Source organism: Molossus molossus, unplaced genomic scaffold (assembly GCF_014108415.1).
Source record: "Molossus molossus isolate mMolMol1 unplaced genomic scaffold, mMolMol1.p scaffold_m16_p_6, whole genome shotgun sequence".
Taxonomy (NCBI): domain Eukaryota; kingdom Metazoa; phylum Chordata; class Mammalia; order Chiroptera; family Molossidae; genus Molossus; species Molossus molossus.
This window is the reverse complement of record NW_023425399.1, coordinates 28,029,050-28,162,888: the sequence shown is the minus strand read 5'-3', so window position 1 is coordinate 28,162,888 and position 133,839 is coordinate 28,029,050. Positions and strand designations below refer to the sequence as shown.

The window sequence follows — 133,839 nt, the reverse complement described above, 5'->3', positions numbered from 1 at the left end:
TGAAGGGACACATCGAGTGGCTGCCACCCGCACGACCAACCAGGGCCGGGGACAAACTGCAACCGAAGTACGTGCCCTTAGCGGGAACCAAACCCGGGTCTCTCCGGACCGCAGGCCGACGCTCTAACCGCTGAGCCAAACCAGCCAGGGCCCCTTTCTACTTTGATGGTTGTTTCTTTTGCTGTGCAGAAGCCTTTTAGTTTGATGTAGTCCCATTTATTCATTTTTTCCTTTGTTTCTCTGCTGTGTGTGATGTCTGAAATTTTGTTGTCTACATTTTCTTCTAGGATTTTTCTAGTTTCACGAGTCACATTTAAGTCTTTTATCTATTTTGAGTTTATTCTTGTGTATGGTATAAATTGGTGGTCTTGCTGCTGCTTCTGCTTCTTCTTCTTCTTCTTCTTCTTCTTCTTCTTCTTCTTCTTCTTCTTCTTCTTCTTCTTCTTCTGTTTTGCATGTAGTTGTCCAGTTTTCCCAACACTATTTATTAAAGAGGCTGTCTTTACTCCATTGCATGCTCTTGCCACCTTTGTCAAATATTAATTGAACATAAAGTCTTGGGTCAATTTATGGTTTCTCTGTTCTGTTTCATTGATCTATATGCTGTTCTTGTTCTAGTACCAGGCTCTTTTGATTACTATGGTTTTGTAGTATAACCTGATATCCAGTATTTTGATCCCTCCTACTTTGTTCTTCTTTTTCAACATTGCTGTGGCTATTCGGGGCCTTTTTTTGGTTCCACATAAACTTTTGGAGTATTTGTTCTAGTTCTGTGAAACATGTCATTGGTATTTTAATGGGGATTGCATTGAATCTATAGATTGCTTTGGGAAGTATGGACATTTTAATTACGTTAATTCTTCCAATCTATGAACAAGGTATATGCTTCTACTTTTTTTTTTTATCTTCCTCTATTTCTTTTTTCAATGTTCTATAGTTTGCTGAGAACAGGTCCTTTACTTCTTTGGTTAAGTTTTTTCCTAGGTATCTTAGTTTTTTTGCTGCAATGGTAAATGAAATTTTTTTTTCCAGTTTCTCTTCCTGTGAGTTCATTATTGGTGTATAAGAATGTTAATTGATGTCTTGATGTTAATTTCATATCCTGCTACTTTGCCAACTTCATTTATTAAATCTAGTAGATTTTTGATGGAGTGTTTAGGGTTTTCTATGTACAATATCATGTCATCTGCAAATAATGACAGTTTCACTTCCTCCTTCCCAGTTTGGATCCCTTTTATTTTTTCTTCATGTCTAATTGCTGTGGCTAAGATTTCCAGAACCATATTAAATAAGAGTGGTGACAGTGGGCATCCCTGTCTTGTTCCTGTTCTTAAGGGAAATTCTTTTAGTTTTTGCCCATTGAGTATGATGCTAGCTGTAGGTTTTTCATATATGGCCTTTATTATGTCGTGATATGGTCCCTCTATTCCCAGATTGCTGAGCATTTCTATCAGAAATGGGTGTTGGATTTTGTCAAATCCTTTTCAGCATCTATTAATATGATCATATGGTTTTTTTAATCTCTTGTTTATGTGGTGTATCACATTTATTGATTTGTGAATATTGTAATAGTCTTGCATCCTCAGGCTGAATCCTACTTGGTCATGGTGAATACTTTTTTTAATGTATTGCTGGATCTAATTTGCTAATATTTGGTTAAGGATTTTAGCATCTATGTTCATCAGGGATATTGGCCTGTAGTGTTCTTTCTTTGTAGTGTCTTTATTCGGTTTTGGAATTAGAATGATGCTGGTCTCATAAAATGAATTTGGACATCTTCCTTCTTTTTGAATTTTTTGTGAATAGTTTGAGGAGAATGGGTGTTAGTTCTTCTTTGAATGTTTGATAAAACTCCCCCATGAAGCCGTCTGGGCCTGGACTTTTATTTGCTGGGAGTTTCTTGATTACATCTTCAGTTTCCTTGGTTGTTATTGGTCTGTCCAAGTTTTCTATCTCTTTCCAGATCAGTTTTGGGAGACTGTGTGATTCTAGAAATTTGTTCATTTTGCCTAGATTGTCCAACTTGTTGACATAATTTTTCAAAGTTTTTTTTAACGATCCTTTGTATTTCTGTGATGTCAGTTGTTACTTCTCCTCTTTTGTTTCTGATTTTGTTTATTTGGGTTCTCTTTTTTTGTTTCTTGGTGAGTCTGGCTAAGAGTCCATCAATCTTGTATATCTTTTCAAAGAACCAGCTCTTTGTTTCATTGATCTTTTGATTTTTTTTTGGTCTCTATGTCATTTATTTTTGCTCTGACCTTTACTATTTCTTTCCTTCTACTTGCTCTGGGTTTTTCTTTTTGTTTACTTTCTAGTTCTTTAAGTTATAGGGTTGGAAAGCCAATTAGATATTTTTTTTATTTCTTGAACTAGGCCTGTAGTGCTATGAACTTCCCTCTCAGAACTGCTTTCACTGTGTCCCATAGATTTTGTGTTGCTGTGTGTTCATTTTCATTTGTTTCCAGGAAGTTTTTAATTTCTTTCTTGATCTCCATGGTAACCCATTCATTGTTTAAGAACATGCTATTTAGTCTTCGTGTGTTTGAATGTTTTTGCGTGTTTTTGTTGTAATTGATTTCTAGTTTCATGCCATTGTGATCTGAGAAGATGCTTGATATGATTTCAATCTTTTTGAACTTGTAGAGATTTAGTTTGTGTCCTAACATGTGGTCTATCTTTGAGAATGTCCCATGTGCACTTGAGAAGAATGTGAGTTCTGCAGTTTTGGGTGTAATTCTCTGTAGATATTTATTAAATCCATTTGATCTAGTGCATCACTTAAAGTCTTGGTTTCCTTGTTAATTTTTTGTTCAGAGGATCTATCCAGTGATGTCAGCGAGATGTTGAAGTCCCCTGGTATGATTTTATTGCTGTTGATTTCTCCTTTGAAGTCCTCCAGAAATGTTTTAATGTGTTTTGGTGGTTCTATATTGGGTGCATATATGTTTACCAAGGTTATATCCTCCTGTTGGATAGATCCTTTCAATATTATGTAGTGGCCTTCTTTGTCTCTAGCTATGGCCTTCATTTTGAGGTCTATTTTATCAGATGAATATTGCTACCCCAGATTTTTTTCCTTTCCACTTGCTTGGAAAAATTTTTTTCCATCTCTTCACTTTCAGCCTATGTGAGTTTTTTGTTGTGAGGTGGGTCTCTTGTAAACAACATATATGTGAGTCATGCTTTATTATCCAATCAGCTACTTTGTGTCTTTTGATCAGAGCAATCAATCCATTTGCATTTAAGATTATTATTGATAATTTATTGCCATTTTTGTTTATTATGGTTATGTTTCTCTTCCTATTTCTTCTTATTACAGCAGTCCTTTTAACATTTCTTGTAGTGCTGGGTTGGTGCTAATATATTCCCTTAACCTTTTTTTTTTTTTTTTTTGTCTGGGAAGCTCTTTATTTGACCTTCTATTTTGAATGATTGCCTTGCTGGATAGAGTAGTTTTGAATTCAGATCCTTGTTTTTCATTACCTTGATTACTTCATGCCATTCCCTTGTGGCCTGTAGTGTTTCGGTTGAGAAGTCAGCTGATAGCTTCATGGGGGTTCCTTTGTAGGTACCTGTTGCTTCTCTCTTGCTGCCTTTAGGATTCCCTCTTTGTCTTTAATTTTTGGCATTTTAATTATTATGTGTCTTGGTGTGGGCCTCTTCTTACTTGGAGCTCTCTGTGCTTCTTGAACTTGTATACCTTTTTCCTTCACTGAGTTAGGGAAGTTTTCTGTCAGTATTTCTTCAAATATATTCTCTAACCTACGATCATTTTCTTCTTCTGGCACTCCTGTGATGTGGATGTTGTTATATTTCATGTTGTCTTACAGTTTTCTTAGTCTGTCTTTCTGTTTTTTAATTGTTTTTTCTTTTTGGTACTCTGATTGGGTGATTTTTTTCTACCATGTCTTCTAATTCACTGATCTGATCCTTGGCTTCCTTTAATCTGCTGGTTATTCCTTCCAGTGTGTTCTTTATTTCTGCTATATCATTCTTCATTTCCAATTGTATGATTTTCAATGTCTCTATATTTTTACTCCTGCTATTGAGCTCTTTACTCATGCTGTTGAGCTTCCTCATAATTATTACTCTGAACTCTGCCTCTAATATCTTGCTTAATTCCATTTCATTTATCTCTTCTGTAGAATTCTCATGTTCTTTCATTTGGGATTTGTTTCTTCGTTTCACCATTTTGGTTGTCTCAGTGGGTTTTGGAACCTGCCAAATTTCCCCTGTGGGTGTTGTTCCACTGTTTGTGGCTCCCTCTACTGGTTTTGGATGAATGTGGGAGTACCCACGTTAAACACCACTGTTAAGTCTTACTTTCCTGAGTAGATTTGCAGGCCAAGGAAAAGTTCAGTTATCCTCTGGCTTTTGCCTGGAGGCTCTTAGTCTGAGTAACTTGATGAGCCTCAATTTGTAGTCCTCAGCTGAATGAAAAATCCCTCAGGTATGTTGGTGGGGTACTTGCTTGCTGTCAGATGCTATATGTTAATAAGCCTCAATTTACATTTCTCTGGCCTAGCCCAGTGGTGTTGAATTCCTGAGGGAGGGGCCATTGCTTCTCCCCAGGGCTCTGGGAAGGGGCTCTTTGAGTAACATGGCTACACTCCTATGAGGGAGTGATTCAGCACAAAATTTCCGGTGTCCTCTCCTCCAGCTCTCTCCTGAGCCAGGAGCATTTGACTCTCTCCACACAGTTCCAGTCCAGTCCACCCTCCCTCTGCTGGAGCCTAAGGTGAGTGGCTGTAGTTTATTTGGTGCTTTTTAAAACCCCAGCTTTTTCAGTGTGAACTGCTTACAGCTAAAACAGCTTTCAGCTGCTGTCTGTGGGCTCCCAACCTGCCTTCTCGTGCCTCCGCAGTTCCTGCCAGGCTTGATTTGTTGTCCTCTTTCTGTCTCTGATTATATGGGTTCTCTCCAGCTGCTTTTCAGTTGTTTTTTCCCGATGATTTGTCTTTATTTTAGTTGTAATTCCAGTTTGGTACTGGGAGATGTCTGTGTAGCTTCCATGCATTCCACTGCCATTTTTCCTCTTGCCACTGGGTTGTTTTTAAAACAACCCAGGGCTCTCCTTGTGCACCTAGTCCTGTCTTCCTAGATGCTTCTGTGTAGCACCTGAAACTATTAAAGTGGGGGGGGGGTCTCCATCATTAGCACCCACACAGAGCACCTGGCCATCTTGTTAAATTTTTTTATTTTATTTTATTTTATTTTTTTTATCCTCACCCGAGGACACTTTTTCATTCTTTGTTCAGATAGAGCAGGAGGGAGAGAGAGAGAGAGAAACATCGATGTGAAAGGGACACATCGAGTGGCTGCCACCCGCACGACCAACCAGGGCCGGGGACAAACTGCAACCGAGGTACATGCCCTTAGCGGGAACCGAACCCGGGTCTCTCCGGACCACAGGCCGACGCTCTAACCGCTGAGCCAAACCGGCCAGGGCAAATTTAATTATTTATTTATTTTTTGTTTTTGTGGTACGTGCCCCTAGTGGGAACCGAACCCGGGACTCTCTGGTCCTCAGGCTGACGCTCAACCACTGAGCCAAACCAGCCAGGGCCATCTTGTTAAATTTGAACATGGCCTGAGATCTGGTTCTCTATTTATAGCCAACTCAGATGATGTTGATGCTGTTGGTCCATGGACCACACTCTAAGCAGCAAAGATTTTACGCATTTCTCTTATTCTCTTACTTTAATTTTTAAAAATTAATTTATTTTTGTTACAGATGTTTCTCTTTTTCCCCCCATTGACACATTCCTCCCTGCTCCCACCCCCTCTTATGTGAATTTTTAAGTCAAATGCTCTGATGTGCTATACACGAAACTTAAAACACACACACACACACACACACACACACACACACACACACACACAAATTAATCTCTACTCTCTACCTTCATTTGTCTAGAGGCAGACAAATGGTTAATTTGTGGTAAACTTGGTCATTTTAGGTTAAATTTAGTTAATTCTGAAATGTGCCTTTCTGCTTGCCCATCCCCACCTTCTCTCTAGGGTCTCGTTTTCGTTTTCCTGATGGTGGTGGTGGTAGGCTTATGGAACATCTTGGCAGTTGTGGGGTGGAGCAAACATCTGGTACTGGTGGGTATCATGCTGGTTCTAGGTACAGCATCCTTCCACGCTGACTCCCTCAACATGTCTAAGTTTCAGTATGGTTCCTGGTATGGCCCAGGCCAATACCTTTATGTGGGTTCTCTTGTCCCAACTATGATATATTCTCAGGTCCCTTAGCTTCCCTCTGTCTGGCTTCCATGCCCTTCTCTAGGGTATGGAAATGTTGGCTGTCTCCCATGCCCTCTGTAGCTCCCAGAGGCTTTCTGAGTCTGCCTAGGTCCTTCTCCTTCTGAAGATGCCCTAGGCAGCCCTCATGCCATGGGTATCAGGTTACTCCAAGTACCTGATACAAAGTGTCATCATTCCTCTCCACTTCCAGATCCAAAATTGTCCTGAAATCTGAGGGTCTTATTGTCCACCGCCAGCCTTCTGGATATAACATTATTGAGGAGGCAGCATGCTGGACACTTCAGAAATTTCTACCAGCACCCTGGCCAGTTTTGCTCAGTTGGTTGAAGCATCATCCTGTGCAACAAAAGGTCATGGGTTTGATTCTTGATCAAGGCACATACCCAGGTTGCAGGTTTGATCCCTGGTTGGGGCATGTGCCAGAAGCAACCAATGGCTGTCTCACTCTCACATTGATGTTTCTTTCTCTCTCTCTCCCTCTCCCTTCCTGTCTTTCTGAAAGAGAAAGAAAGAAAGAAAGAAAGAAAGAAAGAAAGAAAGAAAGAAAGAAAGAAAGAAAGAAAGAAATCTCTACCAGCATCTAACAGACTTGCTTCACTATCAGCCCACTACTTCTCACATCTTTTTAAATTTTTCAATTAGTTAATATATGCACATGAAACAAGTAATTCAAATAGTACAAAAGAGCACTCAAAGTGCTGTATAATTTACTTAATCTTCTTAAGACAGTAACCTTTGACTCACCACCACAAGTGATGATAAAATCAGTGTGCTACTACTTTACCCCTCCCCTTCCCTCCTCTCTTCAGTTTTGGCTGGTTATTACTATTATTCATTCCAGTGCTTTATTTCTCAGTGGAAATGAGTGAATGTGTTTATATGAGATGAATCTTTTTTTGTGTAAGACTGTTGAGCACTTTGCAGTTTGCTCATTATCTTTATCCCAAAACACAACATGACATCAGTGCTGCTCAAGTTTCAAGACCACCAGTGATGCAGGCATTTCCCCTGGCTAAACCCACTATCTGCTGGGTACTTGTACCACTTTATATCTCTATTACCTGGGCTATCTACTTTAAACATATTTTTTTATTCCCTTCCTATAAAAAATGAAGAAATTAGCTTTGGCCGGTTTGGCTCAGCGGTTAGAGAGTTGACCCGTGGACCAAAGAGTCACAAGTTTGATTCCAGTCAAGGATACGTACCTTGGTTGCGATTTGATTTCTAGCCATGGTTGGGGTTGTGTGGGAGGCAACCAATCGATGTGTCTCTCTCACATCGATGTCTCTCTCTCTTTCTCTCCCTCCCACTCTGTCTGAAAATCAATGGAAAAATATCCTCTGGTGAGGATTAAAGATAAAATAAATAAATAAATGAATGAATGAATAAATAAATAAATTCTGAAGTTTGTTGCAATCTTCTCTATCTAAACAAATATATATTTTTAAATGAAGAAATTAGGATACTTAACAAATTTCTACATTTATTGGTTTTATAACTTATACATCATAAGAATTTATAATATTTATGTTGTGTTTTAACCATAATTCCAATAGTTGTTCTACCTTTAATCCCAAACATAAATGTATTCAGTGCCTACTTTGGTGCTTTTGCCTGTGTTTCTCTATTCGTTTGTTTACCAAACTTGGTCTTTTACTATTTTCTTCTAGGTGGCTGAATTTCTGTAATTTTGAAAATATTTGCATAGTTTATATTTGAATTACAGTTTGTGATAGCAATGTAGTTCCTGGGTCATGCTTTCTTTCTCTGAGGACACCATGGTTCTGTATTTATAACCCTTTATGACACTTTATCTTAGCTCTTAATGTTGCTCTGCTGAAGTATTTAGTCAGCCTGATTTTTTATTTTTTAATGGGTAATTTGACCTTTTGCTGGGGAATTAGAAGAATTTTTGTCCCTGAAGTATGGTAACATTAATAGTATATATCAGTGTTAGCTGGCTTATTCCTTCAGCAATTTAGTTAGTGAATATTTATTTGGGGCTCCTAGGTGCCAGGCGTTATTTTAAACATTAGGTACATTGCAGTGAAAAAAAAAGTACAACAGTTCCTGTCCCCATACCTCATGGAACTTACGTTCTGCTGAAAGACTTAGGAAAAAAGCTCTATCTATTCTCTTGAAACATAGTATACTCTTTCAATCTATAAATTCAAGTTCTTTTGTTTTAGAAAAGTTTTTTAAATTTATATAATTGAATGCCAATTATATGTTTGTTGGATTTCCTTTATCCTTGTTCTATATTTCTTCTTTTTCTCCAAAATTCATTGTTATCTTGCACATTATTGTGCTTACTTTTCTGAAGTCTATCTTCCATGTTCTTAGCTGAATTTTCACTGGAGGTTTGCTGCTTCATTGGGTCCTTCATGTCTGTGATAATTTATTTTCTCTTTCACTTCATTCCTGAGCCCTGGTGGATTGTATTTCCCCTCTTTCCCTTGACTTGGAATTCTTTTTCTCATGTACTCAGACATTTTCTGTGAATTATTGTTTAAAGGTGATTTTTATTTTAATTAATTAATTAATTAAAATGTTTTTATTGATTTTTTTTAGAGAGAGAGGAAAGGAAAGAGAGATAGAAACATCAGTGTGAGAGAGAAACATCAATTGGCTGCCTCCTGCACACCCCCTACTAGGGATTGAGTCCGAAACCCGGGCATGTGTCCTGACCAGGAATCCAACCGGGACCTCTCAGTCCATGGGGCGACGCTCAGTCCACTCAGTGACACCTGCCAGACTAATGGTGATTTTTAAAATTTAGGTTACTAAATTGATGAAAAAGTCCTGGTATCAATTTTTATTTATCCAAGATGAAGTCTTTCTCAAATGTTAGCAAGAATTCTCTCTCTGGCTCATTGGAAGCTGTGAACGATGCACAGGTGTGTGTGTGTGTGAGTGTATGTGTGTGTATGATTAATACTTAATCATATTATCTTACCACACTGTAGCCCATCTTGGACCTGGCTTACTTCTTTTCCATGAGTCCTGCAAGAAACCGTTCTTCAAAATCAAGCTCTTTTTACTTAGCCTGGCTCAAATGGCTTCTGTTTCTTGCAGCCCAAGGGTGTAGTGAGTTGATTTCTCTAAGTTTCAATTTCTGAGCTCACCAAATGATGTTGTTGGATGAGATGCTGTCTAATACTTTTTTGGCTCAATGATTCTTATTTTTCCCTATGCCTAGCATGATACCTTGCATACCATAGCAAGGTAAATATCTATCCATATAATTTTGAATATGTACTCAATTTGTGTTATGAGAGGGTAACATTTTCACACCAAGTAATTAGTATTTCAGTACAACCAGAAATGGAAGGGGAGCTTTGATTGAATGTAACCTTCAGGTTAAGGAAACTTGAATGGAATCCTAGAAAAATTGAAATCTCCCATCTAATTTGAAACACAATTCAGTTACCATATTATGTTTATAAGCACTTTGTTTAGATGAATAGCTGCCCAGAAAGTTTAGCCTTAAGGCTCTCTACCAAATACTTTTTGTGAAAAAAGATATATTGGCTGGAAATGAATGAGTCAAGGCCATGTACTTTGGATCCGTTGCTCTCGTTTGTTTTTCTTTTACCAGCCCCTTTCTATGTTTTAACTGGAGGAGGAAAAATCTAGAAAAATAAGTCTTCTATTTGAGGCCATAGACTTACACATCTGAGTCTACTTGGGTACCAATGATACAAGAGCTTTTTATTTATTTATTTAAAAAAAAATTTTTTTTATTGATTTTAGAGAGAGGGAAAAGGAGACGGAGAGAGAGAGAGAGACATAGATGAGAGAGAACATCGATTGGCCACCTCCTGCATGGCCCGCACTGGGGATTGGGCCCACAACCTGGGCATGTGCCCTGACCAGGAATTGAACTGGCGACCTCTTGGTGCATGGGTCAATGCTCAACCACTGAGCCACACCAGCTGGACCCAATGGTACAAAACTTTAATTCACCCTCCCATTTCCAAAATTGAATCCAGACACTGTACCACATAAATAGTTTAGATGCTATGGAAATTTCTTAGTGGTGGATAAAGTGAATTCTTTTAATTTTTTTATTTGAATTTTTTTTATTTTTCCATTACAGTTGACATACAATACTATATTAGTTTCAGATGTACACCCCAGTGATTAGACATTATATAACTTGATAGTGATCATCCTGATAAATCTTGTACTCATCTGACACCATATATAGTTATTAAACTATTATTGACTATATTCCTTATGCTGTGCTTTACATCTCAATGACTATTCTGTAACAACCAATTTTTACTTGTTTATTTATTTATTTTCAGAGAGAGTGGGATGGAGGGAGGGAGGGGGGACATAGAGAGGGAGAAACATCGATGTAAGAGAGAGACATTGACTGGTTGCCTCCCCCATGACCTCAACCAGGGTTGGGGATCGAACTGCAACAGAAGTACGTGCCCCTGACCTGAATCAGACCCCTGACTCTTTGATCCGCAGGCGAATGCTCTAACTGCTGATATAAACTGGCCAGGGTCAATTTGTACTTCTTAATCCCTTCACCATTTTCACCCATTTCCTCAACACCCCTCCCATCTGGCAACCATCAAAATGTTCTCTGTATCTATGAATCAGTTCCTGTTCTGTTGGTTTATTTATTTTTTTTAGATCCAATTGTTGATAGATATGTATTTATTGCCATTTTATTGTTCTTTTATTTATTTATTTTGTTAATCCTCACCTGAGGATATTTTTTTCATTGCTTTTTAGATTGAGTGGAAGGGAGGGAGGAGGAGAGAGAGAAAGAAACATTCATGTGAGACAGACACATTGATTGGTTGCCTCTTACACTACCCAGACTGGGGCTGGGGATTAAATCTGAAACCCAGGTATAGGCCCTTGAGTGAGAATCAAACCCACGTTCCTTTAGTCCATGGGCTAATGCTCTAATTGCTGAGCCAAACTGGCCACGGCTGTTCACATTTTAAATCTTTTTATCTTCTTAAAGAAGACCTTTTTAAAATTTCATATAATACTAGTTTGGTGATGATGAACTCCTTTAGATTTTTCTTGTCTGGGAAGCTCTTTACCTGTCCTTCAATTCTAAATGATAGCTTTGCTGGGTAGAGTAAATCTTGGTTGTAGGTCCTTGCTTTTCATCACTTTGAATATTTTGTTCCAACTCCTTCTGCCCTGCAATGTTTCTGTTGAGAAATCAGCTGACAGTCTTATGGGAGGGCCCTTGTAGGTCACTAACTACTTTTCTCTTGCTGGTTTTAAAATTCTCTGTCTTGCCCTGGCCGGTTTTGCTCAGTGGTTAGAGCGTCGGCCTGCGGTCCTGAGACACCCGGGTTCGGTTCCCGCTAAGGGCATGTACCTCGGTTGCAGTTTGTCCCCGGCCCTGGTCGGTTGTGCGGGTGGCAGCCACTTGATGTGTTCCTTTCACATCGATGTTTCTCTCTCTCTCTCTGTTCCTCTCTCTCCCTCCCACTCTACCTGAACAGAAAGTGGAAAAATGTCCTCGGGTGAGGATAAAAAAAAAAAATTCTCTGTCTTTAAACTTCTGCATTTTAATTATAATGTGTCTTGGTGTGGGCCTGCTTGGGACTCTCTGTGCTTCCTGTACTTGTATGTTTATTTTCTTCACCAAGTTAGGGAAGTTTTCTGTCATTACTTTTTCAAATAGGTTTTCAGTTTCTTGCTCTCTCTTCTCCCTCTTGCACCCCCATGTGCAAATGTTGGTACTCTTGAAGTTGTCCCAGAGTCTCCTTACATTATCTTAATAAAAAAAAAAATTTTTTTTTGCTGTTCTGATTGCATGTTTATTTCTTCCTTATATTTCAAATAGCTGATTTAATTTTTGCTTCATCTACTCTAAAAATTTCCTATAAATCATTCTTTATTGCAGTTAATGTCTCCTTCATTTCTGACTTGTTCTTTTTTATGGTTTTCATGTCATTTTTTATGCTGTTGAAATTCTCACTAAGTTCATTAAACATCCTTATAACCAGTGTTGTGAACTCTGCATCTAGTAGATTACTTGTCTCCATTTTGTTTAGTTCTTTTTTTAAAGTTTTGTTATGTTCTTTTATTTGGGACAAGTTTAATTGTCTCCTTATTTTGGCAGCCTCCCTGTGTTTGTTTCTATGTATTAGATAGAACTACTACATCCCCTGGGCTTGGTAGAGTGACCTCATGTAGTAGGTGTTCTGTAGGATCCAGTGGTACAGCGTCCTATATCACACAATATGGGCACTCCAGGTGTGACCCCCATGTGGGCTATGTACACCCTCTTGTTGTAGTTGAGTCTTGATTGCTGTTGGCATGTCAGTGGAAGGATTTACCCCCAGGCTGATCAGCTGCAAGGACTTGCTGTGACCACTGTGGAGGATCAGTTGTGCAGGGAGGGGCCCATCCCACAGAGCAGGACTTATTTTAACAAGGCTCTGGTGCTCACTGAGTCCACCCCATGAGTGTGTCACTTATGGAGGTGGTTGGGTGCTGCTTCAACATGGTCTAAAGCTGCCCACCAGATGCACTGGCTCTGGGGCCTCCTGGGAGGTGCTGGCCAAAGTCAGCTGCCACCTGTGTTCTGCTGGCATGAGCTACAAAGTGATGGCAGATGGCTGTTACTTGTGCTGGGCTTGGGGCCACTTAACAAGAGGTACAGGGCACCCTGAAGCCAGATGCTGCTTGTTTGAGAGATTTTAGAAAAGTCTGAAGCATGAGCCAAGACAGATCATTCATATGGAAGAGCCACTGGAAATAGACTGGGTGGGCCTGCGAGTTGGGTGGGGAGGGGTCCCAGGGAATCATCAGGGTGGCTGGAACAGTGTAAGCCAGTTACTAGAGACTCAGATATGGTGCCTGCCCACTGGCTCTGTGGGGGTTGGGGGTCGGGGGTCTCAGAAAAGGAACAATGGCCTCTGCCAGCATTATTGTCTGGCAGAAAGCTCCCACCCCCAGCTCTTGCCCTGATGCCAGAGACTTCAGTTCCTCCTCTATGTCCCTGGTGCCTCTGAGCTGCTGTCCCAGCACCGGAGCTCAGAGGTAGTGAGTCTGAGTAAGTCTGTGCACAGGCCATTTAAGAGGAACTGCCTGGGCCTCTAGAAGCCTCTGTCTCACTCAGCCATAATCCCCGCTGGTTTTTACAGTCAGAAGTTATGGGAACTTCTCTTTCTAGCACTGAAACCCTGGGCTTGGGTCCTGGTGTGGGGCTGGGACCGCTGGCTCCTCAGGAGGGATCCCAGAGCCAAGATATCCCTCCTGATTTTTATCCACCACACGTGGGTGTGGGACCAGCCTGTTCTGCATCTCCACCCCTCCTATCAGTCTCAATGTGGTTTCTTTAAATCCCTAGTTGTAGGACTTCCATTCAGGTAGAATTAAGGTGGTTCTGAGTGATGGTTGTTCTGTAGTTTAGTTGTAATTTTGATGGGGTTGTGAGAGGAGGCCATACCGTGTTTACCCACACCGCCATCTTGACCGTAAGTCTGAAGTGGACTCAGTTAAGCTAGTCCTTCTCCAAGAAAGATAAACTTGTTCAGTGACAAAATCTTTGTTACATTTTCCTAGATGGCTCTAGTGGGATCCCATTAACAGCCATAAATATAAATTTCACAAGCTCACTGAGACTTTAGTTGTTCAAAAATACCTTTACACTGCTTTGGGGGGGTGTGTTGGGGGTTGGTTCCCAGAGCTTCTCTCAGAAGCTCATAAACAAATCCAGGAGACTCCAGACTTGTGTCTACCAATCCCTGCTCATATTAGCCATAGCCTCTTTATCTTGTTAGGTTTCTTTTTTCCATTTGCTGTAGAGGCTTATATATGTTTTGTGTGTGTATTTCTCTCCCCCACCCCCCAGCTTTATTGAGATATAATTGACATATAACATTAAGCAAATTTAAGAAGATTTTATATATATTTATACTTATACATGATTACCCTAATAAGGTTAGTTAACACATCCATCACCTCACACATTTACCATGTTTTTTATCTTCTTAAGTTCTTCAACAGTTAGCTACTGCTATATGACAAACTATTCCAAACCTTAGTGGCTTAAAATGGCAACCATCTAATTACTTTGTGCCTTTGTTGGCTGGCTATTTAGCTAGACTCAGCTGGGCTCCCCATCGGGGAGCTCTGGGTTGGGTAGGGGGTTTTACTCCTCTTGGTTGGGTCTCTCGCATGTCCGGGGCCTTGGCTCTGAGCCGTGTGGTCTCTCAGTCCTCAGCTTGCTAGTTCAGGCTTATTCATGTGGCAGAGCCGTGTTCCAGTAGAAGGAGTAGAAGGCTTCTTGAGGCCCAGGCTCTGAAAAGGCACAATATGGCTTCTGCTACCATCTATTGGCCATAGCAAGTGACACTGTCAACCTAGATTCAAGGTGGGGAAGTAGATGCCACCTCTTTGTGGGAGGAACTGCAAAGTGTATGCAGGGAGGAAAATAATTGCGACCTTTTGGCAATCTGTCAACTTCTTCTGGGTCATATTGTCAACATAACAAGTCCTTGAAATAGAGAAGCTGAGTTGGTACCTTAAGTGTTACTTAGCGTGGCTGCTTGGGTCTCAGAGTATTTCTGAGGTTTATGAAGCAGTCCTTTGACTTGTAACTTAGAGCTTCTTCCATCTTCCCAGGACGCCCCCTCCCACCTCAACATCCCCCATGTTTCCAGGGGCCTGGTTAGGGGCAGAGTTGAATGACAATTTTACCTCTCTTTTGTCAACAAAAGCGTTGTTACTGCACCAACATTGGTTTCTTCTTTCCTTAGACTATAAATGACCTCCCAGGAAGGCCTTTTTTCACCTCTCAAACAAATACATTTCTAGCCAGCCCACCATTCTAGTGTGCCAGACATATCCAGATGTTTCCGAGTCCCAGTTGCAGATCCCACGTAAGCGTCCAGATTTCTCTATCACACAGTAGATCTTCCTTGTAGATCCTCACCTCCTGTATAGCAGAGGGAAAAAGAAAAGGAGTCTGATACAATAATATAAACAGTCCTTGGGTAAAGACACTCTCAGAGTTCTTCCTTCCTTCCCCAGCTCTCTCTAATATGACTCTTTGGGGGAGGTTCTGTCTTATGTGCTCTTGTGTTGACATGAAAGATAGTGCCTCTGGGTCTCTGGGCCTCCCTATAGAGGGCCTGCTCTGGACCATCTCTTGAAAGCAGAATGTTTGAGAGTCTGCCTGGCGTCTACTGGTGATGCCTGCAGCGTGTGTGACTCATGGTCTGGGTACGCCATGCTCCTTCGGAGCTCTGCAGTGCTCCCTGGCCTCCTCGACCTTAACTCGGGCCTTCCATTGTTCCCTCTGAATCCCCGTCATGTCCTCCTGCCAGCCCTGACCTCACCTTCGCGGTCAACATGCCCTCTCCATGCTGGATCTGAGCGCCAGAGCTGTGTGTGTTCTGTGTCTCACCCCCTTGGCCCACTTCTCATGCCCACACAGCTGCAGTGGGCAGCTCCACGCACCACCTGCCCCACCTCAGGTGCCAATGACAGCAGCTCCTGCTTTTCTGCCTCAGATGCTTCCCGGAGGCCAAGACAGCACACACCAGGAAGTAAGAAGAGGAAAGCATCTCGGGAGTAGTCCTCAGCCAGTGAGGGATGAGAGTCAGTGGATAAATGCCCCTGCCCCCAACCTTCAGAGAGGACAGTTCTGAAGTTCATTTCACACAGTTCCTCAGAGGGTCCTCAGAGGGTCCCCGCAGGGATGGAGCCCCAGTTGCGCATCCTTTATTAGCTTCTTCTCCTTGCCTTTCACTCTCTTGTTTTTTGGGTCCAACGTTTAAGGACCTGCACCCATTGTCTCAGGTGCTGCTTTTGAGGGAACTCAGACTAAGGCAGGCCCTATGGCCATAGTCCTATGCCGCACAATCTAATTTCCCTCGGAGGCCCTGGTCCTGGGGAGCAAGCAGGAACTGCCTCATGTCTGCGCCTTGCAGGAATTGTGAAGTGATCCCAGGCAGCCAAACCCAGGCCCCCCTCTGTGTAGCCATGGTGATCTACTGAGTTGACTTTAGTGAGGCTGCCCCCTCCCCTTGGTCAGTGCCTGAGAACAGGAGAGCCGCCAGTGTGGCAGTCTCTCTTCCATCCCTGGACTCCCTTCACCCCTCACATACATCCTCACTCAGGTCAAAGGTCACAAACCTGGTAGATGTGGCATTTCCAACTCTCTGTGTCCCCTGCTTTTTCCCTTGTCTCAGAATCCACTGGGCACAGAAGAATGGGCTTTGGACACCCACTTCCTTGCATGCCCTGCTTCTACTCAGGCATAAAGTAGAACTCAGATCTACTGGCAAAAGCTGCCTCTTGAGATGTTATAGGAGGACATCAAGAAATTTGGAAAGTCATTTTCTGTCTGGCCATGCTTGACATTCCTGCCGCTGTTCTGCTAGAGAGATAAGGGAAGTCAGATGTGAGACTCCGAGCTCATCAGTGACTTCCCTGTTCCCTAAACGTGTCTGGCCCAGTGTGGTAGCCACCAGCCACATGTGCGGTTGAGCACTTGAAATGTGACTACTGGAACTGAATTTCAAGTTTATGTAATCTTAATTAAAATGTAAATTTAAAAAAAACCCAATATTCAAGTCAGTTATTGAGAAACTTCTCCTTCTTCAAGTAGTAATTTTATAAAACCTAAATACAGGTCAAGTATTTTTGATGAAAATTTAACATCTGAATTGATATATGTGTAAATCCACACCTGATTTTAGCCTTGGTAGAAAAATAGAATATAGACTATCTCCTGAATAATTTCTTTATACTGTTTACATGTTGAAATGGTAATATTTTGGTTTAAATACAATTAAAATTAATTTCTCTTGTTTCTTTTTACTACTTTTAATGCGGCCAGAAAATTTTCAGGTACACCTTTGCATTTCTTTTTTTTTTTTATCCTCACCCGAGGACATTTTTCCATTTTTTGTTCAGATAGAGTGGGAGGGAGAGAGAGAGAAATATCGATGTGAAAGGGACACATCAAGTGGTTGCCACCCACACAAACCAACCAGGGCCAGGGACAAACTGCAACCGAGTGGACAAACTGCAACCGAGGTACATGCCCTTAGTGGGAACCGAACCCGGGTCTTTCTGGACCGCAGCCAAACCCTCCAGGGCCACCTTTGCATTTCTGTTGGAGGACTGGTTCTAGGCAACACTGATCTGCTGCTTCCCTGAGGGCACGTGCCTCCTGGTCCAGTCCCTAGGGGTCAAGGCTGCAAGAAGCAGGGTTAAGAGGGGAAGGTCTTTAATGTATCAGTTTGCAAAGTATTATCCTTCCTACAGATGTGTTGTCCCTGTATTGCCTTGAAGGATAAGGGCCTATTCCTTTCTCTCCTGTGGCTACCATATGGGAAAATTGATGACAAGAAAGACAGTTTGTGGTGTCTTGAACTAATCAATCAATCAATCAATCAATCAATCAATTTATTCGCCACCATGGAGAGTCCAAGTGGAGAGGAGTGGATTTTGTTTTAAGCAGGGCATATGGTGAGGGTTCCTGGCAGTCTAATTTGGATAAGGAAAACTTGGCCCTGGCCCCAGTTGATTGGGCATAGGATGGGGACCCGACCCAAGCTGGGCCAATGAGTTGCTCTCCTGGGAGACTGGAGCAGATACCCAGGAATTCTAGCTTCACCTGGCTGCTTTCTTCAACAGGGGAGCTCTAAGCCCCAGTGATGCAAGCCATTGCCACCCTTTGTCTCGTGTCTGGGGTGAAGGAAAGGCCAGTCTATGACGAAAGGGAAGAGTTGGCCCCTAGCAGAAGACTTCCTGTGTTACTGGAAGGCCTCTGGGCTCTTGATTTGCCTCTTACTGAACTTTCCCTGCAGCTCTGACCCTGAGGGTATAGGAAAACCCCCATGTCCTCAGAATCCATTCCTATGAGGGTGCTCAGGTTACCTGCAAAGAAGCTTAACTAATACACAGTAGTTGCTCAAGAGGGAATTCATGGGAGAGTTTTGTGTTGATAGCTCAAGGGGAAAGAATCAGAAGATAATTTTTTTCCCTTATAGAAAAAACTGGTCAGTGGCCTCCTTGTTCCTGGGTAGCTGACACAGTTTTCAGCACCACCCTACAGCTGCTTTGGGTTCAAAAGACTTTTGTGGCTGGCCGGGGAAGCAGCTCACCATTTATAACATTGTTTCTAAGGGAGACACATTCCAAGATCCAAACAATGAATTTAGTGACGAATGTTTGGCTTCCAGGGTTGGATGAGCTGATCCTGCTGTATCCTGGGGGTTGGCTACCCATTTACTGTTAGGGCCCCTTCCCTTCTGGCGTGGGGACTGACTTCAGAATTGGGGAACATATGTGGGAGGAGAATTTAGATAACAGGGAGGGAACAGATAAGAGCTCCCCCCGGGCTGGAGTACTCTAGAGCTTCCCGCGCACTGAGAGCCCCTGGAGGTCCAGGGGTGGGGAAGGGGGAGGTGAGAGGTGGACAAAGACACTTGGCCTCCTTCACATTACTGTCACGTCTGCCAGCCCGCGAAGTCGAAGGGGCCGGCTTAGCTCCTGCTCAGCTCTAACCCTTTCTGGAATAAGCCTGGGTGTTAGGGGGGAAAATATGCTATATCCTCTGCTGGGAAATCCGGGGCGCTCGAGGCGGGCTCCCCAGGGCAGCGTGGCTGTTCCCCGGGAGTGGCTGTCACAGCGCTGGGTGAGCAGAGGGGCTTGGACCAAGACTCCATCCCTTTTGGAGAGGGCAGAGCAAGTGGGGTGAGGGAAGCCAGCTCATCCTCCCACCCTCGCACTCTCACCCCCTTCCTCCCTCCCTGCCCAGAAGAGGCACTGACAGTCGGAGCCCGGGCTCAAAGGCGGGGAAGGAGGGGACGCTCAGCCACAGCATTGTCTTGGAGGGAGGGGAGAAGCTCCGCCCCCCGGGGGGGAGGGGAAAGTGTAGGCGGGAGAGAGGGGGAGGAAGAAAGGCGAGGGAAGAGGGGTGTGGGGGAGATGGAGAGCTAGAGAAAGAGGGGGAGGGAGGACAATCAGACCGGATAGGGGAAGATAAAGGTTTTGGGGCGGGCAAGCAGGCGAGGAAGGGCGCACGGGGAGCGAGGAGGGCGGAGCGTCCGACCCCCAATCTCGTGGCTGCTGCCAGCCCTGCCCCGCCGGATTGGATCCGGACCCGCCCACTGTTGACCCAGGCGCGGGCTGGAGCAGCCCCTCGGCTGCCGCACCCCACTTTCCAACTCCATGGTCTCCGCAGCCGCGTGCGAGATGCAGCGGGCTTGGAATGCAGGCAAGGCTCTGGGCGCGGGCGAGGGGCGCTGGGCGTGGGGGCACGGCTCCAGACGCAAGGTGCGGGATGCAAGGTGCAGGGTACCCGGCGGTCCTCTCTCCCCTGCCCATCTCCCCTCTCGCGGAAAGTTTTCCCGCAGAGTCTTCTGCCCGGTCCAGGTCAGCCCTTCAGTCATTGCCTGTCCCTGGTCTCCTCCCTCCATCCTCAGCCACTGGGGGTTCCCCCCAGGTTCTTGAGGATGCGGACTCCTCAGGGGCAGTGTAGGCGTGGAGCCCCAGCCCACCTGCCTTCTGGCGGGAGAAAGTTGTGGCTCCAAGCTCTTCCTCCGGCCCGAGCTCTGGGGCTCCATCCTCTCTGCACCAAGGGTGGTGGCAGGAAGGCTCCCCCAGCCCATCCCCAGGGTCCCAGGGACTCCCTGTCGCGGTGGGGCAGGGCGGCAGGTGCAGGAATGGCAGGCCCCCGACAGCCCTGGTGAGTGCCCCGACTCCAATACGTCCTCTCCTTCCCCGCCCAATGGACAGTTCCCCAGAGGCGGGCTCCCTCTGCCTTCACAAGGGCTCACGGTGCTAGGGGGCGGGAGAAGGGGGCCTGGTCCTCCCGACACTTCCCCTTGGCGGTCTTCCCGCCGTCTTCCCGCCGGCCTCCGGAGCTGGTGCTTGAGGTCCTTAGGGACCTCGGCTTTTCGTCCTCTGCGCCCAGAGAGGCAGGTGCCTTGGGCTGACGGGCCACTTCTGCATTTTGAGCGCCTGCTTTGCATTCAGCTTCTAAACTGGGAGAGCCCTGGGGACAACAGAGAGGCGCGGTGGCCTACAGGAAGACCGAGGGCCCTGTTTTGCCCAAGGGTGCGCTGTGGGGCCTGGGTTGTTCACAGTACCTTTGCACCCCCGGGACAGGAGGACCTGAGCACGAGGCTTCTCAGTGCTGCCATGCACTTTATTCTCGGGTGATCCTAATCTGGGTCTCGAGAACGTGTTCTCCCAGAGGACAGAGGCTGTGTCTAGAGCAGGCCAGGTTTATAGTGAGTACCTTAAACGTAATGAATGAATGAATGAATGAAAATGTATGTTTAAACCAACAGCTGACAAGTAACAATTTGTCCTGGAATGAGACTCAGTTCTTGCCACAGTTGATCTTAGTACAATGGGAGGAAAGAATTAGAAACAATGATTGTTTTAAACAGCTGCCTGTGAGCCAGAGCCAGGGGCCTTCTTTCCAGAATATCTGGATGAGGAATCTGGGGTTGGAATTATTTTACTTATCAGTCCACATTTACTTAGTGGGAACTTTTTCTGCAGATGGTCTGCAAAATTAAAGACACTTCTCATGGCTAAGATATATTGGGCTGTTTGAGAGGAGTCCATTCTTTTTAACTTGTGTCCAAATGCAGTTTCCTAGGGACTAAGTGTGGAGTTGGCCTGGGAGGTGCCCATTCGGGATCAGAGACCCTGGAGTGGGTCCAGGAGTCTGGGCACCAGCTGTGTTTTCTCCTCTAGACAGGTCAGCTGATGCCTGGGAGCTGGGGCAGGCCAGGGGGCCTGGGGGTGTGGTGTGGCTAGAAGAGGGCCTCAAATGATGCCTGAGCTCAGAGAGGGGAGGTAGTTTTAGAAAGAGGATAGTTCTTGCCCTGGGAGAAGGAGGCATAGCAAGCAGCCTGCCAGGGCACCTGGGAGTCTGCGCTGGTGCAGTTTGAGATTTCCTGTGCTGGGGAGGCTGGAGGTGAGTCCTGCACCTTCTTCAGAAGATGGGAGAGCAGGTGTGGTGTATTGGGGAGAATGGATAATCTTTGGGGTGCAGCCTGGACATATCCTATGCTCCTCTGCCCTCATTTTTATGTTGGTGAAATCAGAATGATGAGGGGCACCTTTGGGGAGACTGGCTGAGAGGATCTGGGGCCCTGAGTCATGCCCTCCTCCTAGGGAAGATGGGGTGTACCTTCTACACCAGGGTGAGTGGGCTAGGGCATATGCAGTACCTCCAGCTGGCAGCATCCCCACCTTCCTGAGGGTGGTCTCCTCTGCTCTCGGGGCTCCAAGATCCATCTCTCTGCATTTGTGCATAATTTCTGTTTGGGGGTTCAGGCCTTCTCTCCAGTTTGTGTTATCTTAGGAGTTGGGAGTGGCAGGTAACCTACACCTTGTTTTTGATGCCTCGGTTCTCCTCACTCTCTGATGCATTGGCTTACCTGGGACCTTTCAGTCATCCGCTGGTTTGGTTCTGTTTTCTTGGCTTATTTCCTGGTACCCCAGAGCTGAGCTTTGTGTCTGCCTTCTGTGCGAGAACTTAGGAATGGCCTAGAGAGTGGGCTAGAGAGATGCCCCGAATCACACATCCTGGCATCTCTGCTGGAGCGCCAGTGGCCAGGCTGTGGAACTTGCCAGAAGGGAATCCGGCCACCAAAGCACAAGAAGACCTTGGCCTGATTACTGCTTTCGGTCCTCTCTGGGGTGCTCTGTCAGGAGGTGTGCTCACAGGGCGGTGGGTGTAGAATTGGGACCACAGAATCCCGTGGAGAGAATGGGATTCAAACGGGTGATCCAAGAGCAGTTTTGGGACTTGCCCAGGTCTCCTTCGTCTCCCCCCCAGAGTGAAAAACTGGGCAGTTCTCCTCTGTGCAGTTAGAATAGAGCAAGACATCCAGTCTCTGTCTTTAAGCCATAATTGCTAAGAACTGCCACAGCTGGGTTTATAAAACCAGGGCAGGGGTCCCCTCCCACCGCTGTTTATGATATGGTGCAATGAGTTAACCCTATGACACGCTGTCCTATTTAAACACCTCCCTCCCTCTCCAGAATACTTTAAAATAAATCCTTAAGGTGGGGTAAGCTCCCAGAGACCTGTGATTGTGGTTTCATTTATTCGGCCTGCTTGTGGGTTGTCATGGAGGACATTGAGGGAGGGGATGGGGCAGGAGGCTCAGGGAAAGCAGGGCACAATAAACGGACAGTCGTCAGACTCGGCTGGCTGGGCGACCAAGGGGTCATTTTCGGTTATCCCTGGGATGGCAGACTCTGGAGCCTGTAATCACAGATTGATGCAGCTGCTTGGGATGACAGCCTGGGGCTGCAGGACTCTTGCCCAAGGCAACTGTGGCTGAACCAGCTAGGGCAGCCTCACAGGGGAAGGAGGTGGGGAAGGGCATTTGGCTAGTTCCTGTGGGATGAGCAAAGTTAGAAGGACCTTTTCTATTACTTCTATTGATCAGAATTAGTAAAAAGAGACTTTGTGACTTCCTTGGACATGTCAACCCAAAGTGATTTGACAAAGCAGGTTTACTTCACCAGCATGGCATTTTACCCATAAGTGGCACTCAGTTAAGTGTTTGTTTGATTAATGGCTCATTTCTTTAAGAGTAATGAAAACAGTATTGGGTTGGGAGTATGAATTGCCTTCTACCAGCTTGTACCTGTGTGGCTTTGAGAGATGGCAGCATCCTTGCCATGTTCCTTTGGCCCCATGCAATGACTCGTGGGAGAAGGTGGGTAGACACTCCAGCTCCCTCACGTCTTTGTTGGGGGAACTTCGGGGCATGTTGGCTGCTGTCTCAGAGGTAACTGGCTCCCTTCATCAACTGCCTTCCCTTCCTTGTTCAGTTTCCCACTGCCTTTCACTGGCACTTGAACCCTTATGTTAGGGTCAACATCTGGGGGACACCACCCTAAGAGAGGCTTTAGTCCATAATTGAAAAGGCCTTTGAAGTCTCTTGAGTTTCAGTTTCCCCAACTGTGAGACGAGCTGACAGCCATCTCGCAGGGATTGTGCCGTGTGCTCAGCTGGGGCCGGGCGTTCGCTGGCCCACTGATCAGGACAGAAGGGGCTGGTGGGTTTGGGAGTGAGATTTATGATGGACCACAGAGAATTATAACGCTGTCCCTAGGTTAGGTGAGGAAACCGAGGCCACCTGCTCATGGTTTTTACATCTAGATTATGACCAGTGATATGCTGGTAAGTGTTCACAACTGGCTCTGCAGGGCGGAAGCAGCCCTGCTTTGTGGTGTTTGCTGGTTTCTGTAGTATGAGTATACTCACTGTGGCAGATTCCAGGCCACCAACATGGCCTCGCTCAAAACTGAGCCGGGACGAGGCGTGCGCCATCAGCCCTTGAGAGCCGGCAGGAGCCAGCCGCAGCACATTCTGGGCATGCCTGGGCTGGGATGTGACCTCATCTTGATTTCCAATTTTGTACACAGGGTGAGGAGGATAAGGATCGGCTCTGGCTGGTTTGGCTCAGCAGTTAGAGCGTCGACCCAAGGACCAAAGAGTCGCAGGTTCGATTCCAGTCAAAGGCGCGTACCTCAGTTGCAGTTGAATCCCTGGCCCTGGTAGGGGTCTTGTGGGAGGCAACCAATTAATGTGTCTTTCTCACATCAATGTTTTCCCCTCCCTCCCTCCCACCGTGTCTGAAAATCAATGGAAAAATATTGGATTTAAAAAAAAATTGTACTAGGTGTCAAAATTTGAGGTATGTTGAACTCTGGCTGGGTGGTTCAGTTGGTTGAAGCATCGTCCCATGCACCAAAAGGATCGTGGGTTCGATTCCTGGTCAGGGTACATACCTAGGTTGTGGTTCGATTCCCAGTTGGGGCATGTATGGGAAGCAACTGATCAATGTTTCTCTCACATTGATGTTTCTCTCTCTTTCTCTCTCCTTAATATCAATTAAAAAAACAACTAAATAAAACATATCCTCAGGTGACGGTGAAGGAAAAAATTGGGGTGTGTTCAACTCTGCCCTGAACTGGCTGATCCACTGTGTGTGAGACACTTCTGGGTTCATTTAAAGATTATTAGAATGTTTATGCTATGAGTCTTTCTGGGCCTCATCCGCCCTATCTCCAGGGCATGGGGTTAGATGACTCCACGAGGCCCTTCTAGCCTCTGGTCTCTTTAGGAAGAGTCCATCGCATACTTTCTCTGTCCACGCAAGAACAAAACTTTTTTTTTTTTTTTATTCTCACCCGAGGACATTTTTGCTTCTATCTTCAGATAGTGCAGGAGACAGAGGGGGGAAGAGAGAGAGAAACATCGACATGAGCGAACCACATTGGCTGGTTGCCACCCACATGACCCCAACTGAGGCAAGGACAAACTGCAACTGAGGTACATGCCCTTAGCAGGAACTGAACCTGGGTCCCTCTGGTCCGCAGGCCAAAGCTCTCACCGCTGAGCCAAACCAGCCAGGGCAAAAACAAAACCTTTAACGAAAGAAAACCTTCCATGTGTCCACACGTATGCCCACCGTGGGGCACCCAGCACTGGCCACCCTAGAGTTTTGCTCTAGCCTTTTTCTGCTGGCACAGGGAATTCAGTAGGCATTAACCCAGTAAAATTTCACCTTCCTTGTGGACCAGTGTCACTTCATAACACAGGCATGGTGTGTCCCTAGAGGAAGCCCGGGGGTTGGGAGAGGAGGGGATGATTTCTCATGGAAAGAACAATCCCTACTTCCCAGAACCACTATGCAATGTCATAGATACCCAAGAGGAATCCAAGAAAAGCCCAGGTGGAGAAATAGGCTTTTTTTTTTTATCCTCACCTGAAGACATTTTTCCATTTTTTGTTCAGATAGAGTGGGAGGGAGAGAGAGGAAGAGAAAGAGAGAGAGAAACATTGACGTGAAAGGGACATATCGAGTGGCTGCCACTCACACAACCCAACCAGGGCGGGGGACAAACCAACCGAGGTAGATGCCCTTAGCGGGAACCGAACCCAGGTCTCTCTGAGCCACAGGCGGACGCTCTAGCCGCTGAGCCAAACCGGCCAGGGCGAGAAATAGGCTTTTATCTGATGGAATTCACCATTCCTGCTGCTGACAATCCTCCCAAGGGAGTGCCTGATTCATCAATTCCTCCTGTAGGAATTTTTACTCTAAGGATACAGTTGAGCGAGTGCAGAAGAATATGTGCACAGGGATGTCCTTCGCAGCATTATTTATACTAATAAACACCACAACACAAAACAGAGACTAAATGTCCAATAATAGTAAACTTGTTAATTACAGTATATCTCTATACTTTGGAATACCATGTGGCTGCAAAAAATATAGGACAAAGATGTATATCTATTAACAAGGAAAAATATATATATTTCTAAAGAGCTGGTTCCTAAACAGTAAGCCATTTTTATAAAATGTATCACATCATCCATTTATGTTTACCTCTGGAAGGACATCTGGCAAAATGGTACTGCCGCTGAATCTCACCCCAGGGTTTTTGTGTGGTGGTGGGAATGAGGGGGTGTGCTGGGGGCTCACCGCTGTCCTGCGAGGTCCAAACGAGGTGAAGTGGGTGGTGGAGACCATCTCCCTTGACGATTGAGAAGGAGAGACTTAACCTTTCTATTTCTCTTTGTGTGTTTCAGACTCCGCTAAATACCCATGTTGTGGCTGTGGGAAGGGCTGCTGAAGGTTTTGTGCACAGGCAGGGTCCACCTGGCTGGGGTGTGGGGAGGACTTCAGCTGGTGGGGTCCCTGAGGCCCCCAGTACTCCGGGAGATGGGTGGCAGGCTCAGATAATGGGCGCTGTCTTCCTCAAGCTCATACAGGGTCTTACAGTTAATCAGATGGACGTTTGGGACAAGGATTGCTCTCTTGCTTATAGGTCGGGGCGTCGACCCCTGGTGCAGTGGAGGGGCGGGGACGGGGGAGGTGGTGTGCACGTGGAGTCTGAGAGGAGAGGAGGTGGAAAACCTTCTGGACCCAGAGCCGGGAAACCAGGTCGTGTGGCTCTACTCAGGGGTCACAGGAGTGGGTCGGGTAGCTTTGCTCTGGGACACCTAGTTCTGTGGAAGGTGCTTGAAGTTCCTCACCTCGTGAGCCCCATTTTGGGCCTGCCTGGCCCTCCTCGGAGCTGATGGGAGGACTAGGTCTGGGAGGGGTCCCTATACCCCCTGGGCTCTCCAGAACTTTCTTTACCTGACAGCCTGTTTTCTCTCTGCCCAGTAGGAGGTTGCTCTTTTACTCCCAGAAAGTTGGGGAAATGTAGAGTTTACAGAGCCTCTGAGGGTCATTTTGAGGCGATGTTCTGTTTTTTCATGGTGCTGGTTTTCTGTTAGGGTTCGTCAGCTGGGTGCAGGGCAGGCAGGGAGGGTGTGAATGTGGTTTTGTGGAAAACTTCCCTGCAGCCTCCTGGAAGTGTTCTGGAAACCCCCCGACGTGCCCGTGCCGTCTGTCTTGGCAGTAGGAGGGGCGAGATCTGCTGTGTGAATTTCCCTGCGCAGTTGTAGGGTGTCCACGAGGTTAAAGCGGGTGGATGTAAGATGCCCCCAGTGGCTGCCCAGGGGAGGGCTCAGTGCTTGGGGACCCTTCCTCCACTGCCCCCTCCGGACTGCTCTCCAGTGCAGGGAACCTCCACTGTGGGCTGGAGAGACTGGTGCTCTTGGGTTTCCAGTTCTGGCCCCAGGTGAGCCAGGAGGGGAAACCCAAGGTCTCTGCCTATGAAGGCGGTGTCAGCCTATAGCACCAAAAAAGGAAGAACGCTGGTGTTCCCCGAGGAAGGGGATGTGAGGTCAGAGATGAGTCTTTGAGAAAGCGCTCAGTAAACAGGAAGTGTGGCCAGAGCAACCTGGCCTGTAGGAAACAGGAAGTGGAGGTGGCCCCGCCTCACCTGCCTGATAGGTCGGCACGTCCCCTCCCCGCGGAGCCAGGACACTAACCCACACGCAGCCCCATGGGGTTTGGAGCACTTGGGGTGATACAGGCCTCGGGCCCTTGGTCGGATGGGGCTCCGCTTAAATCCTGTAATTACTGGGCTGCAGAAGACTTAATTTGCCCTTCCCATGTTAGCACATGAAACTACCCAATAAAATAGCCCTCGGTTCTGAGAAATGCAGGTCAGGGAATCCTTCGCCTTATTTGCCTCATTGGGGCCAGTTTGGCTCCACCAGCCTCCCATGCTTTCCTCTCAGTCACATGGAATTTCACACTCTGTTGGCTTTTAGCCCATGAGGGGTACATCTTGGCAGGGCCCCTCTGGTTGAGGGTGATGTAGGTGCTGCACAGGGAGGCAGATGGGCCCATGCCCTTCCTGGGGGTCTGTAGATATTATTAGAGAGTTAGCTTTCTAGGTCTTTGGTTTCTCTGAGCCAGAGTCTAAATTGTACACACACACACACACACACACACACACACACAGCCTTTCTGTCTGGAGTTTTTACTTCTTTTATACCTTTTGTTTCCGTCTCACCCCAACACCCCGATTCTCTGATATAAGTCTAAGGGCCTTTGGGTTTCCTTCTAAACATCCATCCAGAAGGTCAAAGGTTTGTGGATGCTGTTGGGACTTCCCTATGAACAAGCAGTTGCTCATCTGGGTCTGGGCGGTGATTGTTTGGGTGGGTCTCAGTGGTGACTTTCCAGGTCACCCCCTGGCCACCTGGCCTGCTCTATGGGAGTAGGAGGCAGGCCTTCGGGCAGGAATCCCAGGACCATTTATTTCCTCAGATCTTCCCCAGAGCCACTGGGAATTCAGACCTGTGTGTGGTGAGCCTGACGAGAGCTGCCCTAGGATAGAGCAGGGGCTTTGTGGCCCAAACTGGTAGCGTGGCTGCCTGTTGAATCTCAGGTCCTCATCTGGCAGGTGGGCCAGGCCGGGGCTGCCTTCTGGGAGAACAGTGAGGTTTCCAGTCAGCGGGGGCTTTGCACCTGTCATCAGTCAGACCCCCAGGGTTTTTCTGGGATGGGGGACAGGCAGCCTGTGGGTCCCATGAGTGTGAGGGGTAGCTTGTTCTTTAGACAGAGGGTGAGACGTGACGGAGGTCCGTGGCTCTGTGACATTGTAACTGCCCTGGTCTCTGAACAGAGTCTCTATCCTTGGTCCCTGAAGGATCTGCTTTTCCTACAGCTTGTCCATTAGGCCAGTCACTCACTTGCCTCCCCTCCCCAGGTCTCCCGGGCCTGCTGTGGCTGGCAGCGGGGGCTGGCTACGCCTGCCTGTCCTGCACGGAGCCCTCATGTCCAGTGCTTAGCTGGGGCACCGTGGAAGGAGTTCATTACATGGGTTCAGGTTAGCTCTGTCACCTGACCTCTGAGGTCTTTTCCCATATCTGTAACGTGGTAAAAATAAAGCCTTCCCCGTGGGCTCCTGTGAGGAGTAAGATAAAGACAAACCTCCTGCACCTCGTTACTCGCGGCACCAGCACCAGCATCACTTGATAGAAATGGACATCCTCAGACCTCACGCCAGAAGTCCAGACGCAGAAACCGGGGGGAGGCGGTGCCAGGATCTGTATTTTAAAGGCCCTCCAGGGGATTCTGATTGTCTCTCAAGTGTGAGAACCACTCCTCTAGAAAATGGCCCAATCAGGTGCTTTTAGCTGACAGCTCATCCCCTTCACCTCAAGAGACGCCGCAGTCAGTAGGGGTCTGCGTTGCAGCTGGACGGTTCTGGGTTTGAGCCCCAGCTCTGCCTTTTCCTGGCTGTGTGCTTTGGGCAAGTTACTTTGATTCCTTGTGCCTTATTTGTTTCATCTGCAAAATAGGGGTGGGTGTTGGGGTTTCTTTCTTGCCTCCTGGGGTGGTTGTGGACATGAAATTAGTCGAAGCAGGTAATAGCCCGGAGAAAGCTTCCGTTTATAGTAGCTGTCTTTTATTTACATCTGTTGTCTTAGTATAAGCACAATAATAATACCGTGATTGTTCTGCTCCTGATTTACGGGGGAAACAGGTGTCGGGGCCTCCTGCAACTCGTCTTCTGCTAGTTCTTTTGAGCCAAGCCCTCTCCTACCTGCCCTCAGGTGAGGACCCTCTCCTTTCAGGCAGGGCAAGCCACTTTCTCCTGTGCCTTTCCCTCCCCTCTTCCATGATGCTTAGCATTCTTTGGGGCAGGGAGGGGCAAAGCCTTTGACTCACAGTCACAGCAAAGTTGAGAAAGTGCAGTACTGAACGTACACCCAGCACACTTGACCTTAACTTTCCCTCTGGTGGCGTTTGATGCTTAGACCCTTTCCTGAGCACAGTGATTGGGAGAGCTGTGTGGGTGGATCACGGGGGGCCTGGACACCTGGGGTGGAAAGAGGATGGAGGTACATTTCGGGAAGGGAGGATCAGGGATCAGTGGGGTGAACAGGTCCCAGAGAAGACATGGGCTGGCCAGTCAGTGAGCATTTTATTGAATAAAGCATGCAGGCAGGAGGTAAACTGTGTCCTGTTTCCTTCCAAGGCAGCCGGAATCTTGCCCATGTCCAGGACAGGCTCAGGTTCGGGAATCAGGAGGTAGAATCTCTTATAATCTCTAGATCTTGGCCAGTCCCCAGGCCATAGCTCAAGTCTCATTCCTCATGTGGCGCAATAGGGCTGGGGCTTCCTGTTTGCCATCTGCACTTCTCCCTGCCCCCACACCACGGGACTGCGGTGCAGAGGGGTCAGCACGATCTCCTGTCAAAGCTGCTTGGTTGCAAAGCAGAGTCCTTCAAGAGGCCTGATGGGGAAGTCTTTAACACTGTAGTATGAAGCACTGTGTCAAATAACTTTCTTCTCCAACCCAGGAGATACAGATTGTCCCCAGAGGGCAGGGCAGGGCTCAGAGGAGAGGTGGGGACAGCCCCAAAAGGGGAAGTTTTGGGCCTTCAGCAAGCATTTCCTTAACATCTGGGGCCTGGGCTAGCTTCCTGGCTTCTGTGGTGTGGTGCCTTGCTTTGCGTGAGGGGCCCTTTGGATTGGCTCTGTGCCTGTGTATACGGGCCCTCTGGGATGCTCTCCATTGACCCCTTACCCCTTTGAAATATTAGTTATGGGAAGGGGGACACTAGAGACCAAACCCAGTTTGCTTTTAGAGATTTCCATTTTCTCCGCTCTTGAAAAGCTGCTTTGAGAGGCATGTGTTGGTGTCCTCAGTTTCTGTTCCTATCAGATTTCATGCTGGGTCTCAGCCCTGGCTGTACCTTGGCACAACCTGGGGAGACTTTTTCTTTTTAATCCTCATCTGAGGATATTTTTCCATTGATATTTAGATAGAATGGGAGAGAGAGAGAGAGAGAGAGAAACATCGATATGAGAGAGACACATTGATTGGTTGCCTCCCACCCAATTTTGACCGGAGGCTGGGGATCAAACCTGCAACCTAGATACATGCCCTTGATTGGAAATCAAACCTGCGATTCTTGTGTTGACGCTCTAACTGCTGAGCCAAACCAGCCAGGGTCTGGGGATACTTTTAAGATGCTCATGCCGAGGCCCTGCCCAGAGGGTCTGATGTAATTGGTCCTAGTTACAGCCTGTACATCAGTAATTTTAAATCAACCTCTCTCACCATCCTAACCCCTCCCCCACCCTGAGAGTCTGAAGAGCATTCAGAATGAGAACCTCCGAGGTCTCTGGTGTCTCGAGGTCGGCTGTTCCTCCTTCCCTGTTCGGTTTCAGCTGAGGCCCTGCCAAGTGCACAGCCCTCTCTGGTCAGGGGGCGGCTCTGTGGGGTGGCCCCCTGGAGAGTTCCTGTGGGAAGCTCACCCCTCCTCCAGCCTGTCTCTTTTTCTGCTGTATATTCTTAAATACGGGGACTGCCTGCTTCCTATCAATTAGCTGTTGTCCCCCACCTTCCATCCTGCACTGGGAGCTGAGGTGGGAGTGGAGAGGGGCCCAGCTCCTGCTATACAACCAGGAAACCAGGACAAACCAACTACCACGGGCTGGGGCTTCTCCACCTCACCCTGGACTTTCCTGCCAGGGTTTGCCTACTTTTCTGTTCTGCATTTGCCTCTCCACCCCACCCTACTGCCCTGGGGTGGGGGGTAGGAGGACTTTCCAGTTTATAAGTAAGCTGAGAGATACTGTGTCTTTTTTTTTTTAGGACACTTTTACATTTTTTGTTCAAATAGAGCGGGAGTGGGAGAGAGAGAGAGAGAAACATCAACGTGAAAGGGACACATCGAGTGGCTGCCACCAACACGACCCAACCAGGGCCGGGGACAAACTGCAACCGAGGTACATGCACTTAGTGGGAACCGAACCCAAGTCTCTCAGGACCGCAGGCCGACGCTCTAACCGCTGAGCCAAACCAGCCAGGGCGAGACACTGTGTCTCTAGGCTGGAACTCTATAGCTATTAGCCCTTGTCCCGGGGATGCTCTGACACCCTATAAACCGTCTTGTGTCCCCAAGTCTCCCTAATAGACAGGGAGTGAGGGCACTGGAGCTTGGAGGAACCCAGAACTGGGAACAGAGGGGATTCTGCTCTCTTTGGAGTGAGCTTTGGATGGCTTTCCCCACCTGCTCGAGGTTCTTGAGGATTTGATGTTTGCCCTCCTCACCGGAAGCTGGGCTGGTGAATTTCATGTATTTGGGAGGCCTGGAGTGGGGGCTGGGAACACCTGTGTGTGGGAAGGTCTGTGAAAAGGAAGAGGAAGGGATCCTTCCTGCAACAACTTCAGGGTTCTGACTGGTTCCTACAGCTGAGCCTGGCCCTGCACCTGGCTGTCCTGTGTGGGCAGCGATTTCCTCCCACCCTGAGCGTGGGCAGAGGTGACAAAGCCAGGAGCTGCTTCCAGCCCAGACACGGGCAAGTGTGGAGGAAGGTGCTGGTCCCCACCAGGATCCCCTTTGTCTATTGTGTGTTAGGGGTGTTGACCGTGGAGAGGCCTTAGCTGCTGCCTAGTCCTGAGAATTGCTTTTGCAGGGAAATGCCTGGGAGCTCAGCCCCTCCTCCAGGGGGTGGCCGGTAGTCAGTGGCTGACTGGCACAGGAACAAAGGCCTGGACCTGGACTGCTTGTCTCAAGGTGGGGCAACTCTGGGGAGTTATTCACACCCTGCGGTTTCCATGGGTCAGGCTGTGTCTGGACTTCAGCTGAGCCCCCGTCACCCCAGGTCCTGCTTCCCTCGCTGCCATAGTGGGTTCTCCTGAAAGCGCTTCCTCAGTAAATCACGTGCCCAGGAATCTGTATTTCGGGCTGTGCTTCTAGGAATTCCCTCACCAAGACCCCCGGTCAGCTTTCCCTTGGGCTGGCTGTTGAACCCTCTCCCTCCCACGAAGAAAGTGATAATGAGAATATTTGCAGGACAGAGGCTCAGTCTGGGAGCTGCGGGTCCAGAGAGAGGAAGCTCCATGTCCAGCAGGGAGAAGAGACACCAGATGGATGGTTTCTGTGGGGAGGAAGTGCTGGGATGAAGGACAAGCTGAGGTGTGAGCTCCTGTCCCCCCCCAACACAGCCCCAGGGCAGCAGGGACAGTTTGTAGGAGAGTTACATTTGGGGTCAGCGTCCAGAGAACATGTGAGTGTGCTTGGGTCTGAGGAGGAGGACGGGTACACTCACAACGTGCGAAATGCAGGCCCAGAAAGTTCTCTGTGGCTGGGATGTCATCAAGGGCTTGGGAATCTTCCCTGTGTCAAGACATTCTCTTGGATCTTAGGGAGGGTTGGACTTGAGTTGTCTTTGAAGCAGGCAGGAACTGTGGATGGGTCTCCACACGGGACATATTTAAGGTTCCACTGACAGGCTGGATGGCATCACCCAGGCATTTAACGGAGCCGAGAAGAACCTGGAACATGCTGCCAGGGCATGAAGTCACTGCCAGAGACTGACTGGTTGGTGGCCCCAGCGTGTTTCCAATATGACGAGGGCTTGGGAAGCTCATGTCCCGACTTGGACTTGGTGCTTGTAAACGCTTCTTACAAGGCATTTTGGAATTCAGGTAGAGGCCGTAACTTAATAATAACAGAAAAGACTGAATAGTTGCAATCAGCCAGCTGAGCAAATCCCTGTCACCAAGGCTGCAGTTATTGGCAGGCACCCTCGGAGGAAGTGTCCCCCACATTCCAGCCCATCAGCCGTCTTCCTCTGGCCCTTTCTTGTGTGAGAAACAATACTCTGTGTGAGGAGCATGGGACTGAACTCGACACTTCCGGCCCGGTGTCAGCTCTGCCTTAAAGTGCGTGTAAATTTAGCAGGCGTTTCTTTTTCTAGTCCCGCCCCAGGTGGCTGGAGGCAGCCAGTGGTTTGTGGTGATGGTTGGAAAGTCTATGAGGAGAGATGCAGATGTTTTCCTTGAGGCAGACAAAGGAGGGTTTGGTTGGGTCCTAGACTCAGTTACCTGTAATTTCAGTTCAACAATGTGGTAGGCAATGTAAGTTTTTTCCTAACACTTTTAACCCAAGAAATGTAAAAGTAAGAAAAAAGGTGGGGAGAAGTCAGGCTGGAGATAAAGGTCAGGCAACATGAGCCCATAGGTCGGATTCATAGCGATGGCCTTGGTAAGATCACCCAGCAGGTTGAGAGTAACCAAATGTCTTGGGGAATTCATACATCTGGGCCATCCGACTACTTGATTTATATCTGTAACTGAGAAAAGAGTTTGTCCACCGAGCACTGCAGATAGCCAATTGCGCTCACCTCGGGGTGCCGGGGAGGAAAGTGGCATTTATTGTGTAGCATTACACAGCGGAGAACAGGCAGGCTGTGCTGAAAAAACCCGAGCTCCTTGATGGTTGACAGACAAGGAGTTTCACAGAACAAAAAGCATGAGTAGTCATGAGTAAGGGGTTCAGGGCTGTGTTGACTGGTCAGTTCTTATTTAAATTTCAGCAACCTGATTTATTTGTCTCCTGGGGGCATCCTGTCTGGGTCTACTTGACAATGGCCAGGTGATCTCGAACAGGAGAGGTAAGACATCTTGGGGTTGTGAGTCGGTGACATTATCCTAAGAACAGAAAGAATAGAACAGAGCTATGCATTCTGTCTTTATTGAATTGAGAGAGAGAGAGAGAGGAAGGGAGAGGGGGAGAGAGATAGAAACACTGATTGGCCACCTCCTGCATGCCCTCCACTGGGGATCTGGCCCACAACCTGGGCATGTGCCCTGACCAGGAATTGAACCAGTAACCTCTTGGTGCATGGGTTGACACTCAACCACTGAGCCACACCAGCTGGGTGCTTGCTTCACAGTGTATATTCTTCTATCTTAAGTGGAGTATACCTTCTGCAACTTGCTTTACAGACAGGCCTGCAGGCCCTAGGACATGACGACATTCCAGTGCAGCTATGACTCTTAAGTAGGGCTAATTGAATGATTTTAACTAAAAGCTGAATTCTAATATAGCTCGTATGTTATGATTTGCTGTTGGCTTCATAACAATTGGTAAGTGAAAATATAGTGATAAGAAAGGTTTCATAGGTTATTGGCTATTTGTATTTCTTTTTCTGTGAATTATCTGCTCATGTCCTTTGAGCAGCTTTTACTGAGTGTAGAATCTTTTTCTTATTGATTTATTAAAGCTCTGTACATATTAAGGATATTAGCCTTTTGCCATTTGTATTGTAAATATTTTCCCTCAATTTGTCATTTGTCTTTTGATTTTGGGTAGGGTAAAAATTTTTTTTCTAAGTAGAAATTTAACATTTTTACATATTTTTTATTTATTTTTGGTTAATCCTCACCTGAGGATATTTTTTTCATTGATTTTTAGACAGAGTGGAAGGGAGGGAGGGAGAGAGAAAAACGTTGATGTAAGAGACACATAGATTGGTTGCCTCTCACATGGGGTTTGAACCTGTAACCTAGGTGCGTGCCCTTGACCAGGAATTGAACTCAAGACCCTTCTGTCTGCAGGCCAATGCTCTAATGGCTGAGCCAAACTGGCCAGGGCTTAATTATATTTTTATTATACTTTCTGGACTTTGGGTCCTTTTTTCCCCACCCCCGCACACTCTTCCCTTTTGGCAAGCATTGGCTTGTTCTCTATATCTATGGGTCTGTTTCTGTTTTGTTTCATTTATTCATGTGTTTTATTTTTTTTAGATTCCATTTATAAGTGAAATCATATGATGTTTGTCTTTCCCTGTCTGATTTATTTCACTTAGTGTAATATCCTCTAGGTCTATCCATATTGTTTCAAATGGGAAGATTCATTCTTTTTTTAATCCTCACCCAAGGATATGTTTATTGATTTTTTTTTTTTTTTTTTTTTTTTTTTTTTTTTTTTTTAGAGAGAGGAAGGGAGAGAAAGAGAGAGAGAAAGAAACATCAATGTGAGAGAGAAACATTCATTGGTTGCCTCCTGTACATGCCCTGATCGGGGATCAAACCGGCAACCTAGGTATGTGCCTTCACCGGGAATCGAATCCACCACCTTTTGGTGTACAGTACAAAGTTCCAACCAATTAAGCCACACGGCCAGGGCTCATTCTTTTTTATTAATCAGTAATATTCCATTATATCTATATATCTCTACCTATCTATTGATATATCTTTTTCATCTGTTCATCTGTTGATGGACATCTAGATTTCTTTTGTGTCTTGGCTATTGTAAGTAATGCTGCAGTGAACACAAGGCTGCATATATCTGTTTGAATTAGTGATTTTTTTTTTTCAAATAACTATCCAGAAGTGGAATTTCTGAGTCATGTGGCAGCTCTATATTTAATTTTTTTGAGGAACCTCCATACTGTTTTCTATAGCGGCTGCACCAGTTTACAGTCCTACCAACTATGCACAAGGATTCCTTTTTCTCTACATCTTGACTACACTTGTTGCTTGTTGATTTTTTGATGATAGTCATTTGGACAGGTGTGAGGTGATAGCTCATTGTGGTTTTAATTTGCATTTACTGATGATTAGTGATGTTGAGCATCGTTCCATGTGTTTATTGGCCAGGTGAATGTACTTTCTGGAGAAGTGTCTATTCAGGTCCTTTGCCCTTTTTAAATTGAATTATTTGGTGTTTTGCTATTGAGTTATATATTAGTTCCTTACCTATTTCGGATATTAATCACTTACCAGATATGTGGTTTACAGATATTTTCTCCTATTCTGTAGGTTGCTTTTTCACTTTCTTGATTGTTTCTTATGCTGTACAGAAGATTTTTTTTACTTTGATGTAGTTTCACGTATTTATTTCTGCTTTTGTTGCTTGTGCATTTGGGTCATATCCAAAATATTGTTGCCAAGGCCAATGTCAAGAAGTGTTTTCTTCTAGAGTTTTTACAATTTCAGGTTTTACATTTAAGTCTAATGCATTTCAAGTTAATTTTTGTAAGTGGTATATGATAAAGGTCCAATTTCATTCATTTGCATGTGAATGTCCAATTTTCCCAATATTGATTGAAGAGACTGTTGTTTCCCCATTGAGTATTCTTGGCTCCCTTGTCAAATACTAGTTTACTATATATGCATGGGTTTATTTCTGGGCTCTTAATTCTTTTCCTTAATTGGTCTATGTGCCAGTATCATACTGTGTTGCTTACTAGAGCTTTGTAGTATAGTTTGAAATCAGGAAGTGTGATGCCTCCAGATTTGTTCTTTGTCAGGATTGCTTTGCCTATTGGAGGTCTTTTGTGGTTCCATACAAATTTTAGGATTTTTTTTATTCCTGTGAAAAATGTCATTGGAATTTTGATTTGGGTTGTATTGAATCTAGAGATTGCTTTGAATAATACTGACATTTTAACAATATTCTTTTCATTCATGAACATGTGATATCTTTTTATTTATTTTTGTCTTCTTCAATTTCTTTCATCAAAATCATTTAAGTTTAAATATACAGATATTTCAACTCCTTGCTTAAATTTATTCCTAAGTATTTTATTATTTCTGATGTGATTTTAAATGAAATTTTTTCTTATTTCTTTTTCAGATAGTTTACTGTTGGTGTATAGATATGCAGCTAATTTAAAAAATTTATTTTTATCGTTTGCAACTGATTTTTGTATGTTGATTTTCTATGCTGCAACTTTAGTGAATTCATTGATTAATCCTAACATTTTTTTGTGTGTGGAGTCTTTAAGATTTTTTTATATTTAAGATCATATTATCTGTAAACAGAGACAATTTTACTTCTTCCTTACTGATTTGGATGACTTTTGTTTATTTTTCTTGCCTGATTGCTCTGGCGAGGATTTCCAGTACTATGTTGAATAAGATGGTGAGAGTAGGTACCCTTATTTAGTTCCTGATCTTGTAGGAAAAGCTTTCAGTTTTCATCATTTTTATGTTAGCATGGGCTTGCCATATCTGGCCTTTATTATGTTGCAGTACATTCTTTCTATACCAAATATGTTGGAATTTTTATCATGAAAGGATGTTGAATTTTGTCAAATGCCTTTTTTGCATTTCTTGAGATGATTGTATAATTTTTATCTTTCATTTGATTAATGAAATGTATCACCTTTATTGATTTGCATATGTTAAACCATTCCTGCATCCCAGGGATAAATCCCACTGATCATATTGTATGATCAATTTAATGCACTGTTCAATTCAGTTTGCTAGTATTTTGTTGAGAATTTCTACATTTACATTCATCAGGTATATTGATCTATAGTTTTCTTTTCTTGTAGTGCCCTTATCTGGTTTTGGTATCAGAGTAATGCTGGTATTATAAAAAGAGTTTGGGAGTGCCCTTCTCTTTATTTTTTGGGAAAAATTTGAGAACGATTGTCCTTAATTCTTCTTTAATGTTTGGTAGTATTCACCAGTGAAAAAATCTGGTCTGGGGCTTTTCTCTGTTGGGAGGTTTTTGATTACTGATTCAACTTTACTTGTTATTGGTTTGTTCAGATTTTCTATTTTTTTCACAGTTCAGTCTTGGTAGGTTGTATGTTTTTAGGAATTTATCTATTTTTTCCAGGCTACCCAGTTTGTTGGTATACAACTGTTCATAGTATTCTCTTATGATCCTTTGTATTTCTGTGATATGTGTTGTAATGCCTCCTCTTTCATTTCAGACTTTGAGTCTTCTCTCTTTCTTTAGTCTAAGGGTTTGCCAATTTTGTTTATCTTTTCAGAAAACCACCTCTTAGTTTCTCTGATCTTTTCTATTGCTTTTCTGATTTCTATCTCATTTCTGCTCTTTGTTATTTTCTTCTGCTAATTTGGGGGCTTAGTTCTTCTTATTTCTAGTTTCTTGACATGTAAAATTAGGTTGTTTATTAGGGACTTTTTTTTATTAAGTAGGTATTTATTGCTATAAACTTCTCTTTAAAACTGCTTTTTCTGTATCTCATAACTTTTGGTATGTTGTGTTTCAATTTTTGTTTCAAGATATTTTTTTATTTCCTTTTTGATTTCTTCTTTTGCCCATTAGTTGTTCAAGAGTATGTTGTATAATTTCCACATATTTGTGGATTTTCTGACTTCTCCTACTATTGATTTGTAGTTCCATACCTTTTTGGTCAGAAAAGATACTTGGTATGATTTCTACCTTCTTAAATAAATCTCTAAGATTTGCTTGGTGTGTAATTTACTTTAAAATGCATAAAAAATAAGATGGATTGTTAAATGGATAAAGGCATGTATAGATGGACAGGTGTGATAAAGTAAGGATAGTAAATGTTAAGGGTAGAATAACCATGGGTACATGGCTACTTATTGTCTTATTTCTTCAACTTTATGTTTGAAAATTCTAATAATAAAAGTTTGATAAATTTCTGGTAATTCCATTACCTAGTGACAGCCACTTTTTCATTTGTTGATATACATATGCCAGGGGTTCTCAGCTGGGGCAGTGTAGCCCAGGGGACACTTGGTAATGTTCGGAGACAGTTTTGATTCATGACCTGGATATAGCTGCTGGCATCTAGTGGGTAGAGGCTAGGGATACTGCTAAACATCCTCTAATGCACAGGACAACAAAGAATGACGTAGTTCTAAATGTCAATAGTGCTGAGGTTGAGAAATCTTGACATATATATATGTATATATACATATATGAGAGGACACACACACACACACACAGCAGGTCCTCAAATAATGTCATTTCATTCAATGGCATTTTATTATAATGTTGATGAAATAAAAGCCTTAGGAACTTAACTCTTGTTTATATCAATTAGCCGATGGTAAATTTGTTTTATTATACATCTCTTTGTTTAAAGTTGCAGAACCTATCGATAATGTTGAGGCCTGACTATATGTGTATGTGTGTGTGTATTTGAAATCTGAATTTATACTTATTCAAATAAGTGTATATATATGCATATTTTATGCTTACATATATTTTAAACAAAATTGGACTCATAGTTTTGTAGCCTGTGTTTTCATGATGTATTATCATTTTCCCAGGTAATTAAATTGCCTTCACAGTATCATATTTTAATGGTGATTATAGATATATATGCTGTGATTTATTGTGCCCAGCTCTATTTGGGCATTTTTAGGAGGTTTACCGATCTTTAGTATGGCTCAGTGGAACCTGAGCCTGCCCTATCAGATAAATCTCTGTTCTGTGTTGTGAAGGTCTCTTCAGGGAAGACCCACTGGTTTCCTTGGAACCAGGTTGGGTATCAACGTTCGGTGGCTCGGGCAGTTGTTCTGGAGCTGACAAATGGTTGTCATCTTCTTTGGGTGCTTTTTTCTCAGAGGCTGTAGCAAGCAGAGGCAGCAGCCAGCAGTGTGGCATCTGTCTAGCCTGGGTCACCACTGAGCTGCCCAAACTGTGGATCTGGAAAGGGGCCAGAGAGCCACATGGCCCTGTCCCCTGGCTCAAGTTCTGCTGATCCCTGAGGACACAACCTGACTCTATCCTCTGTCTTCTTTCAAATACAGGTCTCTCCTTCTGATGAAAAGAGGAAAGAAGAATGGACTACAGTCACCAAACTTCCCTAGTCCCATGTGGGAAAGATAAATACATTTCCAAGTAAGACTTTTTGCTGTAGTGTCGTGTCCCCAGTGGCCAGTCCTGTGTGGATGGAAGCCACTGGCAGAGATGCCTCGCCTGTCTGTGAGAGAGCTGGGGCTCCTGTGTGTGAGAAAGAGCTAAGGAGCTGAGGGTGAACTAGTAAGAGCATTAGGAAGGTTGCTGCTCCAGGTACAGTAACATGTTCCCAGAGCCTGGCCATAGAGAGTGAACTAAAGGAGGCCTTTAAGACATGGTACCTTTGAAAGCTCAAAAGAAAGGGTGTCCTAGAGGGCTTCCAGAGGAGGACTTAGTGGTGGCTGCTCACTGTCCTGTCTGTGGTATCTTCTGGGGGAGTCTCAGCTGAGTGTGGCCCTGTGCTGCTGTGGTTCTGGCTACATCACAGTTCTTCCCCCTGAACAGGAGGAGACAGCGCCATTGTTTTATAGGCAATAAAATCTCTGGAACACAGATATTTGCTAATGGGATGGGGCTGAGCCAACATGGACGTTTTCGAATGAGAAGTTTCAGGATATATTTTTACATCCAGCACAGGGATTTGCACCTACTGGATGCTCTCTATCTTAACTAAATGTTTAGTTTTTCTGAGTCCAAATTGGACTAATTTTTTAAGACACCCTTGGCCAACTGCAGACAGAGTTGTGTGAGCTGTGGATCCCTCTTAGCGCTTCAATGAAGGGCTTCCCCAGGGGCTTCTACTGACCAGTGCTTTCGCATCCTGCTTTCGGATCTGTGTTCAGCAGTACCAGGCAGTTTTTGTTTTAGGTTATTTAGAGCCACATTTTTCACCAGTTCGTTTCGGCATGCGCAGAATTCCTCCAGCTTATCTGGGTTTAGCTTGTCAGGAGCTTCTTGGAATTTCCAGCAGCTTTGACCTCTGGCATGGCCCCAAATATCTCTGCTGAATGGCTGGGTTTAGAGGGACCAAACTGCATTGCCCTTGTCTGAGAAAAGGCAAAAGCACACAGCAGCCTCCCCAAGCTTCTCTCCCTCCCAGCGCTCATGCACTACCACGCCCTTTACACAAAACTCCACCAGGCTGCTCTCAGGTTTGATGAGGGCTCGCCCCGATCACAAAGGGGTGAAGCCCTCCAACCTCCCCATCCCCCGGGAGAACACCTGGAAACTAGTATTTAGCAGCTAAGAAGGCCTGGTACCAGACTTCAGAGGAGACTTGTAAGTTAAAAAAATTATTTTTAATAAACCAAAAGCACCTAGAATAGAATATTGCCAGGGCCCAGAAACCCCCTCATGCCCACTTCTAGCCACTGCTTCCCAAGGCGAACCACTATCCTGAATTCTAACACCCAATTTGAACATTATATGAATGGAATCATACAATATGTGCTCTTTTGTGTCCAGCTTTTACTCAACGCAATATCTGTGAGATTCATCTATGTTGTATGTAGTTTATTCATATTCTCATTGCCATCTACTATCCCATTGTGTGACTATAGCTGCCTTTATTTATCCATTCCACTGTTGATGGGAGTTTAAGTTTTTAAACACATGATAAGGTCAGGTCCATGAAGCATACGTCAGTGGGACCAGACCTGTCCCTTTTAACTTTTTTTTTTATTCTCACCCGAGGACATTTTTTTTTTTCCATTTTTTTGTTCAGATAGAGTGGGAGGGGGAGAGAGAGAGAGAAACATCGACGTGAAAGGGACACATCGAGTGGCTGCCTCCCGCACAACCCAACCAGAGCCGGGGACAAACTGCAACCGAGGCACGTGCCCTTAGCAGGAACCGAACCCGGGTCTCTCTGGACTACAGGCCGATGCTCTAACCGCTGAGCCAAACCGGCCAGCGCCCTTTTAACTTTCTTAAAAGGCTAGACTTTTCTGAGTCTTGTGAAAAAAGCCTGCAGTAGTTATCTTCTCCTAACTCCCAGCATGCGCGAGGGAGGAGAGGCCGAGAGGCAGGAGGCCTGTCTGTGGGCCCTGGAGGGTGTTTGCCTCTGTGAGCCTGGGGCTCGCTCAGGACTGCTTCTTCAGCTCGGGTTTCAGCAGTATCGTCGGAGGGGCCAGCTTCGTCAGCACACAGGCCTGCCTTGGTTTTCCAGAGTCGCTCTTTGTGTTCTGTCTGCTCCAGGTGGTGTTTACTCTTGATCTGGATCCTGGGGGAAGATGGTGATGGGGGTGGTGGTAGGACTCCGTGTGTGTACGTGTGTACACACGTGTTGACAAGCACCCAGACTGGGGTGACTGAGGCCAGGTTAGAGGTGAGAAGAAGAACAACTGCATTATAAGTGGCTTCACCTCTGCCTCTTGTATTTTTTCCCCTAAGGAATGAGCTTCTCCTGCATCTGAAGACCTACAACTTGTACTATGAAGGCCAGAACCTGCAGCTCCGACACCGTGAGGTGAGGGTGCCCAGGGAGGCAGGGGAGGCTCCTTTTCTGGTGGGCCAGCCCAGTCTTTGTCTCCATATGTCCTGAGCCTGAGGGGCCCTGTGTCCTCTCTCTGTCCCTCCTGTCACAGTGAGTGGCCTCTCATTTAGGATATTAGTGGGAGATCCTGGAGTTCTTTGGAAGGAGACCCCAGGTCCAAAGTTGTTCCAAAAAGGGCAAGCTTTTCTGTTTCAGAGATGTTCCTTGATATGTGGTCGGCTAGCACAAGCCTCACTAGGGGGAATCCTTCAAAGAGAAGCTTTTATAAAATAACCCTTTCAGATGGTTCTCAAACAAGCTTCTTCATTGTGGGTAATCCAGGTACTTCCCAGTCCTCTATGCTTACACATTCGGGCCCGTGTCCTTTGTTGCAGGAACACGGGTACGTCACCTAAGCTCTGGGTGGTCCCCCTCACGTTTCTCCACAACTGCAGCAGCCTTCCTAGGGTGCCTTCTTGGAATGCTGTTTGTTATCCATCTGTCTTTCCCCAGCCCCCAGCCTGCATCTAAGCTTACTCATCCTGTATCCATTTCTGTAAAGCCTGTTATCAGATAGATGGTGAGTTATATAGGAGCCTGGCAGAGTAATTTATACTCAAGTGTTCTTGACTGATAAGAAGTATGTGTAATACCCCTCTAAACACATTTTCAGGTTATCAAGCCATGGTGTTTTAATCCATAGCAAAAGATACCAGATGGTAGAATTTCAGCTACTAAGGTGGGCTGGTTGGGGATAGTATATGGATGCAGTGGCCTTTTCTGTGTCCTTCAAACAAGTCCACTCAGGCAAAGCCCTACTTTGGGGTAAATTCTATCCTATAAGAATGTAATGTAAAGTAATGATGCCAGCCTTGACTATCTAGAAGGCCAAATATATAGCCTGTACTTAAATAAAGCTTTTCTCTCCAAGATCCACAAATGTCCTCAAGTTGCTACGTTCTTCTCCTGTGTTATTTTAGTCCCCTCCTTCTCTAAGGATGATCCTGGGGCACAGGTTGGTTGTCCACTGGACAGGTATATTATGGGGCTTGTCCTGAAGATGTGTCCGTGGCCCAGGTCTGACGTCTGTGGTCCTGACCCCCAAAAGAGTTTTCTGAGACTTGGAAAAGAAGGCTTGACTCTTTTATGCATTGACCTCAAAACTTCTACTAATTAGTGGTTGGGCCATTAACAAGATTTTAGTCCTTGAATAGCTTTTCCAGGGTATGTTCTGTGGAATAAATTCTCAAAATGCTTGGTGATTAAAGAGTTTCATGATCATAAGTGAGATCCATTTCTCTGGATCATGCAAATGTCCTTAGAAGGGTTTCACATTTAGCTTTCTATTAGTGAACCACCCTTGGGTATAAATTTGGAATTCTTGCAAGATTTATTCACCTCTTGGATAGTTATAATGTAGCACGTTATTTTATTATAGGTTCTGGGAAGTTCTGCTGTTAAGAGATCTGATTTAACATAGATCTTCTAATGCATGATCATGTGACGCCCTTTTAAAGGTAACCATTGATCTGCTAGAGGATTCTGTATTCTGCTAGGTATTCTGCATATTCTGTAGAATAAACTTGGAGAAATGTTACTTTAAATCTCCTTCAACCAGTAGGTCAGATGCTAAATGTATGTTGTAGCTAAAGGTGTTGTTTTCCACAGTAGGGGCGGGGGAACAGCTGGTTCTGTTAGCAAAGACAGGCTCACTTACTTTAAGAGATGTATTCTTCTTTCTTTACAGTCATTAGTATAAAAAACACTCCAGCCCTGGCCGGTTTGGCTCAGTAGTTAGAGCATTGTCCCGCGGACCAGGGAGTCCCAGGTTCATTCCCGCTAAGGGCACGTACCTTGGTTACAGTTCGTCCCGGCCCTGGCTGGGGTTGTGTGGGTGGCAACCAGTCAATGTGTCTTTCTCATGTCGATGTTTCTCTCTCTTGCCCCCTCTCTCTCTCCCACTCTATCTGAAGATAAGTGCAAAAATATCCTCAGGGGAGGATAAAAAACAAAACAAAAACACTCCATTCTTATCATTTGCACATGTATACTTGAATTTCGAGGCAACTTGTATGCTGACCTGTGAGGCCACCTTCAGGGCTTCAGGGTGGGTTAGAGTAGAGGGGATCTGGGAGCTGGGTGTGGACACGACTCAGGTGCATCCCGCTGGGATATGGTCCTCCCCCGTGGCGCTGGCTTCTGCAGGGCTCTTCCGTACTCATCGCACCAATTGCTTTGTGGGCAGGAAGAAGATGAGTTCATCGTGGAGGGGCTGCTGAACATCTCCTGGGGGCTGCGCCGGCCCATCCGTCTGCAGATGCAGGATGACAACGAGCGCATTCGCCCCCCTCCCTCCTCCTCCTCCTGGCACTCTGGCTGTAACTTGGGGACACAGTGAGTGAGGAGAGATGGGACTAGAGGTGTCTGGGGGTTCTGTGTGTGCTTGAGCAGGCAGATGCCATTTTCTTCAGCCAGCCTTGACCCCAGCTCTTGTTCCTACCTTCTCCCCGGCCCGCCTGCTCTGCTCTGGGACGAGGAGAAAGGGGCAGACCTTGATGTGATCAGACTTCCGCAGCTCTCGCCATAATCACTGAGGGGCAGTCAAGGGAGGAGGGAGCTGCCGAGTCAGAGGCACCAAAGCCTGGGTGAGCAGTGTGTCCTCCTAGTGGAGAAGTCCCGAGTCTCGGAGAGGGGCTGGTAGCGGCCAGCCAGGCCCGGCCTGCAGGTTTCTGACGGGACACCTGATGCCCCGGCGTCCTCCCCATCGGGACCACCTGATAGAGAGACCCCACTCTGGAGACATCTGGGGCTCGGACCTTCTGACCAGAGCCTTCTGTGTCTTGGGGGAACCTGGAAAGGAAAAGGAATGTCAGACCCTGTCCAAGCCAGCCACGCGAGGTGGGTGGTGGCAGATGGTCAGTAGTCTGGGAGGTCCCCTCCTCTGAGCCCCCACAGGAAGATCCGTGAAGACCAAGCCTGTTCCTCCCCACCCTCCGCCACCAAATGAATAGCTGATTGCATCTGGTAAGGCGCACCCTCCTCACTGTCCGCCTCGCCTGGGACTTCAGTTTTTAGGGTCAAGTGACTAGCCTTGTTCCACCTTGAAATTTGCTGATGTCGACTGCCTTCTGGCCAGAGCACGGGTGGAGCATGCCAACCTCTCAGCCAAAACCACAGTGATATTTTCTTCTACTTTAAATGAGAACCAAACCCTCTCTGTTGGCCACATGGAACGTTTTGTTAAACTGCACAGCTGAAGCTATCTTTCTGTAAAGTTGAGAGGAACCCATATTGTGGCCAAGCCCTGGAGCGGATCTGCTTGTTTTCCAAGGGAATTTAAGGAGGAAAGTCTGCCCATCCCACCAGATGCTGGGATTCCGGTCGTGGCTCTTTGATTTCATCTGGTTTCACTGTCTGCTGTGCGTTGAGTACTTTTACTGCTCTTGATTTCCAATGGGCCGAACCCTGTCCACAGCCCCAGCCGACTCCCAGACTAGGTTACATAAGTGAGACGATTTTTGAAATTCCAGTGGACCATGCGGCCCTTGGCTGGACCCGCGAAAGCGTTCTTCCCTCCGCATACTTGTTTCTTTTCCCTTCCCTATGGCCTCAAGCTGGTGTTGGTTGGTTCTTAAAACCTGCAGATACGGTGAGCAAGTTTTCAGGACTATAAATCATGAATATAATAAAGTGAATGCCCGGACCACTGAGACCAGTTTCTGCTTCAGCAAGAAAGAGGGCCTTGGACGAAGGAGGCGTGGGTGCCGGGCGTTCACCATTCCCGAGGGGCTCTGACCGGTTCCATTCTGGGGTCAGGAAGTCCACGGATTATACTGCAATAGGAAGTTCCTTCAGATTTTCCATTTTAATGGTCTTCCCTTAAAACTATCATTTTCCGAACGTGAATCCAGTCTGTCTGCTGGGTCCCAGGGAGTCTATGCTGTTCTCACCATAGGATGGTCTTAATTTTCTGGGAAAGTCCTGTGTTGATTTTGGGTGTTTCTTTGGGCTGCTCCCATTGTCCTTTTTGGCTTTGAGGCGTTAGCTCAGACTGCCTGCGTGTGGCCCTTTCTCCAGCGTGGCTCACGAGCCCTGCTCAGTCCCTGCAACCCCAGAATGCTGTCATCCGCACCCCTTCCAAAGCCACCCTGACCCGCGTGGCAGCCAGCCTATTACTCCCCATTCCTTTTAGATGCTAGAAGCCATTTCTGAGTTATTCCTCCAGCAGAAGTGGATCAGACTGGAATCTTGTCCAGAGAAATAAATGGCCATTATTGGGGACTTCCAAATAGCTAGAGAACCCGCACAGGCTTAGAAACTCAGTACAGGGAACAGGTGGATTTTGCTCTTTTCTATTCTCCATGCTGGGCTTGATGAATTGAGTGCTTCTGTTGCTGTAGCTGCTGAGAATGAGCATCTTCTCCCTCCAGACCCCTCCCCCTCCCTACTCAGTGCTCAGCCTGGAGCTGAGCCAGCCTCATGGGACACTCAGCAGAGCCCACCCAAATCCTTTGTCACCTGATGTGTGTTGGTCCTCGGCCCGGCACAAGCAAAGTGCTCCCTGTGCAGGAGTGGGGTGAGGTGGGAGTGGGGACGTCTCCCCAAGGGGCTGAATCAGCCTCTCTTTTGTTTGCTCTCTGCCCCCAGCACTATCCTGAAGCCCCTCACCATGCCCGACATTCAGATCACAGAGGTGGACGCTCCAGCCGAGAGTGACCAGATGTCAAGCCCCACAGGTACCTGCATGTGGGAGGAGCCTCCGGTTTAGGGCCAACTGTGCGAAGACTGATGTAATAGACATTGTAAACTGTTATTTGTTTTTTGAATTCAGAAATATTAATAAGAATGAAAAGTTTTCCATTTCATCTACTCATTATTGCAGTTCCCTCCAAGAAGCAACCTTAAGGCATCCCCCTGAGATATTTTTTGCAAACATAAGCAAATACATACCCACAAACCTTTACGATGGAATGCCATTTCTTTTCTTCCCTTTTTATATAAAGGGTGGCATTTGCATATCCCTGTTTCTGTTTATCAGTTTGTCCCGAGGCTTGCTTCAAACAAATCCATAAAGCACGTCCGTGTTCTTCTTAGCTCCGCAGTATTCCATTGTACGGAAAAATGACCATTTCCGTAATCGTTCCTTGTTGATAGACATTTAAGTTATTTCCAGTCTTTTGCTGTGACAAACAAGGTTGCAGTCGGTGGCCTTGTAGATGTGTCATTTTGCACATTCATCTGTGTCTGCAGGACTCTTTGAAGAGGAGTAGCTGGGCCTGAGGCTATAAGCATTTATAATTTTGATAGATAGTTTGCAATATATTGCAAGTCCTCTCATCATGCGTATCCTGTGCCAGACACTGTTCTAAGTGCTTTACATAAATTAACTCATTTAAACCCTCACAACAATCCCATGAGGTGGGTGCTATTATCACCCCCATTTGATAGATGAGGAAACTGAGGCAAGAGAGGTTAGTGATATATAACAGTGCTAGAGTTGGGATTTGAATCTGGGAGTCTGACTAGAAGACTGGGCTGTGAACCTTGTCACTGTATTGAGTCTCGGTACACTATGCATTGTGTTTTCCCCCAGCATAAAATACTGATTTTATAAAATATATTTTTGCGGAGGTGGTGGATGCTACCGTGTTGGCCACCAAGAGGGTACCATGTACCAGCTGCCACATGCTGGGTCCAGGCAGACAGCATTTCCCCCTGCCCTCTCAGACTCCAGGGGCCTGAAACCTGTGCAGGAAGACACCCCACAGCTGATGCGCACACGCAGTGATGTTGGGGTGCGTCGCCGCGGCAATGTGAGGACACCCAGTGACCAGCGACGAATCAGACGCCACCGCTTCTCCATCAATGGCCATTTCTACAACCACAAGGTAGAGGGGATGGGGTGGTGGGGGGCAGGGGGCAGCCTGAAGGTGGACAAAGCTCCTTCCTAGGCAGCTGCCCCCTTAGGGCTACAGACACCGGGGAAGCCAAGTGTCCGCTATTCACTCTATGAGTTGTGGGTGGGCTGCTGGCTCTCTGAGGAACAAGGGATCCCAGAGCAGGAGAGCCCCTAGGTGGTGGGTGAGATGATCCCACAGACACCCCTCATTGGATATCAGCAAATTCTGGTGTTACCCTCTTCCTGCACCGTGTGCCTCCCAGCCTGTGTGTGGTCTGACTTCCATGAGCTACGGGCAGCCCCGAAGCAGAGCTGCGGGACTCAGAGCAGTGGGCCTTAGGACGCCACCTGCCCCGCCTCAGGTAGACCCTCCCTCCCTCCCACTGCCTGGCTCAGATCTGGCCCCAGAAGCAGGTGCATTGTGGGAGAGTGGTCAAAGTCCTCACGTTGACGTCACAGGGGAAGGGACTTTGCGCGTGTTTTATTGGGAGAGAGGGCCTCCCTATGTAGCCCTCTCCGCCTCCCCAGCCCTGCCACTTGGAGATCTCATTCCCTTCGAGCTCCGAGTGAGGCACAGCTGAGGGTCGTTTGTTATTCAGAGGCTGGCAGGGCACAGACTGAGTGCGATTGTCCCTGTGTCCTTTACCTCAGGTGACCGGGTGGGACTCCTGGGTGTTAGACCCCATCCTTGTCCCACTCCCACTCTGAGCTGGACCCCTCTGTTTGACAGACGTCAGTGTTTACCCCGGCCTATGGCTCCGTCACCAACGTCCGCATCAACAGCACCATGACCACCCCACAGGTCCTGAAGCTGCTGCTCAACAAATTTAAGGCAAGTTCCCTGTGCTGGCCTCAGACGGGGCCAGGGGTGCGGAGGTGGGGGTTGTGGCGAGCGTGTCGTGAGAGCAAACTAGGCAGAAGTTTGAGTTCTTTAGACCTCAGGCATCAGCATCACCTGGAGCTTGTTAGAAAAGCAGGTTCTCAGGCCCCACCCCTGAATCAGATGGTCTGAATCCGAAGCTAGGATGCGAGGCCAGAGCCCCTGTTCCACGAGGCTTGCGGGGAACTCTGGTGCCGCAGAAGCCTGAGAGGCACCAGCCCTCGGGGGCTTTATGGGCCACTGAAAGGACCACAGGCCTGACAACTAGTTTGGGGTCCTGTGCACAAATCAACTTCTGGAACATCGTTGGGGAGTCTGTTTTGAAAATGAACCTTCAATAGATGTGCAAATTATAGTGTATGGCTGTTTTTAAAGTCCTGTTACTCTATATGTTTTCCGCATTCCCCTTACTGTAAATCTTTGGGAGACCAGGTATTCTCATTTTAATAGAAGCCAGTGTCACCTGGTGGCCTCGAGGCCCAGCCTCTGGGTTCAAATCCTGGTCCATCACCTACTTGCTGGCTGGATGAGTTGGGCAATTTCCTTAAGCTCCCCGTGCTTCTGCTTCCTCATCTTTAAAATGAGGGTAACAGGACTCCGTTTTGGGGCCATTGTATTAGGTGGGTTAAAATGTAAAGTGTGTAGAAACACCTCCCCTGTCCAATAAATGTTAGCTCTTAATCAGTCTGTTATTACTGATGATGTTATCTGCTATCCCATTTCCTTATCACTTCTGAGAACTGCAGGTAAATAGCCTTCAACTCAAAGAGCCTAAAATCTATTTAGCTTTGCAGTGATAAGGCAGGAATGGCTCAGAGTTCGCTGTGCAATGCCTGCTTTCAGCAAGCATCTTTTGCTCCTGATTCAGATTGAGAATTCGGCGGAGGAGTTTGCTTTGTACGTGGTCCATACCAGCGGTGGTAAGTCTGAAGAACACAGTGTGCTTGAAGACTTTTAATTAACTCAAAATAGCAAGTTAGAAACAAAAACACCCTCTTCCTCGTTTGCTTGTTGTTTACCATTTGGAAACTTTCAAATGCTGTTTGCCTCCACAACTGGTGGAATGCCAGATGTGGTCAGTAAACAAACCCTGAAACCTAACTGCCTTCAAAAGGAACTGGATTCTCGAGGGACAGACACAACCGATTTCTCCGTGGTAGCATCTTCCAAAGGGTTTGAGGCATGGGGGTGTTGTTGGGGAGAGGAGAGGGAACAGTGGCATTGAACAACACTTACTGAATTTGTTCATTTGCAAATCAGTCTCCTGACTTATATGGCCGCATCTCCTAAGGTGCCTGGTCCATCTGGGCCCCTGAGTTGACCTCAGCTTATGGTGACAAAGTCCTCAAGTCTAACTCAGGGCTGCTCCTGGCTGTGTGTGGTTCCAGAAAAACAGAAGCTGAAGAACACCGATTACCCGTTGATTGCCCGAATCCTCCAGGGCCCATGTGAGCAGGTCTCCAAAGTGTTCCTTATGGAGAAGGACCAGGTGGAGGAAGTCACCTATGACGTGAGTCCCCTTTTAGTTGATGGACTGTCCTCAGGAGGGTGGGGGTTTGTTTGGGGTTACCTGCACCTGGGGTAGAGCTTGACCTTTTTGGTCAAGGACCATGCCCCATTTTGTTGCCATTCTGTACAAGGTTTTGTTGAAGCAGTTATGGCTGTAGGGCCAGGAGAATGGATGCAGAGACGAGGTTGAGGGTATGCCCTGTGGGAGTTGTTGGAGGAATGTTGAGGAACAAAGTGGTCTCCATGGATGGAATACGTGTCTTGAGCCTTCCTGGGGTACTGTAAGATGGCCAAACAGTTTCTGCAAATCCTCTCTTGGCAACTTCAAGAAGTTAGTGGTGATTTTACCATATCTTATGTATTAGTCAGCTTTTACTACAGTAAGAAACATCCCCAAATCTTAGCCGCTGACAGGATTGCTCAGGATTCTGCAGACTGGTGGCAGCGGCTGCGCTCTAGGCTGTGGGTTGAGGGTCTGCCTCGCATGTCTCACTCAGAGACCCAGGCTCAAGGGGCAGTGGCTACCCGGGGTATTCTTCAGGCAGGTGGCTGGGGTGCAAGAGACCAGGCCAAACCATGTAAGCTCATTTGAAGCCTGCACTCCGATTTGTTGTATGGCCTGTCCATACACATCCCATTGGCCAAAGCAGGTGACATAGCCAAGTCCAGCATGAAGAGGGCAGAGAAATACACTTCTCCTGTGGAGAAGAGGAGACAGAGTAGGGTGGGGGTTCTGCTGGGGGAGGAAGGAACAGCTCACCTCGGAGCCACCCCACCTCCACAGCCTTTCAAGATCAAGTTCACATTTGGATGCTTGTTTCAGACCCGAGACATAGTTATCATTCCGAGTAATGGTTCCTTAAATGATCTAAAGGGAGAGCAGAGAGTGTATTAAATATCGTGGGTTCAGGTCTTTCTGTGTATCATGGAGTCAGGAGAAAGTGCTGTTCCGTGTCTGACGTCACCTCAGCATGGATTCAATACATGGGATGAGAAATGACAGGTTATGAGATATGTGTCCTGTCAGCGAAGGGACCTTCACTGCAGACCACCAGCCTTGTGAAGAATGACGCTTAGCTCCTGCCTTACGGAAATCCTGGAGCAGTGCAGACAGATTCCCCAAGGCCTTACGTGAGAGAGACGCCAAAAGGCATTGAATAGTGCCGGGGGGAGGCAGGCACCCCAGACTTACTTCTTCCTCCCCAGGTGGCCCAGTATATAAAATTCGAGATGCCTGTTCTTAAAAGCTTCATTCAAAAGCTCCAAGAGGAGGAAGATCGGGAAGTGAAGAAGCTGATGCGCAAGTAAGCCTGGCCCCCTGGTGGCTGGTGGGTTTCCCCTGGGGCCTCAGTGGGAGGGCTCTCTGTGCAGGTGCCTTGCAGGGGGCCGAGCTGCCGCATAAGCCTGGGTCTTCTGGACCTTCATCAGGGGCCTTCCCTTTGATGAATCCAGATCTCGACTGGATTCAAAGCTTCAGTGTCTTGGTCTTTCTGCTTCTCTGGTCAGCTGCTCATTTTGATGTGAGACAGACATGTTCTGGGAGGTTGTCTTAGCAGTGACAAGTAGCCTGAGCAGCCTACCTCTGAAGTCCTTTCCTCGAACCCTTCCTCCACTTTTAACATTCTCTTGTGGAAATTACATCTCAGTAGATAACTCCAGTAAAACTTCTCTCTGGAGAGGATTTTATGATTGTTTTTGTGTATGTGTGCTATGCACAGTCATAAAGTAGAACGAGCTTTTTGGATCTGGTGGAACAATTGATTGATTTTTGCCACTAGAGAATAAAGCCAATGCTATTTTTGCTGTGTCAATGGTAATAACAACCATGGTAATAGTTAACATTTATTGAATACTTACCATGCACCAAACTTTTTTTTCTTTAATTCTCACCTGGGGATATTTTTTCATTGATCTTCAGATAGAGTGGGAGGGAGAGAGAGAGATGGGGAGAGGGAAACATTGATGTGACAGACACTTTGACAGGTTGCCTCCTGCATGACCCCAACCAGGGCCAGGGATCAAACCGCAACTGAGGTACGTGCCCTTGACCAGAATCAAACCTGCGACTCTTTGGTCTGTGGGCTGATGCTCTAACCACTGAGCAAAACCAGCCAGGGTGTGCATCAAACTTTAAAAATAACTTCTGCTGTGCAGTGCACAGCCCTGAGCATAAAATATGTCCCCCTTTGCCTCGCACAAGGGTGCCTACTCCAGTATTTGCGTTGCCATAGTTCGGGGAAGGGGTGGAGATACCTGCGCATCAACGAGCCTGGACCTCCATGCCTGGAGTGGCTATGGCCCCTCTTCTGCAAAATGCAGGAACTGATATCAGGTTGAATCATATGAAGTGTCATTTTTGTAGCCCCCCACCCAATAGTCAAATAATGGTCATTTCATGCGGGCTAGCCGAGGTGAGGGTTATATGCTATGGTGCATATGAAGGTCTGCGCAGTGCCTTGGGCATAGTAAGCACTCAGGTAACGGAACCCTTATTATTGTTTCTGTTGTTATTTCTTCCTCTCATCCTTCTCTGCCAGACTTTCTAACTATAGTAAAATAATCTGGTTTGGAGTTAGCCCCTCAGTCCCTCTCATCCTGTGGAAATGAACACAAGCAGCCATGTGGCTAAAGGGTGGGCCTCTGACCGAAGCAAAGGGACAGGACAGTGGCCCACACTGTGACCTGGGTTGGGAAGTAAGGTCAAGAGGAGGTGTGTGTTGCTTTCTGCTCTCCACCACGGGTGTTTCTGTCCCCAGGTACACTGTGCTGCGGCTCATGATTCGGCAGAGGCTGGAGGAGATAGCCGAGACCCCAGAGACCATCTGAGCCACAGGTCAGAGGGGATCCAGACACCACAGTGGCCGCCGTTGACATGAGGAAGACCCACAGGAAGCCAGGTGCCTTCCTTCCACAGAAGCATTTAAGCCTCTCCAGCTCCCGACAAGCCACCGCGTACTGCCTGATGGGGAAGCCAGTGGACAGCTCCCCACCCTTGGACCCCCGCTCTTCTCTTTGTTTCATTCACAAGGATCTTTGATTTCTGTTTTAAGGAGGACCCAAAATGTGTGTGTGCGTGCACACGCGTGTCCGCACACATGTACATGTCCACGTGCCTGCCTCATATATTCACATGCAATTAAATTCCAAGCAACCAGCACGAGTGCCATGAGGCTGGCGGATGTGCTGCTCATGGGCAGGAAAATCAGGGGAGTCACCAATCTGAGGGGTTTTATCCTGAAGAAAAAATGTCTCCCCTCAAGTGCCTGGGAGCAGCCACACATGTTTGCCCATGTTTGGGAGGAGAAGGGGGCTCAGCAAGCTCACACTGGGGTACTCATATTACAGAGATTCTCCCTGTCTGCCTGTGAATGTGAGATCCTTGGAAGTTAACAGAGCAGCAGCCCCATGTGTTTGGGCAGGTCTGATGGGAAGAGAAAGAAAACCATCAGTGGGGTAGATGCAATAAGCCCACAAGTATGTACACTGGAAAGTTTGGTTTGAAATAACAAAGAGGTATGTGGTGATCTATGTGGATGCCTGTAGAGAATGGACTCTGTCTTGTCCTCGCCCATGGCCGCCTCTCGGAGACAGGAGGGGAGCCCGATGTTCCTCTCAGCCCACCAAGCTGCTGACCCCAACTCTTTGGTGCCTCCTCGAGTTGAAGGAAGGATCTCATGAAACAGGCCTTGCTGGTTTGCACATGGCACTGACCGGCTAGTGTGACCCGGGCCTGGGCTTGTTCTGGTGGTGGCCAGGAAGTGTGCCTCTTTAGGGAAATGTAGAGGCTCCTTGCAGACATGACATGCCTGTGGGCCCAGCCCGTTTCACATCGTCAAGGGGCTCCTGCACTTGAAGCTGCACTTCTGTGTGTCTGGAGTCAAGGCTTTATTCTTTCCAAGGCTGGATTCTTGCAAGGTGTCCTTGCCTTGTGGAGAGGGACTCCAAGAACGAGGACTTGTCCTGCTGCTGACCGAGTGTGGTTCAGGGCAGCGCTTTGGGCTGCCCTGCGCAGGTGCAGAGGGAGGACAGAGCTTCTCTTTCAGCTTCTCTGTGCAGCCACCTCGGTGATCTTCAGAGCAGACCCCAGCTGGGGAAAAAACGCAGGGAGAGTCTGTCCCCTGTGGCCTGCGTCGGAAAGCTTGCGGGGCACCTGGATGCCCGTGTGACTGATACTGTTTGAAGAAGGACAGACAGATGCTTGGAGAAGGGTGCCTGGCCGGGGAGATCAACCAGGCAAAGCCAGGAGCTCCTGACAGCAGGTGTCTGAATTTTGTTGGGGTAGGGACGCTTCCCATCTCTTCTCCACGCCCTCTCCAAGAATGTTTGAAGAGCTGGCCAGTTGAGGGAAAGAGAACCACTGATCCGTACCTGCAAGGAAGGTGGAGCTTTGCAGCAGAGCTGTTCTTGCCCCATGTCCCACCTGCTCCCTTCCCACCCCTGTGGCCTTTGTGGCCTCTTTAGATAGCTCACAGCTGTGGTCTTATTGTTAACTTTCAAAAAGATGGCATGCTGCCATCTGGCATTTTGCCAGTCAAACCAACGACCTTTGTTGGGACAGCACCGCCAGCCCAGTGGAAATCCGGAGGCCCTGAGTCTCAAACACCTCAGTGGGCTTTGCAAAATGCACAGAATCGAGGACAAAGGGTGGAGGGAAGGCTTCCTTTGTCACCAATGAGAAAGAGCAGTTTTGCGAATACAAACGTGCTTCCTGAGTTTTGCATATGAGAAATGAGTTGGAAAACTCTTCCAGTTATTTTTATGTTGCGTGCTCAAAGACTTTGTTGGCCCCAATAACTCTCCTTGGAGAACCGGGGAGAAGAATTTCCACCAAGCAAATACTAACCACTAACTTTCATTGGACAGCTTTTCCTGGTTTATAAAAGTTCTCTTTAATTTGCACTAGCACTACGGTAGTGTTAAGTGTGGAAATGTAAAATGTCAGGTTTGCCAGATCCCTTTCGAAGGAAATACTAAGCTCTACTTGGCTCTTTAAAGATGGGGGGTTGGGATGGAAATGAGGGAAATCGTATCTTACACAATACATTCCATTTACTGCTGGCCACACATTTCCAGCTTGGCCCGGCCTGTTCAGAGATAATTTCTCACATCCTTAATAACCGAGCAGGAATTTTGGAAAGGTTCTTTGAAACAGCAGCAGCTGACACAGACGCTCCTCCACGGTGTGGAGCTGGATTTTCTCATTGGTATCACATGGCCCTGCAGCTTTGAACTTCTCCACTGATTTGTGTGGGTTTACGTAATTGTGTGCAATGAACCTGAAATCGTGCGAAGAACAAAGGCCGATTTATAGTTTTTTTTACCCCCTAACTTGTGAAAAGCAGTATGGCCACTACTGCTTTCTTTCACCGGGGGCTTGTATTACAAGGTGATCAAATGAAGAAAAACCTGAGTCCATCTGGCTAGGAAGGGGGTTGGGTCCCCAAGGTGATGGTGGAATTAGGCACAAGGTCACATTCTCTGTGATCACATTAGTGGGAAGGGAATGAGTTAGAGGGGGCAGGGGTGGGGGGGGGAGGGACTGAAAAGCACAAAGGGTGGGCGTGGCCGCGCACTGGTGAGGAACGTGCACGCTGGTCTCCAGGCCCACAGACTTGAACTGGGAGTTGAGGTTGAGGTGTGAGGATCTCAGATTGGCCACCCGTCCACGTGAAAAATGCTGAGACCTGAGGTTGAGATTTTGGTCTGAGACTTCAAGGAGAAGTATTTTCACCCTTCTGTCTTCCCTACTAGAAAGAGAACCGTACTCTCTCCTGGAGATCTTCAGATAAAGACATTTTATCATCAGTGTAGAAATGACAAAATAGTAATAACCGTTCTCCGATGCAAACACGTCTTGGCAGGAATCCTTTTCTGCGGAGTTGGGAGGTTATTTCAGAGCGTCAGGAGGGTGGAACGGGCCACAGAAGGGCAAGAAGCTGTTTTGAGAAAAGAGAATCTCTCTTCAAAAAACGGACAAACGAAAAACCCCAGTTATTTCAAAGCTCTGCACACGGAGAACACGTGTCATCGATGCATCTCCAAGACATGCGTTTCTATATGAACCAGGGAATTTCAGAGCCTCCTAGGGACCAAGCCACGATACGGAGCTGAGATAGGAGACAGAGGTCTGGAGTGCCCCAGATGCAGCAGCCTGTCGAGACCCTTCTTAAGTTGTTTACACAGAGCCTTGCTTGAATCAGATGCGATGGGAAATGATCTCCTATCCAGATGCAAATAAAAATCAATGTGGCACTCCTTTCAGATGTAACTGAAAGCGGTTACCTTGTCACGGGAGGTTACAGCGCCCCCTGTGTTTTAACAGCACAAGACACGGACAAGCTGTGAAGGGAAGCCTCCGCTTACTTTTGAGCCTTCCCAGCAGGTCGCAGACCTGTTTCCCAGGCTGATGGTTACCCGTGTGTTTTTGCTAGTGTTTCTGAAGGGTTTCCTCCACTTGTTTTAGCTTTGTGAAGTGTTCTGAATCATAACTTGACTTTTAGCAAAGGTACATGACCTGGTTTAATGTTTGGTTCTGAATTTATAAATTGATGTGTTTAGGTATCTTCACATAATTTGACAAAGTCTCATAGGGAGCCGTGAATTTCTGTAACATTTTGATATGTTTTAGTGCACCTGACTTAGATCTTATTAAATAAAGCACTTTTCGAAGAGAAGTCCCTGTGTGTGCGTCCACTGGCTGGGTTATGGGAGGGGCGAGACGGGAATGTGCAAGTTCAACCCGGAGAAAAGTTTATTTCCTTGGCCTACAGTTTCTGGTTTGAATAGGCTCAGGCTTGGCTGTAATATTCCAAATAAGTGAAATGAGAATGTATAAATCTTGAATTCAGGCCCCGGTGGAGATAGGAGTTACAGTGGAAAGAGCTTGTCCTGACTTATTGGTACTAACTCACTGAACTTTATTTAGGACTTGGTTTTCTCAACTATAAAATGGCCAAGCCACCCTGTGGGGGTGTGGGAACCTAGGCTTGTCTCTGTTGGAGGCAGCCCCTAGGAGTCACCAAGTGTAAGATCTCAGACTAGGGCCCCAGTTCCACCCTATGGTTAACTTTACCTGTCAACTTGGCTAGGCCATGGTACCAGGTATTTGGTCAAACACTAGTCCAGATGTTGCTGTGAAGGTATTTTTAAAGATGAGATTAATATTCACATCAGTAGACTTTGGGGAAAGCAGATTTGTCTCTACAGTGCTGAAGTCCTTAGGAGAAAAGCCCCAGGAAGAGGGAATTCTACCTCAAGTCTGCCTTTGGACCTAAGCGACAACATCAGCTCTTCCCTGGGTCTCCCAGGGGCCTACCAGCCTACCCTGTGTGTGAGCCAGTTCCCGAAACTAAGTCTCTCTATGTGTACACATCCTATTGGTTCTGCTTTTCTGGAAAACTCTGACAAACAGAGAGGTTATGTGGTTGGTCCGTAACGTTTGAGTATGTGATTGACAGTCATCTTCCTAAAAACTGGCCATGGAGCATAAACAATGACTCATATAATTTGATCTCTAGAAAAAGGTAACAACCAAGATGATTTATTTTTTTTAAATCCTCACCCGAGGACCTTTTTCCATTGATTTTCAGATAAAGTGGTGCGGGGTGAGGGGAAGGGAAGGGGTGGGGGGGAGAGAAAGAGAGAGAGAGAGAGAGAGAGAGTGAGAGCGAGCGCCTTGGCTGGTTTGGCTCAGCGGTTGGAGCGTCGGCCTGCGGTCCAGAGAGACCCGGGTTTGGTTCCAGCTAAGGGCGCGTGCCTTGGTTGCAGTTTGTCCCTGGCCCTGGTTGGGTCATGCGGGTGGCGGCCACTCGATGTGTCCCTTTTACATTGATGTTTCTCTCTCTCTCTTCCTCTCTCTCCCTCCCACTCTATCTGAACAAAAAATGTCCTCTGGTGAGGATAAAAAAAAAAAAAAAGAGAGAGAGAGAGAGAGATCGATGTCAGAGATACACATCGACTGGTTGCCTTCGACATGATTCTGACCAGGGCCAGGGATGGAATCGCAACCAAGGTACGTGCCCTTGACCAGAACTGAACCCTCGACTTCGGTCTGAGGGCCAACACTCTGACCGCTAAGCCAAAGTAGCCACAGCAACCAAGATGATTGTTAACAATACCCTCAAACAGTGCTTACAAGTTTTTTTTAAAAGACAGAAGTTTAGATAAATCAATATTCCCTCTAAGTTTTGTTTTGATTTTCTATATTTAGAGTTTTCACTCCAAGCCGTTGCTTTTTAGTTGCTGAATTAATGAAGCTGGGTGGAATAGATGGGCAGATGGTTGACACTTCCAAGGTAGTGAGGTTTTTTATACTGTACAGCTTGTAGATGTAGATGTCTATGTAGGTGACATAGACAAAATGTGATAAATGGTCCATTTGGGGGCCCCACTGAGATCCCAAATCAGGCAGTAAATCCTACAGAAGAACGCCTAAAGCCATCCAACAAATGCTAATAGCCTCTGACAAAGGAGCCTGCTAGCAGTTCTTGGCTTATTTATGGAGACAGATTTCATGAAATAACTTGGTGTTGCCTATTTTAGGTAATGAAGTTTTTACTGAGTGAAGTTTGCTGTGAGCACAAGACTTTACTGTGAAGATCTGAATACATTTGAATAGGTTTGGCTGCATGCTTAGAAGCAAGCAAACCTCCTGATGATTGAACTCGCTCTTTTTATTTTAAAAGCATGCAATGTGAAAATTAGTACTTATGATTTAAGTTAAGAATATGTTATATAAATAGGTAGATTAACTTTATGTAAGTATATACTTTATAAGTATGTAAGTTAACTTTAAAAGTTTTAAACTACAGCCCACTGGTAGGGGCTGTAAATCCTGGTTTGGCCGGGACAGTTCCTGTTGTCTGCTGTTTTAGTGTAATTGTCAGCAGCATCCCCTGTTGCTCTCAAAGTCCCCCAGGGTGGATGACGAATATGGTCCTCTACACCCTGGCCAAAAAGCATCTTATAATTTTCATATGTGAACTTTTAAAAAATATGTTTTTACTGATTTTTTAGAGAGGAAGGGAAGAGAGATAGAAACATCTATGTGAGAAACATTGATCAGCTGCCTCCTGCACGCCCCCTACTGGGCATCAAGCCCCAAACCCGGGCATGTGCCCTGACCTGGAATAGAACCAGGACTTCTCAGTCCGTGGGACGTCGCTCAATCCACTAAGCCACGCTGGGCAGGCTCATATATGAGGTGTTTGTTTTTTTTTTTCATCCTCACCCGAGGATATTTTCCATTTTTTTTTTGTACGGATAGAGTGAGAGGGAGAGAGTGAGGAAGGGAGAGAGAGAGAAACATCGACGTGAAGGGACACATCGAGTGGCTGCCACCCGCACGACCACCCAGGGCCGGGGACAAACTGCAACCGAGGTACGCGCCCTTAGCGGAACCGAACCCGGGTCTCTCTGGACCGCAGGCCAACGCTCTAACCGCTGAGCCAAACCAGCCAGGGCTATATGAGGTTTTTAAAATGAAGCCATAAGTTGGAAAAAGTTAAAGTTTTATAAAGTATAAAAGTTTATAAAGCTTAAATTTTATTAAGTTTAAAAAGTTAAGTTTAAATTTAAGGCTATCTAAACATGTTTTGATGGGAGGCAAAGATGGATACTTTATATATCAATATTTTGATAACGCTGATTTAAATGCTCTTGCATTAGAAATCTATTTTTCTTAGTGGAGTTTTAAAATTGGACACATTAGCATTTATTCATGACTTTGGAAGGCAGCTATGCTCACCACTATACCACCAATGCTATTCATGACTTTTTTTTTTTTATCATCCTCACCCGAGGACATTTTTCCATTCTTTGTTCAGGTAGAGTGGAAGGGAGAGAGAGGAACAGAGAGAGAGAGAAACATCGATGTGAAAGGGACACATCGAGTGGTCGCCACCCGCACAACCAACAAGGGCCGGGGACAAACTGCAACCGAGGTACGTGCCCTTAGCGGGAACCGAACCTGGGTCTCTCCGGACCGCAGGCCGACGCTCTAACCGCTGAGCCAAACCGGCCAGGGCCTATTCATGACTTTGAGTGTCACCCTGCCCATGCCTGCAGAACCATCTGAGGGTTAATAGCACCCAGCTTTGGGTCTTTACAATACCCTCCGTGGAGAGAAACCTGGGCTCCCGGGACTGTAGCTGGTACCAAATTTGGGGCAGAACAAACAGAATGGCATGGGTATGTTTTGCTGATGGAAAGTTGTTATGTCTCAGAGATGTCTGGGGTATAATTTCAGGAACCAACTGCTGATGAGAACTCCCACACACAGCAAATATTGAATGTGGGGGGCTATGAAAAGCCTGTAATCCAAAATGATCCCAAGGAAAGATTCCAAAGGTAAGGGACATATTTACAGAAACATGATGTTCACTTAAATTGTTCAAGTTCCTTAACCAAATTTTGGTTCTCACCTCACTGCTGGAGCCAGTTTTCTCCAAGTGAAGAGCATCAAGCCCTGGCCCATGTGGCTCAGTTTGTTGGGCACTGTCCTGTGCATCAAAAGGTTGCCGGTTCAACTCCCGGTCAGGGCACGCGCCCAGGTTGCAGGCCCGACACCCAGTAGAGGGCGCGCAGGAGGCAGCTGATCCATGTCTCACTCTCACATCGATGTTTCTCTCCCTCTGCCTTCCTCTGTCTCTAAAAATCAATGTAAAACAATCTTTAAAAAAAAGTCTTTAACATCCCTGTTGTAATAGGAGGTCTAACATGCAATTAAAATTAGTCCTTAGGTGCCAAAATCGTGTGTGTGTGTACTTTATGTAATGTACACACACAGACACATGCACGCACGCACGCACCAGGATGGGAGGATTGCATCCATAGTGCCAGTGCCTGTGAGGAAAACCAGTCACCCTGATGTCTTAAGTGTGCGGCAGCCTGAAGGATGGAGTCCCCCCGGGAGAAATTGGGGAATTCCTAGTGTTTAGGCTCAGTCACCCTGGATACCTAACCCACTTTCTAACTGTACTCTCAATGCTTTCAGGCATCGGGCAAAGAAAAGTTTTCAAAAGGAGGAAAAAGTACCTATTATAAATTCTGGAAACACGAGGGTAGCCAGACTGTCCTGTCAGACTGTCCTGCTTTCTGTTTGCTCACAGTTGGAAGCTCCCTTGACCAGGAGCCCCGTACCAGAGGCGGCGCCAGCCTGGCTAACCAGGGCCTGGTATGAAAAATTCTGGATGTGTGCCTCACCTGCCTGGGCACACGGGACACTCACTATTCCCCTATCCTATCTTGTGCACCTTAAAAAATAAATCCAACCCAGCCGGTGTGGCTCAGAGGTTGAGTGTCAATCCATGCACCAAGAGGTTGCTGGTTCAATTCCTGGTCAGGGCACATGCCCAGGATGTGGGCCCATCCCCAGTGGGGGGCATGCAGGAGGCAGCTAGATGATGTTCTCTCTCATCGATGTTTCTACCTCTCTCTCTAAAATCAATAAAGAAAAAATATTTTAAAAAAAACAAAAAACCAAATGTATTTATTTAGTATGTTCATCACAGGGGCTTAACCAGAGACAATTTAAAAAACAAACAAAACAAAAATGACACCACAGCTTACTATATAGAGTCCTGTGCAGAAATCAAGGGAAAAACAGACAACTCAAGGAGAGAGGCTGGAAAGCCCGCGTCAGGGCTCTTGCAGGTATTTTTTAAAGGCCGTGGGCTTGCCCTGGCTGGTTTGGCTCAGTGGTTAGAGCATCAGCCTGTGGTCCACAGAAACCCGGGTTCAGTTCCCGCTAAGGGCATGTGCCTTGGCTGCATTTTGTCCCTGGCCCTGGTTGGGTCGTGCGGGTGGTGGCCACTCGATGTGTCCCTTTCACGTCGATGTTTCTTTATCTCTCTTCCTCTCTCTCCCTCCCGCTCTATTTGAATAAAAAAAAAAAAAAAAAAGGAAAAATGTCCTCGGGTGAAGATAAAAAAAATATATATAAATATATATATAAATATATCAATAAAATAAAGGCCATGGGCTTTTCCAGAGCTTGGAGTATGTGTGTTCAAAGGGTTATACCCCTAAAAGATCATAACAATTGTAAAAGAACATAAATAACGTTGAGGAAGTCAAGATAAAATTTACAAACTCTAAATGATACCAAGTGCTAAATACCCTTAAACAGTGCTAACCAACTGTAAAATCTAAGAAAGTTTAAAACCTAAATCCTTAACAATAATTATGCTACATGATCCCGAATGAATTTTTAAAATCCATGCAACAATAAAAGGTCCTAAGTGGTCATAAAAGATCCTCAATGATCCACAATGGCTCCTGACACTCCCAGAGGGCCCTACACCTTGAATGAACCTTCTCTATACCTAAAACACCCACATGATATTCAGTGACCCTACCTGACCGTGGGACTTTAAAAGAGTGTTAGGTCCTTATCCAGCCTACCTGGACCTTCTACATGGTCCCTCATCCACTCCTGGGACCCCACTGCCTCCGGCCTCAACAGTCACTGTCCTTAAAACAAGCCAGACTTTGCATTCGCCATTCACTCCTTCTGAAACATTCTCCCCCCCAGCACATCACGTGCTTGGCTCCTTTTTGATTCAGGTCTCAACACAACTCTGGCTTCCTAGTGAGGCTTCTCCTGAGCGCCCACCTCAATCAGCTGCCAATTACTCCTGCATCTATTTTCTTCAGTGCACTTCTCACTGTCTGAATATATTTGTTGATTTATCTCTCTCCTCCACTAGAATCCAAACTCCATGAGGGTAACCCAAAGCCTGGAGTAGGACCTGGCCTTTGGCAGGCATCTTGGTAATATTTGTGGAATGAACGAATGAATATGCAGACGTATCCTAAACACAAAGACCTCACACTGCCAAGAACACCAAAGCTACAGCCCCAAGGTCTTGACCCAAGTTCTTTAAAAATCTTAATTCCTGGTAGGAGGGACGGAGGCGGAGGGGCTGGTCCCACACCCATGTGTAGCGGATAAAAATCAGAAGGACACCTCGGCTGGGAAGGTCCTTCCTGGGGACTGAGGGGTCCCCGTCCCACACCAGGTGCCCCGCTCAGGGTTCCAGTGCCAGGAAGAGAAGTCCCCATAACTTCTGACTGGAAAAACCAGCAGGAACTGAGGCTCAGGGAAGCTGAAGCGACTGGAGTCCCAGGCAGCTCCTTAAAGGGCCCGCGCACAAACTTATCGAACTCTCACCCTCTAAGCTTGGAGGGGAGGCAGCTTGAGGGGCGCCAGAGACATAAAGGGAAGAACTGAGCTGTTTGGCGCTGGAGAGGGGGCTTTCTCCGGGGCAAACGTGCTGTCAGAAGCCTTTGTTCCTTTGGTGAGCCCTTCCCTGGGGCGGCAGACAGAAGCCACATCTGGGACTCCAGCAACCTGGCTCACATTGGTAGCCCCACCCTGGTGATTCCCTGAGGCCCCGCCCCGCCCCACCCAACTTTCAGGCCCACCCAAGCTGCTGCCACTGGCTTAACCATAGGATTGGCCTGTCTTGGATCCTGCTTCAGGTTTTTCCTAAATTCTTTCAAACGAGCAGCATCTGGCCTCAGCTAGCCCCATACCTCTCGTTAAGAAATACACTGAAACAAACACAGGAGCAGCCAAAATGAGGAGACAAAGAAACAGGTCCCAAATAAAAGAACAGAATAAAACCCCAAGAAAAGAACTAAGCGAAATGGAGATAAGCAACCTAACAGATGCTGAGTTCAAAATACTACTTATAAGGATGCTCAATGAACTTAGTGAGAACCTCAGTGAACTTAGTGAGGGCCTCAAGAGCATAAAAAAGAACCAGTCAGAAATCATGGATACACAGTTAGAATTGAAGGAGCCATTAACTGAAATAAAGAATAATTTACACAGCTTCAATAATAGAGTACGGAAATCCAAGGAGCAAACCATCGATTTGGAATATAAGGAAGCAAAAAATGCCCAATCAGAACAGCAAAAAGAAAAAAGAATCCAAAAAAATGAGGATAGTGTAAGGAGCCTATGGGACAACTTCAAGCGGGCCAACATTTGCATCTTGGGGGTGCCAGAAGGAGAAGATCGAGAACAAGAAATCGAAAACCTGTTTGAAACAATAATGGCAGAAAACTTTCCTAACTTGGTGAAGGAAACAGACATATAAGTCCAGGAAGCACAGAGAGTCCCAAACAAGATGAACCCCAAGAGGCCCACACCAAGACACATCATCATCAAAATGCAAAAGGTTCAAGACAAAGAGAGAATCTTAAAAGCAGCAAGAGAAAGGCAGCTAGTTACCTCCAAGGGAGTTCCCATAAGGCTGTCAGCTGATTTCTCAAAAGAAACTTTGTAGGCCAGAAGGGAGTGGCAAGAAATATTCAGAGTGATGAAAAGCAAGAACCTACAACCAAGATTACTCTATCCTGCAAAGCTGTCATTTAGAATTGATGGCCATATAAAGAGTTTCCCAGACAAGAAAAAGTTAAAGGAGTTCATCACCACCAAACCGTTATTATATGAAATGATGAAGGGTCTTTTTGAAGAAAAAGATAAAATATATGAACAAACAAAATGGCAATGAATACATATCTATCAACAATGGAATCTACAAACAAAATGAACAGGTAGAACAGAAACATTCTCATGGATACAGAGAACATTTTGTTGGTTGCCAATTGGGGGGGTGGTTGGGGGAATGGGTGAAAAAGGTGAAGGGATTAAGAAGTACAGATTGGTTGCTAGACTGACAAACCTCAAAGGGAAGGGGGTTGGGGGATGGGAAGAAATAAACCAAAGAACTTACATGCATAACCAATGGACACAGACAACAGTGTGGGAAAAAGCGGGAGGGGGGCGGGAGTGGAGAGGAGGGGGTCAATGGGGGAAAAATGTGGAACATCTGTAATACATTTTACATTCAACAATAAAGATTAAAAAAAAAAAAAAAGAATTCATTGAAGAGAACCCAGAATGAAAAATAAATAAATAAATAAAAAATCTTAATTCCTGAAATCCCTGATAAAATGATCTCAGATCATCACAAACTATCCTATGGGCCATTAGTCACTCCAAATTCTTCTAAACACTTTGTGATCCCAAAACACCCCAAATGACTTAACACTTGAAACAATCTTAAAGACCCTGAAGAGGCAAAAATTGCTCAAAATGACTTTAAGCTCTAAATGACCTTCAATGACACGAAATGATGCCGAATGATATTAACCATCCTTAAAAAGCTCTAAGCAACCCCAAGAGAACCTAAATCTTAAATGTCTCTTAAATACTTTATTCTTGAACCCTAAACAATTTTAATTCCAAATGTGTAAAATATCCTGAATAAAAAATTAGTGAGCCTAATTCTAAAGAACCTAGTCATTTCAGTGACCCAGTGGCTAATGTGCCTGACAACCCCACAGCCCTAATGACTGGAAATAATTCCAAATGACCCCAAATCCTCCTAGAACAATGCCAATGAACTTACATTACTGACCCAGAAATACTAAACTGTAACAGGTAATGGAGCAGACCCCTTGTTGGTGGCCTTTCCTGACCCTGATTACCCCAAGCCCCGGTGACTCAGCATTTATGCTCCAAAGAGCAGGGCTCTGTTTACATACCTTTACTTAAACCCTGAACCAGAGAAGCTATTCATACTGAGCTGGAAGACCCTGAGTTCCCAACAACGATGGATGATTGACCCTGACTCCACGGACATAACAAACTGAAAGTCTAATTACCATAAACTAATGCCCCTGAACTCTGAACTCTGGAAAGGAGATTGGAGCAGACTCGCCTGCACCCTGACTGGAACCCTGACCTTATACTTATCCCCTCAATGATGGGATGCCTTCACTCTAATAGTCCTAATGGCATGAGAACAGTGACAGAGATTACCCCGAGGTTTTCCTGGCCCTAAATTGGACTTGGACCCCCAAGCCCTGAATCCTAATAATCTTGACCTTAAACCCTAACCCCTCGAACAATGATAAAACAATATTAAAGTGGCACCAACTCTGATTCTCACCACAACATTCCTTGCCTGTAGCCCCACTGGCTAAAGGAACTACTTACAAAATAAGGTGAATTTTCAGCTGAGTACTGTGCACCACAGTTTCTTCAATGTAATCACTGAAATTCATCCTGAATTAAGATGAAAATAATGCAGATTTCGGGCTTTATGAGACTCAATTTAAGCTGCCCTTAGAGTCATGAAGTTGCTTTTTCGGCTACCGTGGCATTCAGCATGTTGAAGGGAAAAATAAGAAATCCCCAGGATGCCACTTACAGAACAAGCCAGGCACGGAAATCCAGACAGGGCCTGTGAATGAATCCTGCTGAGCATCCTGGTGTAGACAGCTTCATCCTCCAAGGAAAGTGTTCCCAAGATGATCCCCTGGAAATTCAAAATCTATAATACTTTCTTGCACATATCGAAAGATAATAATTTGATTTCAATGAACTACATAAAGGAGCTTAAAGTCCTGGTAATAAAGATTTGTCTCGCCTGGCCGGTGTGGCTCAATGATTGAGCGTTGACCTATGCACCAAGAGGTCACCAGTTCGATTCCCAGTCAGGGCACATGCCCAGGCTGTGGGCCCGATTTCCAGTGTGGGGCATGCAGGAGGTGGCCAACTGATGTTCTCTCTCATGTTTCTGTCTCTCTCATCAATGTTTTTATCTCTCTCTTCCTCTCCTTTCCTCTCTCTCTAAAAATCAATTTAAAAAAATATGTCTCACAGTGTACAACAATTTACTCAGAATTTCTAGAGAAAGTATAGTAAGATCCATAGACCTAGTACAAAATCAATTTCACTAACTGAAAGTAGGTGTCAAGAAATAATGTTCCCTGGCCAGGGTGTCTCAGTTGATTGAGCACCGTCCAGTGCACTGAAAGGTTGCTGGTTCAATTTCTGGTTAGGGCACATACCTGGGTTGTGTGTTCGATCCCCCATTGGGGGTGGGTACAAAAGGGAACTGATCGATGTTTCTCTCTCACATCAATGTTTCTCTCTCTCTTTCTCTCTCCCTTCCTCTCTCTAAGCATTCCTCTTAATCCTCTTGGGTGAGGATTAAGAAGAAAAAAAAAGAAATAATGTTGAGTGAAAATAACTACTTGGTAAAACATACAGACAGGGTGGTATTATTTATGTGACACACACACACACACACACACACACACACACACACAAATACTCCATATATAAACATAGAAAAAGGATGGGCAGTGGTCATGCTGCCTTTTCCTGTGATGGATCAACTTTTTTCAAAACATAGTTTCCCTTTTCTTCAACTAATATACATGCACACAGTTTAGAGTAAAAAAATCTCTCACCTGCTCCTCCTGGGCCTCACTGCCATTCCTCCTTACGACACTCAACACACTCAGGTGACTCTTTGTTGTCTTCCAGTTTATCTATCAGTAACACACTGATGGCATTCTTCCTGATTTGCTAATCTGGGGTCTTATTTTTCTCCATCTCCCCCTCCTCCACTTTCTTGTGCCAATTATAATTTTAGGTTGGATCCATGTCCAACCTTTACATTATATGACTACATGAAAATGCTTTGTAAAGCTGAGATGTGTACTGTACTATAATCATTTTTCCTTTCTTGGTCAAGGCATGGCTGACCCCAGACCCCCGTCCCTAGCACCCCCACCTCCCAGTGATCATTCCCTTCTCTAAGCCACCGCAAGGCCACCATACGTTGGTGGGTAATTACCAAAGCAGCCAGTGAACTGTGGAAGCTTCGGTCTTTCCCCCCCGTCATTGATTTAGCACTGGAAACAAGTAAGATCTCAGTCACAGAGAGACAGGAAAGAGGGCAAGTCTGGAAAGATAGTGTGAGCCAGGGGAGGAGCCACCTGGTAAACCAGAAGGCCGAGCCATCCTCCGTGTAAGCTTTAAAGGCGTGCTGAAATTGCTTCCTGCCGAAGCGATTGCTCCAACTCGTCTCCCCTCGGGTGAGTCTGTTCTCAGATGACAGCAAATGGCCCCGTCTCAGATATTTCACCTGGCTTTCCCTTCTCTAAGGAGTCCAGGCCATTGGGTGTTTGGGGGCACCTTTGAGTTGGTTTCCTTCATACTTCTTAGTGTACACAGCTGTCACCCCAAGGGTACCTGCTAGGTAGAAATGAGTGAAGGCATTTTGGGGACACACTGCTGAATTTTCAGCCACCTGCCCATATTACAAAAACACTTTGCCCTGTAGGCTCAGTGCGTGATTTAAGCACCATGTAGACCAACCCGGCATCTGTTCCCTGGAACATGGCTTCCTTAGCTATGTCTACAGGATAGCCTGTGGACTCATAGGAGGGGGCATTTACAGAGCTCAGGCCCGTGTTGGGCAGTGCCCTCCCTGCTGACGGCATTCAGCCTTGGCCCTTTTCTCCTGGCTCACCTTTTGGCTGTGTTTCTGTGGCCCCTTTTAGAGGCGTACACTGCTGACCACGTGCTGAACCCCCAGGCCTTGGGGCCCTCCCGGCGGGCCTGGCTCTTCCTGGCTTCTAGGTCCTGCCCATTCCCTGCTGGTTTTTCCACCCGTGGCCACAGTGCCCTCCCTGGTCAACCTGGACCCCAGTTGTCCACCTGCTTAGGCCACTCCTACCACCAGTCCTCAGGTGGCTGTTCCTTCTCCCTCTTCCTTAGACTCTGCCTTGGGGTCCATCAGGTTGGGGAGCTCTATCCTTCCTCCAGCTGGCCCCCCAGTGGCTTCCAACTGCCCTTAGAATAAATTTCTATACAGTCTTCAAGGTTCTCATCATCAGCTGCTGGCTACCTCCTCGACCGTATCTCACATACCTGCCCTCCTGCTCCTTTTGCTCACCTCCCATACCCTCAATACACTCTCAACTTGGGCCTTTAAAAAAAATCTTTAGATAGAGCGGGAGGGAGAGAGGGAGGAAGAGAGAGAGAGAAACATTGTTGTGAGAGAGACACATTGAGTGGCCGCCACCCACACGACCCCAACCGGGGCCGGGGACAAACTGCAACAGAGGTACGTGCCCTTAGTGGGAACTGAACCTGGGACTCTCTGGTCCTCAGGGCGACACTCTAACTGCTGAGCCAAACCGGCCCTAGGGCAACTTGGGCCTTTTGAATACACAGTTTCTCTTCCTGCCAGATGCCACAGGAAAGAGACACCACCCATATTGCCACAGCTATTTCATTCCTATTTTTCAAGTCTCAGCTCAAATGTTCCTTCTGCAAAGAGGCCATCCTGATCATCCTTCCCCAGTCACTCTTCATTATTTAACATGTTTATTATTGAGATAAAATCTACATACAATGAAATGCATGTGTCCTAAGTACAGCTTGCAGGGTTCTGAAAGCATGCATCTGTGTAGCAATACCCCAGTCAAGAATCAGCGTCTTATCACATTGCCTTGTTTCATCAACTTCCCTCAGCTCTGTTCAACACCGTCTTGTTTATTTGTTTGTTTGTTTTCTGTCTCTCCTTCTACAGTGGAAGCCCTCATAAAAGAGAGATCTTGTCTGTCTTCTTCACAGCTGTCTCCCTCATGTTCAAGACATCCTTCTTGGCTGCACTGAATGAAAAAATGAGTGATCTTTCCATATGTATGGGTGAGTAGCCCCTTATAATGCTGCTAATTCACCCCCGGTGTTCTGTGGGGTTAGGCATTGCCCTCCCCTTGGTGGAAGGGAATTCAAGATGCAGGGACCCCTGGGCTGAGAACACTCTTGGTCCCTTGACCTCTGCTGGAATGAACTTGTCAGAACTCTTTTCTGGGCGCTCTGCCTCTCTGCTTTCCCATGCCGCCCCGGCCCATCTGAGAACCAGTCTTGGAAAGTCATGGGGAGGGCGGTCAAACTCAGTCCAAAAGCCTGTGTCATTCATGTTAACCTCGGAACATTGGGGAGAATCATGAGTGCGTGCTCAGTTTGTGTGCGTGAAGGGCACCTTTAAAAATCGATTTCTGTTTAGGTAGAATGTCCTCACAGGCACCTAATCCCTGAAACCACGAAGAAGGTCTTAAACCTGTCTCCAGGAGGTGGTAGGTGTGGAGGCAGAGGATGAGGTGTCCTCCCCTGTTGGTACCTTCTAGCTCTGTGACTCGAAGAGAATTTCATAGTCACTGTCCCACCCCCGCATTAGCTGAGTGTCACAGCCTTGCTCCACACTCCAGGCCGAACCCCAAGAAGGATTTGGGGCCAAGAAAGACAGGACCATCTTTCAAATTGATGGTTAATGAAGATATGAAAAACGAACACTGCAGAAGACCTTGTTATAGGCGTTTAGGTTTGTGCTGAATCCTGGCAGGTCAGAGTTGGTGGCTTTAGGGCGCCCTCTGGTGGTGTAGACGCTGTGCTACTCCCACTCTCCCACCTCTTCTGCAGCAGTGGCTGGCGTCCAAGTGGGGTGGGAAAAGACCATAACCTCTATTTTAATGTAAATAATTGCATTTTTAAATCTTAAAAACAGTGACACTTTGACCTTGGTGGCTTGTGTGTCAGCTCCATATCAATTGCATAAGGTAAAGGGGAAGGAGTACCCTGGGGGTGCATGAGAGTCTTTTACCTGGGGGAGGCTGCCAGTGAAAACTTCCTGTGCTCACTGGTTTGTACATGATGCTTTTATTTATTTATTTATTTATTTATTTATTTATTTATTTATTTATTTATTTTTATCCTCACCCGAGGACATTTCTGCATTTATCTTCAGATAGAGCGGGAGGGAGAGAAGAGAGAGAGAGAGAGAAAGAGAGAGAGAGAGACAGATCAACATGAGACAGACACATTGCCTGGTTGCCACCCACACAACCCCAATCAGGACCGGGGACAAACTGCAACTGAGGTACGTGCCCTTAGCGGGAACCGAACCCGGGACTCTCTGGTCTACGGGCCGACGCTCTAACCACTGAGCAAAACCGGCTAGGGCTGTACATGATGCTTTTGACACATCCCTGACGTGCCTTGAGTGGTGAGCGAGACTGCTCAAGTTCGAATCCTTGTTCCACTGTTGTGAGCCCTGGATTACTCTCCGCCCACCTCCATTATTTCAACTGTTTAATGGGGAAAATATTAGGACCCACCTCATGGGGCTGCTGCAGGGAGTAAATGCCTATAAAACTTTTAGAAAAGCATCTTGGTGGGGACTATGTAAATGTTAGCAACTATTATCTTTTAGTTTTGCTTAGGCTAAAACTCTCACAAAAATTTTAAGAAGCCTAATAATTACAGCAAAAACATAAGTAAAAAATAGTGCAACAGGTTGAGATAGACCACTAAAACTAATGATATTTAGAAGTACATGTATAGCCCTGGCTAGTTTGGCTCAGCTGTTGGAGCGTTGGCCTGCAGACCAGAGAGTCCCGGGTTCGGTTCCCGCTAAGGGCATATACCAAAATAAATAAATAAAAAATGAATAAATAAATAAATAAAATAAATAAATAAATAAAATAAAGCACTGAACAAGTAGAAGTACACGTATATAATTTATAAATAAATATCATAGCTTGTTAGGAATGCTCACTGAGTGGGGGAGGACCACTGGTTCTGGACCTGGATGGGGAGAGTGATCCCCAGCAGAGGCAGGGGCTTCACCCTGAGCATCTCCCTGGATTTGCTCAGCTGTTCTTCAGGTCGGCAAGGGCTGTGCTTCATGTGGGGACACCGAAGCAGAGAGGTCCGCACCCTTGTCCAAAGTTATAGGATGTGTCCACTCCTGGTGGGGCCTCTCCACTGCAAAGGCTGCCGGTTTTCACACGCTCCTGGTTGTTTTCCATGGCAGTTAACCTCTTGTTGGCCCCATTCTTCTTGGAGGCTCCAGGGAAAGACTATCAGCCTTTATAACTGACCGCTTGCTTGCTTCTGCGCCCCTATGACTCCCTTCTCTGAAGGATAAGCAGGTTCGGGACCAGGGAGGTATGGAGCCGGGTCCTGGTCTGAACTTTATGAGTTCTGCCACGTCCAGGGTAGAGAATGCCCTACCACCGGTCTTTGTCCTAGTCAGAGCCACTTGCCTGGGCCTTTTCTGCCAAGGCCCTCACATGTTGTCTTATGTCACAAACCTCTCAGGATCCTGTGTCCCCGTTCCTAACTGCAACTTGCAAACTCATCTTTGCGCGCATCTCTGGATGGTGGCTAATTCACTTGAGAAACCTCATTCTTGGCTAATAATGTTCACACATAGGTTTGTGTGTGTGTGTGTGTTTGCTTTTTAACATGAGTTTTATTTTAAATACATATGAAAAAGATCCAGTTTTAAAAACTCTGTTTCAAATCCCATTTGAGATCCAGAAGGTCACATTCCGGGTGTAGAGCCTGGCTTGGTGTGGCAGCATGGGCTCTCCGGCTTCCAGGCACATGCCAGGCAGCGGCTTGCTCTCACTGAGCGGCTCCGCCCGGACCTGAGCTCCCGGGCCAGCTGCACCTTCTCCCCAGGCAGCCTCTGATTTTCCTCTGGTTCTTTGTTCAGTCAGTTTCCCTTCCTGCCAGCTCCCATTCTCCCCACCAGCAGGAAGAGGTGACAAAACCCGGAGCCAAGGCTTCCTTCAGCTGGCCCAGGTGTTCCCTGTCGCCTCTGAGACCTGCCGAGAACAATGAAGCTGTCGCGGGGCTCAGGACAGCGGGTGATCTGCTTCCTCTGGACCATCTTCATCCTCATCTGCCGTTTGTGCTGAAGCTGTTTGGATTCGTCCGCATGGAACCAGCCTCTCCGAAGTGCCTGGGTGGGTGGTGGTGGGGGAGGGGGGGCGGTGTAGTTCAGAAGACAGGCAATGCACTAAAAAAGAAAAGAAAGTTCTTGAACTTGACTTTCTCAGCTTCTCTGGTTCTCTGGTTCCTTACTCCCTAAATGGAGGGCCGAGCTCAAGGCAAGCCAGCTCTGGCTTTTCTCTCGTGTGTCTAAGGTCCCTGGCCATACGCTCCCGTCCCGGCCTGGAGACCACCGCAGAGGCTCCCTCCCCTCTCTGCCCGCCTTGTTTCCAGTTTGTGGCTATTAGAACAGAGCAACTGTGAACATTCGTGTATCTCTGGTGGACCTGACGCTCCTTTCTCATGGGTCTCCACCCGGGATTAGAACTGAAGCCTGCAGGAATGTCAGGCTCCGTTAGGCTCTCTGTAAGGCAGAGGGAGAGTCAGTGCTGGGGTAGAGCTGGGCCAGCTGCTGCGCCTGGCCTCCCGGCAGCCCAGCCACCCCTGTTCAGCCCGGGTCTGAGGAAGGTGCCCAAGAAGGCGGGGCCTCCTTCAGAGCTGCAGCAAGCCCTTCTCGGTGAAACGGCCCAGTCCACCCCTCAGCAAGCTGGGCCGAGGTCTCGTGTGAACTGAGAATGTCTAACTGAGAGGAGGGGCCCTGGGGGTTCTCTTGTCTGAAAAACATGTGGTAAATAGAAACATAGAGGAAAACCAGGGGACCAAGCAGGGAGCAGGACTATGTATATGACCCCTAAGCAGAAAACCTGATGGCAGACCCCAGGGTTTCCAAAGCTCGGTGGGACACCTGGGACCAGGAATGCCATCCACACGTGGTCTTGCCTTGGGGGGGTGTAATGATCATACAGAGCCAGGAGGATGCACCCTACCCCTGCCCCTACATGAAGGCATGACATTCAGTTGAAGACTCCAGCAGTAAGAAATGACCTTCCAACCTTGTTTATGAAAACTGTAAAAATGCTAAAATTCACTAAGAGGAAGTAACAATATGTGGAAGTTAAAGTGTGGCCTTTGAAGCCAGTTCGACCGCCTGGGTCTCCTGCTATTGCCTAGTGATCATTGCCTAGTCCTTAAGCCTCAGCCTTCCCTTCTGTAAAATGGGAATAATTATAATGCCCTCCTAAAAGGGTTGTGAGAGTTAAAGCAACCTCAGGTGACTTCTTGAGACAGGGCCTGGCACATACTAAGCACTCAATAAAGTGCTCACATGTGTTTTTGAAATGAAGGATGAAATCGAAGCATTTCTTCATGGTACTGATAAGTCAATAAAAACATGTGTATGCTTCCAAGCGGCTTGCTTACAGGATCTCAGTAACACACTCCGTAGCCAGAACAGCTTGAAGTTATGACTTTAGACCAAAATAACATGGTTTTAATTCTGTGGATTCAATAATAGCATCTCTTAAGAAACCTGCATTGTGGGGCAAATGGTTAAACATGTAAGATTTGACTCTTTCCCAACCTTAGCTAATTCTTTTTATTTATCAGAAAAGAAATCTATGCTACACTTAAAATGATATTTAAAAGACATGTCCACTCCAACAGAACACGAAGAAGGACTTTCTAGAACTCAAGGCATCAGAGAGGATTAGAAATCTACTCGTTTCTGGGTCTGGGGGTGGGGGAAGGAGCCGGAGAGGTTGGTAAAAGGGCACAAACTTTCAGTTATAAGATGAATAAGGTCTGAGGACAACACTATTGTATAATTATTTTTTTAAAATATGTTTTTATTGATGTTTTAGGGAAGAAGGGAGAGAGAAAAACATTGACGTGAAAGAGATACTTGATCAGCTGCCTCCTGCACGCCCCCTACTGGGTGGGGATAGAGCCTACAACCTGAGCATGTGGTCTGATCCGGAATTGCACTGGGACCTCAGTCCATGGGATGATGCTCAACCCATTGAGCCACACCAGCCGGGTTGTATAATTAAATTTTGCTAAGAAAGTAGAACTTAAATGTTCTTACAAAAAAAAAAAAAAAAAGTGAGGTGATGGATGTGTTAATTAACTACCTGGGGAATCCTCTGACAATGTATATGTGTAGCAAATTACCACTACTATGCCCATTTTAAATATATTACAATTTTTTGTCAGTTATAATTCAATAAAGCTGAAAAAAGTAACTCATTTGTCTTCCTCTCCTAGCTTAAATATAATAGTCAGCGTTCCTACTTCTGCATGTGACAGGCAAAAACATAAAAAATAAAAGATCTTGCTGACTCAGATCTGGTATCATTGATATCACAATTTCTGGCCCGTATTTGATTCAAATATTCAGAACTGACTGGCAGAGCTTCCTGCCTTTCCAAACAATCTAGAACGTGAATCAGGATTTTCTAATCTAATAGAAATAAGTGGTAAGGGAAGAATCCAGCTGGACACAGCACCTGAGAAATGCCTCAAGCCATCTTCAATTTTTTTATTGAATTTATTGGGGTGATATTGGTTAGTAAACTTATATAGGTTTCAGGTGTACAATTCTATAACACATCATCTGTATATTGTATTGTGTGTTCACCGCCCCAAGTCAAGTCTCCTTCCATCACCATTTATCTGTCTTTACCCTTTCTACCTCCCCCCAGCTCCTTTCCCTCTGGTAATCCATACCGTTGTCTGTATCTGTGAGTTTTTTCTTGATCCCTTCACCCTTTTCACCCAGCCCCGCATATCCCCTCCCCTCTGACAGCTGTCAGTCTGTTCTGTGTCTATGAATCTGTTTCTATTTTGTGTGTTATTTTGTTCATTAGATTCTACATATGATTGGAATCATATGGTACTTGTGTTTTTTAGCATAATACTCTTCAGGTTCATTCATGCTGTCCCCAAAGGCAAGATCTTTTTTATGACTGTGTAGTATTCCATCGCGTAAATGTAACACTGTATTTTTAACCACTCATCTACAGATGGGCATTTGGGCTGCTTCCAAATCTTTGCTATTGTCAATAATGTTGCAATGAACATATGGGTGCATATATTCTTTCAAATTAGTGTTTCAGGTTTCTTTGGTATCCCAGAAGTGGAATCACTGGGTCATAAGGCAGTTCCAGTCAGAGATAGAAACCACTGGGGAAGATTGCCCCAGTTTGTGTTTTTGCACTGCCCCCTGCTGGCTGATGCTGGGACATTGATTCCTCCTGTGGCTACAGGAAGACCCAAGAGGATGGTATGCTGTTGCTCTTGGGAGGCAGGGGGCTCCTCAAAGCAAGTGTTGAGCTTGACGCCCTTAAATTTGGCTGAGACCCTCCCATCAACAAAGGCCATCCCTAGGAAGGGGTTTTGAACAGCAGTGAAGGAACAACTCTAAGTCATGTTATAGCCGGTTAGTGCTTCCAAGAAAAAGGCACAGAAGCTTAGTGGAAGGAAAGAGATTCAAGGGCAGTGGAATTCGGAAAACAGGCAGGAAGAGAGGCACTGAGGACCCTACCCTGAGGGCTGTAGTCCCTGCACATGTCTGGGATAGCTGTTGTGTAGAGGGACACAACGTGACCACAACACATTGTTAGGTTTGGAGTGATACCAGTACACTACGGAGATACAATGTAAATGAATAATTATGCACAAAGTGATGAGGAAACTAATTATTTCACCCAGAATCTTAAGACAGGTGACTGGAAGTCATGTCCGAGCTGGTTCGTAGGTGTGAGCAGGAATTTGCAGGAAGTGGGGAGGGGCTTGAGAGGGTTTGACAATAAGGCATGTGTGGGGATTATGGAAGGTGAGCTTGGAGAACAAGGCAGGTCTGGTTAAAAGGACCACCTGCACTTTGTTGGGGTGCCATGACTTTCTGTGCATGGCGGAGTGCCCGTGAAGGATTTTGAATGGACTTGGAGGACCCTTAGAAACAAAAAAAGACCATAGGGGTCGATGTATTCTGCTTTCCCTGTAGAATCAGAAGTGTTTAAACCTGGATCTTTTCTGGTGCATCTGAAGGATGTTCTCACAAATCTGCAATATTTCTTTTCAACAGTTTTCTTATTTGCCTTTTTATGGTGCAGGTAAACGCTGTAGTACTTGGGCTTTTGTAGGGGTGGAAAGGCAAAGACATTCATCCCAGATTACTTTGAGTCACTTATATAATGTTGCCACACCAGTGCTGGAGATATAAGGAGTTCTTGTAAGAGACCCAGTGATCTTCTCTTACCTACACCCTTGCTCAAAGTGTGGGCTATGGACCAGCAGTGTGGGCATCACCTTGTTAGAACTGTAGAATCTCAGGCTGCCCCAAACCTGCTAAAGCTGAATCTGCACTTAACCAAGATCGCCAGGGACTTCATGTATCATTAAAGGTCGAGAAGTGCTCCCTACAGGACACAGGACCAGCAGAGGGAGGGATCGCTGTTGGTCTTGCCCCTTTTGTTCTCCAGCCTCATGGCATCTCTCTCCTCTATACGCCCCCGTGTCCCCGCTGAACTGAACCACTTGCAGCTCCTTGAATATACCTGGATTTTTTTTTTTTTCCCTTCAGTGATACTGCCCTTTGCCTATTTCCTCCACCTGGGCACTCCCATTCATCCTTTCAGACTTGCCCTCTCTGGAAAACCTTTCTTGCTAGCACCCATGGCTGGCACAGCACTCTCTCACCCTGCACGGTTTTTATCCGTGTCTTCCCCATCCCACTCCAAGCACCTCGAAGGCCCTGGTGGTTACTCATTCACTGTGGCATCTGCAGGGTCTGTGGATGGTCAGACATGTAATAGAAAGTCGATAAAGATTGCGCTCACCGATCCTGAACGCCAGCAGCAGCCCCGGGTGCCATCTCTGCTCTGTCCTTGGTTCCTCCTGGGGCCACGTACTGCTGGGTGTCCACCCAAGTCACTGCATGTGGGGTGAGAGATCTGCAGGGAATCATCAATCCAGCTACAGCCCCCCACTTGACAGGACTTCAGCTCTGATTGGAGCGGGCTATGAAACTTGTCTATGGAATGAATGAGTATGTGTAAAAGCTCACAAAAGAAACAGTTAAGTTAGCTGTGCTGGGGCTGGCAGGCAGGTTCCCAGAGGATTGTGCACACAGCTTCCACCTCCACAATCGACCACATCATGCTGGTAACTTGAAACTGGCCAGGTGCATTAATCATGATTCTTATTTTCAGTGTTTTGTCATCTTAAAAAATCTTTCTGGCTGGGGAGACACTACCCATCTCAGGACCAACCAATATTTAGGGAGTAAAGGGCTTGGCTAGAAGCCTGTCTTTATATGCAAACTGAGTGATCCAGAACCTGACCTCCAACATCAGGCCCCTGGATCCCAGGAGGCTGCAGTCTTCTACTTAGAGTCAGGCACCAGAAAACTAGAGACTGCCACTACAGGCCAAAGCCTGCTGAAATGACTCAAACTAGCCAGTCCTGAACTGTTTACTCTACCCTGCCTGGCCCTCCCCATGAAAGCCCCTATAAAGGCTTCTGGCCTAGGCCCTCCAAGACTTGTCGCTTCTCATTTCTAGGGGAACTGAGTAACATTAAACTTTTCTTTCAGTGGCATTGACTTCTTTGGGTTATCACTCAGTCACCGTTATAAATTAAAACCTGGGCACAGAATACCAGATTACTATTTATATAATCAAAATTGGCAAATATAACCAATCAGAGCTTCCTCCACCCACGTATGCCAGCACACTAGCACACCAGCACACCTCTTTTATGCGTGCACACACACAGGTACACCACCTGAATGTAAACACCTAGTAGCAGGCGCATTGCCTTTCTTTTTTTTTTTTTTTTTTATCCTCACCTGAGGACATTTTTTTTTTCCATTTTTTACTCAGATAGAGGGGGAAGGAGAGAGGGGAAGAGAGAGAAACATCGATGTGAAAGGGACACATCGAGTGGCCGCCACCCACACGACCCAACCAGGGCCGGGGACAAACTGCAGCCAAGGTACATGCCCTTAGCGGGAACCGAACCCGGGTCTCTGTGGACCGCAGGCTGACGCTCTAACCGCTGAGCCAAACTGGCCAGGGCCGCATTGCCTTTCTTGCCCACCATTATAGCTCCAGCACGGAGCAGGCTGACACATAGTAGAAACTCAATAACTGTTTGCTGAATGAAGGCACAGATGAACCTACAAAATACCCAAGATGAGGCAAAGAGGAATATTAGCTAAAATGTTGAACATAAGTTAGGAGCCGAAATAGTGCCCAGAGGAAAAATTATCTGTAATTCTAAATAAAAACATCTGCTAAGGCAGAGGGCCAGTGACCTTGAAATAAGATGTGGAGGCCTCACTGACAGGCTCAGGCTACGCCCAGAGTGAGAGTCTGGAGTCTGGACTTCTAGAAACATCTCTCTGCACAGGTCAGCACCCTCCAGTTGAGAGGGAACAGGGTTGCAGACCACACTAAGTTTGAAATTCCAGGAGGAACGCTTTGGATACTGTTCTTACAACAATGAACCCAGAGGAGCCCTTTAACTCTGGGTGGGCGGGAGGCTCTCTAGCCTTTGGCTATGCCTTACATACCCCAAACTGAGAAAAACCCACCAACCTTTGCCTCCTGCTCCCTGTATTTTTTTCTCAGGGGAGCAGAGCTGGTGATGGGGTTTGGCTTAGACACAGGGAGGGCTAAATGACATTTAAAAGCTGCTAAAAGGGGAACTTCCGGTCAACATGGTGGCATAGGTAAAGGTGGTACTCGCCTCCTCCCACAACCACATCAAAATTACAACTAAACTACAGAACAAACATCCTTCAGAAGTCCTACAACTACAGAATTAAAAAAGAAGCCACATCGAGTCTGGTAGGAGGGGTGGAGGTGCAGATGGCTGGTCCCAAACCCACATGTGGCAGATAAAAATCAGGAGGGAGACCTTGTCTGGGGTCCCTAAGGAATGAGGGGTCCCCGTCCCACACCAGGCGCCCAGCTCAGGGTTTCAGTGCCAGGAAGAGAACTCCTCATAATTTCTGGCTGGAAAAACCAGCAGGAACTGAGGCTGAGAAAGGCTGAGGTGGTTGGAGCCCTAGGCAGCTCTTCTTAAAGGGCCCACACATGGACTTACTTAGACTCATACCCTCCAGGTTCCAGTGCGAAGGAGGCAGCTTGAAAGACACCAGAGACATACGGGGAAGAACTGAGCTGTTTGGCACTGGAGCGAGGGCTGGAGAGGCAGCTTTCTCCTGACAGACATGCTGTCAGAGGCCTTCGTTCCTTTGGTGAGCCCTTCCCTGGGGCGGCAGACAGCCACCGTATCTGGGACTCCAGCCACCTGGCTCACACTGTTTGCCTGGCTCTGGTGATTCCCTGAGGCCCTGCCCCACCCAACTTTTAGGCCCACCCAAGCTGTTGCCAGTGGCTTTACTGTAGGATTGGCCTATTTTGGCTCTTGCTTCAGATTTTCCTAAATTCTCTGAAACATACAGCATCTGGTGTTCCTGGATAGAACACAGGCAGTGGCTGACCTTGCCCCAGAGCCAGCACACCCAGTGGACAGCTTCAGATCATGTTGAAGCACCACCACCCAACCACCTTCACAAGTGACACACTCAAGGAATAGACTCAGAGGGTACCAGAGCCCTGCTGAAGTAAGTCTTGCTCTGTGTGGTGGGCCCCTACACAGCTAATCATCCAAGGTAGTCAGAGGTTGGTGGTTAGTGGGCACAGCCAGTCCTTGTAGCTGATCAGCTTGAGTCAAACCTTCCCATTGACATGCCAACAGCACTCAATTGGCCTGACTCAATTACAACAGAAGGGTGTACAGTCCACACAAGGGGTGCACCTTGATAACCCAGCTCGGTGATCCAGCTGGTAGGCTGTGCCACTGGACCCTACAGGATACCTACTACAACAGGCCACTAGGAAGCCTAGGAGACATAGCAGCTCTACCTAATACATACAAACACAGGGAGGCAGTCAAAATGAGGAGACAAAGAAACATGTCCCAAATGAAAGAACAGAACAAAACTCCAGGAAAAGAACTAAATGAAATAGAGATAAGCAATCAATCAGACGCAGAGTTCAGAACACTGCGTATAGGGACGCTCAGTGAACTTAGTGAGAATTTCAAGGAACTTTGTGAGAACATCAAGGAACTTAGTGAGGACCTCAAGATTGTAATAAAGAACCAGTCAGAAATGAAGGATGCACTAACTGAAATAAAGAATAATTTACAGGAAATCAATAATAGAGTAGGTAAAGCCAAGAAGCAAACCATCGATTTGGAATATAGGGAAGCAAAAAACACTCAGTCAGAACAGAAAAAAAAAAAAAAAAAAGAATCCAAAAAAATGAGGATAGTATAAGGAGCCTGTGGGACAACTTCAAGAATACCAACATTTGTATATGGGAATGCCAGAAGGAGAAGAGAGAGAGCAAGAAATTGAAAACCTATTTGAAAATTTAATGACAGAAAACTTCCCTAACTTGCTGAAGGAAACAGACATACAAGTCCAGGAAGCACAGAGAGTCCCAAACAAGATGAACTCAAAGGGGTCCACACCAAGACACATCATCATCAAAATGCAAAAGGTTCAAGACAAAGAGAGAATCTTAAAAGCAGCAAGAGAAAAGCAGTTAGTTACCTACAAGACTCTCAGCTGATTTCTCAAAAGAAACTTTGCAGGCCAGCAGGGAGTGGCAAGAAATATTTAAAGTGATGAAAAGCAAGGACCTACAGCCAAGCTATCATTTAGAGTTGATGGACATATCAAGAGTTTTCCAGATAAGAAAGAGCTAAAGGAGTTCATTACCACCAAACCAGTATTATATAAAATGTTGATGGGTCTTCTTGAAGAATAAGAAGATAGAAAAATATGAACAATAAAATGACAATAAATACATGTCTATCAATAATTGAATCTACAAACAAAATGAGCAAGCAGAACAGAAACAGACTCATAGATACAGAGAACTTCTTGTGGTTACCAGATGAGAGGGAGGTTGGGTAAAAATGATGAAGGGATTAAGATGTACAAATTGGTTGTTAGACTGAGGAACCTCACAGCGAAGGGGGGAGGTAGGGTGGGAAGAGAGAAACCAAAGAACTTATATGTATATATGCATAACCAGTAGACACAGACAATAGTGTAGGGAAGGCAGGAGGGAGATGAGAGTGGGGAGGAGAGGGTCGAGGGAGGAGAAAAGGAGGGACATCTGTAATATGTTCAACAATAAAGATAAGTTTTTTAAAAAGCTGCTAAAAGGGTTCTGGACCCAATTTGAATGTATGTGAAGTTTCCTCCACACATCCAAGCAATTCTTTGACACCCACTAGTTGCCCTATAATTCAATTCAATTCTGACACTGTCTACTTGGAGATAGCCTCTTATCCACAGGTTAAGGGTTCAGTTTTACAAGACTGCCCACCCTAATCCTCCTCAGATGGCAATGCCAAGTCCAGGGCAGGATATAGATCTGAGCTTCCCATGACCCCCTCTTTGGGCTCCATTACTAGAGTGGCTCACAGAACTCAGAGAAACATTCTACTGACTAGATTATTAGTGTATTATAAAGTGATATAACTCAGAAATAGCTAGAGGGAAGAGATGCATACAGCAAGGTATGGGGGAAGGGCACAGAGCTTTCATGCTCTCTCTAAGTGCACCATTCTCTCCAAATATTCACCTGTCCACCAACCAGAAGCTCCCCAAATGCCATCCTTTTGGGTTTTTACGGTGACTTAATTGCATAGTTTTGATTGATTAAATCATTGGCCATTGATGATTGATTCGACTTCCTATGCCTTTCTTCTGCCTGGAAATCAGTGGGTGGGACTAATAGTGTTGAAAAGGGGCTTGTTATGAATAACAAGGCACCCATTTCACTTTTGTGGCTCTGAAATGATTTCAGGAACTGAGGACTCTCCCACTGCTCTTATTGCTTAGAAAATTCCAAGGGTTTTGGGAGCTGTGAGCCAGGAACCAGGGATGAAGACCAAACATGTATGAGAAATATATTTTGGTTACTTGAATGATCAAATATATACACATCTTATAAATCATAATATCACAGATGCCATAAGCTCCATAGTTTTGTTCTTTTTTTTTTTTTTTTTATCTTCACTCGAGGACATTTTTCATTTTTTGTTCAGATAGAGTGGGAGGGAGAGAGAGGAAGAGAGAGAGAGAGGGGGAGAAACATCGATGCGAAAGGGACACATCGAGTGGCTGCCACCCACACGACCAACCAGGGCCGGGGACAAACCACAACCGAGGTACGCGCCCTCAGCGGGAACCGAACCCGGGTCTCTCTGGACCGCAGGCCGACACTCCAACCACTGAGCCAAACCGGCCAGGGCCATAGTTTTGTTCTTGATTGCTAAGTAGCCTTTAGTAAAAAAAAAAAAATCCAGTTAAAAAAAATAAGAACCCTTAATTATAGATTTGGAAATTCAAGTACAACACAATTGATAAGGGTCTTGCTTAGCCAGGACCCTACTCTGGACCTTTCCTTCTGCTCAGTCCCTGAAAATCTCTCTCCTTGGTGCTGTTTCTTGAGCCCAGTGCCCCAAGGGGGGGGGGGGGCGCATAACATCCACACTGTTGGATGATGACATCACCTCCGATGAGCTTGAATGTGTAATTCTCTCTGAGGATGGGCTCCTCCTTTGCCTCCCTCTGCTACCCTCCCACCCTTGTCCACCTCCTTCCATCCAGAGAGACCAGCTGTGTTAGGTCCTCTGGCCCTGACCTGTCTATTTCCAGCTCCCTTGAGTTCCTCTCTGGCTCTCTGCCAACTTCCTTTCACAGTTATGGCCAAGCCTGTTAGAGTTAAAACAATCTGTATTGTTTAAGAAGGCAATGCTTTCCCACATAAATATTTGCATTAAAATAAGATCTGGGAATTCCAAGGATAGCCTGAGTGAGTGGGTGGATGGAGATAAGAATTTCAGACCAAAGTAGTGGGAAGCACCTTGGGGATGCAGTGACTTAAGTATTGGAGGATAAGTTCTTTGGGGGGTTCAGCTCTGGGCTAGATGCAGCCATCAGGAAGGCTTCTTTAGAAGGGGGGTGTTCAGTACATAGGAATTATTTTAGTATGAAACCTCCCATGGGCTCAGGTGAAGGCTCTGAGGGGGTTCAGAACAGGCCTCCCCAAGATGTGCTAATTTGGCATGTGGGTTGTTTTGAGCTGATGGCAATTGAGACCCAGTGAACTCACGAGAAACTTTTACTTCTCCCTTAAAGACTTTAAATTTGGGGACTCACAATGAGATTGTTATCCACGAGTTTGGATTCTTGTCCCCTGAAATAAAAGAATTTAGACCAGGGACACTGATAAAGCAAAGGCAGATTTATTGAGGCTCTGCAGAGGGCGAGAACACTGAGATAGGGCCTCAGGTTCTGCGCCCCGAATGTGGGGCTTAGGGGCTTTTATTCCTTGGGAACACGAAAGTTGCTGGGGTTAACCAATTAGGGTGTAGGTTGGCTAGCTTTTCCCTTTATTATTATTTTTTTATTCCTCACCTGAGTATATTTTTTCCATTTATCATTAGATAGAGTGGGATGGAGGGAGGGAGAGAGAGAGAGACAGAGGGAAACATTGATATGAGAGAGACACATTGGCCCTGGCCGGTTTGGCTCAGCAGTTAGAGCATCGGCCTGCGGTCCAGAGAGACCCGGGTTTGGTTCCCACTAAGGGCACATACCTCGGTTGCAGTTTGTCCCCAGCCCTGGTTGGGTTGTGTGGGTAGCAGGCACTAGATGGGTCCCTTTCACGTTGATGTTTCTCTCTCTTTCTCTCTCTCCCTCCCACTCTATCTGAACAAAAAATGAAAAAATCCTCAGGTGAGGATAAAAATAAATAAATAAAAATGAGAGACACATTGGTTGATTGCCTCTTGCATGACCTGACCAGGGCCAGGGCCCAACTGCAACTGAGGTACATGCCCTTGACCAGAATCGAACCTGAGACTCATTGGTCTGCAGGCTGACGCTCTAACTGCTGAGCCAAACTGGCCAGGGAGCTTTTTTTAGAACTCATGTCCTGGTACATATCAGCCAAGCAAGAAGTTCTGGGATTGTGCAGCACTTATTATGGGATGCAGGAGGAGATATGGCTTGGCTTTAGATCTGTAAAACAAACTTAAAGGAGTTAAATTAATTCTTGGACCATTGTTTTATAGCTATCTGTTGATAACTGCCATAGTTCTGGCAGGGATTAACTTGACGAAGCAATTTTGGGGAACATTTTATTATACCTGTTTCACTATCACCAGAAATAACTTGTTATCATCTATCTATAGGGCAGGGCAAACATCTAATTACTGAGCATCTGCTCTTTTTATCATCCTGCAAATGACCTTCTCTTCTCTGAAGCCCCAAGATGCCTTACCTCGTCCTGAGCTCAGAATGTCATGTATACTTCATTTTCTTTTCTGTCTCTGAACCGCATATGTGTGTGGGGTCTCTGACTTTCTCATACAAGTGAGGTTCCCATGCATTTGGTTAGGTTCTTTTGTTAATCTAATCTGTCTCATGTAGATTTAATTATTAGACCAGCTCCCTCCTATTTGCCAAGGGAACAGCTGAGTCTGTTTTTCTGGAGCAGGCTTTCAGTGGTCTCGGATGGCTTAAAGATGCCTCAGAGACACAGTACTTTATTCCCATTTTTCAAGGAATGTCTGATTTCTTCCCATTTTGCAAGTGCACATCATTCCCAGTGGCACGGGAGTCTGACTCCTTCCACCAGGGAACATGGTACCCAACTGAGACCAGGTCTTCTGCTAGCAGGAAGAGCAAAACAAGCCCCGTGTGGTGTCTGGTGGCATGGTCTTGGGGCAGACAGAGCCAATACACAGCTGCTGACGTGAGCCGAGCTTGCCAGAGATGGCGTCATACTTCAGCAGAGTGGCGTCTGCGCTGTCAGTTGGGGAAACTGAAACTTGTCATGATGCCTTTTCTGTGTGTCTTCTCCATCACTTGCGCAGCATGTATGGTCAGCCAGTGTGTTATCACTGCCTGCGGGTGGGCATCTGGACCCTGCTATCAGCATTTCCGTTGATTCCCTGGCAGACTCTGGAATGTGCCATGCAGCAACACGTGGGCATCTTAGGGTGTCTCTGTCCAACTGTACACCACACATGAAGAACAAGTGTTCGGTGGAGATGCAAGATGTGACCAAACTGCCAGTATGAAGTAGGGCCAGGAGCCTCTGACCCAATGGGCCACTGGTCTAGCTCAGTCATTTGTTTTTAGAAAGCTTGAGGTGGTGTGGACAGCTCAAAACAAACTAGTGGCCACTACCTCGGACACACTGGGTCCAGAGGATGGGGTGTCTAAATGTTGCCAGGTACATCCTAAGCGAGGTGGGGTGCAAAGGGCTCCCGGGAGATGCTGGTTCAGGGGCAGCAGAGACCACTTAACCAAGCATGCTTGGTGCCTGCTCCTTTGGATCTTTATGACCTAGGGGCATTTTCACAGGCAAATACCTGCAGGTGTAATTTTACTAAAGATTCATTAAAAAACAGAACTTCACTCTATGCCTCCCCTGGCCACTGGGGAGGGTGGAGTTGTGCAAACACATCACCCTCTGAGCAGGAATCTTGTACACTCACCGCCTGCTTTCCAGGCGTCTCATTCAGTTGTTTTGGGCTGAGGACCAGGTTTAGAATGGGAATTGCTCACAGTTTTAGGATTTTCAAATGGTCCTGTACTCAGAAATTACTTGGGAAGCATTAGGTGTGTCATCTGCAAAGGGGAGATGCTCAAGCAGCACTTGTAGAAAATGCAACTTCTCATACTTAAGTGACACAGGGACCCCTACAAGTTAATGCCATACCCTGCAGGTGGCAATGGGAATTGCTCTACCCATGTGAACAAAATCTAGTTGTGTCGAGAAAAATTTCAATTGCACACATTTTTGTTGCAGAAATTCTGCCTGTGTGAATATATTCCACAGAAATAAAAGTAATAGATTGCAAAGTTGTATGTACAAGGCTGTTTATTGTTTGCAGTGGTGAGAAACTGGAAACAACCTGAAGGTCCATTGACAAGGAAGTGATTAAATTAACCAGGGTCCATTTGTACTATGGAATATTACACAGCAATATAAAAGAGTGAGTTAGTTAACTAACTAGCTGTTGAACTGGAGAGAGGTTCATGATGCAGTGTTAGGTTAACAGAGGCAAATTGCAGAGAAATAAATGTGATATGTATGATTATTGTATTTTTAAAAGAGTTAATCAAATAAAAGCTCTCCCTTGTATAACTACATCTCAGGCAGGAAGGAGGGAGATTGGTTAGGGAAGGTAGAGGGGGAGGCAAGAATAAAAAATCATAGGAAAAATGAAAAAGACATACAATAAAGTTGAGGGAAAATTTAGAATATAAATGCTCACCTGTATCATTATTGCAAATATGTGCATTTGTATAGGCAAATGGATAAGGGCTAGGAAGTTATAGGAAAAAATAAACACTGACTTAATCAGATGCTAGAATTGTGGGCAATGTTTTGTTTGGATTTCTGTTGTAATTTTAATGTCACAATGAACTTTTTTTTTTTTTTTTTTTTTTAAGTCACACTCAGAAGGAACAAGAAAGCAATGGTTGGTGACATTATTCACATTTAAAATGACTCTCAAGAATAATTCAGAAGCTGCTCACAATGTCTTGCACATAATAGGCATGTGGCAGCCCTTTGCTAAAATGAAAAAGCAGACTCACATAGCCCTGATTTGACCTCACAATTTGTAAACATGAGCAAGGATGTTCAAGTACATACAGTTTGATTGAAAGCTCCATAAATAAAGTTTGTATCTGAATCACCATGTACACATTCACTTCACGCCCTGCTTAAATCTGGTTTCTGGAACGATTAAAGAAATGAGAAATGATAGCAATTTTAGAAAATGTACTACATATGGACTAAGTGTTTTCACGTCAGAAATGAAGTTATTTTGCTTATGTGCCTGCGTCTGCCCTTGTAATTACACTCAGGAGAGCCGGGACCTGGAATTTCAACATCAGTTTATAAGTACTTGTTCTTTCTGTCTGTATCGCTGTTGTTATTATTTAGAAAAATAAAAAATAAAAAACTGACATGTAGGAAATAACCTCCGTGTGGTCTGAACTTTAATTTAGCTCCGTGAGAGAATTCAAAAGGACGGTAGAAGTGGGTGGTGAGGGAGGTGCTGGCAGTATGAGAACCAAAACCATGTGGGGGGGGGGGGTCCTCTGTTGTTTCAGTTCAGGGTGGGCATCTGCCCGTGGACCCAGGGGCAGGCTGCTCCCCCGGGATGCCCCAGCCCCAAGTTCTCCACCCCCTTTCTACGTTAAAACCTTCCAAATGTGTCCTTGAGAAGAACATTGATAACAGCAGAGACTCAGAACAAGAGGTACCATTACCAACCTTCACATTTAAAAATTCTTTGAATAAATTGTCTGATAACGTACTTTTTTTTTTTAATCGTACAGACTCTCTTTATAGGAGAATTGATAATATTCAGCAGTTGTCATCTCCAAATATGGCTCAACAATGCCCGTGGGTCTCTGAGACACCCCAGAGGGCCTGTGGGGTGTCTCAGAGCCTTCCATGCATTATTTTTATTTATTCATATTTTATGTATTCATATTTTTAAATATATATTTGAAACTAAAATTAACAAATCATATTTTGTACTATATATTTTAACTAAGAATACACAGATAAGTGGTGTATCTATTCTGGCTCATGGCATAAATTATTATTTTTAAATTTTTATTTTTCAATTACAGTTTACATTTAATATTATTTTATATTAGTTTCAGGTGTACAGCATAGAGGTTAGATAATCATATGCTTTACAAAGTGGTCCCTCTGATACTTCAAGTGCCCAGCTGGCAGTGTACATAGTTATTACAATATTATTGACCATATTCCCTACACTGTATGGCATGGATGAATTCTTCATCAGGTCTCCCTAAAGACCGTTTCTTTTTAACCTCTTAGACTAGGAGGGATTATTTTTTCATAGTGATAAGTGGCTCACAAAAACGATGGCCCGTCCCCAAAGTGGTGGTAAAAATACTGCTTGAAATTGTGTAGAGTCCCTGGGAAAAGAAAGTATACTTAAAGATACTCATATGCATGTACCTAAAACCATGCACAGAAATTTAGGAGAACATTAGAAAGCAAGCATGTCATTTAAAAATATTTCCCTAAATACATGGACTGTTTCAGAGATGGGAACAGCAAACATTTATCCTTCTTGTAGAAAAAAAAAAGAAACCTTCCTGTAGCAGACACATCTTTCTGTGGTTCTTGTCGGCTCTTGGAATCAGTTTGGCAATATTTCCTCCCGAGATCATTTCTGGGCCTTTATCTATCTTTATTTCTATTGTAGTTCAATCCCTTTGTTATACTTTAGTTTAATTAGAAGAATGAAATTAAACCTGCATGTAACAAAGGTATCAAACTACATGACCAGCAGCTCAGGTCTTTTCATATTTCTAAAAATGGAATTTCCAGATTCATCAGAGATATGTTTGCCCTTGGCCTTGAGAGCCATTACGGGTCACAGGACAGCTCTGGGGTTGCACAGAGTGGACTATCTGGGGTCAGTCAAGCCAGGGTTGAATTTCGGTTCTGCCACTTTCTAGTTCTGGGAACCTCAGTTTCCTCCTCTATACAATGGGAATAACACCTACTTCTGAGGATTGTTGGGAAGTATTGTGTGAAGTGCTTGGCACAGTCCCTGGTGCGTTCTTTTACCTGTTCACCAAGCATAGATTATCTGTGTGATACGGTGTGCCGGGCTCTCCACCAGGAGCCGAGGACGCAGGGATGAACACGCCCCTGGGCTAGAGCCTGCAGGGGATTGAGGCGCGAACGATCACATTGAGGCAGATGTCCGAGTGGACACTAGGGAGTGTGCTATTTAAGCGCTGAAGAATCACTGGCCTTTGGTACCTTCAGAACATGTGTGGCTGGAGACTGGGGGAAGAGAGCTGGGATGGCTGTGGTTTGCTCGGCCTCTCTTCTCCGCGGGGCTGCCTGCCTGCTTGCAAGCTTATTTCACTACGAACCAATGGAAAACCAGCAGGCAGAGCACCACGGGCTGGTCCAGGGTGACCCGACGTCCTACTCCCCTTTCCAACCAAAACTCGCACTGCTTGACCGAGCAGAGCTCGCGGATCAGCCGCCACAGGATCCGCTGGTGAAGCCTGTTGTTCTGTTTCTCTTGGGCCAGCAGCTCCTCCTGGTTTGCAGCCTGCGTGGCGTTGATGCAGCTGGTGACAAACTTCTCCTTGGTCACGTTGGCCTCGGAGCAGCCGTTGTAGTGGATCTCGTCGGGGAACTGCCAGTAGTTGGCCTCGTAGTACCTGTTGCCCTCGGCTCCGAAGTCGATGTCCAGCTTCCGGCCGTGCTTGATGAAGGCCCCGGGGCGTATCTGCATCTCCACCCGTTGGGCCTCCGTGACCTGGGACGTACCGGGCGAGGCCTTCCGGTTCCACTTGATTCTGTGCTTTATGCCTCTCGCCTTGACGGCGGCGAGCTGGCTCAAGAGCAGGACACAGACAACGGCCAGCCAGCATGCACCCACGGGCTTCGTCATTGTGTCAGAATCTGCAACAGCAAAGGATGGGGCAGGTCACTTCTCCAGTGGGGCTCCCGGCTCCCCGTCCCCTCCCACGTGTAGATTTTAAACAAGGAATAGCATCCTTGCCCCATTTACATTTTTCCAGGAGTATAATGGTTTTCCCGTGCTTGGGCTGCACAGGGTTAAGTCAATACCAAGTTTCTTGCCTTCACCTGGAACTAGACCCATTCAGGGCGGTGACCCTGGTTTTCTCAGACAGATAAGAAGCTGTAACTGGCAATTATACAGCTTTTGAGTGTACATGGGAAAAGAAATGAGTTAATGACTTAATACACACAAGTTTTCTTTGGTACTCCTGGCTTTTAAATCAAGGGGTCCCTAGGAGGCAAATAGCAGTAGAAGAGTTGGAATCAGAGGCTTCTGGGCATAGAGTGTATTTTAAAATTTTTTTGTTAAGCAATGTTAATACTTAAAATGAAACTATATATTGCTAACCAGAGCAGCTTACAAAATGCATAGGCTGTGTTTTTATTTTATGATTATTATTCATTGTTGACACTATTACATAGGCTGTGTTTTGATTTTTTAAATTTACTTTATTTTAATAGGCTGTGTTTTTAATATTCCCTCTTTATTCTTTATTGCTCTGAGCTGGTACTGTCTTGGGACCTTCTGTCATCTACTCTAAGAAAGTCGCTGGCTGCTGATCCTGAAGGCCTTTGAGGTAATGAGAGAGAAAGAGAGAGAGAGGAGATGAGTGGGGGGGGGAGAGAGATGGGATGTAGGGAGGGACCCCTGCCTCTCTCCATGTCCAGGAGTAATCCTTTCATGTTTCACCACTAGGGACAGCGTGCCCCCCTCTGCCTCTCTCAGCTGACTTCTTGTTACACACTGTGTGTCAGCCACTGACATTGCCTAAGTTACTTCCCACGTGGGATAGGTATACTACTATCCCCATTTTATAAAAGTGGTACTGGGAATCAGAGAAGTTAGGTCATTTGCCAAGGCCACACAACGGCAGGTGGCCGACTTGAAAGCAGCTCTGTCTGACACTGTTCCCATCATGCCCCACAGCCCTTCTGGGCTACAGGAGGAGAAGGTTCTCACATTTTATGCTTTTGACTAACTGGGCATGAAGGGCAGCCCCACTGGACCCTAAACTGAGCAAAGAGCTCAGGAGGCATTTCAGGAGAAATGAGGTGATGGGGAGGGCCTGGGGGATGACCCTAGGGCATCTGGAAGGCTGCCCATGACATCAGGGAATATCCTTCCCTTCCAGCCCCCTAATCCGGTAGTTTGTCACATCTGGCTCCTGAAACTACAATAGTTATTATGGAAATCCACCTCCCAAGGTTAACTGTTCGGGCATTCCAGCACCTGGACCTTTGTCGGAGTGGATCAGGGATACAGGAAGTTATTATAGAGGAGCATGCTTAGGTTGTCGCCTAGATAAGATTTACTGTAAATTCCTAAGTGCCAGAGCTGGAGGAGGTTGGAAAGTTACCTTGCTTAGCCCCTAACACACCCTCCATCATTTCCTTGCAGTATTCCTTAAAGTGGTTAGTACACCTCTGTTAAAATGTTCCACTCTGGTGAGACACTGATTCTTATGTGGAAAAACAGGGAAAATCCAACCTAAGTGCATTTCTAGTCTCCTCTGGGTGCCTGCAAAGAGGCCTCTGCTAACTTTTCTCTTTCTTTCTTTCTTTCTTTCTTTCTTTCTTTCTTTCTTTCTTTCTTTCTTTCTTTCTTTCTTTCTTTCTTTCTTTCTTTCTTTCTTTCTTTCTTTCTTTCTTTCTTTCTTTCTTTCTTTCTTTCTTGTATGTGCCCCTAGTGGGAACCGAACCTGAGACTCTCTGGTCCACAAGCCGACACTCCAACTGCTGAGCGAAACCCGCCAGGGCTCTGCTAACATTTCTTAATGGTCAGGCATCACTTGGCTTCTGCCTCAGGGTGGGCATGCATGTGCCTGGCAGCTGCCCGTGCACCCAGGCTTTCAGAACCCCACCCCTCATACCCCCTAAACACAGTGAACTCAGAGCAGTTTTCTCCAAAGAGTTTCAAGCAAACATTCATTAACCTCTCAAACAGGGACCACACCCCATGTCATCAGCCCTTACTCCTTGGTAAGAGAAACCTTAAATAAGAATAATAACATCAATTATAAGCACATCAAATTAAATAAAAGCATAGAGATCTTGAGAAAGAAATTAGTCTTTCTAGACAAGGGCTTAAAAGCAAGAGAAAATCCCAACCAGTCAACCCTAAAATAGATTTTATTATAGCAGCAAAACATAGACATGCAACACCTAGGGTGACTAAACATTCTCACAAGTGTCCCCTCACTTGGGTCCCATCCCCTGAGATAGGAGTCAAATAACCATTGCATGGTTTGCAGTCTGGTTAGAAATGAGCAACCCTGACCACAGAAGTGGAATCACGCACAAACCCTGCCTCCCCACATACCTTGGGCTCTCTCTGGGAGCGTGCCTCTGGAGCACCTGCCACAGGCCGCGCTATCCTGGAGCACAGTCTTGGCAGCCAGGCCTGCCCAGCTTTGTAGGAGCTGCAGAAGGAGTGGCATTCCTGCCTCTTTCCAAATATGGCAGCCTCCCCTCCCTGGCAGGACCAATCAGGAGTTCCCGGGCGCTCCTTTGTCTTGAGAAGGATGGAGCTTCTCATCACTCTTTACTAATAAGCATCACATGAAGATCTTGATGAAGTTCAGCGACACTTGAGAGTTGCCTTTTATTTTATTTATGTATTTATTTACTCACCATTGCCAGTTTATTATAAAGGATACAAATGAACAGCCAGATGAAGAGGTGCAGAGGGTAAGGTCTGGAAGCATTCCAAATGCAGGAGCCCCCACAGAGTTTGGGGTGTACCACCCTCCCAGAATGTGGATAAGCGCACCAACCTGGAAGCTCTCCAATCCCCGCTGTGCCCGAAACTGGGGACAAAAACCAAATATTGTAACAAAAGCTGATCCTATCACCCCTACCACTCAGGTAGTTACAAGTTCTGTGCCAAGCACTGAGGACAAAGATCAAACATATATTTCTTACTACATGACAGTGTCACAGCTGGACAGATGGATGGATGCATCTGTCCGAAGAGTCCATTTGGGGCTATTTTTAAGGCTGGTATTTTTAGAGGTGCCCTTTAGAATGGAAATGAAAAGTGTTAGAAGGAAAATGCTCTCCCATCACTATCTACAACAGAGGGTGGTTTAAACAGGCCTTGCTGGATATGCAAACTGTCCTGCACCTTAAGACCAGCCTCAGAGAGCAAAGGGGACTTTGCTGGGCACCCTTTGTGGGAAGGGTCAGGTCAGGAAGAGGGCAAGTTTTGAGCTGGACCACCTGCAGGGCAGCCTGAATCCACAGGGAGTGTGGGGCGAAGCTTGTGTTAGGTAGTGGGAAAAACAGGGCTAATGGTAGGTGGAAGGTCAAACAGAGGACTTACCAGCACTTGGGGCTGCTGCAGTAACAAGGGAAAGCTTGAACCACTGAATTAGTCCAAAGGTCAACGAGTTGAAAATCTGGGGCCACCCAGGGTACCGAGACAGATGGAGATGAAATCAATACCGTTTACAGACAGTGGGAGCTGAGAGTGGTTTTCTTCAGTACCTCTGTGCCTGCATGATGCCCAGTGCAGCCCCGAGGGGTGCTGGGGAATCAGTCACTCCTGGCATAAGGGACTGTGCATAGCTGTTGGGTGAACACTCCTTACACAAAAGGGTCTTATTCAGGTGTCCCTGTTATGATCATTACTACAACTCGAAATAAAGAGTGAATTGTGGAGGTGTGCATGGAGTGAGATTTACCTGAAAATATGATTTTCGGCATGAATGTGACTTGTTCTCCAGATTTGCTTCCAAGTTCTTTTGCAAACCAAATTAAGCGACTGCTTCTGGGCTGACCAGCAGATGGCGCGAGAAGAGCTTACAAAGAGAAGAGCTTACAAAGCCTTTCGCCCTGGAGGTAGGAAACCCAGCAGCAGCGCTGCCCTCGCAGAGCTTCTATGCTCTCAGTGGATTAGGGGCTTCCAGCTGGCCCTCTCTTTCTCCCCCGTCTTTTCTTTCCAGTTTTATTTCCTTTTCCTTTACAAAAAACCCCCACCACTTTACCATTTTTATCTAGAATCACAGACTTTTGGTCTTGTGAACACACACACAAACACGCTAGTATAAACAGTGTAAACTATTTCCATATGCAGAAGAAAAAGAAAAAAAAAAGATCTCTTCATATTTCACTGTCCAGAGACAAGTGTCAGTACAATTCTATTCATTGTGTGGATGCTTAGGGTCATAATTAGGGGTAGAGACGTTCAGAGCTGGAAAAGACTCAGAATCCTTGGTTCAGCGTTCACACTGTGAGGTCATGGGACCCAGATAGGCCCAAGGCCACCCAGCCAGGCAGTGCTGTTCCCGCAGGCCCAATGCTCTGTTCTGAACTGTGTGTACGGTTCACCCTGCCTGTCCCCATCTGGCACCATCACTTCCCAGCCACCTCCATCCCTTTCTTTCCGTCTCTTTCGGAGCAGGACTATGCCCAGAGCGCAGTGGGAGGTTGTTTTAGAGCTGATGAGACTGCAGATTCTTCTTGTCAGGGAACAAAAGGCTGTTCTCAGGCAGAGAGGGGTGTGGAAGACTGAAACTGTTCAGAAGAAGGGAGGAGCTCTGGAAGCTGCAAACGAAGCAAAAAAAACTGTTAAGCAGACGCAGAGAGTGCAGAACTGCTCTGCTCCTCCCTGCGAAGACAGACCAGCAGTCAAGGAATTAGTGGAGAATATTCGTCTCTCTAAGTGAGCAGAGAGGCCAGGGCCCCGAGAATCGTGTCTTCTGGCATCAACAATTATATTAGGAATATAATTTAATGTGGATCATGTTTATGAAAACAGGAAGAATGACATTGGTTCCACAGGGCTGGGTGCTCCATGATGCAAAGGACTAGGATATATTTTGCACAAATGTATAAATAGGAAATTATGTGGATTAACACATATAAATAGAAATAGGGAGAGACTGAGTTCTAAAATGCATGAATAGTTCATTATTATACCATTTCCTAGTTTGATTAGAGCTCAGACCTTTGCAGAACATTTTAAAATAAATATAGTGATTGTTAAGATACAATGCTAAACTGTACCCAGAAGGCTGAGTGTGTGGGAAGATCACCCACCATATCTTGGCTTTTTGAAGATTTATCAAGAATCTGTTATGTGCTTGGGACCATGTTGTGCCAAAGCAGAAAGAGCATAGAGATGGATAAGGCAGCTAAAGGAGCTCCTGGCCTAATGGTAGAGAAATAATTGAAATATGTTTTGGAAAATAATACTTATTTAGAAAGCTGTGTAGCTGTCTAAACAACCATACTCAATTTTGTTTTCTCACAGAAAGCTATACATATCCTAGGGTACAGCATTATGTATTTTACAAACTAAACACACCCGTGTAACCTGCACCCAGATTAAGAAACTGAACATGACAGCATCCCCAAAGGCTCCACATGTCCCCGTCAGGTCTTGTCCCCTCCCCTCTACTGTCCAGACTCCTTCTACCATAGGTTAGTTTTGCTATTTTTTTCCCTTTATTAATTTTTTCCTTTTATTTTATTTTATTTTTATTTTTGTTACAGATGTTTCTCCTTTTTTTACCCCATTGACACCCTCCTCCCCATCACCCCCACCCCGTCCCCTGCTTTGTTGTCCATGTCCATTGGTTATGCGTACATGCATATAAATTCTGTGGTTTATCTCTTCCCTCCCCCTACAACCCCCGCTTCTGAGGGTTTCAGTCTGTATTCTACTTCCATGTTTCTGGGTCTACCCTATTCCTCAGACTGTTATGGTCATTATATTCCACAAATAAATGAGATCATGTGGTATTTGTCTTTTTCCGTTTGGCTTGTTTCACTTAGGATAATACATTCCAGGTCCCTCCATGTCATCTCAAAGGATAAGAGATCTTTCTTTCTTATAGCTGCATAGTACTCCATCGTGTATATGTACCACTGTTTTTTTATCCATTCGTCTACTGATGGACACTTGGGCTGTTTCCAGATCTTAGCTATTGTAAATAGTGCTGCTATGAACATGGGGGTACATATATTCTTTCTGATTGGTGTTTCAGGCTTCTTAGGGTATATTCCTAGAAGTGGGATCACTGGGTCAAATGGAAGTTCAATTTTTAACTTATTGAAGTAATACCCTACTGTTTTCCATAGTGGCTGTACCAGTCTGCATTCCCACCAGCACTGTACTAGAGTCCCCATTTCTCCACACCCTCGCCAACACTTGTTGTTTGATGATTTGTTGATGGCGACCATTCTGACAGGTGTGAGGTGATATCTCATTGTTGTTTTAATTTGCATCTCTCTGCTGATTAATAATGTTGAGCATTTCTTCATATGTCTTTGACCATTTGTATGTCCTGTTTGGAGAGGTGTCTATTCAGCTCCTCTGCCCATTTTTTAATTAGGTTCTTTGTCTTCCTGTTGTTGAGTTGTATGAGCACTCTATATATTTTGGAAATTAACCCCTTATCTGATGTATCATTGGCAATAATGTTCTCTCATACAGTGGGTTGCCTTTCCATTTTGATGGTTGTTTCTTTTGCTGTGCAGAAGCTTTTTAGTTTGATGTAGTCCCATGTGTTCATTTTCTCCTTTGTTTCTGTTGCCTTAGGTGATGTATCATTAAAAATTCTGCTGCGTATGATGTCCAAAATTTTGTTGCCTACATTTTCTTCTAAAATTATTATGGATTCACGGGTCACATTTAAGTCTTGTATCCATTTTGAGTTTATTTTTGTGTATGGTGTAAGTTGATAACTAGTTTCATTTTTTTGCATGTAGCTGTCCAATTTTCCCAGCACCATTTATTAAAGAGGCTGTCTTTACTTCACTGTATGCTCTTGCCACCTTTGTCAAATATTAATTGAGCATATTGCCTTGGGTCCATTTCTGGGTTCTCTATTCTGTTCCACTGGTCCATATGCCTGTTCTTGTGCCAGTACCAGGCTGTTTTGATTACAGTCACTTTGTAGTATAACCTGATATCTGGTATTGTGATCCCACCTACTTTGTCCTTCTTTTTCAAGATTGCTGTGGCTGTGCAAGGTCTTTTTTGGTTCCATATGAACTTTTGAAGTATTTTTTCTAGTTCTGTGAAGTATGTTGTTGGTATTTTGATGGGATTGCGTTGAATCTCTAGATTGCTTTGCTTTGGGTAGGATGGACATTTTAGTGATGTTAATTCTTCCAATCCATGAACAAGGTATGTGCTTCCACTTTTTTATATCTTCCTCTATTTCTTTTTCCAATGTCCTGTAGTTTTCTGCAAATGGGTCCTTTACTTCTTTGGTCCTTTACTTCCTAGGTATCTTAATTTTTTTGCCACAATTATAAATGGGATTGTTTTTTTCAGTTTCTCTTTCTGTGAGTTCATCATTGGTGTATAAGAATGACGTTGATTTCTTGAGGTTAATTTTGTATCCTGCTATGTTGCCAAATTCATTTATTAAGTCTAGCAGATTTTTGATGGAGTCTTTAGGGTTTTCTATGTATAATATCATGTCATCTGCGAATAACGACAGTTTCATTTTCTCCTTTCCAATTTGGATCCCTTTTATTTTTTCTTCATGTCTGATTGCTGTGGCTAAGACTTCCAGTACTATGTTAAATAAGAGTGGCGAAAGTGGGCATCCCTGTGTTGTCCCTGTTCTTAAGGAAAATGCTTTTAGTTTCTGCCCATTGAGTATGATGTTGGTTGTAGGTCTTTCATATATGGTCTTCATTATGTCGAGATATGATCCCTCCACTCCCACATTGCTGACCATTTTTTTCAGAAATGGATGCTGGATTTTGTCGAATGCTTTTTCAGCCTCTATTGATATGATCATGTGGTTTTTATTCTTCATTTTATTTATGTGGTGTATCACATTTATTGATTTGCGAATATTGTGCCAACCTTGCATCCCTGGGATGAATCCCACTTGGTCATGGTGAATAATTTTTTTGATGTATTGCTGGATCCGATTTGCTAGTATTTTGTCAGGATTTTGGCATCTATGTTCATCAGGGATATTGGCCTGTAGTTTTCTTTCTTTGTAGTATCTTATTCTGGTTTTGGAATTAAAATTATGCTGGCCTCATAAAACGAGTTTGGAAGTCTTCCTTCTTCTTGAATTTTTTGAAATAGTTTGAGGAGACTGGGTGTTCGTTCTTTTTTGAATAGCGGTAAAACTCCCCTGTGAAGCCATCCAGGCCTGGGCTTTTGTTTGCTGGGAGAGTCTTGATTACCTCTTCAATTTCCTTAGTTGTTATTGGTCTGTTCAAGTTTTCTATCTCTTCCCCGTTCAGTTTTGGGAGACTATGTGTTTCTAGAAATTTGTCCATTTCGCTTAGATTGTCGAATTTGTTGCCATATAATTGTTCATAGTAGTTGTTAATGATCTTTTGTATTTCTGTGGTATCAGTTGTTACTTCTCCTTTTTCACTTCTGATTTTGTGTATTTGGGTTTTCTCTCTTTATTTCTTGGTGAGTCTAGCTAAGGGTCCATCAATCTTGTTTATCTTTTCAAAAAACCAGCTCTTTGTTTTATTGATCCTTTTAATGTTTTTTTTTTTTTGGTCTCTATGTCATTTATTTCTACTTTGATCTTTACTATTTTCTTCCTTCTACTTGCTCTGGGGTTTTCTTTTTGTTTGCTTTCTAGTTCTTTAAGTTGTAAGTTAGATAGTCTATTAGAAATTTTTCTTGTTTCTTGAGGTAGGCCTGTAGTGCTATGAACTTCCCTCTCAGAACTGCTTTCACTGCATCCCATAGATTTTGTGTTGTTGTGTGTTCATTTTCATTGGTTTCCAGGAAGTTTTTAATTTCTTCCTTGATCTCCTCGGTGACCCATTCATTGTTGAAGAACATGCTATTTAGCCTCCATGTGTTCAAATGTCTTTGCATGTTCTTGTTGCAATTGATTTCTAGTTTCATGCCATTGTGATCTGAGAAGATGTTTGATATGATTTCAATCTTCATGAACTTGTAGAGATTTAGTTTGTGTCATATCATGTGGTCTATCATTGAGAATGTCCCATGTGCACTTGAGAAGAATGTGAATTCTGTAGTTTTGGGGTGTAATTCTCTGTAGATATCTATTAAATCCATTTGGTCTAGGGCTTCATTTATTGTCTCTGTCTCCTTGCTATTTTTTTGTCTAGAGGATCTATTCAGTTATGTCAGTGGGGTGTTGAAGTCCCCTACTATGATTGTATGCTGTCAATTTCTCCTTTGAAGGCCTCCAGAAGATTTTTAGTATATTTTGGTGCTCCTATATTGGGTGCATATATGTTTATCAAGGTTATATTTTCCTGTTGGATAGATTCTTTCAATATTATGTAGTGGCCTTCTTTGTCTCTAGTTATGGTCTTCATTTTGAAATCTATTTTATCAGACATGATTATTGCTACCCCAGCTTTTTTTTTTCCTTTCTGTTTGCTTGGAACCTTTTTTTCCATCCCTTCACTTTCAACCTATGTGAGTCTTTTGTTGTGAGATGTGTCTCTTGTAAACAACATATAGATGAGTCATGCTTTCTTATCCAATCAGCTACTCTGTGTCTTTTTATTGGAGCATTCAGTCCATTTACATTTAAGTTGATTATTGATATGTATTTATTTACTGCCATTTTTGTTTAGTTTGGTTATATCTTTCTTCCTATTTCTTCTACTAATTACAGCAGTCCTTTTAACATTTCTTGCAGTGCTGGTTTGGTGCTAATGTATTCCCTTAGCCTTTTTTTTTTTTGTCTGGGAAGCTCTTTATTTGACTCTCTCTTTTGAATGACAACCTTGCTGGGTAGAGTAGTCTTGGATTCAGATCCTTGTTTTTCATGACCTTGATGACTTCATGCCATTCCCTTCTTGCCTGTAGTGTTTCTTTTGAGAAGTCAGCTGAGAGCCTAATGGGGGTTCTTTTGTCGGTAACCTGTTGCTTATCTCTTGCTGCTTTTAGGATTCTCTCTTTGTCTTTAATTTGTGGCATTTTAATTACTATGTGTCCTGGTGTGGGCCTGTTTGGGTTCTTCTTATTTGGGGCTCTCTGTGCTTCTTGAATTTGAATGCAATCTTCCTTCACCAAATTAGGGAAGTTTTTTGTCAGTATTTCTTTGAACATAGTCTCTAACCCTTGCACACTTTCTTCTTTGGGGAACTCCTATGATGTGAATATTATTACGTTTCCAGTTGTCCCACAGTTCTCTTAAGCTGTCTTCATGTTTTTTAATTGTTTTTTTCTTTTGGTTTTCTGATTGGTTGATTTTTTCTACCCTGTCTTCTAATTCACTGATCCAGTCCTCAGCTTCCTCTACTCTGCTCTTTAGTCCTTCCAATGTGTTCTTTATTTCTGATACGTCATTCTTGATTTTTCCTTGGTGGTTTTAATTTCCAATTGGTTGATTTTCAACATTTCTATGTTCTTATTCATGCTGTTGAGCTTCCTGAAGATCATGGCTCTGAATTCTAGCTCTGTTAACTTGCTTAACTGCTCCACATTTGTGTCATCTTCGGTAGAGGTCTCTTGTTCTTTCATTTGGCTTTTGTTTCTTTGTTTCACCATTTTGGCTATCACAGTGGGCTTTGGAGCCTGCCAAATTATCCCTGCGGGTGTTGGTGTTCTGCTGTTTGTGGTTCCCTCTCCTGGGTTTGGATGAGTGAGGGAGGACCCACGTTAAACACCACTGTCAAGTCTTAACTTTCCTGGTTAGAGTTGCTAGCCCAGAAATGGTACAGTTATCCTCTAGCTTTTTGCCTGGAGGCTATTAGTTCCAGTTACTTGAAGAGCTTTTGGTTTTCAGTTGAATAAAAAACTCCCTCAGGTGCTCAGTGTAAGGGGATTTCTCGAGGGTGGGGCAGATGCTGGTTGTTAGTGAGCCTCAATTTGCATTTCAATGGCCCACCTGGGTTGGGTTGAATCTTCAAGGGAGGGGCTGCTGCTTCTCCCCAGAGCCCTGGGAAGGAGTAAGATATCTATTGTCCGGTGTGTCTGCAACTCAGCCAAAGCTCTGAGCCCCCTCCAAATCCCAAGTGTTCCCACACAGTTCCAGTCCCGTCCACCCTCCCTCTGCCGGAGCTCAAGGTGAGTGGCTGTGGCTAGTTTAGCGTCTGTCCCAGCTCTGGGCTGTGGAGCCGCTTGGGAGTGTATCCCTGAGGGTGCTGCTCACAGCTAAGGCCACTGTTGTCTGTGGGCTCCCAGCCACCCTCTCATGCCTCCGTAATCCTACCAGGATTGAATCAGTGTTCCTGGTTATATGGTCCTCGCAAGCTGCTTTTCTGTTGCTTTTTCCTGTTATTTGTCTTTATTTTAGTTGTAATTCCAGTTTGGTCCTGGGAGACGGTCTGTGTAGCTTCCATTCACTCTGCCACCATTTTGGAATTCCTCCCCTTTATTGATTTTAGAGAGAGAGGAAGGGAGAGGGAGAGAGAGAGAGAGAAACATTGATGAGAGAGAAATCAACTGGCCACCTCCTGCATGTCCTGCACTGGGGATTGGGCCCACAACCTGGGCATGTGTCCTGACTGGGAATCAAACTGGGGACCTCTTGGTGCATGGTTGGATGCTCAACTGTTGAGCCACACTGGCTAGCCAGTTTTGCCTATTTCTGTACTTCATATAAATGAACTTATACAGAACATATCTTTGGCATTTGTCTTGCTCAAATTACATCTGTGAGATTCCCCCACATCCTGTGTAGTTGTAAATTGTTCATTCCATTGTGAGCCTATCCCATAGCTGACCTGTAAGAACGAGGTGGTGCTGAGTAACCAGAAGAGTGCAGGTTTATTGAGGGAAAGACCTGTCAGGCTGCCTCTAAGGAGAAAATAGCAACCGGCTTGTCCAGACTAAGGATTTTTAAACTTAGGGCTGGGGTAGGTGGTCGATCAGCCGAGGAGTCGTGGTCATTCTTGATTGGTTGGGGCTGGGGTCTCCTGAAACTTGTTTTTCTTGTCAAGCTACCGTTTGCAGTTTTGGGTGTGTTAGGGTAGTTCTGTCATTCCTTCTGCCTGACTGGAGTGATGGATTTTGGTTTCCTGGAATGAGAGGCTTAGGGCAAGGTTAAACAATAAGAGGCATGGGGCATCAATATGAAAGTAAAAGATTTAAGAGGCTTGGGGCAGTAATATGGAAGTTAAAAGCTAACATAACCTTCCCAGCTCCCTGTTGGTGGGCATTTTGGTGATATCTAGCACAAACAGTGCTACTGTGAACATTCTTGCACGTGCCTTTTGGTGGACTTATGATCGCCTTTCTGTTGGATGTGCTCTCTGCGAGGTAGCCTTGCTGGGTCATAGAATATGACTATGTTCAGCTTTCACAGTCTGAGAGTTTTGATTATTGCAGTATGCAAATCTTAAATGCAACTGTCCTCTCCAGCATGCCCACAATTCTCTTCCCAGGCACTCAGAGATCTCTGTGTGTGGGTCCCACAGCATTTGACACACCTATTGTTCACACTTCCTGCTGAGCTCACAGCAGTTGAAGGACTACTTCATTTGTACCTGTTTGCCCTCCACCCAGCCCAGTGCCTACACTCTAGCTGCATCCAGACTCCCTTTCTTCCTTTCTTATCAGTGACCTGGTTGAGGACAATGTGGTCAGAGCTGCACATGGATCAAAGCTGCCAACGTGGGCTATGCACCAGGGGGCAGGCTCAACACTGCAAGTGGCATCAGGTCCAGATGTATCAAAGCAGCAGAGGACATTTAATAAGAATAAATGCAATCCAGTTAGTTTAAAAAAACAAGCAAAAACAACAAAGGGCAGAGTGGTGGGTGAAGACCTACCATGGTGGTGGTTGTAACTGTGTGGCATTCAGTTGCCTAGAGGTATAACGTGAGCCCACAGACCCATCACTGGTTGGAGAAGTGAATGCTGTACTCGTTTCAGGATCATTGTTTCTTCAGTTCTCTGCCTGTCCCTGCTCAGCCCCAGCTGGTGTTGGGAGCTGGTCTGTGAGGGGTTGATTTAGGTCAAGGAGGTGGGATGGAGCGGGGGTTGGGGGTGGTGAATAAAGTTGGGAGGTGAGACATCTCATCATGGCTCATCAGGGATCATGAAAGGCAGGGACTCATCTTGGGTGTCACTGAATGTTCATGGAATAGGATGTTTGTAATTGAGAAGATAGAGAGCCAATGAAGATTCAGAGCAGGGCTAACAGGCTGAATGTTGTGATTTAAGTTGATCCAGAAAGGAATGGACTGGGAAAGGGCAGACACTCCATCCTGAAGACCCTCAGAAGGGCAGAGATGCCAGACTTGGCCACCAGGTTGAAGTTTCTCATTCAGCCTCCCACCACTTTTCTCATCATCGATGATTAAAAAAAAAAAAAAAAAAAAAAAAAAAATAATAATAATAATAATTAACCTGATTATTTAATCTGAGGGTTTCTTCTTTCCCTAATATGCAGGAAAATGTCCAAAAGGAGAAAGGCCTTCCTCAGGGTGGGGTTACCTGGAATAGGGGAGAAGGGCCAGCTACTGCGTCAGAGCAATGACACCTTGTTACCCATGGTGGCTTTCATTCCAGGGGAGGGCCTGGGCATGCTGCAAAGAGGGCGAGTGCCAACCAGAGACCCAGGGTCTAATCCCCATCCTGCTATTCTCTGCCTCGAGTGACTTCAATTCTCATCTGTTAGAGGAGGACTTAGCCTTCTCTGTCACATAGCTGCCCTCCGTCTCAGACAATAAATGGTCTACTTAACAGGCATCTTTGGGGGAGGCACAAGTACACACTAAGAATCAGTTTTCACATCTGGACAGGAGGTATCACACCCTCCATCACTCATAGGGCTTATCAAGTGCTGCTTGGCACTGTTGGAATCATAGACATCAACACAAATCCTTCCCCCAAAATATTATAAGGAATTAAGATAATTTCTAAAAGCTTCTTTGAGTATATGGGCATGTGTTAACATATTAATTACTGGCCTGCCAGAATCACTAATGAAGGATTTACTATTGTGGTGGCAACAAGCAAAGGCTGAAGGGGTTCGTGCCAGAGGCTGGGTCTCTGATGGCTTCAGCTAGGAGAGAGATTGGAGCATCATCCAGACAGGTCACTGTCAGTGTAGAAAGTATGACTTCCCAGAGCCAATCAAACTGGAAAATGTAGGGTGAGGTCACTTCTTGATATTGATAGCTGTAGGCAACAGAGGGGAAAGGGGGACCCAACATTTTAAAGAAACACTTTTATTGAAATATAACTAATATGCAGAAAAATGGACAATTCAATGTATTTTCACAAACTGAACAAATTTATGTAACTAGCAGAATATTTCAAACCCTCATGCCCGATCCCCACCCACCCAAAGGATACCTACTGTTCTGACTTCTAATGCCCAGGTCAGGTTCACCTGCTTTTGTATTTTAAACAAGTAGAATCATACAATATATGCTCTTTTGTAGCTGGCTTCTTTTGTTCACCATTATGCTTGTGAGATTCATCAAGATTGTTGCCTTGAGATGTTATTTTACAGTCCTTATCCCTATGCAAATAGACCATATTTATTTATAGATTTATCACTTGATGAACATTTGGGTTGCTTCCCATTTGAGACTATCATGAATGTAGTTGCTAAGAAAATTCTTATGTACAACTCTTGGTGAACATAAGTTCTCATTTCTGTTGGGCAAATTCTCAGGAGTGGAAATGCTGGGTCATTGGATAGGTGACATTTTAGCTTTAGTAGAAACTGCTAAACAGTTTCCCAAAGTTGTTTAACCAACTTCAATTCAGCAGTATGAGAGGGAGTCAGTGTTCCTCATGCAATGGCCCCTCTGTATTGGTGACTTTTTAAAAAAATTTAAAAATCTTCACCTGAGGATATGTTTATTGACTTGGGGGGGGGGGGGGGAGAGAGAGAGAGAGAGATGTGGGAGAGAAATATCAATTGTTTGGTTGCCTCCCATATGTGCCCTGGCTGAAAACTTTTGGTGTATGGATTGATGTTCCAACCAACTGAGCCACCTGGCCAGGGCAAGACTTCTTTTAATTTCTAAATAAACAATGAAAATAGCTTGCTAAGTTATAGCAAAGCTAAAAACAAATGATAAAGAATAGGGGAGATTAGGCTTAACTTTGTCCCACTAGTTTCAGGGGTTCTTAACCTGGAAGGAGGCTGTCCATGGATAGAATTTGGGAGACACATGAACTTGGAGAATATCACATCTTTGTTTCCACCAACCTCTATCTGAAATACAGCCTTTGTTCCACGAAGAATGCCGGCAGCAGACACAGTAGCATTAGCTGTACCTGTGACCATCACCCACAAGAATCACAGATATTTTCATGTCATGTTACAGGCAGGTGGCCAACTGTCCCAGTTTGCCAAGGATTGAGGGAGCTCTCTGGACACGGGACTTTTCTGTGCTAACATGGAAACGGATGGGGCAAACCAGGGCAAGCCGGTCATCCCAATCCCAGGTGAGATCCCTTACACTTAGAAATTATGGGAGTTAGTAGGTCCACCAGATCTTACTTAGTGCATTTTATTTTATTTTATTTTATTTTTTTATCCTCACCCGAGGACATTTTTCCATTTTTTTGTTCAGGTAGAGTGGGAGGGAGAGAGAGGAACAGAGAGAGAGAGAGAAACATCGATGTGAAAGGAACACATCGAGTGGCTGCCACCCGCACAACCAACCAGGGCCGGGGACAAACTGCAACCGAGGCACATGCCCTTAGCGGGAACCGAACCCGGGTCTCTCTGGACTGCAGGCCGACACTCTAACCGCTGAACCAAACTGGCCAGGGCTACTTAGTGCATTTTAAAGTATTTCATTAGTGTAAAACTGTTTTTTTTTTATCCTCACCCGAGGACATTTTTCGATATTTTGTTCAGATAGAGTGAGAGAGAGAGAGAGAGAGAGAGAAACATCGATGTGAAAGCGACACATCGAGTGGCTGCCACCCACACGACCCCACCAGGGCTGGGGACAAACTGCAACCAAGGTACGTGCCCTTAGCAGGAACCGAACCCGGTCTCTCCAGACCGCAGGCCGAAGCTCTAACTGCTGAGCCAAACCGGCCAGGGCATGTAAAACTGTTTTGATAACTATATTTTAGCATTTGTTTTTTTGTGTAGCCTCCGTATTTTATTTTATGTATTTAAAACATTATTCTGATCCCTGGGCGGGGTCCACGGAGCGAGCAAGCAAGAGGGCGCTGCCTGCAGCCTGAGCCTCAAGCGCTGGCCGCGAGCCAGTGCGCCTGCGCGGACACCTCCAGGGCCACCCGAGCGGACCTGCCAGCACGAGGCAAGGCGCAGCCACAAGCTACGTGGCGGGGGAGGGACGAGGGGGCCAGAACACCTGCTGCTGTGGGCAGGGCTGGCCAAGCACATGGAGCGCTACCACGACGTGGCCTCCGCCATGAAGGCGGTGACAGAGCTCAGTGACCCTCTCTCCAATGAAGATTGGTGCCAGCTTCCTGGAGGGTCATTGGCAGCATTGAGCAGAAAACCATGGTCCATGGAAATGAAAAGTTGGAGAAAGTTAAAACTTGCTGGGAGAAGATCGAGAAGGAGCTGGTGTTATAACTCAGTGCCATTGACCTAAACTCCCAGAGGCCTTCACACAACCAAAGGGGTTGTCAGTTACTCATCTACTGAAGAACATTCTTCAATAACTAACCCCTGAGTAATCGCTAGCCCCTGGGGTAATAACTAACCCTTGAGTAATCCTGGGCTGGGGCCAGGAATAATCTATTGAAAACATCTTGACCTTTGAAATGTCTGGGAAACTGAGTAACAGATAATTAACTAACCGCTAAATTCTGCTTCTGTAACATGCTTGCTTACACTAGCACCCCCCCTTACAAAATCCTATAAAAAGGAGCCATTTTAGCTCTCCGGCCGCAGTTACTCCTACGTGAGACATACTGCAGGTGCCTGCGGACTTAGCTCAATAAACTCCTTTTATTAAACCCCATCTCAGCGTCTGAGTTTGGTTGATCTCCTGGGTTACAACACTGGAAACAGTGCAGTGACAAGTTCCTCATCAAAAACTGCAACGAGCCCTGGCCAGTTTGGCTCAGCGGTTAGAGCGTCTGCCTGCGGTCCGGAGAGACCCGGGTTCGGTTCCCGCTAAGGGCATGTACTTCGGTTGCAGTTTGTCCCCGGCCCTGGTTGGTCGTGCGGGTGGCAGCCACTCGATGTGTCCCTTCACATCGATGTTTCTCTCTCTCTCTCCCTTCCTCTCTCTCCCTCCCACTCTATCTGTACAAAAAAATGGAAAAATATCCTCGGGTGAGGATTAAAAAAAAAAAAAAAAAAACTGCAACGAGCCCTGGCAGGTTTGGCTCAGCGGTTAGAGCTTTGGCCTGCGGTCGAGAGAGACCCGGGTTCGGTTCCCACTAAGGGCACATACCTCGGTTGCAGTTTGTCCCCGGCCCTGGTTGGGTTGTGCGGGTGGCAGCCACTTGATGTGTCCCTTTCACGTGGATGTTTCTCTCTCTCTCTCTCTCTCTCTCTCTCTCTCTCCCTCTCTCTCCCTCTCTCTCCCCCTCTGTCTGAACAAAAAATGGAAAAATGTCCTCAAGTGAGGATAAAAAAATAAAAAACTGCAACGATTTCCAGAGAGCAAGGTATTTTACCTGAAAATGAAAAGCAATTACTACTGCTACTTGGCAGAGGTAGCATCTGGGGAGAAGAAAAACATGTGGTGGAAGCTTCTCAGGCGGCCTACAAGGAAGTCTTTGAAAGCAGCAAAGAGCGTGTGCAGCTGACACATCCCATCCTCTGGGCCTGGCCCTCAGCTCCTCCAGGTCAAGAGATTCTGAGTGCATCTCAGTGGGCCTGCCTCTTGGCCAAACAAGCCTTTGATGATGCCATAGCTCCTCTTGGCCAAACAAGCCTTTGATGACGCCATAGCTGGGCTGGACACACCAAACGGGGATTCCCGTAAGGACTCTACGTTCATCATGCAGTTGCGAGATAACCTCGCCCTGTGAGCCAACCACCAGCAGGATGAAGAAGCAGGAGAAGGCAACTGAAGAGCCTTGGTTCCCTGGCCCTTCCCTCACCCACCACCCCCATCATCACTGCTTCTTCCTTGACATAATTACTCAGTATTTAGTGCTAAACCTCTCTGTATTGGCAGCACAGCTACTCAGATCTGCTCCCCTGCCTCTAGAAAGCAGCTTCAGATACATCTTCGTGGGCATTGCTGGACTGATGGTTGCTTTGAGCCTACAGGGGCTCCTTTTTGGAATTGTGAAGACGAGTATGTTCTGAATGAGGCGTTTTATTGTGCCTGTTGATCTTTGTGAAATCCAGGCAAAAGCAATGGGGAAGTTTAGAAATGAGAACTAGCCAAAACAGGCCACAGTGATATTTAAAGGATTTACTTAAAGTGAGCCAATAGTGCTTTGTTAAGCAGTTCATCTTGCGCATGCAAAAATATTCACCCTTCCTACATTTCTTCATCTAATGGAAAACCACTTGCTCCATTCCATCAGCTTTATAATAAACTGTTAACATGAGGTTTCAGTAGCGCCTTGCTTTGCCTTTTTAAATTATGACGTGCACAAACCTTCTTTTCAATGTAATACATTTAAATTTTGATACCTGTAACTTGTTTTGGTTTTGGTTGCAATTAAGAAACATGGATTTAGTTTTTGTAATTCTTTGGCTATTGTCCTTGTGTATCCTGACAGCGCCATGTGTGTCAGTCCATATCAATCAAGATGGGTAATTATTGAAATGCCAGACTTCCTAATTAAATGTTTTAGAATTCGATGGGTAAATAAATGCTGCTTTGGGGATAAAACAAAACAAAACATTATTTTGAACAGGGTCCTTAGGCTTCACCCAACTCACAAAGGGGTCCGTGTCAGGGATAGGCGTTTCAGCTGGGTCTTGATGTATAAATAGGAGTTTTCCAGGTGAAGAAGGGGTAGGGAAGACATTCCATGTGGAGAAAAGAGCATGAGAAAAGGAATGAAGGCATCTTAGGGGTGCCTCCAGGGACAATAAGGTAAAGATTCATGATGTGTTGTGTTTGAAGATACCTTTTAAAATTAGATGTGGTAAATGATGGTAGTAAGCTATAACTGCTGATATTTTTGATCCATGCAAGCCCCTTGGCTCAGTGTGTATGATGGCATGTACCAGGCAAGGATTATCAGAGGGTAGCAGAGGTGGTGATCACTGTGGTGGCAGTCTGCAGAGATGACTGCCTGGAAGGAAGAGGATGAGGTCAGTTCTGGGAGGGGAGTGAGGATGGGCAGGGCACGTGCCAATGGAGGAATGGATTGCCACTGAGAGGGTATAAAAGTCTGAGGGAAAACCAGATGGAAGGAAAACCAATGGAGGGAAAGCCAAAGCATCACCTGCATGATTCAGATGGGGCATCTGTTTCTCAAAAGGGCCTCTGAACAGGGCAAACGGGTCAAAGTGAGTAGGACAGGGATGTGATACGGGCTGTTTGGAAGATAAGGCTCAAATGAAGGCCTCTAGTGTTCAAGGCCTAGTATTCACACTGCCCAGTCTTGCCAAAGACTTAGCTCATAGCAGGCGAGGGTGCGTCCGTACTGGTCTGCATACCTTTGCTGTGAGGTGGGAACAGAACAGTTGGGGCTACCTTCACTGGGCAGACTGAGAAATGAGGAGAAATACCTTCTTTGAGGCTAGGAGTAAAGTTTCAATCTGGTGGATGAAAGTTGTTGAAATAGTCTGTATGATGAATAACTTGTAATCTAGCAGAAAAGGTAATCACTAGACTTGTCACAAAGCCATTTCCCAAGACCACCCTTCATTCATTCGTTCATCAAAGATGCATATTTTTTTTTTTTAGGAACCTTTGGCATTAATGCTGAGTAAAGGGGGCTGAATTACTGCCATAAATGGGTAACAGGTCTGTTCACCTGGTAACAATCCCATCAACTATTGATACCAGCTGGTCTTCTACTATAGAGTATCTCAGATCAGGCAAACAGGTTTTACACTCAGGAGTCTGTGGTTAAATAGTATTGTTGTGCTCATCTTTTTAAAGGCCAAGAGTGTCTCATTACATTTTTCAGCTTTAATTGACTGTGGTCAGGACAGCTTTTGGGCCAAGTGTTTACAAACACGGTGGACATGAGGCTATTCGTGCTTCTGTACATTTTCCTGAAACGCCTGTGAGAAAAACAAGTCGGCAAAAATGTTATTATGACAAATTAAATTTCAAACAATGCCTATACCTACCTCCCAATCACTTCTATTATTAGATAGATAATTCTATGTTTTTAAAAAAGCTTTATTGAGATATAATTAACATACCATGAGATTCACCATTTCAAAGTGTACAATTCAGTGATATTTAGTACATTCATAAAGTTGTTCATTGATTACAGAATATCCCCACACCCAGTGGTGGTCACTACGTATTCCCCTACCTCGCTCCAACCCCTGGCAACCACGAATACTTTCTATCTGTATGGATTTGCCTAATCTGGATATTTCATGTAAATGAATCATGCAAGCCCAGCTGGTGTGGCTCACTGGTTGAGTGTCGACCCATGCACCAAGTCACTGGTTCGATTCCAGGTCAGGGCACATGTCCAGGTTGTGGGCCCAATCCCCACTGTGGGACATGCAGAAGGTGGCCAGTCCATGTTCTCTCTCATCGATGTTTCTATCTCTCTCTCCCTCTCTCTCTAGAAATCAATAAAAACTAAAAATAAAGTGATATCATGCAATATTTACCTTTATGTGTCTGGCTTCTTTCACTTAGCATCGCGTTTTCAAGGTTCATGTTGTAGATCAGTACTTCATCCAGCTTTGTGGGTGACTGATATTGCATGATCTACACTCTTCACCCTGAAGGACACATATGCTCTTCCATTTGCTGTTGTGGTTTTACTATCACATACTAGGAGATGCTAAACAAAACAATGTTTCTGTTGTTCAATTACTCTTCAGGTGATTATGTCAAAAACAGGATGGTAGTTTTCAGTGGGCATTTTCCATAACTTGGATGAACAGAGCCAAACAGCCTGTCCTGATTCATTCATTGAGTTCATTTCCTAGCATGTTATGGAGAAGACAGTAGCCAAAGCTGGTGCATATTAGATGTGTAGCAGAGTCGCAATGGGCCTCTTCCATGAGTGGCAGCGAAAAATCTTGCTCCTAAAATTCCCAAAGCTAAGAATGATCTCTGACAGACTTTATGGGGTGTGGTGGGGATTTGGGCTTAGCTGAGCATGTAATAATTTACTCATTCTTTTCATTATTCATCAGAGGGTGGAATAAAAGGAGACTCGGAGGCACGCTGGAGAATGGGGAAATGGGCATTAGCTAGAAAAAAATAGTCTCCTTCCTCATTGGGTTCTGGTCTGAGTCTCAATGATGGGCAATGCACCTGCACACTGCTGGGAGGGCCTGGAATCGGCGAGGCTCTCCGAGTACATTGGAGTTGGGGCCTTGGGAAGGTGAGCTGGGGCCACAAAGAAACCCGAGTGGACACATTCCACGTGTGGGCAGCTGCTGTGAGCAGGGTGAGAGGCATGCGTAGCATTCGGAACTTGGCAGCATGATAGAAGGGGATCTTGCCAGCTTTCTATAGCACCCACAGAATTACAGCGAACACTGTTTCATGTTAATTAACTCAATCAGTGTAACTAAAAGCCAGGTGTTTGTAGTGTATTTGTGTGGGGGAGGCACATTATCTGGTTTAGGGGTTTAGATCTTCTTAGTATGAGCCAAACTAAACAAATTTGGTTGATCGTGAAACTCTTCCCTTTGTGCCAGCCATGGGGGTGTGGTGACTGGATTCCAGGGGCTGGACCGAGAATGGAAGCGTTTGTTTGCTGTAAACGGGCACTGAGGTAGGCACCCTGGACAGTCCTACGTGGAGTGGTGGGCAGTGGTCCAGTCTGTTGAGGACAGAGAATAATCCAGATGATGGCCTTTTGATACGAGAATCCCGGCAGAGTGTGTGCACATGGGTCCACGAGGCACGCAGTCCTGGGACTGCCTGTACATCTGGTGAGTGACACTGACGCGCTGCCACGACATTTCTAGAAAGGTGGTGATGTGGGCTGAACTGCGTCCACTCAAAATTTATATGAGAAAGTCCCAGTCCCCAAGACCTCTATTTGGAGATAGGACCTTTAATGAGTTAAAGTGAGGCTGTTAGAATGGGCCTTAGCCAATGTGATGAGTGGTATTCTTATAAAAAGGTTCGGGCACACGCACACACAGAGGGGAGACCATGTGAAGACACAGGGAAAAGATGGCCATTTTCAAGCCCAGGAGAGGCCTCGGGAGAAACCAACCCTGCCAACAACTTGATCTCAGACTTGCAGCCTCCAAACCAAATTTCTGCAGTTTAAGCCCCCCGCTCTGTGGAACTTGGCGATGGCAGCCCTAACAAACTAAGAGAGATGGTCTGAACAGCAAGGAAGGCAATGAAAATGGGGTCCTGTAAGTTTTTCTGAAGTCACTGGGTCAAGTAAGGGTGCTGAGAGTTAGTTACTGAAAATGGATATCTTTGCCCAATACAAAATATAATGACTTTGTGTTTGTTTATTGCTAGTTTTCAGAGAGGGAGGGTGGGAGGAAAGGGGCAGATTTGCCAGGACAGTTAGGGAAACAGGGCCCCGGCCCCAAGTACCCCGGTGGCCCCCAGCCTGGGGGCTCCAGCAGGAGGCGAGCCATGTCCCAGTGACTACTACTGCCAACTCCACAGAAGAGGCTCATCTCAGCTCCTGTTTAATTGTAGTCAGATATTAAACATTTATAAATTTTTATACAACAAGTACATGCAAAGTTACAAATATAGAAAATATAAAGTACATGCACATTTCAAAGATCACTTTGGATCCTTATATAAAACTATTCAGTGCACATTATAAGCCTAAGGACCACGTAAAAGGGTTTCCCACATATTCAGTACCTTACAAAAACAGGTAATGCCTTAGATACTTCAGATGTTAACTGCCCTAACCAAAATTTCTAAGTTTGTCATATATTACACAGAATACCCGCACAGTGCAAGCCAATGACATTGCAGGATAGTAATATAGATCTGCTAGGTGACAATATTGAACGATCCAGAGAATACTTTTACCTTACGTGAATAACAAGAACAAGAACAGAATTTCTTTTTCCATTCTGAATGGATCATGTTTCTGTCATCTCCAACCTAAGATTTCTTTTTTTGGATTGATTCCTTATTCTTCAACTCAAAAGCCAATTACAGAGACGAAGGACTCAGCCTAATTCTGGTTTTTGACAATTATGAGACAGCAATGAAGAAACGTAAGCATTTCTTTGTACATTATTTTCTTCATTACATAATCTTCTGATAATGGTGTTTTTGCAGCTGTACTTCCTCTATATTAATATCTCCTGGCTTCACCTAATGTCAAAATCATTCCTGTTTCCAGGTAGATGAAAAAAGGACATTTGTTCTTAGTGTCCAGAAGGTCATTTAATTTGTAACTGCCTTAATTCTCTACAGTTTCTGTTACTAAAGAAAGGAATGCCCCATGTGTGTACCCTCCAAGGGCACCACTCCCAAATGCTGGATACTTTTAGTCCCAGAAGCCCCTCATATTATGTTAGTTATGTTCATTTCCTATGCAAATATCCTCTGCCCAGAGTTCTAATGTTGTATGAATATTTACTCTTGATGCAATAGCTGCTGTGTATCCTGAAATGCAAAACAGTGTCACATTTCTCTGCAGACATAGGCCACATGCTCCCCAGCAGGCTGAGCCTGGGCCCAAGTGCTAAGGATTTCTCGTTTTGTTTTTTGAAGCAGTATCCTTCCAAATTTGGCAGAAGTGCTATTTAAACAGGCAAATGCAGTCAGCTTTTCTTAAAACAAATGAGAAAACTGTCCAAATTGCTACAAAGTCACTGCTAACTACGATGGAGCATTAGTGTACTGAGCTGGAGCGGGGCAAGGAGCTGGAGGTATGTAGGCAAAGGTATTTAAAGACTGTTTTTAGAATATTTCAACTTTAATCTGTTGCACTAGACAAGAAGTTATCCTAGATCATGGAATGATTATTTGCTGTTACACTCTTAACCAGCCCGGCACCTGCACTGGCCCATGAGGACCCAATCAAACGGGGCTAGAAGACAAAGTGCGCCAGGCCCGCCCTACATTTCCCCGTGCCATCGGTGCCCAGGGTATTAGCCTAAGGGGACAAAGGGAGAAGCAAGAACGAGACACTGCCACTAAAGGGCTGTAGGTAGACATCCCCTGCCCCAACCTGGTGAAAACAAAGCTGCCCTCATCCCACTATCAGGAACATGAGGAAAGAGATGAGGAGGATCACAGGAGGGGAAGAGAAGAGGATCACGCTCGCCCCTCTTTGATAATAAGCCTGGTACTCTTTCTGGTACTGGGTGGTGCACATCTCCTCCACCACGCGCTCCATTATCTTGATGTCAGTCTCGGTGAAGTTGTCCCCCTTGGTGGTGGTGGTGACCGTGTGCTGCTTGACGGTGATGTTGACGCAGTCGTGCACAAAGTTGTTCTGGTTGCTGTACTGATCCACAGGCTTGTAGTACACTTGGTTGGGGAAACGGTTCATGTTTTCACGATAGTAACGGTCCTCATAGTCACTGCCAAAATGAATGAGGGGCCTGCTCATGGCACTCCCCAGCATGTAGCCTCCCAGGCCCCCCACCACTGCCCCGGCTGCGGCAGCTCCGGCCACGTGCTTCATGTTGGTTTTCGGCTTATTGGGCTTGCCCCATTGGTTGTGCTTGCCACCACCTTGACCCCAGCCTCCGCCACCATGGGGCTGACCCCAGCCTCCGCCACCATGGGGCTGTCCCCAGCCTCCGCCACCATGGGGCTGTCCCCAGCCTCCGCCACCATGGGGTTGTCCCCAGCCACCACCTCCGTGGGGTTGACCCCAGCCTCCACCTCCCTGGGGTGGGTAGCGGTTGCCTCCAGGACTTCCCTGCCCTGGGTATCGGCTTCCCCCAGTGCTGCCTCCTCCTCCAGGCTTCCCTCGCTTCTTGCAGAGACCCACGTCACTCCATGTGGCCACGAAGAGAACCAGGATCCAGCTGCCTATGTGGCTTTTCACCATGATGACTTATCTGCAAAATGAAGAGGGTGTCAGAGTACCGCTATGTCTATGTCGAAACCACTTAACATTTGCTGCATAAGAAACACAGCAGTGGCACCAGCACCTCAGTCAGACATGCTCTTCACTCTGAACAACTTCTCTGACGCACGTACGACAAAAGTAACTGCTAAGTAATGGGTTAACACAACACTTTCTCCTTCTCTAAGGACAAACTTGACCTTAAGATAATTTCTGGCTCTGTTTTCTGGAAACTTGATAAAGGTGGAATGTCAGCAACATTGCTTATGGTAAAAATAACCTCTGATTTATACATTGCAACCGGACTGGAAAAACATATAAACACCTGGTGGGTTTGCCATCAGTGTGGGCTTTAGAGCAGTGATTCTTGCACCCAGCACATCCCTGTGGGGACCCTGGAAACTGCCCATCAGGCTGTTATAAGGGACAATGGATTCTGTGAGGCTTGGGGCTTCTAGGCCAAGGCGAAGCTATTACCCACCAATATGGATCTCATGCCCTTAAACCTGAGCAGTCACCGTGGGGCCTGAGGGAGGAGACAAGTCCTCGGCTGCTGGGCTGACTGCTCTATGGCCCCTACTGTGGCCCCTATGAAAGTCTTGTGAGTCTAATGTCTAGTTAGGAAGACCCCCCAGGTGGGTGCTGCTGTAATGAAATAACTTTGTAAATAGTTGGTTTCTGTCTTCCCTCTATTGTGAGAGCGTAAGCAGGAAGAAGTCTCGTTTGCTATTTCCTTTGGGGCTAGGGCAGTGCCTGGCACGGAGCAGGCACACAAAAGGTATTTGTTAAGTACAGGAATTAATATCTCCGGAACATATAAATGCCAACAAGAATATCCTCAAAAGGATATAATTTTTTCTGAAACAGGAAATATGCTGAATTTTGCAAGCCCACTTGTAAATTCATCTCGCTCTTTATAGATGGACAGACAGATGGAGCTGTTCAAAATGGGGTAAGAATGGCTGCGCGCACCAGATCTGCAGTCACTCGTGGACTGAATAGGTTTAGTTCAGCATGTAGTGGCTTATGGGTGACTTGTCTGCTTCTAATTTTTGGTATAAAAGAAACATGTCTTATATAAAAGAGCTTAAGAAAAATGACCCAAATATCCTGGATGATAATTTATACTCCTCTGCAGAATGTATATTCATCCAATTAAAAAGTCTCCTTTCAGATTAAAGATCTCATTTGCCCTGGGTGCTCAGGTCCAAGGGCAGAGCTCACAAGCACATAGTAGAATTATTATTAAGCAGTTTCTGTACCCCACATCAAACCATATGCCCTATAATATCATTATGAGCCATAGAACCAACAAAGGCATACGCTATCATGCTGATGCTAATCTTATCCCCAGCACTGTTTATCTTCAAACAAAAGTGGTACCAAGTACTAGAAAAGTATTTTTCATAATCTTTAGAGCTAAAGACTAAATTGGATAATATTCCGAAGAAGAAGAAGGATGAAACAAATAAATGAATTAACATCCTGTTTATGTTTTTACTATCAATGAAATGTCTTAGAGGTCAAAAGTAAATAAAAGTATGTTTGAAAGTTACAAGCCAAGTTAAACTGCTCAGAACATGCCAATTTAGAAATTTTGGAGGCTCTTTGTAGGGGTGAGAGGGGCAGGGGCCTGGGACGTATGCCGACAGGCCTTATCTTACGCCCACGTCTCCTGGCACCCCAGCCCTCTTCAGGCCTCCTTTCCTGATCTACTCTCCATTTGTTCATGGCACCCAGCTCCTGCCTCCACACTGTTCACCCTTCTGCACAAACACCTTGGGGAACTAAACTAGGGGATTATCACCCTCAGTCACTAACTCCCAACTGAAAGGGGTTTTGTGTCAACAACTATTTCATTCACCGCCCCCAAGCCGAACCCAGCCAACACCTAGAGCTATTTTTGAATTTCCTCTTTCCCACAGTACACAACGAATCTATCAGCAAATCTTATCAGTCTATCTTGAAAACAAATCCTGAAACCAGTCACAATTTCTAACACTACCGTCCTAGTTGAAGTCTTCATCTCTTCTGGCAGGAATCTTTCAACAGCCTCCAACCAGCCTCTCTGCTCCTGCCCAGGCCCCCACTGTGCGTTCTCTGCTCAGTGGCCTGAGAGGGCCTTTTCACATTCAGGTCACAACACGCCACTCCTTCGTGCCCAGAATAAAACCCAAGTCCTGACCATGCTGGGCGCCCTACTTGACCTTCCCACTGCTCCTCACACCCAGCAGCACTTTTCTACCTCGGGACCTTTGTACCTGCTGCTCCCAGGGCCTGGAAGTTCTTCCTCCAGTTCCTGATGTGGCTCTGGTCTGCTCTGATGTCACCGCAACAGGGTGTCCTCACCACTCTACATAAATCAACACCCTGCCATATCCCTGACTCTGCTTCATTTGTCTCCAGAGCAGCAATGCTACTTGACATCTATTATTTACTGTTTACTTATTTATCTTCTCCAGGACAGGAGTTTTGTTTTGTGCACAGCAGTATTCCTGGTGCCTAGATGTAGAGTTTAACTCATAGACATGCAAAATAAATGCTGAGTGAATGAATGTGAAAACATCTATGATAAAGCATAATAGATAAGCCAAAAATTAAATATCTAAGCTGAACAATATTTATGAATTTAAAAACATTATTTACTCTTCCTCCCTCCCTCCTTCCTTTCCTCCCTCCCTCCCTCCCTTCCTTCCCTCCCTCCCTCCCTCCCTTCCTTCCCTCCCTCACCTGAGGATATTTTCCATTGCTTTTTAGAGAGAGTGGAAGGAAGAGAGGGAGGGAGAGAGAGAGAAACATTGATGTGAGACGATTGGATGCCTCCCCCACGACCCACACTGGGGCTGGGGATCAAACCTGCAACCCAGGTACGTGCCCTTGACCAGGAATCAAACCCGCAACCCTTCAGTCCACAGGCCAATGCTCTAACCACTTAGCCAAACCGAGCAGGGCACAAAACACTCTTTTCTGCAATGGCCAACTGTCTACCGTCTTCAATTCAGTTAAATAAACATTTACTTCATATACCAGCCATCAGGACAGACTCTGGCTGGATGGAGATGTTACCGGAAATGATTGAGGTGAGAGGCAGAGGAAGCTGCAACGAGAGTAACGCAGTCCGGTGGTGATCATGCCTTGTTAAAGGCTGTAAGAGTTGCAGCTCTCTAAGCTCATCTAGACAGGTAAGAAGGAGATGACACCACACAGTAAAAGAGGCCAGAGAGGGACCTGGTCCTCAGGGAGCCAAACACAGAAGGTGGATGGGGCCACAGATTATTCAGAGTAGAGACAGGTGGTGAGAGAGGACTGGCAGGTCTGGGGACCACAGAGGGTTTCACAGAAGTGAAGTTTCAATGTGCAGTGGAGAGGCAGGTGGAGGTCAGGTAACAAAGGGCTTCATAAACAAGGTGAGCAGCATCCTGGCTTGCCTGGGACAGTTTACACTCATTGTTCCTGTGCTAATATTAATAGTGCTCCTTTCTGCCCTGGCCGGTTTGGCTCAGTGGTTAGAACGTTGGCCTGCGGTCTGGAGAGACCCGGGTTCGGTTCCCGCTAAAGGCACGTACCTTGGTTGCAGTTTGTTCCTGGCCCTGGCTGGGTCGTGTGGGTAGCAACCACTCGATGTGTCCCTTTAATATCGATGTTTCTCTCTCTCTCTCCCTTCCACTCTATCTGAATAAAATATCAACAACAAAAAACATGTCCTTGGGTGAGAATAAAAAAAAAAAAAAAATAGTGCTCCTTACATTCTCAAGAGTGGCCAAGTTGGGATGCTAGGTTATACAGTCAGCCTAATTACAAGGCATGTCAAGTAGTCTGGACTTGATCCTGAAGGCAGTGGGGAACCACTGAAGAGTTTGGAGTTTTCTTTTAGAAAGAACATTGTGAAGAATGGAATGGGGGTTGGGTGTGTGCGTGTGTGTGTGTGATGGGTAGTATAGAAACTAGTTAGAAGGGCACTGCAGTAATTGAGGTAGATTATGGTCTTGGCCAGGGGGTGCAGGGTAATAGATGGTTTGATTTAGAAGGTAGCTTTTGGAAGGCTTGGTGTTTGATGTGGAAGGTGAGAGACTGAAAGAAATGAGCTTTCTGATGGGACAGCTGTGCAGACAGAAAGCACGCAGAAAGTGGAGCAGGGAGATTAACAAAGGGCGTGGCTTTGGCAATGCTGTTATCAAGCTAAATGTGGTACAAGAAATACCACATGGACTGGAGACACAGGGGGTAGGGAACCAGAGCCATGGTATGTGTTGCTGATTAGTACTTTAAAACTGAATACTGAATAAAGGTGGATAGGACAGAATATTCTACATAATATTAATAAATTCATACGATTGATACATTCATAGAATACATTAAGACTAGATCATTTTGAAATCAGTTGAGAACAAAAGTGACATTTAATTGTGAAAAGAATTAAAAATAACAACTACATTTTGAAGTAGAGAATCATTTCTAAGAAAAAAGGGACTCTTAACTTACATGAGACCATGGAGACTCTTTCTGTTTGTGATAAAAGAAGGGAGATCTTAGAATATTTAACCCAATCCTCTTACTCTACAAATTAGGCCAGCAAGATTCGGAAGGTTGTGTTGGCTAGTGGCATGCCAGGAATGGAGACTGGGTTTCTGAATCCCTGGCTGCGATATGACTCTAATCATCTAAGATACTCTCTGAGAAGGGTCACGTTGTGGCCCAATGCTCTGGTACATTTAGGACATTAAGTATTTGATAAAAGTCAATACCTATTTATCACTAAGAAAATTACTCTCAGCAGAATAGGATTTAGGAGGAAACTCCCCTAACTTGACAAAGGTTATATAACAAAAACAGTAAACATGACGATAACCTCTGAGTATATTCCCTTAAAATCAGATACAAGACAAGGATGTCCATTGTCTCAGGACACATGCAAAGACAAAGAAGTAACCTGTGTAAGAACTGCAAAAAAAGAAACCCAGCTGTCATTATTTGCAATTTATTTAATCATGTACACAGAAAACCCACCAGACTCAACAGAGGTAATGAGGTCCCGTACAAGAGTTCAGTAAGGTTATGGAATACAAGATGGGCCTACAAAAATCAACAGTATTTCTAGACACCAGCAATAATTGGCTAGAAATTTTTTTTTAGTAAATAAGATATTCATAATAGCAACCCAAACTGTAAAGTATCTAGATATTGACTTAACTAAGAGAAAATAAGACTTGGGGAAAATTTTATTTTATTTTTGTTAATCCTCACCTGAGGATATATATATATACACACATATTTTTTTCCCCATTGATTTTAGATAGAGTGGAAGAGAGGGAAGGAGAGGAAGAGGGAGAAAGGGACAGGGAGAGAGGGAAGAAGAAGAAGAGGGAGGGAGGGAGAGGGGGAGAGAGAGAGAGAGAGAGAGAGAGAGAGAGAGAGAGAGAGAGAGAAACATTGATGTGAGAGAGACACATTGACCAGGGCCGGGGACCAAACTGCAAATAAGGTACGTGCCTTTGACCAGAATTGAAACTGCGACTCTTTGGTCTGCGGCCCAATGCTCTAACCGCTAAGCCAAACTGGTGAAATTTTTTTATAACTCTAATAAAAGAACATAGAAGATGATCAGTAAGAATGGAAAGTTTTCCATGGCCTTGAGAACAGACCAACAGACCAAAAAGAGCAGACCAGCAAGTTCAGAGATAAACCTATGTATAGATACTTTAGTGGGAACTTGATTACAATAAATGAACACCACAAATCAATGGAGAAAGGAAGGTTTGTTTAGTAGATGCTTCCAGGGAACTAGAGAAAATTTAAACTGGACTCCTAACACTGCAGGTAAAAGTGGACTCTGGATGGACTGCCTATGACAGGTAGAAGTAAGTTAGAGAAGAAAATACAGGAGAATGTCTTTGTGACCTGGAAGAGTAAGGGAAGGACTTTTTAAACAAAAAGCACAGACCTTGAGGCAAATAACTGAAGAAGTTTACTATCTATAAATTAAGAATTCTTGTTCAGTGTTATGAAGAACACTATGGACAAAGTTAACAGAAAGAGTACACAGTGGTAAAAAATATGTGTAGTATTTAAAACCAACAAGAAATTTATTTCTAGAACTGACAAGGAATTCTTGCAAAGCAATGACAGAAATTCCAGTAGAAAAATGGCCAAAAGATACAAAATGATAATTTACCAAAGACAGAAACCCAGAGGGTATGATAAGATATTTTTTTTAAAATTAAGAATCAGATAAAATGATAAAAGAAATAATAATACATCACTTACACTTATCAGGCTAGCCAAAATAAAAAATAAAAAAGAAAGAGAGGGCAGGGATGTGAGAATATAGGAACCCACATGATTATCAAAGGAGTGTGGGTGATTGACTAGAAAGAATGAAAATAAGTAAATGATTATTGAGATAAAACAAAAAGAAAAGAAAATTTCAAAATAAAGAAAGAAATAATAGAGATGAAAACAGAATTTAAGAAATAAAACTCAGAAAAATATGGAGTGTCTAAATAAATCCAGTATTTAAAAATCTAATATACACGCAAACACACACCACTAGAAAACACAACAGCTCCATGTTGATTCCCTTAGGAACAAAAGGTTGCAAAAGGGTGACAACTTACTATATACAACTTTGTTTTATAAATTAATGATCTATGTGAGATGGATTGCCTTTCTTTTAAAATATAAATGACAAATATTGACTTTAAAATTAACTCATTCAACAGATATTTATGGAATAACTAATATGTGCCAGTGTTTAGAGAAATAGAAAACTTGAATTGATCAATAACCATAGGAAAAATGTCAAACATTATATATGATTACTTATTGATTCTTTCAATAAATGTCTTATAAGTGTTTTTCTAAAGTTCTAGCATTGTGCTAGGAGCTGAGGACAGAATGGTGCATAAGATATTTAGCTGAGTGGGTTCAAGGACCAAAAAGGAGATGTATCTGGAGATGATGAGACAAAGGGCAGGTGGCCCAATAAGATTGAATTGGGTGAGGGGCAGCTCACCTGGGCCTCAGGTGCCAGAAAGTTTTAATTTCATTCTGAATGCGGTGGGGGAACCATTTAAGGGCCTTAGGAGAGTAATAGGGCTATTTTTAAAACAGATCACCATGTTTGTTGTGTAAAGTAGGAAATTTAGGAGACAAGAAAAGCAATTGTGAGATCAGTTAGGAAATAATTGAAGGAAGATGGCAGTGTGGTCTGAGATGGTGATGCTGCTGCTGAGGAGCTACGAACAAAGGAGACACATTTCTCACCAGTTAAGACTTGCTGATGGAGTGGATGGAAGAGTGGGTTTGTGGCATTTGTGACCAGGCCGATGGTGGCAATGCCATCTACCGAATTAGGGGAAACTAGTGGAGGGCTCCATCTCTGAGACATTTAAGTAGAAATATCAATTAGGCAATTGTTAAAAGAATCTGGAACTTAGTAGAGATAAGCATTTGGGCATCTCCACCTGAGAAGTCGTTTTAATAGACAAAGGGCTAAAGGTCAAAACTCAAACCCCAGTATGTGGAGTGGCTTTCGCTCTCAGTCACCCAGTCTCCAGCAACATGAGTGCCAAAACCCACAACAAAATACCACCAAATTGATTTTAGCATTTTAGTAAAAGAAGACTACCCTGTGACCAACGAGGCTTATTTAAGGATGGCTCAAAATCAGGAAATCTATTAATAGGTTAGGGGAGAAAAATAAGATTCTTTGCAGATGTTGAACAGTTTTCAATTAAAATCAATATCCATTCCTGATTTTTAAAAGATATCTTTTTATTGATTTTTTTTAAGGGAGAGAGAGAGATCGAAACCTCGATGAGAGAGAGAAACATCGATTGGCCACTTCCTGCACACCCCCTACTAGGGATCGAGCCTGCAACTCGGGCATGTGCCAGACTGAGAATTGAACTGGGACGTCTTAGTTCATGGGATCATGTTCAACCCACTGAGCCACACTGGCCAGGCTGATTTTTTAAGCTGAAGCTGTTAAAATAGTTTCTACCGAACTAGAAGATAGTCCCTTTCCATTATCAAGAATCACTACCACAAACATATAGTCCACACCTTATCTTAATTAAAAAAGTAAAGGCATTCTCATCAATGTAGCGAACAAGACAAGAATGCAAGCAATCACTGTTTTTACAGATTGTTATGGAAGTTCCAACCAGGTAAGATTTTTCTACCTGGAAAATCAACCCAAAACATCTCAAATTACATAAGTGAGTTCATTAGGGTGGCAGTTTTTGAGATAAATATGTAACAAAACAGTCTCCAAATTAATTGGAATTAGAAGATTTAGAATGGAAAAAAATTCCACTCATAATGGCAATAAAAAAATAAAAAATATCTAGGAGTTAATCTAATAAATTGTACTTATATGAAGAATGCAATCAATTTTAATTAGAGACATAAAGGAAGACTGGAAAAAAGAGAAAGACATAAATAGTCTTTGGGTAAACCAATATTAAAGACTGAAGAAACTATTGAACAAGGGGGCACACTTGGTCTGCCAGGTGTTAGAATGCATTTTAAAGCTACAATAAATAAGATCACGTGGCACTGACACATGAGTAGAAAGAGCAGTGGAACTACAGAAGGTACCAAAAAAGATCCATAGATTACCCCAGTCATCCTATTCCCATGTATACATGGAGACTGAGTAAGAACTGGTAGAAACTTGCCCAATGGTTGTATGCCAGGGGCCAACGTTCTGATACTCAGAACATGTTACATCTTGAAACTTCATTAGGGAAATTGGGAAGGTGCACCAAACAACCCCCACCATTCCCCACCGCCTTGAGGAAATTTCCTGAGCTAAGTAGAACTCTTTTTTTGTTGTTGTTAATCTTCACCTGAGGATATTTTTTCCATTGATTTTTAGATAGAGTGGAAGGGAGGGAGGAAAAGAAAGAAACATTCATGTGAGAGAGACACATCAATTGGTTGCCTCCCACATGGGGCTGCAATCCAGGTACATGCCCTTGACCAGGAATCAAACCCTCCACCCTTCAGTCCCGGAGCTAATACTTTAACCACTGAGCCAAACTTCCCAGGGCTTAAGTAGAATTTATTTGTCATACAGTAGTCCCTCCTTATCTGTGGGATATACATTCCAAAACCCCCTAATGGATGCCTGAAATCATGGATAGTATCTAATCCTATATATACACTCTCTCTCTCTTTTTTTTAATACATACACACCTATGGTAAAGTTTAATTTAAAAATTAGGCAAAGTAAGAGATTAATAACAGCTGACAATAAAATAGAACAATTATAACAATATATTATAATAAAAGTTATGTGAATGTGATCTCTCTCTTGTCTCAAAATATCACCCTTCATGATGTGAGATGATACAATGCCTATGTAATAAGATAAAGTGAGGTGCTCAGAATGGTATTCAATTTAAAACTCATAAATTGCTTATTTCTGGAATTTTCCATTTAATATTTTCAGACTGAGGTTGACCACAGGTAGCTGAAACTGCAGAAAGCAAAACCATGGATAAGAGGAGACTATTGTATTTTAATTTTTTTGAGGTCACTGCCCTTTACAGAATCTGTTGCAAGGTATACCAAATTTTGCAAAACATTTTGGGGTGATGGGTTTTCACTGCTACTCTGAGGCCCAGTTCTGGACTGAACAGGACAAAGGGCCCCCAACCTGATCCATCTCAGAATTACTCGAAGGCCTTTTAAAAAGCAATATTGCTGGAGCCTGTCCCAGGCCAGCAGCCTGGGAGTGTCTAGTGATGGGATCTGGGAATGTATAATAAAATTTCCCAGGGAGCTGCACTCCTAGCCTGGCTTCAGAGCTAGGTCCTCAGAGGCCCAACACTTAACAATATTATAATACTTTTCTTAAAAGGACACACCTCCCTTGATGTGATCACACAATACTATGACAGTAATGAGTAGAATACCAGAAGAAGAGGAACAAATTAAGAAAAAAATTCTTCCACTTAAGAACTACACACACTATTTTCTCAAGAATAACTTTATAATGCTGTAGCCGACACCTCATTAGACACAGGCACATTCTGAATGTTTAATATGCGGCAGTTCACAGCTGATATAGTTGCCTTGGAAGAAGAAATAAGATCCGAAAAAGAAGAATGGAATAGGTAAGTTAAAACTACAGCTTAGCAAAACTTTCCCTTCGTAAAACCTTTTGTCACTTGGTTGATAGTCACCTTCAGTGTTATTTTGGTGCAGAAATGTTTACATTATTGTTTTATTATTTAAATTGACTGCATTATTGTTTTATTATTTAAATTGATTGCCTCCTTTTATAATTCAGCATGATTCTAGAGAAAACTGTGACCCTTTCTCTGCAAAATCAATATAATTTTACAAGAAAGGATGATAAAATAGATGTGAGGTACACATACAAGGCCTCCAGAGCAGGGGTTTGTAATCACAGCTTTTCCAGACCCTTATTTTTGAGACAACTGGGGACTTTCAACCATCACAAGACCAAAGAAATTCCACAGGGTACATACATCTGTCGTGGCTCAGCAAAGCTGGATTCGTGCCTCCAGGAAGACAATGCTTTGGCTTGGTGGAAACTGTTCAGTTTTCAAATATATTCCAGATACCTTAAAAGCAAAAAGAAAAAACTAGAATTGATAAGTAAACCTAAGATATAATTCCTTAAATGAAAAGCTTAATATATAAGTTTTGAAGCCACTAATAAATCTGTTCCAGAAAAAAAAAGAGAATATATGTGAAAAAAAGAAATGAGGGCAGCTAAAAAAGCAAACACAACACTGAGCTCGCTCTCTCACTCATAGAGAACTTGAGTCCATTTCATTTTTAAAATGACATCATTTAGAAAAGCAATATATCAACAAAAGGAAAGTTAAAATCACCTATAATTTCTATTAAAACTTTGTGTTTACATCTGGCCGGTGTGGCTCAGTGGTTGAGCGTCAACTCATGCACTAAGAGGTCGAGGGTTCAATTCCCGGACAGGGCACATGCCCAGGTTGTGGGCCAGATCCCTAGAGGGAGACATGCAGGAGGTGGCCAATTGATGTTCTCTCATCGATGTTTCTTTCTCTTTTCCTTTCAGATTTTCCACAGATGCATTCATTATGAGTAAGTAGATTGTTTAGTAACCTGCACTTGGATATGTCAGTTTCTTCCTATGTACCACAGGCTCTAAATCATGACTGTCCATGATCACCTAAGTTCCTTTCCAATTAACATACCATGATTTCTTAACTATCTCTGTTGTTACACATTTATTATTATTTTTTTTTATCCTCACCTGAGTACAGTTTTTGATATTTTGTTCAGATAGAGTGGGAGGGAGAGAGAGAGAGAGAGAGAGAAACATCGATGTGAAAGGGACACATCAAGTAGTTGCCACCTGCACAACCCAACCAGGGCTGGGGACAAACTGCAACTGAGGTATGTGCCTTTAGTGGGAACCTAATCAGGGTCTCTGGGGACCGCAGGCCGACGCTCTAACCGCTGAGCCAAACCGGCCAGAGGTGTTGTTACACATTTAGGTTGTTTCCCAGTAGGTTCTAATTTTAGGTCATTCTGCCCCAAATATGTGCTTTTTATTTTATTTTCCTGTTTGGTTTTTCCACTGCAAGTAAATTCCCAGGAATAGGATTTCTGGGTCATGCCTTTTAACTTCTTAATGATGGCCTGATTGCTTTACAAAAAGTTTGTACTAATTCACAATGTCTACGAAAAGAATAAAGATATATCTATACACCTATGGTCCATTTTACATAGATGATTAAAGTTAATCTTTAACAAACCCTGGAAGTAGGTATCATTTACTCTATTCTATGAAGGGACAAAAGAATTAGGTCACTAGTCCGAAGTCATGAAGTTCGTTGCAGAGCTACCTTTCTAACCCCGAAGCCCAGTCACCTCTCCAGATAACTGAGATATGAACATTTCAGCGGTTGCTGTTACTGTTGTTAGCAGATGTAAAATAATACAGACTTACTTTAATTTGTATTTTCTTCTGTAAATGATTCATCATTTCACCATTTATCTATTATAATCTTGACATTTTCCTTTCACAAGTATGAAAAACTTGTGTCAGGTACAAATAATATCACATCCTAGCTCTGCTTTCTGTCCCTTTCTAGTTAGTTCTTTTTCATTATAAGAGCTCCTCACTGTTTGTGTGGGTGAAAATGTTCCTTTTCACTTATTTTTTCTTTTTCTTCAAATCTGAGCAACACGTGTTGTTAATTTTTCCAGAAGTCCGACATTTTAAATTCAATTTTCTACTCCCACTTTTTCTGATAATTTGATTTGTAAAAATCGTTCATCCTATGCCACCTGGATTTTTCAGGCAAGGAAAGGGGGCCATCTCAGAGGCTCACCACGTGGAGAGCTGGGCGTTAAACCGTGATGCTCTGAGTACAGGGGTAACCGTGCCCAGGCGGTGGAGCTGCCTTCTGCTGAGGATGAAGCTGGAGATGAGACAATGACAAACAGAAAGCAGTGGCTTTGAGATGGTGAGGGTGGATGTGATGGCGGTGGGTTCCGATGAAAAAACTCTCTTGGCTATAGCTGCCGCGAAGAGTAAACGGAACAAACAACAAAAAAGGAGCAGAAATGAGCTTTCTCCCCACTGTGGAATGAACAAACGTGGAGGCCCGCACAGGTGGCCCGAGTTCTCTCCCCCTAGGGGCGCAGGGGACCCTCGGTCCCCAGGGCCTGAACGAATGGAGAGCAGGGCCGCCCGAGACCCTCCCCACCGAGGCCTGAGGCCCGCGCCTGTCGTCCAGTGGCTGCCAGAAGCCCAGGGGCCTCCCCAGGGGCCGCCTCTCGGGACGAGCTGGGCGGTGGCGAGGGGCCCCCCAAGCGCCCCGACTTCTCCCCCGCCCAGGCCGCAGGCGAGCGCCCCTCCCCCACCCCGCGAACCCCAGGGCATCTGGAAGGGCAGGGCCTGGCCTAGGGGCGACCAGCTGGCGCGGAGCCAGGAGCCCCGAGAACCCCAGCGCGTCTCCCTGGTTCTCCTCGCCCCGTGCCCAGCGGAGCCTCGGGTTCCCAGGCCGCCTTGGCGCGGGGTGGTCGCCCCCACTCTCCCCGACCCGCAGCCCCCTAGCCAGGAGACTCGCCATCCCGCTCCCGCCGTGGACACGTGTGTCTGTGTGGGGGTCGCTAGGCACCTCGGTACCACCTCCATCCCCTCGGCCAGCGCCCCCACCCGCCGCCCCCATTCGGAATAAAGGAGCTTTCCTAGGCAGAAGGGCACAACCCAGCTGCGTCATCGAAAACACCGCGGCCCGAGGCCCCGCCGTCCTCAAGCCCCCGTCCCTTCCCTTGCCACGGCCGAGGTCGCCCCGGGCGCGGGGCTCGCCCCTCGGACCCCGCGGCGCCCGCGCACCCCGGTTCTCAGGACCCAGCCCCGTCCCGCTGGGACAGGAAAGGGGACGAGGCTGCTTACCTGCCGGCTCGGAGAGGCTCCGGCGCTGCGCCTGTCAGCGACTGGCGGGGACGGCGGGCGGGACGGCGGGCGGGCGAGGCGGAGGAGCTGTCCGGCGGGGGCGGCGCCGCGGCCGACCAATCGCCGCGCCCGCTCGCACCCGGCGCACTGGGGGCCCGCCCCCCGCTTTCCTGAAAAGGTGCCGCTCTCGGGGCAGGCCCAGGGAACCGAGGGGGGAAACGCGTGGAGACCCGTTTAAACATTTATGTCAGGCCGGCACTTGTCCTGGTGTCATCACCCCCTGCCGCGGCTCACTGACTGCAAAAATCATCTTAAAGAGAAATTCGGTCCAAAGCCCTAACTCCCCGCTTACATAACGGAATACTCGAGAAAATGGAACCTTCGGGAATGAGAAAGCAATTTCTGGAACTCTGGTCACCAGAAATTTCTGAGAAGAACAAATTTGGCTACCCTGGGTTGAACCCAATAGTAATAAATTTCCATATAAAGCACTGACATTTGAGGCCTAGGAAGGACTCTAGCCATCACCAGTTCCTTCAGTCACTCAGTTCCTGCTCCTTGTTATATGCCCCAGAGACGATTTAGAACATGATGTTCACCAATAAGAAAAATGCACTCCATCGAACGAGTCCACTCTGCACATTGCAGAATGCTATATTCTTGCTCATTACTCCCGCTAAGAAATTAGAGGATTGTCTCATGTAAAAGATGGCAAGGGATGAAGTAATAGAAGGACAGGTGGAAGGGTTAGGGGGACCATATAAATTATTATCCAAATTAGGCTGCTTTTGAGAGTGAAAGGGGCCCCAAACTTAAGCCAGGTCAAGGGGCATAAACCAGCACTATCCTAGGAAAAACGGAACAGCAAGTCCCATCGTTGTGGGCCAAAAGCTACAAAACAGGATTTGAATTAAATACTTGTATTCTGGGGCCATCCCTCAAGTAGGAGGGGACAAGTGCTGATGATGGGGAGAGGCTAGGAGAACTGTATGAGTGGAGCACTGTGAAACAGCTGAGGCTGATGCTATTTATAGCAGTGTGGGTGGGGCCCTGAAAGAGCTGTGGGAAGGGGACATGAGTGGTCTGCAAAACACAGCCACTGGAGGGAGATGAGCCAATGACGGAACTGGACCGCGGCCAGTGAGAAATGCCAGCCTGTTTTCTATCCATTGATCTTACACAATGATTATGTTGACAGTACTTTTAGAGCCTTACTTTTTTCCCTCAGAGATGGCTTATTGGGAGGTGGAATGGGGGTGGTGTAGCATCTCTGAACCTGGAACTGGAGTGGGTGACCAGACCAGACTAGGTAAGGGGCTGGTTTCCCCCTGCCAGGAGGAGCTCTGTAAAGCTTGGTTAGAAGACGCTGAATTCAGCTTTTTCTCAAAAGATTCTTATGTCTACTGGCTGAATGCTCTGCTTTCTTCCACCCACCAGGAAAACGCTCAAAAGGCAGAGAGGATTTCAAAAAGGCAGGAATGAAGGAACAGAAAGGGATAGTCTTGTGTCCTATTCTGGCTATTACTGCTATGTAGCAATTACCCCCAACCAACCAACATTTTATTATGCCCGTGTGTAGGCCAGGGAGTCCAACAGGCACAGTGGGCACTTGACTCTGCCCCATAATGTCTGAAGACTCAAAATCTGAAGGTGACTTGATAGCTGAGGGTTGGAATCACTCAAAGGCTCTTTTACTTACATGGGGAACACTTTGACTTGAGGGTTAGCTGTGTTGATCAGAGTGTGTCCATGTGGTTTCTCCATGTGGGCCGGCTTCTTCCCCTTGTGGCCGTCTCAAGTTTGATGGGTTTCTTGCGTGGCTTCTTAGAACTCCAGGGGTGAGTTTCAGCAGAGGCTTCCAGAAGCTGAGAGAAGAGTGTTTCAAGAAGGCAGGGATCAACTGTTGAGAAACTGAATAGAGACAGAAAGAGCTCATAGGATTTGGTGACATGGAGGCCATTATGGGCACTTGATGGGAGTAGCTTCAGTAGAGGGATGGGGACAGAAGTAAATTGAAGAGGGAATGGAAGGCGAGGGAGTAGAAACAACTCTTCTGAGTGTTGGGCAGTAGTTGGAGGAGAATGTAGGTGAAAAGGAAGGAATTTTGAACTCTCTCTGACAGTGAGAGGCCCCTTCAATGGGATGTTCATGTCCTCAAATACCTTGTTCCTTTCTTCTCTCCACTCTGCCCTCCCAGGCTGGAGTCTGGTGGCTGCCTCAATTGGAGGTACCATATCAGAACTCACCACAGGCAGAGGAAGAAGACAGCCAGCTTGGTTTTGTGGTCTCTTCTTAGGAGTAAGAAACATTTTCTCTAAAGATGTGTGCCCATGAATTTAAAGAGGAATCAACACACTGCTGCCACAGTACAGAGAGGCTCATGTCTGTCCACTTGTTAACATTTCACTGATGGCTAGACTCCAAGGTCTGGGATTAAGGTTATTTCTGTGAAAGGACCCTGACTACATTTCTGGGCTGCAGTCCTGCAGGGCTACTCGTTGCTTCTTTCGCTTGAGGTTCTGCTCAAGCTATTTCCTCAGCCCTGAATTTCTCCACTCTACCTCTCTTCTGTGGGGTTGTAGCTCAGATGGGTCCTCCTTTGTGAAATCTTTCCATATTGTCCCACCAAACTCAGCCATCTACTCCTGCTCTGGCAGCATCTGGCTTGTACCATCCAGCCCCATTTTGGTTGGCCCATTATTTACCTGTCAGTCTTTAATTAGTTTGAAATCTTTGGGAGGAGAGCTTCAGGGCCTTGCAGATGGTAGGTGCCCAGGAAAATCAGTTGAACAATGTCCTGAGTGTGGTTACCTCCTCCAGCCATTCATTTTACTCTTGTTCCTATTTTCTCCTGGGCTCTACCAGAATTTTTCCTGTTTTCTGTCTCTAGTTATATGTGAGGTAGCCCAGCTCCCCCTCCTCCCAGTCAAATGTGTCGTGTCATCTAGAACCTTTGCCGCACTTGGATCCTTCACGTGCTTTCTTCTGCATCACAGATTTTAAGGAACAAACTGTTTGATTTTGTCAACATTCCTTTGTCTCCTACCCAGTCTTGGCTTCTGACTTGTTCCATTGTTTTGGAAACTGGAGCTTTCCTGTATTTTGACTGTCAGTTCCTGTAGCATTAGTAATCTTTGTTGTCATCGAAGAAAATGATTCTACCACCCAATTTCAACATGAGTATGTGTGGTTTTGACCACCATTAAGCAATGCTCTGATGACAGCTGGATGTCCTATAGTTCAACTCAATTCTCACATTGGATTCCACAGGCTAAGGATTCAGTCTCGCAAAACTTGCTTCCCCTGTCCCAGCACTTTGGATGCCAGCTGCAGGTTCATGTTGTCACCTGTGTTTCTGACCAACCACTATAGATCAGAGGTTTTGTTTACTCCCCTCCTGGGCTTGATGAATTTGCTAGAGTGACTCACATAACTCACAGAAACATGTTACTTACTGGATCCGTGGTTTGTTATAAAAAGATATAACTCAGGAATCGCCCGATGGATGAGATGCATAGGGCAGGTATGGGGAAAGGGTATGGAGCTTCCATGCCCTCTCCAGGTGTGCCACTCTCCCCAAATCCCCATCTGTTTACCAACCCAGGAACTCTCTGAACCAACCTCCAGTCCCCTTCCTGGAAATCAGGGAGTGGAACTGAAAGTCCCAGCCCTCTATTCATAGTTGGTTTCCTTGGCAACCAGCTCTCATTCTTACCTGCTTTCTAAAAACCACCTCATTAATATAAACCCAGTGTGGTGGAAAGGGACTGGTTATGAATAATGAGACACCCATTTTACTTTTGTGGCTCTGAAATGATTTCAGGAACTGAGAACAAGAGACCAAGTATTATAATGGTTGATTCTTGTATGTACCCTGACTGGGGACTGTTCCCATTGCCTTATTGCACAGGAAATCCCAAGACTTTTGGGAGCTGTTAGCCAGGAACCATAGATGAGAAATATATTTTGGTCAACTGAATGAACAAATACATATTTCTTAATTTAAATTTTTTGTTGTTGTTGTTAATCCTCACCCGAGGATATTTTTCCATTGATTTTTAGACATAGTAGAAGGGAGGGAGGGAGAAAGAAAAACATCCATATGAAGAGACATACCAATTGGTTGTCTCCCACATGGGGATCGAACCTACAACTTAGGTACATGCCCTTGACAAGGAATCAAACCCGAGACCCTCAGTCTGAGGGTTAATGCTCTAACCGCTGAGCCAAACTGGCCAGGGCTATAGATTTCTCCTAAGTCCTAATATTGCACTAATGAACAGCCACCTCCCTCCGCTCTCTCTTGGTGTGTGCATTGATTCTGCATAAGGCTTGTCAGAGCAAACTGATACAGCCTAGCGAGGGTGCCACTGGAGAGAGGCTTTTCCTCTCATGCTTTAGTAAACCCCAATTAATACGAATACATGAGGCAGGTAACAGTTTTATCATATACTTCAACACCTGGCAGGAGTAATAGCACTCATGATCGTCTCTTCACTTCAGAATCTGCTGTTCTTACTGTTGATG

The 133,839-nt window shown here is 45.4% G+C and overlaps 3 protein-coding genes across 5 annotated transcripts; 1 reads left to right on the top strand and 2 right to left on the bottom strand.

Annotated features, from left to right (window-relative positions):
• Positions 1-19,273: 19,273 nt before the first annotated feature.
• RASSF2 (Ras association domain family member 2) lies at positions 19,274-58,195 on the top strand. Of its 2 annotated transcripts, none has more exons than XM_036246055.1 (11): positions 19,274-19,498; positions 39,964-40,054; positions 42,344-42,419; positions 44,671-44,819; positions 47,073-47,161; positions 48,153-48,313; positions 49,055-49,156; positions 50,073-50,124; positions 50,593-50,714; positions 51,920-52,017; positions 53,470-58,194. In XM_036246055.1, exons 2-11 carry the CDS (start codon positions 39,996-39,998, stop codon positions 53,537-53,539), a joined length of 978 nt encoding a protein of 325 aa, XP_036101948.1. In that variant the 5' UTR covers positions 19,274-19,498; positions 39,964-39,995; the 3' UTR covers positions 53,540-58,194. The 2 variants fall into 2 exon arrangements, with proteins under 2 accessions (XP_036101948.1, XP_036101949.1); XM_036246056.1 differs by lacking the exon at positions 19,274-19,498 and adding an exon at positions 19,546-20,516 and having other exon boundaries at positions 53,470-58,195.
• A 32,050-nt stretch (positions 58,196-90,245) lies between these two features.
• PRND (prion like protein doppel) lies at positions 90,246-93,458 on the bottom strand. Its single transcript, XM_036245441.1, is given in 5 exon segments — positions 90,246-90,802; positions 93,243-93,297; positions 93,300-93,362; positions 93,364-93,408; positions 93,411-93,458. Coding segments are annotated over 5 exon segments (768 nt in total).
• A 20,052-nt stretch (positions 93,459-113,510) lies between these two features.
• LOC118618727 (prion protein) lies at positions 113,511-129,372 on the bottom strand. Of its 2 annotated transcripts, none has more exons than XM_036245159.1 (3): positions 129,313-129,372; positions 126,389-126,484; positions 113,511-115,878 (listed from the first exon to the last, which is right to left on the bottom strand). In XM_036245159.1, exon 3 carries the CDS (start codon positions 115,866-115,868, stop codon positions 115,059-115,061), a length of 810 nt encoding a protein of 269 aa, XP_036101052.1. In that variant the 5' UTR covers positions 115,869-115,878; positions 126,389-126,484; positions 129,313-129,372; the 3' UTR covers positions 113,511-115,058. The 2 variants fall into 2 exon arrangements, with proteins under 2 accessions (XP_036101052.1, XP_036101053.1); XM_036245160.1 differs by lacking the exon at positions 129,313-129,372 and adding an exon at positions 128,243-128,332.
• Between the last annotated feature and the right edge of the window lie 4,467 nt (positions 129,373-133,839).

Coding starts and splice junctions, on each gene's coding strand:
- RASSF2 (XM_036246056.1), top strand. CDS start 39,996: ATGGACTACAGTCACCAAACTTCCCTAGTCCCATGTGGGAAAGATAAA. Junction 50,715..51,919: donor TGGAGGAAGTCACCTATGAC/GTGAGTCCCCTT, acceptor CTTCCTCCCCAG/GTGGCCCAGTATATAAAATT. Junction 52,018..53,469: donor GTGAAGAAGCTGATGCGCAA/GTAAGCCTGGCC, acceptor TTCTGTCCCCAG/GTACACTGTGCTGCGGCTCA.
- LOC118618727 (XM_036245159.1), bottom strand. CDS start 115,868: ATGGTGAAAAGCCACATAGGCAGCTGGATCCTGGTTCTCTTCGTGGCC.